Here is a 144,179-nt window from a genome sequence, read left to right on the forward strand (position 1 = left end):
CAGTCGCTACTATTTCAGTCATTCAAATGGCTATATGTCTGGCAGTTTTAGAGATATTTTGTTAATTTTTGGTAAGTGTAAGGCCTGTGTAAAGGCGTTCTCTGACATATAGGTATTCCGTTTTTTAACAATTCAAAATTTAGATTTCTTGGGATATTTTTGAAATTTGAATTTAGAAATCCCTAGATCTAGTGACTTTTTATTTCGGAAATTTTGAAATAGCCATTTTGTTTGCATGTTTTTTATACAAACGGACCAATTTTTGAGTCGCTTAGTTGAAACTCTGATTTTCTGCGATTTTTCTCCGTGAATAACTTTTCGACGAAAAATCGTCGAACATGACCTCAGTTTGACCTCTATAGCTCGTGAACCGAGATGACCTGGGACCTAATTTTTTAAGGAGTTGTGTAAAATTGATATCTGGAGAGGTACTGAAAAGTTTAAGTCGAAATTCGCAGCCGTTCCTGAGTTATCTACGAAAAACCACAGGGTGTGACCCTTTGCCCCCAGTCCCCCCCCCCCCCAACGGGTCACGGGTTAATGTGAAGACAAGTGAGACAACATATGAAAAAAAGAATGAAAGAAAACAAAATCACTGCAGGTTTGTGCGGAAAACCGACGGCAGCTCGACATTTGTGACTGCGCACATGGCCTGCAGTGCCGGGTGGCCGTCTGACCGGGCGGGCCGTCTGTTCCGCCGTCTGTTCCGCTGTCTGATCGGGCCGGGCCGTCTGTTCCGCCGTCTGTTCCGCCGTCTGACCGGGCGGCGGGCCGTCTGTTCCGCCGTCTGTTCCGCTGTCTGACCGGGCGGCGGGCCGTCTGTTCCGCCATCTGTTCCGCTGTCTGACCGGGCCGGGCCGTCTGTTCCGCCGTCTGTTCCGCTGTCTGACCGGGCCGGGCCGTCTGTTCCGCTGTCTGACCGGGGTGGGCCGTCTGTTCCGCCGTCTGTTCCGCTGTCTGACCGGGCGGCGGGCCGTCTGTTCCGCTGTCTGACCGGGCGGGGCCGTCTGTTCCGCCGTCTGACCGGGCCGGGCCGTCTGTTCCGCCGTCTGTTCCGCTGTCTGACCGGGCGGCGGGCCGTCTGTTCCGCTGTCTGACCGGGCGGCGGGCCGTCTGTTCCGCCATCTGTTCCGCTGTCTGACCGGGCGGCGGGCCGTCTGTTCCGCCGTCTGTTCCGCTGTCTGACCGGGCGGCGGGCCGTCTGTTCCGCCATCTGTTCCGCTGTCTGACCGGGCCGGGCCGTCTGTTCCGCCGTCTGCTCCGCTGTCTGACCGGGCCGGGCCGTCTGTTCCGCTGTCTGACCGGGCGGCGTGCCGTCTGTTCCGCTGTCTGACCGCGGCGGGCCGTCTGTTCCGCTGTCTGTTCCGCTGTCTGACCGGGCGGGGCCGTCTGTTCCGCCGTCTGACCGGGCGGCGGGCCGTCTGTTCCGCTGTCTGACCGGGCGGCGGGCCGTCTGTTCCGCAGCCCAACTCGTACGCGGCCACGCTGGCCATGCTGGGCCTGGTGGCGGCCGGCACCCTGGGCTACCTGCCCGTCAACCTGCGGGACGTGGCGCGCGCCATCGACAGCAGGCGCCGAAGGCGACGGGGCCGGGGCCGGGGCGGCCGCCAGCGCCGCAACGCCGCCGCCGGGACCGGCCCGCACACACTGGAACAGGTCAGTGTCAGACAGGAGTCAGTGTCAGTGTCACACAGGAGTCAGTGTCAGACAGGAATCAGTGTCAGTGTCACACAGGAGTTAGTGTCAGTGTCAGACAGGAGTCAGTGTCAGTGTCACACAGGAGTTAGTGTCAGTGTCAGACAGAAGTCAGTGTCAGTGTCACACAGGAGTTAGTGTCAGTGTCAGACAGGAGTCAGTGTCAGTGTCAGACAGGAGTCAGTGTCACACAGGAGTCAGTGTCAGTGTCACACAGGAGTCAGTGTCAGTGTCACACATGAATCAGTGTCAGTGTCACACAGGAATCAGTGCCACACAGGAGTCAGTATCAGACAGGAGTCAGTGTAACACAGGAGTCAGTTTCAGACAGGAGTTAGTGTCAGACAGGAGTCAGAGTCAGTGTCAGTGTCACACAGGAGTCAGTGTCAGTGTCACACAGGAGTCAGTGTCAGTGTCACACATGAATCAGTGTCAGTGTCACACAGGAATCAGTGCCACACAGGAGTCAGTATCAGACAGGAGTCAGTGTAACACAGGAGTCAGTTTCAGACAGGAGTTAGTGTCAGACAGGAGTCAGAGTCAGTGTCAGTGTCACACAGGGGTCAGTGTCAGTGTCAGACAGGAGTCAGTGTCAGACAGGAGTCAGTGTCAGTGTCAGACAGAGTCATTGTCAGACAGGAGTCATTGTCAGACAGGAGTCAGTGTCAGACAGGAGTCAGTGTCAGTGTCAGACAGGAGTTAGTGTCAGTGTCACACACAGCTGTTAGTGTCACACAGGAGTCAGTGTCAGACAGGAGTCAGTGTCAACTGTCACACAGGAGTCAGTGTCAGACAGGAGTCAGTGTCATAGGAGTCAGTGTCAGACAGGAGTCAGTGTCAGATAGAAGACAGTGTCAGACAGGAGTCACTTCAGTGTCTAACAGGAGTCAGAGTCAGTGTCAGGCAGTAGTCAGTGCCTGGTGTCTGCTGTTTCAGCTACTGGTGGCCGCTGACGGACCGGTGTTTGTCCGTTGTTTCAGCCGCTGACGGACCGGTGTCTGTCCGGTGGTTCAGCCGCTGACGGTCACTCTGTCTGGTGTGTCAGTGCTACCGCTGACCGCGGTGTCTGTCTTGTGTTTCAGTGCTGCCGCTGACCGCTCTGTGTGGTGTTTCGGCCGCTGACGGTCGCTCTGTGTGGTGTTTCAGCCGCTGACGGTCGCTCTGTGTGGTGTTTGGGCCGCTGACGGTCGCTCTGTGTGGTGTTTCAGTGGTGCTGCTGACCGCTCTGTGTGGTGTTTCGGCCGCTAACGGTCGCTCTGTGTGGTGTTTCAGTGCTGCCGCTGACGGTCGCTCTGTCCGGTGTTTCAGTGCTGCCGCTGACCGCGGTGTCTGTCCGGTGTTTCAGCCGCTGAACGCGGTGTCTGTCCAGTGTTTCAGTGCTGCCGCTGACCGCTCTGTGTGGTGTTTCGGCCGCTGACGGTCGCTCTGTGTGGTGTTTCAGCTGCTGCTGACTGCCGACCCGGACCGGTGTGTGCTCCGACTCATCTGTGAGGCAGAGTTCGTCGGCCCGCGCTGGGCCGCCTCAGCCGAAGAGCGGCTCGTTCACCATCTCTTCGGGTGAGCTGCAGGCGCGCCGGAGCACAGTGACTGGGCTCAACACATGGAAAATGCCACCAATTTCAGCGCTCCCGCCGCTGTGCGCTACTCTAACCGTCTCCGTGTATTGCCTGTCTGGCAGGGCCAGGCCGGGCCGGCGGCCGCCGCTGCCGGCGCCCATGGAGCGCGCGGCGCGCCGCGGCCGGCAGGCGCGGCTGCGGGCAGCACCCAGCGCGCGCTGCCACCTGCTCAGCCCGCGCTGCCGCGCCAGCCCGCTGGAGGCCGTGCGGCGCGGCACCGGCGTCAGGTCAGAGCGGTCCCCGACCCCGACTCCCCACACCAGTCCCGGGTCACCAGTGCGGGTCAGGGCGGCCACCAGTGCGGGTCACCAGTGTCAGGTCAGAGCGGCCACCAGTGCGGGTCAGAGCGGTCACCAGTGCCAGGGCACTATAAGTCCAAGAAGCATGTGGTTCAGCTCGATTCGGTCACCTCAATTACCATTATAGTGGTTTCCGAATTACAAGAATGCCTAACCCATATATGGCCTAATGGCTTATAATAATAGTACCTAAAATCAAGAGTAAAATGGCAAAAAATCGAAATCAACATCGTGCCACCGTCATGCTGAACTGCCGATTCCGTCGATTTTGATGCATAACACATGGGTCCCTAAAGCACAGTTTTTAGCTAGCACTTATCTCTTTGGTGAGCCGATTTCTATGGACATAATGGAAGCAAAACATTGGCGCATGACCTAAGCAAGCCTTAGTTTTCGTGACAATTTGTGACCTAGCCTGACCTAGCTTTGACCTGAAACATACCAAATATTGTCCCTCTTGAAAGTATCGCTACTTGAAAGCTGGTTAGGGAGCCCCAGGCTTTTCAGGGTTAGCCGCTTGGCCGGCCTATACCGTTTTCACGGTTTCGCGGGCCGGCCAGGCGGCTAAAACCCTCAAAAGCCTGTGGCTCTTAACCCGGCAGTTGCTGGGGTATTTCGCCACCCACCGTTTGCTGGGGGGGGGGGGGGCGTTAAACGCCCCCAGCCGATAACTCGAGAACCAATAGGCGCAGCGAAACGCACGAGGCGGCAAACGAAAGAGCGCGACGAGACGCTTCAGATGAGTACTTCAAAGTTGAATTTTGAGGTCACAGGTCGGGTCAAGGTCAGGTCAAACACCTGAAATCGGGCTTTCAGTAGCATGGACTTCAGGACTTCGCAATGGGCGCCTTTCGTCATAAACTCTGTCCAAACGGTGCACAATCCATCATATAAGGCCTACAAGAGTGTCAGCTCCATGTAGGGGTCAGTCAAGCATAGGTTAGGGTCAAGGTCAGGTCAACCGGGTAGGCACATATCCCCGAAAATCAAAACTGATATTCGCAGCCTGTGACACATGTTTTAGAGGTAATTTGGGGCGTAGAACACGATGGTGACATTCATTTTATCATATCTGTACGTGTTTGGCTCAAAAAGTTCAATTTAAGAAATGCATGTATCATGGTCGTGAAGAAGTCACGAAAAATTGCCAAGATTCAGTTCAAGATTATGGAAAATGCGGAACGATAATCAATAATCGAAGATAGCCATTTGATTGATCATGGTATTGGCAGTCTAATGGCGTTTACGGCATGTCTGTATGTCTATTCTGTGATTTTATATGATTTTTTGAACATATGCCGTTTTTGGTCGAAAACTAAGAAATCATGACGTCACTAAAACCTCGATATCTCAAAAATTTTCCGACCGATTTTTTTAAACTTTGTCACAATAAACTTCAATCAATTCCCTACAGGTACCCAAAATTTGGCGCGCCTGCGGCGCGCCGTTTTTATGCTATGGCCCGGCGAAAAAAGTGGGGGCGTTTAACGCCCCCCCCCCAGCAACTCGCGGGTTAAACCAGGGAGAGATAGCGATACTTTCGAGTAAAGATACTTTTAATAGATACATGCTCGATAGTCGATACCTAGGTACCCACAGGGTATCTTCATCATACATGTGAGTGTGTAAAATGTAGACCATATATGATTTTTATGCGACTTATTTAGCGGCTAGAGCCCGAACTACCTAAGAACAAGCCTACCTAAATGTTGACGTTGACCTGACCTATGACGTCACTGACTCACTAGTCACTGGTAACCTCGAGGTCAACAAAATAGTAACAATCCACCTCGTTGACAGATGTTCTGCACCTGCAGCTGCCCTTGACTCAGCAGCCCGCACGGTGCCCGGCAGGTCCTAGGGCCCTGTGAGGCGGCGCCCGGCGGCGCGGCGACTGACCGCCTCTGCTCTGCCGGTCTCTGAGCTGCGGCTGGCGGCCCCCCGGCCCAGCGGCACACCACAGCCGGACTCACTGCGAGCGACAAATGGAATCCGGCAGAGACCGACTGCTGAGTATCGAACGTACAGAGTGTCCATTCAATGTTGATCCAATAACTCAGGTGTGCGCGCCTCGCAGTCAGCGTTCGACTGTCAATACAAGAAACGGGCGCTGCGCGGCGTGCGACGAACCATAAACGGACCGACGGACGGGCGCTGAGGGACTGGACTGACGGGCCGCGGGACGGGCTCTGAGGGACTGACTGACGGACCGACAGACGGGCGCTGAGGGACTGACAGACGGACCGACGGACGGGCGCTGACGGACCGACAGACGGACGCTGAGGGACTGACTGACGGGCCGACGGACCGACGGACGAGGACTGACTTCTGAGCGGACAGGTCGGCCGTCCGCTCACACGGTCGGACTCAGCCAGCGGCCGGCTCTGCGACACGGCGTTGTTACCGTACGCCAATGTTATAGTAAGTTGTTATGCTCCTTAGGATATTAGGAGCGATTGTTATCGCTATGTATGGGTTGTGTGCATCTTTGGGCGCTAATATGTACTGTAGTGTTTGGTTTACACAACAGACGTAGGTGTAACTGAATTTCGTACTGGCTACGCGTACAATCACTAGCTATGTACTAGCTGTAATAGCAGGGATGTAGTATGAAGGCATTTGTTTTGTTGATAATAAATCAGTTGTTGGACGATGACCTCTCTAGCGACGCTGCGTGTTGGGCTACCACGGACGGTCCAGGAGCACCGCGTCATCATACCATCCCGATATACGGCTCCGTCACACTGCTCTGTCACACTGCTCCGATATACGGCTCCGGCACACTGCTCCGATATACGGCTCCGTCACACTGCTCCAATATACGGCTCCGTCATACTGCTCCGATATACGGCTCCGATATACTGCTCCGATATAGGGCTCCGTCACACTGCTCCGTCACACTGCTCCGATACACTGCTCCGATATACCTCCGTCACACTGCTCCGATATACGGCTCCGTCACACTGCTCCGATATACGGCTCCGTCACACTGCTCCGATACACTGCTCCGATATACGGCTCCGTCACACTGCTCCGATATACGCTCCGATATACTGCTCCGTCGCACTGCTCCGATATACTGCTCCGTCGCACTGCTCCGTCACACTGCTCCGATATACGGCTCCGTCACACTGCTCCGTCACACTGCTCCTATATTGCTCTGTCACACTGCTCCGATATAAGGTTCCGTCACACTGCTCCGATACACTGCTCCGATATAAGGCTCCGATATACGCTCCGTCACACTGCTCCGTCACGCTGCTCCGATATACTGCTCTGATATAAGGCTCCGTCACACTGCTCCGATATACGGCTCCGTCACCCTGCTCCGATATACGGCTCCGTCACACTGCTCCATTCGTTGTCAGGTATGTAATGAACCTATACCGTTCCGTCCTGCGGGCCCCAGTTGCTCTGGCAGACCCGCAAGGAGGATCTGCCATTGTGCATATTATAAAGTAATCTTGGTTGTACATACGGAACGGCAGACACGAGAGCTTAGGGGCACTAACTCACCGTCTGCGATACCCGTCAAACTCTCTCAGCACGAAACTACACCTTTTCACCCTCAAATTAAAATGACGGGATTTCAATTTGAAATATTGGACTTTCAAATAACAAAAGGATTTCAAATAAACGACAGGATTTCAAATCAAATCAAGGACTTCACTTTAAAACAAGGAGAATTCAATAAAAATCGAAGGAATTCAAATTAAATCTGATTTTGATGTAGTTAAATGTGGATATTTTGAATCGGTTTGTTTGCTAATTATCAAAGCAGAAGCATCTCCCACTCTGATGTCATTTTCCTCCAGATACACATTTTCAGCCTCCAAGCTGTAGGTATTGGGCAGAACCCTCTCACGAGCGTGACCATCGAGGCATCATGCTATCTGAATATCATGCCATTCTTAATATCATGCCTTTCCTTGCCCATTCTTTTATATTTTCCTCGCATGAAGCCTGGCTTTACACCACGTCGTCGCGGCTCACCATAGGTTTTCGTTCATGGTATCAAAATAGTCTACATTGGATTCATCTTCACTTACATCTAAGCTCATTTTGTACTCAAATAGCGAACAAAACTTGTAAACGAAGACAAGAACCTCTAGGTCAAGTTCTAGGTGAAAATGCGCATTTTATTGTACATGTTTTTTTGCATCTCGTATTGTACGCACGCGAATATTATCATGGCCACTGGCCAGCCTTTATGGGTATTCCGCTTTAGAAGAAAATGAATGGAGAATGAATTAAGATTCAGCGATAATTAAAATACCGAATGAGCATTCCCGCCAAAATATCAAGCATATACTTCTTATGACATTTTTGGGTTTAACTTGAATTCCTTGGTTTTAATTTGAATCCTAATATTTTTAAATGAAATTCCCTCGCTTTGATTTGTTGCCCTGGTGTTTTAATTTGAAGTCCTCTTGCTTTCATTTGAAGTCCTATTTATTTTATTTGAAGTCCTTTTATTTTAACTTGATGGTAAAAAGGTGTATACGCCTTCTGCTCCCTGAGTTATCCGAAGCCAGAGCATCTTTCTGTAATTTAGCTGAGGTATTTTTTCAGGCTGAGAAACAGGGAGGAAGGAGGAGGGATGGGACAGAGCGAGCGAGAGAGAGAGAGAGAGAGAGAGAGGATAGAGAGAGAGAAGAGAGAGAGAGAGAGAGAGAGAGAGAGAAGAGAGAGAGGAGAGAGAGAGAGAGAGAGAGAGAGAGAGAAGAGATAGAGAGAGAGATAGAGAGAGGAGAGAAGATAGAGAGAGAGAGAGAGAGAGAGAGAGAGAGAGAAGAGAGAGAGAAGGAGAAGAGAGAGAGAGAGAGAGAGAGAGAGAGAGAGAGAGAGAAGAGAAGAGAGAGAGAGAGAGAAGAGAGAGGAGAGAGGAGAGGAGAGAGAGAGAGAGAGAGAGAGAGAGAGAGAGAGAGAGAGAGAGAGAGAGAGAGAGAGAGAGAGAGAGAGAGAGAGAGAGAGAGAGAGAGAGAGAGAGAGAGAGAGAGAGAGAGAGAGAGAGAGAGAGAGAGAGAGAGAGAGAGAGAGAGAGAGAGAGAGAGAGAGAGAGAGAGAGAGAGAGGAGAGAGAGAGAGAGAGAGAGAGAGAGAGAGAGAGAGAGAGAGAGAGAGAGAGAGAGAGAGAGGAGAGAGAGAGAGAGAGAGAGAGAGAGAGAGAGAGAGAGAGAGAGAGAGAGAGAGAGACCAGCCCATTAGGTCAAGCAGCTGGAACAAATTTACTGTTACAAATCCATCACAAAGGGAGCTGAATTCCCTGTAAGCGATACAGCACCGTAGGCTGCTAACTGACGTCTATCCGATAGCTCGGTTGGTAGAGCGCTGGACTGCCGGTAGTGAAAGCCCGGGTTCGAGCCGCTCCGGCGCTCGATATTTGGGACTCCTGACGGGGATGGTCCGTGGTTGGTGGGAGCAGCCGCGGTCAGTTGAAGTCGTGAGTGGGGCGGACCGCGTCCAGCTTTGCTGAGCACGTTTAACCACGGCCTGTAATTTTCCCCATTACCCGGAATTGCCTAATCGGACGGGTAGGGGCTGGGGCCTGCGCGACCATCTGCTTAACGTGGGCTCCGGCTCTGTCAATCCGCCTATTCAAACATTCGAACAAAATTTTGACAACTACCGATAGCAAGCAACCGAAAGCTGAAAGAGCCCAAGGCGAGAAAATCAACAAACAGCAAAAGATTTAAATCATGTATACCATATACCGTAACAGCACAAAACACGCCACTTGCTCACCAACACTCACGAGCGATTCCAAACAACCTAGACCCCGACCGGTCCCTGGGCACAGGCAGTGGCGCAGGATAGCCCCGGCCGGCCCTAGGCGGGCCGCGCAGCCAACTCACCGCGTGCTGCAGTGCCGCCTCCGGGAGCGACTCTCACCGGCCTGGCGCGGCGCCAGCTCCGCCGCTCACCGGCGCAGCCCGGTGCCAGCTCACCGACTCAGCGCGGCGCCAGCTCACCATCCCGGCCCGGCGCCAGCACCGCCGCCCGCTCGCAGCCGGTCCCTGTTCCTTTTCCGCCGGGTCTTGGCGCCGGCGGCGGCGGCTCGGTCGCCCACAGCGGGCGCCTCTCCGGCCGTCCCCTTCCACTGGCTGGCGCGCTGCTTCTTGCGCTGCTTTCTGCTCAGTTTGGGTGTGCGCGCGGCGCTCTGCGCGTGTTCCCGATCCTCTCTGTCGAGCAGTGACAGGTCCCAGGAGCGTCCGGCCGCCGTCAGTGCGGAGAGCTCCGAGCCCGGCTCGTCGTCCGACTCCAACGTCACGGTGAGCGGTACCTCCGACACCTCGGCGGGCGAGCGGGCGTCCTCGGAGCCCGAGTGCAGCTCCACCTCCAGCACCTCAGCCGGCGCCGACCTGCGCGCGGCGGCGGCCCGCTGGCGGCGCCGCGGCCGCGGGCTGGCCGGAGCGCTGGCCGCGCCCGCCGGCGACTCGCCGCGGGCCGGCGAGGACGGCGCACTGCTGGGCCGCGGCCGGGGCAGCCGCTGACCCTGCAGCAGCGTCTGCACCAGCTGGTGGGCCGCCCGAGCCGCCGACACATCACCGGAGATGTTGATCAGCCACCTGGCGGCGGACGGGGGGGGGGGGGGCACTGATAGCGACAGGGGACGGGCGGATGGTGGGGGGCACTGATAGCGACAGGGGACACTTCTAGCGATAAGTTCGAGAAGCATGCATATTTCACAACGAAAACAAACGTGGATGTGTGCCAGCAACAAACATAAGTGCACTAGCAATTTTAACTTTTTTGCGACCGAACAATGAAAGGACATACCTAGTTACTAGCTTCAGCTTCCTGACAGCTTTCGTGCGTGAAGCATCCTAGCATGATACCTATGCAATAGCACGAGATAATATGACTGAGACCAGCGAGAGCTCAGTCGGCCGAATGAGACCGGCAGTGGTCCCCGCCCGCCACTCACCCTCGCCCCCCGCCACTCACGAGTCATGGTCCCCGCCCCCCCCCCCCGCCACTCACGAGTCATGGTCCCCCCGCCACTCACGAGTCATGGTCCCCGCCCCCGCCCCCCCCCCCCCTCCCCCGCCACTCACGAGTCATGGTCCCCCGCCCGCCACTCACGAGTCATGGTCCCCCGCCCCCGCCACTCACGAGTCATGGTCCCCCCCCGCCCGCCACTCACGAGTGGTCGCCCAGCTGCTCGTAGGTGAGTTCGGCGCCCGTTTCGCGCTCGATGCGCCGGCGCCGTTTTGGCGCGAACACGGCGTCCATTTGGGCGGGTGTGGCCACCAGGCCGGACACCTGGCGGCAGGCGCGCGCCGTCTCCGTGTACGAGACGACGCGCTGCGAGAGTGACGACCGGATGGTGTACCGCTGGAGACGGAGCAGGGCCGTCAGAGCACAGAGCAGACTGACGGAACAGAGGCCGTCAGAGCACGGAACAGACTGACGGAACAGACACCGTCAGAGCACAGAGCAGACTGACGGAACAGAGGCCGTCAGAGCACGGAACAGACACCGTCAGAACATAGAGCAGACCGTCAGAACAGACACCGTCAGAGCACAGAGCAGACACCGTCAGAGCAGACACCGTCAGAGCACAGAGCAGACACCGTCAGAGCACAGAGCAGACTGACGGAACACACACCGTCAGAGCACAGAGCAGACACCGTCAGAGCACAGAGCAGACACCGTCAGAGCAGACACCGTCAGAGCACAGAGCAGACCGACGGAGCAGGGACCGTCAGAGCACAGAACAGACTGACGGAACAGACACCGTCAGAGCACAGAGCAGACTATCAGAACACAGACACCGTCAGAGCACAGAGCAGACTGACGGAACAGACACCGTCAGAGCACAGAGCAGACTGACGGAACACAGACACCGTCAGAGCACAGAGCAGACTGACGGAAGAGACACCGTCAGAGCACAGAGCAGACTGTCAGAACAAAGACACCGTCAGAGCACAGAGCAGACTGACGGAAGAGACACCGTCAGAGCACAGAGCAGACCGTCAGAACAGACACCGTCAGAGCACAGAGCAGACTGACGGAACACACACCGTCAGAGCACAGAGCAGACTGTCAAAACAGACACCGTCAGAGCACAGAGCAGACTGACGGAACAGACACCGTCAGAGCACAGAGCAGACTGTCAGAACACAGAACAGACTGTCAGAACAGACACCGTCAGAACACAGAGCAGACTGTCAGAGCACAGAGCAGACTGACGGAACAGACACCGTCAGAGCACAGAGCAGACTGACGGAACAGACACCGTCAGAACACAGAGCAGACTGACGGAACAGACACCGTCAGAACACAGAACAGACACCGTCAGAACACAGAGCAGACTGTCAGAGCACAGAGCAGACTGACGGAACAGACACCGCCAGAGCACAGAGCAGACTGACGGAACAGACACCGTCAGAGCACAGAGCAGACTGACGGAACAGACACCGTCAGAGCACAGAGCAGACTGACGGAACAGACACCGTCAGAGCACAGAGCAGACTGACGGAACAGACACCGTCAGAGCACAGAGCAGGGCCGTCAGAGCACAGAGCAGACTGACGGAACAGACACCGTCAGAACACAGAACAGACTGACGGAACAGACACCGTCAGAGCACAGAGCAGACTGTCAGAACACAGACACCGTCAGAGCACAGAGCAGACCGACGGAACACACACCGTCAGAGCACAGAGCAGACTGACGGAACACACACCGTCAGAGCACAGAGCAGACTGACGGAACACACACCGTCAGAGCACAGAGCAGACTGACGGAACAGACACTGTCAGAGCACAGAGCAGACTGACGGAACACAGACACCGCCAGAGCACAGAGCAGACTGACGGAACAGACACCGTCAGAGCACAGAGCAGACTGACGGAACAGACACCGTCAGAGCACAGAGCAGACTGACGGAACAGACACCGTCAGAGCACAGAGCAGACTGACGGAACAGACACCGTCAGAGCACAGAGCAGGGCCGTCAGAGCACAGAGCAGACTGACGGAACAGACACCGTCAGAACACAGAACAGACTGACGGAACAGACACCGTCAGAGCACAGAGCAGACTGTCAGAACACAGACACCGTCAGAGCACAGAGCAGACCGACGGAACACACACCGTCAGAGCACAGAGCAGACTGACGGAACACACACCGTCAGAGCACAGAGCAGACTGACGGAACACACACCGTCAGAGCACAGAGCAGACTGACGGAACAGACACCGTCAGAGCACAGAGCAGACTGTCAGAACACAGAACAGACTGTCAGAACAGACACCGTCAGAGCACAGAGCAGACTGACGGAACAGACACCGTCAGAGCACAGAGCAGACTGTCAGAACACAGAGCAGATTGACGGAACAGACACCGTCAGAGCACAGAGCAGACTGACGGAACACACACCGTCAGAGCACAGAGCAGACTGTCAAAACAGACACCGTCAGAGCACAGAGCAGACTGTCAGAACACAGACACTGTCAGAGCACAGAGCAGACTGACGGAACAGACACCGTCAGAGCACAGAGCAGACTGACGGAAGACACACCGTCAGAGCACAGCGCAGACTGTCAGAGCAGACACCGTCAGAGCACAGAACAGACTGACGGAACAGACACCGTCAGAGCACAGAGCAGACTGTCAGAGCACAGAGCAGACTGACGGAACAGACACCATCAGAGCACAGAGCAGACTGACGGAACAGACACCGTCAGAGCACAGAGCAGACTGTCAGAACACAGACACTGTCAGAGCACAGAGCAGACTGACGGAACAGACACCGTCAGAGCACAGAGCAGACTGACGGAACAGACACCGTCAGAGCACAGAGCAGACTGACGGAAGACACACCGTCAGAGCACAGCGCAGACTGTCAGAGCAGACACCGTCAGAGCACAGAACAGACAGACGGAACAGACACCGTCAGAGCACAGAGCAGACTGACGGAACACACACCGTCAGAGCACAGAGCAGACTGACGGAACAGACACCGTCAGAGCACAGAGCAGACTGTCAGAACACAGACACTGTCAGAGCACAGAGCACACTGACGGAACAGACACAGTCAGAGCACAGAGCAGACTGATGGAACAGACACCGTCAGAGCACAGAGCAGACTGACGGAACAGACACCGTCAGAGCACAGAGCAGACTGACGGAACACACACCGTCAGAGCACAGAGCAGACTGTCAGAGCACAGAGCAGACTGACGGAACACAGACACCGTTAGAGCACAGAACAGACACCGTCAGAGCAGACACCGTCACAGCACAGAACAGACTGACGGAACAGACACCGTCAAAGCACAGAGCAGGGCCGTCAGAGCACAGAGCAGACTGACGGAACAGACACCGTCAGAGCACAGAGCAGACTGTCAGAACACAGACACCGTCAGAGCACAGAACAGACTGACGGAACAGACACCGTCAGAGCACAGAGCAGACTGACGGAACAGACACCGTCAGAGCACAGAACAGACTGACGGAACACACACCGTCAGAGCACAGAGTAGACTGACGGAACACACACCGTCAGAGCACAGAGCAGACTGACGGAAAACACACCGTCAGAGCACAGAGCAGACTGACGGAACACACACCGTCAGAGCACAGAGCACACTGACGGAACAGACACCGTCAGAGCACAGAGCAGACTGTCAGAACACAGAACAGACTGTCAGAACAGACACCGTCAGAGCACAGAGCAGACTGACGGAACAGACACCGTCAGAGCACAGAGCAGACTGACGGAACAGACACCGTCAGAGCACAGAGCAGACTGACGGAACAGACACCGTCAGAGCACAGAGCAGACTGACGGAAGACACACCGTCAGAGCACAGCGCAGACTGTCAGAGCAGACACCGTCAGAGCACAGAACAGACTGACGGAACAGACACCGTCAGAGCACAGAGCAGACTGTCAGAGCACAGAGCAGACTGACGGAACAGACACCATCAGAGCACAGAGCAGACTGACGGAACAGACACCGTCAGAGCACAGAGCAGACTGTCAGAACACAGACACTGTCAGAGCACAGAGCAGACTGTCAGAACAGACACCGTCAGAGCACAGAGCAGACTGACGGAACAGACACCGTCAGAGCACAGAGCAGACTGTCAGAACACAGACACTGTCAGAGCACAGAGCAGACTGACGGAACAGACACCGTCAGAGCACAGAGCAGACTGACGGAACAGACACCGTCAGAGCACAGAGCAGACTGACGGAACAGACACCGTCAGAGCACAGAGCAGACTGACGGAACACACACCGTCAGAGCACAGCGCAGACTGTCAGAGCACAGAACAGACTGACGGAACAGACACCGTCAGAGCACAGAGCAGACTGTCAGAGCACAGAGCAGACTGACGGAACAGACACCGTCAGAGCACAGAGCAGACTGACGGAACAGACACCGTCAGAGCACAGAGCAGACTGTCAGAACACAGACACTGTCAGAGCACAGAGCAGACTGACGGAACAGACACCGTCAGAGCACAGAGCAGACTGACGGAACAGACACCGTCAGAGCACAGAGCAGACTGACGGAACAGACACCGTCAGAGCACAGAACAGACACCGTCAGAACACAGAGCAGACTGTCAGAGCACAGAGCAGACTGACGGAACAGACACCGCCAGAGCACAGAGCAGACTGACGGAACAGACACCGTCAGAGCACAGAGCAGACTGACGGAACAGACACCGTCAGAGCACAGAGCAGACTGTCAGAACACAGACACTGTCAGAGCACAGAGCAGACTGTCAGAACACAGACACCGTCAGAGCACAGAGCAGACTGACGGAACAGACACCGTCAGAGCACAGAGCAGACTGTCAGAACACAGACACCGTCAGAGCACAGAGCAGACTGTCAGAGCACAGAGCAGACTGACGGAACAGACACCGTCAGCGCACAGAGCAGACTGTCAGAACACAGACACTGTCAGAGCACAGAGCAGACTGACGGAACAGACACCGTCAGAGCACAGAGCAGACTGACGGAACAGACACCATCAGAGCACAGAGCAGACTGACGGAACAGACACCGTCAGAGCACAGAGCAGACTGACGGAAGACACACCGTCAGAGCACAGAGCAGACTGACGGAACAGACACCGTCAGAGCACAGAGCAGACTGTCAGAATACAGAACAGACTGTCAGAACAGACACCGTCAGAACACAGAGCAGACTGTCAGAGCAAGAGCAGACTGACGGAACAGACACCGTCAGAGCACAGAGCAGACTGACGGAACAGACACCGTCAGAACACAGAGCAGACTGACGGAACAGACACCGTCAGAGCACAGAGCAGACTGACGGAACAGACACCGTCAGAGCACAGAGCAGACTGACGGAACAGACACCGCCAGAGCACAGAGCAGACTGACGGAACAGACACCGTCAGAGCACAGAGCAGACTGACGGAACAGACACCGTCAGAGCACAGAACAGACACCGTCAGAACACAGAGCAGACTGTCAGAGCACAGAGCAGACTGACGGAACAGACACCGCCAGAGCACAGAGCAGACTGACGGAACAGACACCGTCAGAGCACAGAGCAGACCGACGGAACAGACACCGTCAGAGCACAGAGCAGACTGACGGAACAGACACCGTCAGAGCACAGAGCAGACTGACGGAACACACACCGTCAGAGCACAGAGCAGACTGTCAGAGCACAGAGCAGACTGACGGAACACAGACACCGTTAGAGCACAGAACAGACACCGTCAGAGCAGACACCGTCACAGCACAGAACAGACTGACGGAACAGACACCGTCAGAGCACAGAGCAGGGCCGTCAGAGCACAGAGCAGACTGACGGAACAGACACCGTCAGAGCACAGAGCAGACTGACGGAACAGACACCGTCAGAGCACAGAACAGACTGACGGAACACACACCGTCAGAGCACAGAGCAGACTGACGGAACACACACCGTCAGAGCACAGAGCAGACTGACGGAACACACACCGTCAGAGCACAGAGCAGACTGACGGAACACACACCGTCAGAGCACAGAGCAGACTGACGGAACAGACACCGTCAGAGCACAGAGCAGACTGTCAGAACACAGAACAGACTGTCAGAACAGACACCGTCAGAGCACAGAGCAGACTGACGGAACAGACACCGTCAGAGCACAGAGCAGACTGTCAGAACACAGACACTGTCAGAGCACAGAGCAGACTGACGGAACAGACACCGTCAGAGCACAGAGCAGACTGACGGAACAGACACCGTCAGAGCACAGAGCAGACTGACGGAACACACACCGTCAGAGCACAGCGCAGACTGTCAGAGCAGACACCGTCAGAGCACAGAACAGACTGACGGAACAGACACCGTCAGAGCACAGAGCAGACTGTCAGAGCACAGAGCAGACTGACGGAACAGACACCGTCAGAGCACAGAGCAGACTGACGGAACAGACACCGTCAGAGCACAGAGCAGACTGTCAGAACACAGACACTGTCAGAGCACAGAGCAGACTGACGGAACAGACACCGTCAGAGCACAGAGCAGACTGACGGAACAGACACCGTCAGAGCACAGAGCAGACTGACGGAATAGACACCGTCAGAGCACAGAGCAGACTGACGGAAGACACACCGTCAGAGCACAGCGCAGACTGTCAGAGCAGACACCGTCAGAGCACAGAACAGACTGACGGAAGAGACACCGTCAGAGCACAGAGCAGACTGACGGAACACACACCGTCAGAGCACAGAGCAGACTGACGGAACAGACACCGTCAGAGCACAGAGCAGACTGTCAGAACACAGACACTGTCAGAGCACAGAGCAGACTGACGGAACAGACACCTCAGAGCACAGAGCAGACTGACGGAACAGACACCGTCAGAGCACAGAGCAGACTGACGGAACAGACACCGTCAGAGCACAGAGCAGACTGTCAGAACACAGACACTGTCAGAGCACAGAGCAGACTGTCAGAACACAGACACCGTCAGAGCACAGAGCAGACTGACGGAACAGACACCGTCAGAGCACAGAGCAGACTGTCAGAACACAGACACCGTCAGAGCACAGAGCAGACTGTCAGAACACAGACACTGTCAGAGCACAGAGCAGACTGACGGAACAGACACCGTCAGCGCACAGAGCAGACTGTCAGAACACAGACACTGTCAGAGCACAGAGCAGACTGACGGAACAGACACCGTCAGAGCACAGAGCAGACTGATGGAACAGACACCATCAGAGCACAGAGCAGACTGACGGAACAGACACCGTCAGAGCACAGAGCAGACTGACGGAAGACACACCGTCAGAGCACAGAGCAGACTGACGGAACAGACACCGTCAGAGCACAGAGCAGACTGTCAGATGTGACTGTCAGAACAGACACCGTCAGAACACAGAGCAGACTGTCAGAGCAAGAGCAGACTGACGGAACAGACACCGTCAGAGCACAGAGCAGACTGTCAGAACACAGACACTGTCAGAGCACAGAGCAGACTGTCAGAACACAGACACTGTCAGAGCACAGAGCAGACTGACGGAACAGACACCGTCAGCGCACAGAGCAGACTGTCAGAACACAGACACCGTCAGAGCACAGAGCAGACTGACGGAACAGACACCGTCAGAGCACAGAGCAGACTGTCAGAACACAGACACCGTCAGAGCACAGAGCAGACTGTCAGAGCACAGAGCAGACTGACGGAACAGACACCGTCAGCGCACAGAGCAGACTGTCAGAACACAGACACTGTCAGAGCACAGAGCAGACTGACGGAACAGACACCGTCAGAGCACAGAGCAGACTGACGGAACAGACACCATCAGAGCACAGAGCAGACTGACGGAACAGACACCGTCAGAGCACAGAGCAGACTGACGGAAGACACACCGTCAGAGCACAGAGCAGACTGACGGAACAGACACCGTCAGAGCACAGAGCAGACTGTCAGAACACAGACACTGTCAGAGCACAGAGCAGACTGTCAGAACACAGACACCGTCAGAGCACAGAGCAGACTGACGGAACAGACACCGTCAGAGCACAGAGCAGACTGTCAGAACACAGACACCGTCAGAGCACAGAGCAGACTGTCAGAGCACAGAGCAGACTGACGGAACAGACACCGTCAGCGCACAGAGCAGACTGTCAGAACACAGACACTGTCAGAGCACAGAGCAGACTGACGGAACAGACACCGTCAGAGCACAGAGCAGACTGACGGAACAGACACCATCAGAGCACAGAGCAGACTGACGGAACAGACACCGTCAGAGCACAGAGCAGACTGACGGAAGACACACCGTCAGAGCACAGAGCAGACTGACGGAACAGACACCGTCAGAGCACAGAGCAGACTGTCAGAATACAGAACAGACTGTCAGAACAGACACCGTCAGAACACAGAGCAGACTGTCAGAGCAAGAGCAGACTGACGGAACAGACACCGTCAGAGCACAGAGCAGACTGACGGAACAGACACCGTCAGAACACAGAGCAGACTGACGGAACAGACACCGTCAGAGCACAGAGCAGACTGACGGAACAGACACCGTCAGAGCACAGAGCAGACTGACGGAACAGACACCGCCAGAGCACAGAGCAGACTGACGGAACAGACACCGTCAGAGCACAGAGCAGACTGACGGAACAGACACCGTCAGAGCACAGAACAGACACCGTCAGAACACAGAGCAGACTGTCAGAGCACAGAGCAGACTGACGGAACAGACACCGCCAGAGCACAGAGCAGACTGACGGAACAGACACCGTCAGAGCACAGAGCAGACCGACGGAACAGACACCGTCAGAGCACAGAGCAGACTGACGGAACAGACACCGTCAGAGCACAGAGCAGACTGACGGAACACACACCGTCAGAGCACAGAGCAGACTGTCAGAGCACAGAGCAGACTGACGGAACACAGACACCGTTAGAGCACAGAACAGACACCGTCAGAGCAGACACCGTCACAGCACAGAACAGACTGACGGAACAGACACCGTCAGAGCACAGAGCAGGGCCGTCAGAGCACAGAGCAGACTGACGGAACAGACACCGTCAGAGCACAGAGCAGACTGACGGAACAGACACCGTCAGAGCACAGAACAGACTGACGGAACACACACCGTCAGAGCACAGAGCAGACTGACGGAACACACACCGTCAGAGCACAGAGCAGACTGACGGAACACACACCGTCAGAGCACAGAGCAGACTGACGGAACACACACCGTCAGAGCACAGAGCAGACTGACGGAACAGACACCGTCAGAGCACAGAGCAGACTGTCAGAACACAGAACAGACTGTCAGAACAGACACCGTCAGAGCACAGAGCAGACTGACGGAACAGACACCGTCAGAGCACAGAGCAGACTGTCAGAACACAGACACTGTCAGAGCACAGAGCAGACTGACGGAACAGACACCGTCAGAGCACAGAGCAGACTGACGGAACAGACACCGTCAGAGCACAGAGCAGACTGACGGAACACACACCGTCAGAGCACAGCGCAGACTGTCAGAGCAGACACCGTCAGAGCACAGAACAGACTGACGGAACAGACACCGTCAGAGCACAGAGCAGACTGTCAGAGCACAGAGCAGACTGACGGAACAGACACCGTCAGAGCACAGAGCAGACTGACGGAACAGACACCGTCAGAGCACAGAGCAGACTGTCAGAACACAGACACTGTCAGAGCACAGAGCAGACTGACGGAACAGACACCGTCAGAGCACAGAGCAGACTGACGGAACAGACACCGTCAGAGCACAGAGCAGACTGACGGAATAGACACCGTCAGAGCACAGAGCAGACTGACGGAAGACACACCGTCAGAGCACAGCGCAGACTGTCAGAGCAGACACCGTCAGAGCACAGAACAGACTGACGGAAGAGACACCGTCAGAGCACAGAGCAGACTGACGGAACACACACCGTCAGAGCACAGAGCAGACTGACGGAACAGACACCGTCAGAGCACAGAGCAGACTGTCAGAACACAGACACTGTCAGAGCACAGAGCAGACTGACGGAACAGACACCTCAGAGCACAGAGCAGACTGACGGAACAGACACCGTCAGAGCACAGAGCAGACTGACGGAACAGACACCGTCAGAGCACAGAGCAGACTGTCAGAACACAGACACTGTCAGAGCACAGAGCAGACTGTCAGAACACAGACACCGTCAGAGCACAGAGCAGACTGACGGAACAGACACCGTCAGAGCACAGAGCAGACTGTCAGAACACAGACACCGTCAGAGCACAGAGCAGACTGTCAGAACACAGACACTGTCAGAGCACAGAGCAGACTGACGGAACAGACACCGTCAGCGCACAGAGCAGACTGTCAGAACACAGACACTGTCAGAGCACAGAGCAGACTGACGGAACAGACACCGTCAGAGCACAGAGCAGACTGATGGAACAGACACCATCAGAGCACAGAGCAGACTGACGGAACAGACACCGTCAGAGCACAGAGCAGACTGACGGAAGACACACCGTCAGAGCACAGAGCAGACTGACGGAACAGACACCGTCAGAGCACAGAGCAGACTGTCAGATGTGACTGTCAGAACAGACACCGTCAGAACACAGAGCAGACTGTCAGAGCAAGAGCAGACTGACGGAACAGACACCGTCAGAGCACAGAGCAGACTGTCAGAACACAGACACTGTCAGAGCACAGAGCAGACTGTCAGAACACAGACACTGTCAGAGCACAGAGCAGACTGACGGAACAGACACCGTCAGCGCACAGAGCAGACTGTCAGAACACAGACACCGTCAGAGCACAGAGCAGACTGACGGAACAGACACCGTCAGAGCACAGAGCAGACTGTCAGAACACAGACACCGTCAGAGCACAGAGCAGACTGTCAGAGCACAGAGCAGACTGACGGAACAGACACCGTCAGCGCACAGAGCAGACTGTCAGAACACAGACACTGTCAGAGCACAGAGCAGACTGACGGAACAGACACCGTCAGAGCACAGAGCAGACTGACGGAACAGACACCATCAGAGCACAGAGCAGACTGACGGAACAGACACCGTCAGAGCACAGAGCAGACTGACGGAAGACACACCGTCAGAGCACAGAGCAGACTGACGGAACAGACACCGTCAGAGCACAGAGCAGACTGTCAGAACACAGAACAGACTGTCAGAACAGACACCGTCAGAACACAGAGCAGACTGTCAGAGCAAGAGCAGACTGACGGAACAGACACCGTCAGAGCACAGAGCAGACTGACGGAACAGACACCGTCAGAACACAGAGCAGACTGACGGAACAGACACCGTCAGAGCACAGAGCAGACTGACGGAACAGACACCGTCAGAGCACAGAACAGACACCGTCAGAACCATTAGCGTCGCCACGGGGGGGGCAAGCGGGGCAGCTTGCCCCCCCAACCTCGGACCGGGCACCCCCTGAGATCGATACAGATCCGATGAGATTTTGGAGTCGGGAAAAAATTGGGGGGGGGGGTACCTTTCTGAGAATGTGTGTAAGGTCAGACTCGGTTGGAGCGTGCAGTTCAAACCAGAGTCAGAGTCGCAGTCGCCAAAATCTTCAAGACTCCGACTCCAGACTCGGAAATGTCAATGCTGTGATTCATTCCATGTTCCTAGTTGGTTCTTTATTACATTTTATAGCTGATTTTCATAAGTTTTGGAGTGCTGACACATAATTTTCGTTCAAAGCGTGACACGAAATCTATGGGGCTTTTCTCGACTCGTCAAATGTCTGCGACAGGCGCAAGTACCGTTCAAGTGCCGCAGGGCTCATGAGCCTGCTTTTCACACAGGCTCCTAAGGAGCTCCACTGATGTCTAAGAAGCTTTCAGAGGGCCCAAACCGGCCTCTGAGAGTCCCACTGGTGTCCATGTTCTCTGAGGGCCCATACAGGGATCTTTTAGGACCTTATAAATACGTAGACCTCTGAAGGGCCACACGAATCTTTGAGGATGCCTTCGAAAATTTCTGAGAACCTTAACTGGCCTCTGATAGTTCAGCCGAACTTTTGAAGCGACAGACTTTGCTACCCCCCAGCCGGCATCTAAGGGGTCACAACTCACGTGTCCCTATGAGGGCCGCAACACATGTTTCTTATGTCCCTATACGTAGGGTCCTTAGGGATTCAACACAGACCCCAACGGTTCACACTTATCCGAGGGCTCTAGGCTCACCCTGGGCCTAGTCTCTTAGCGCCCGCCGCCTACACTGGCTTCTGAGGGCCCCACCTTGGGCTCGGAAAGCCGTAAAGCACCACATACACGTAAATATTTGGGGTGACCCACGCCGATCTCCGGGATCCTAAGCAGGCTTCTGAGAGTCCACACTGACCCTGAGTGGCCTGAGATGGCCTGGAAGTCCAAAGCCTATCTCTAAGGGATCCATTGCCGCTATGCCGTGCGTAACTTTTGGCTCCGTTTAACATTTTTGTTCACGTTTGCAGTGCTTCCCTTCACACGAAAAACAAGAAACTTTTTGTTCGCACTCGAGTGAACAAAACATTTCCTCCCACTGGAGCAAAGATAAATTACCAACTAATTTACTTCCGATTCACACTTCCGACATTCGCTCTCAGTCTCCGTCGAATGCCCAATTCTTAGCTACAATCGGCGGCTGGGATAAGTTCTATGCATTTCACGTAAAATCTCTGCATGCATGCGTGAATGGAGGTTTTAGCAGGGTGATCCGATTAAATGGAGCGTTTTTCACCTTTTTCTGGGTAATGATCATGAGTGACGAGAGTCTGCACAGGGACCCTCTGCAGTGCGTCGTCAATTGCAGCCACTGTAATTCTACCCAGGGGTGCGGAGCCGGAGCCGGAACTGGAGCCCGAGCCGCCGGAGCCGGCACATTTTGCCCGGAGCCGGAGCCGGAGCCGTGAAACAATATATGTAGCCCGGAGCCGGAGCTGGAGCCGGAGCCGTCAAAAAAGGGGGCGACTCCGGCTCCTTTTTTAAGAGGAAAAATTATTGACCTAGTTCGGTTTGACAGTTCATGGCAGTAAAACATGCGGTATTCAAAATATGAAAATAGCCTTGTTATGCAAATTCAGAAGCATCGTGCACCAATCCCATCGTCTTTTTTCTTCCACCCGTATTTAATTGTATAGGGGATGTACTGAGCATTTGGAGCCGGAGCCGGAGCCGGAGCCGCCGGAGCCGGACCATTTTACTCGGAGCCGGAGCCGGAGCCGGAGCCGCCATGGCATTTCACCCGGAGCCGGAGCCGGAGCCGATTTTTTTCTCCGGAGCCGGAGCCGGAGCCGTCTGAAATTCCAACGGCTCCGCATCCCCGAATTTCTACCGGTCGTTTTCAGGGGCCCGGGAACGATTTTCAAGTTGGGGGGGCGAGCCTAAAATGCCTGACATGATGCATAGGTATGAAACAGTGGCGTAGCTAGGGGTCTAAGGGGACACGTACCCCCCCCCCCCCCCCATCGGGATAAAAGGGACCCTCGGGTCCGAGGGGCCCTGCGGCGCCATTGGACCGCTGAGGGTTAACGATGGCCATATTTCTACTCAGAAGGGCGCCATGGGGCTCGTTAGAGCACCTCATGGGCCCTAAATAGCCACACTAAGATCTCCATAAGGGCCCCACGCCGGCTTCTGAGGGCCTCTTGCGGCTTTTTAAGGGCACCTCGGTGGTCTCCAAAGGCCCGTTACTGGCCTCTGAGAGGTCTTACCGGCCTATGAGGGGCCGGTTCTAGGGGCATTTCCCGCCTGTGATGGTCCCACACTTATTTTTCTGAGGGCCCATAACGGCAACTGTGAGGCCCTCGTCGGCGCCTATGAGGGCCCACACCGGTGTCTCTGAGGGTTTCACACCCCCCAACTCTGAGTGCCTACACCAGTGCCTATTAAAGCCCTATATCGGCGGCTCTGAGGACCCAACCAACACCTGCGCATCTAAAGGCCACCCACTGCAACTGGTGACTTTTGAGGGCCCCACACCGGTGACTTGAGGGCCCCACCGACGTCTGACAGTACCATGCCGGTCTCTAAGGACCCCACAGGACTTCTTCTGCCGGCCTAAGGACCCCTTGCCGGTCACTGAGACCCCCTGCCGGCTTGTAGAGATTTTGCGACAGCAGCTCTAAAGGCCCCACACCCGTCTGTAACGGCTCCACACCAGCGTCTATGAGGGCCCACAGCAACGCCTGTAAGGACCCTCATCGGCGCCTCTGAGAGAATCACACTAGCACCTCTGAGCGCCCACACCGGCACCTGCATGGCGGTCCCACACCGGTGCCTCATAAAGGCCCATTACCGGCGGCTCTGAGGGCCCTACGCCGGTGATTCTGAGGGTGCTACCGATAACCGAAGGCACCACACATGACACAAGCCCTTAGTGTCGCTGAGCTTTAATCCCATACCGGCCCTCCGAGGGCGCCACGTCAGTGCACTCATTGCCCCACACCCCTCCATCACACCCGGAGCGGGTAAACTGTGTTATACCTATAGCAACGATTTTACCACCGTTGTACGTTATGTATTTCTCAAAGTTGACTCAAGCTTGTGCAGTATAAAATCTGGCCTGCCAAACTTACGGCCAAGGTCAGGCCCAAATCAAAGCGGGATGACAATAGCAGATGTTGTCAAATCGATACTGTATCAGCAGAAACCATTCAGATGGCAAGGAAAATGCCGTGTGTTGATGAGTAGATGTATAAAGGAAACAAGATGGAAAGAAGTCCGGAAAAGGGAGGAAAGATCTTTTCTCGCTGACTCAATGTTGAGGGGGCGCCGCCCCCTCGGCTCCCAAGTTGGGGGGGGGGGGGCAAGCGCCCCTGCTGCCCCCCCCTGTTCCCGGGTCTATGGTCGTTTTTGTCCACAAATTTTAAAATTTCGATTTTTTTCTGTAAAAACATACATGTCATAGCTAGAAGGAAAACTTTTGTCACCATCAGATTCCTCGCACCATTGCGCGTCGAATGATATGCAAAACGAGTGAGTAACGACTGGGGAAAGGCAAGATTTCACACAAAAGTTGATTTTGCCCCCCCAACCGAAAATCTCTGGCGACGCCTATGGTCAGAACACAGAGCAGACTGTCAGAGCACAGAGCAGACTGACGGAACAGACACCGCCAGAGCACAGAGCAGACTGACGGAACAGACACCGTCAGAGCACAGAGCAGACTGTCAGAACACAGACACTGTCAGAGCACAGAGCAGACTGACGGAACACACACCGTCAGAGCACAGAGCAGACTGTCAGAGCACAGAGCAGACTGACGGAACACAGACACCGTTAGAGCACAGAACAGACACCGTCAGAGCAGACACCGTCACAGCACAGAACAGACTGACGGAACAGACACCGTCAGAGCACAGAGCAGGGCCGTCAGAGCACAGAGCAGACTGACGGAGCAGACACCGTCAGAGCACAGAGCAGACTGACGGAACAGACACCGTCAGAGCACAGAACAGACTGACGGAACACACACCGTCAGAGCACAGAGCAGACTGACGGAACACACACCGTCAGAGCACAGAACAGACTGACGGAACACACACCGTCAGAGCACAGAGCAGACTGACGGAACACACACCGTCAGAGCACAGAGCAGACTGACGGAACAGACACCGTCAGAGCACAGAGCAGACTGTCAGAACACAGAACAGACTGTCAGAACAGACACCGTCAGAGCACAGAGCAGACTGACGGAACAGACACCGTCAGAGCACAGAGCAGACTGTCAGAACACAGACACTGTCAGAGCACAGAGCAGACTGACGGAACAGACACCGTCAGAGCACAGAGCAGACTGATGGAACAGACACCATCAGAGCACAGAGCAGACTGACGGAACAGACACCGTCAGAGCACAGAGCAGACTGACGGAAGACACACCGTCAGAGCACAGAGCAGACTGACGGAACAGACACCGTCAGAGCACAGAGCAGACTGTCAGAACACAGAACAGACTGTCAGAACAGACACCGTCAGAACACAGAGCAGACTGTCAGAGCAAGAGCAGACTGACGGAACAGACACCGCCAGAGCACAGAGCAGACTGACGGAACAGACACCATCAGAGCACAGAGCAGACTGACGGAACAGACACCGTCAGAACACAGAGCAGACTGTCAGAGCAAGAGCAGACTGACGGAACAGACACCGCCAGAGCACAGAGCAGACTGACGGAACAGACACCATCAGAGCACAGAACAGACTGTCAGAACAGACACCGTCAGAACACAGAGCAGACTGTCAGAGCAAGAGCAGACTGACGGAACAGACACCGCCAGAGCACAGAGCAGACTGACGGAACAGACACCATCAGAGCACAGAGCAGACTGACGGAACAGACACCGCCAGAGCACAGAGCAGACCGACGGAAGACACACCGTCAGAGCACAGAGCAGACTGACGGAACAGACACCGTCAGAGCACAGAGCAGACTGTCAGAACACAGAACAGACTGTCAGAACAGACACCGTCAGAACACAGAGCAGACTGTCAGAGCAAGAGCAGACTGACGGAACAGACACCGTCAGAGCACAGAGCAGACTGTCAGAACACAGACACCGTCAGAGCACAGAGCAGACTGTCAGAACACAGACACTGTCAGAGCACAGAGCAGACTGACGGAACAGACACCGTCAGCGCACAGAGCAGACTGTCAGAACACAGACACTGTCAGAGCACAGAGCAGACTGACGGAACAGACACCGTCAGAGCACAGAGCAGACTGATGGAACAGACACCATCAGAGCACAGAGCAGACTGACGGAACAGACACCGTCAGAGCACAGAGCAGACTGACGGAAGACACACCGTCAGAGCACAGAGCAGACTGACGGAACAGACACCGTCAGAGCACAGAGCAGACTGTCAGAACACAGAACAGACTGTCAGAACAGACACCGTCAGAACACAGAGCAGACTGTCAGAGCAAGAGCAGACTGACGGAACAGACACCGCCAGAGCACAGAGCAGACTGACGGAACAGACACCGTCAGAGCACAGAGCAGACCGACGGAACAGACACCGTCAGAGCACAGAGCAGACTGACGGAACAGACACCGTCAGAGCACAGAGCAGACTGACGGAACACAGACACCGTCAGAGCACAGAGCAGACTGACGGAACACACACCGTCAGAGCACAGAGCAGACTGACGGAACACACACCGTCAGAGCACAGAACAGACTGACGGAACAGACACCGTCAGAGCACAGAGCAGGGCCGTCAGAGCACAGAGCAGTCTGACGGAACAGACACCGTCAGAGCACAGAGCAGACTGACGGAACAGACACCGTCAGAGCACAGAGCAGACTGACGGAACAGACACCGTCAGAGCACAGAACAGACACCGTCAGAACATAGAACAGACTGACAGAGCACAGAGCAGACCGACGGAACAGACACCGTCAGAACACAGAGCAGACTGACGGAACAGACACCGTCAGAGCACAGAACAGACTGACGGAACACACACCGTCAGAGCACAGAGCAGACTGACGGAACACACACCGTCAGAGCACAGAGCAGACTGACGGAACACACACCGTCAGAGCAAAGAGCAGACTGACGGAACAGACACCGTCAGAGCACAGAGCAGACTGTCAGAACACAGACACTGTCAGAGCACAGAGCAGACTGACGGAACAGACACCGTCAGAGCACAGAGCAGACTGACGGAACAGACACCGTCAGAGCACAGAGCAGACTGACGGAACAGACACCGTCAGAGCACAGAGCAGACTGACGGAAGACACACCGTCAGAGCACAGCGCAGACTGTCAGAGCAGACACCGTCAGAGCACAGAACAGACTGACGGAACAGACACCGTCAGAGCACAGAGCAGACTGTCAGAGCACAGAGCAGATTGACGGAACAGACACCGTCAGAGCACAGAGCAGACTGACGGAAGACACACCGTCAGAGCACAGAGCAGACTGACGGAACAGACACCGTCAGAGCACAGAACAGACACCGTCAGAACATAGAACAGACTGACAGAGCACAGAGCAGACCGACGGAACAGACACCGTCAGAACACAGAGCAGACTGACGGAACAGACACCGTCAGAGCACAGAACAGACTGACGGAACACACACCGTCAGAGCACAGAGCAGACTGACGGAACACACACCGCCAGAGCACAGAGCAGACTGACGGAACACACACCGTCAGAGCAAAGAGCAGACTGACGGAACAGACACCGTCAGAGCACAGAGCAGACTGTCAGAACACAGACACTGTCAGAGCACAGAGCAGACTGACGGAACAGACACCGTCAGAGCACAGAGCAGACTGACGGAACAGACACCGTCAGAGCACAGAGCAGACTGACGGAACAGACACCGTCAGAGCACAGAGCAGACTGACGGAAGACACACCGTCAGAGCACAGCGCAGACTGTCAGAGCAGACACCGTCAGAGCACAGAGCAGACTGTCAGAACACAGACACCGTCAGAGCACAGAGCAGACTGTCAGAGCACAGAGCAGACTGACGGAACAGACACCGTCAGAGCACAGAGCAGACTGTCAGAACACAGACACTGTCAGAGCACAGAGCAGACTGACGGAACAGACACCGTCAGAGCACAGAGCAGACTGACGGAACAGACACCGTCAGAGCACAGAGCAGACTGACGGAACAGACACCGTCAGAGCACAGAGCAGACTGACGGAACACACACCGTCAGAGCACAGAGCAGACTGACGGAACACACACCGTCAGAGCACAGAACAGACTGACGGAACAGACACCGTCAGAGCACAGAGCAGACTGACGGAACACACACCGTCAGAGCACAGAGCAGACTGACGGAACAGACACCGTCAGAGCACAGAGCAGACTGACGGAACAGACACCGTCAGAGCACAGAGCAGACTGACGGAACACACACCGTCAGAGCACAGAGCAGACTGACGGAACAGACACCGTCAGAGCACAGAGCAGACTGTCAGAACACAGAACAGACTGTCAGAACAGACACCGTCAGAACACAGAGCAGACTGACGGAACAGACACCGTCAGAGCACAGAGCAGACTGTCAGAACACAGACACTGTCAGAGCACAGAGCAGACTGACGGAACAGACACCGTCAGAGCACAGAGCAGACTGACGGAACAGACACCGTCAGAGCACAGAGCAGACTGACGGAACACACACCGTCAGAGCACAGAGCAGACTGACGGAACAGACACCGTCAGAGCACAGAGCAGACTGTCAGAACACAGAACAGACTGTCAGAACAGACACCGTCAGAACACAGAGCAGACTGTCAGAGCAAGAGCAGACTGACGGAACAGACACCGTCAGAGCACAGCGCAGACTGTCAGAGCAGACACCGTCAGAGCACAGAACAGACTGACGGAACAGACACCGTCAGAGCACAGAGCAGACTGTCAGAGCACAGAGCAGACTGACGGAACAGACACCGTCAGAGCACAGAGCAGACTGACGGAACAGACACCGTCAGAGCACAGAGCAGACTGTCAGAACACAGACACTGTCAGAGCACAGAGCAGACTGACGGAACAGACACCGTCAGAGCACAGAGCAGACTGACGGAACAGACACCGTCAGAGCACAGAGCAGACTGACGGAACAGACACCGTCAGAGCACAGAGCAGACTGTCAGAACACAGACACTGTCAGAGCACAGAGCAGACTGTCAGAACACAGACACCGTCAGAGCACAGAACAGACTGACGGAACTGACACTGTCAGAGCACAGAGCAGACTGTCAGAACACAGAACAGACTGTCAGAACACAGAACAGACTGTCAGAACACAGAACAGACTGACGGAACAGACACCGTCAGAGCACAGAGCAGACTGACGGAACAGACACCGTCAGAGCACAGAGCAGACTGCCAGAACACAGACACCGTCAGAGCACAGAGCAGAGACCGTCAGACCGTCAGAACACAGACACTGTCAGAATATAGAACAGACACTGTCAGAGCACAGAGCAGACTGTCAGAACACAGACACCGTCAGAGCACAGAACAGACTGACGGAACTGACACTGTCAGAGCACAGAGCAGACTGTCAGAACACAGAACAGACTGTCAGAACACAGAACAGACTGTCAGAACACAGAACAGACTGACGGAACAGACACCGTCAGAGCACAGAGCAGACTGACGGAACAGACACCGTCAGAACACAGAGCAGACTGCCAGAACACAGACACCGTCAGAGCACAGAGCAGAGACCGTCAGACCGTCAGAACACAGACACTGTCAGAATATAGAACAGACACCGTCAGAACACAGAGCAGAGACCGTCAGAGATCCCACGCCAGTGGGTATGCACTGTCCGGGTAACCGTCCCCACACTGGTGGCCGGGGTGGGGTAACTGTTACCCACACTGGACGTGTCTGGAGTGGGAGTAACTATTACCTACCTCGTCCCCACACTGGTGTCCAGACTCCAGGGTGGGGGTAATTAGTACCCACCTCGTCGCCACACGGTGGGCGAAATGGAGTAACTATTACCCACACTGGTGGCCGCGTGGGGGTAACATTACCCACCTCGTCGCGACACTGGTGTCCCGGGTGGGGGTAACATTACCCACACTGGTGTCCCGGGTGGGGGTAACTATTACCCACCTCGTCGCCACACTGGTGGCCGGGGTGGCCGCGCTGACCGCACTGCCAGCAGTAGAGGCGTCTCGCCGGCCTCTTCTCCAGGGCCGGCGGCGGCCGCAGCGCCGGGCCCGGCCTCGTCTGACGGGGGGGGGAGGGGGGGGGGGGCGGGTCACACACCGACACAGGGTCACAGACACTCAGACACCGGCAGACAGCCCTCCTCCGGAGCCCCCGCGACCGGCGGTAGATCGCAGTACTGACCCGTGACCTACAGCTGCCGGTACAGCACACTCGTCTCACTGCGCAGTAGCTGGCAGGCTTTTTTTCGGCAAAACCGATATTAACTCGAGGGCTATGGTATCATATCAGTCGATCGGAACTCATAAATTGCAGACGTGCGATGATCTACTCTTTCGATTGGGCCTATTGTATAACAAATCATGCGCCCAGTGTGGCAGCATAAAATCAAATGTTTTGGGGGCAAATATTAACTTTCGTGCATTGCCGTCACACTGGATGAAAATCGTAACGACGATGAGCCTAATATCTAAGGGGTGGAGCCTCTTGCGTATCAGTGTTGTGATCTCTGCGTGACCGATAGCATAGTCTTCGAGTTATTCTCGGTTTCATCGAAAAAAAAGAATACCCACTACGTCGTGAGACGAGAGCTGTACACCTATGTGTCCTCATAGGCGTGCCATTGTTTCTATAAGCCCCCCCCCCCCCCCTCCGAGTACAGACGCGTCCATCTGTCCCCGTGCAGTCACGCCTCTATCCCCTCCCCGCGCGCCCGTGGCGGGCCGTCGTCGCCCACTGACCGTGGCGTGGAGCCGCCGCCAGCGATCGGTGCACTCGTCTGAGGTGTGTCCGGACGCCTGGCAGAGGGCGCAGAACACTGGACGCACCCGGCGGGCGCAGCGGCTGGACGGGTGGTCCGGCCGGCCGCACTGCCCACAGACAGACACAGGGCGGTCACAGAGGGCGGTTACAGGGGTGGTCACAGGGCGGTTCAGAGGGCGGTCAGAGGGCAGTCACAGAGGGCGCAGAGCACGGGCCGCACAGAGCACTGTACGGACCATATATGGACCGCACCAAGCACCATACAGACCTTACGGGGACCATACAGGACCAAACAGCACCATACCGGGGACAATACCGAGGACCGCACAACCTATGTGTGATTGTGGACCCCACAAAGTATCAAAGAGGGCTACACCATGGATGGGAGAATAGTACCTGAATATCCTTGGAAGGAACACCTTTGGAGGCCATGGATTCTTTCATCGATGGCAACGTAGAGGGCAGTACCGACCAACCAAGATCGATTGAGGACCATAAAGGAAAATACAGGACCATACAGAGAACCACAAATGGCCATACAGAGGACCATTGGGGACCGTACTGGGACAGACAGCGGACCGTACTGGGACAGACAGCGGACCGTACTGGGACAGACAGCGGACCGTACTGGGACAGACTGGGACAGACAGCGGACCGTACTGGGACAGACAGCGGACCGTACTGGGACAGACAGCGGACCGTACTGGGACAGACAGCGGACCGTACTGGGACAGACAGCGGACCGTACTGGGACAGACTGGGACAGACAGCGGACCGTACTGGGACAGACAGCGGACCGTACTGGGACAGACAGCGGACCGTACTGGGACAGACAGGACCGTACTGGGGCAGACAGCGGACCGTACTGGGACAGACAGCGGACCGTACTGGGAGAGACAGCGGACCGTACTGGGACAGACAGCGGACCGTACTGGGACAGACAGCGGACCGTACTGGGACAGACAGCGGACCGTACTGGGACAGTCAGCGGACCGTACTGGGACAGACAGCGGACCGTACTGGGACAGACAGCGGACCGTACTGGGACAGACAGCGGACCGTACTGGGACAGACAGCGGACCGTACTGGGACAGTCAGCGGACCGTACTGGGACAGAAAGCGGACCGTACTGGGACAGACAGCGGACCGTACTGGGACAGTCAGCGGACCGTACTGGGACAGTCAGCGCACCGTACTGGGACAGACAGCGGACCGTACTGGGACAGACAGCGGACCGTACTGGGGACAGACAGCGGACCGTACTGGGACAGACAGCGGACCGTACTGGGACAGACAGCGGACCGTACTGGGGACAGACAGCGGACCGTACTGGGACAGAAAGACAGAGAGGTAACACCCGGCACGGCCCCGAGGATGTAACATACGCACCACCCGGCACAGCCAGGGGGCGTGGAGTGGAGACACTGGCGATGTGCACTGCGCAGCGGAGCTCAGAGGAGCACCGCGGCAGTACAAGTCCTCCACGGCGGTACAAGTCCACCACGGCACTACAAGTCCTCCACGGCGGTACAAGTTCTCCACGGCGGTACAAGTCCTCCACGGCGGTACAACTCCTCCACGGCGGCACCTCCCGCCTCCCCCAGAGCGGATCTGGGACGCACCGCCGCAATGTCCCAAAATATGCTGATTTGAGTGGGAAACGACACCCAATGACGAATAATTTTCCACTCTCATATATGAGTTTCGAAGTGATTTTCCCACTCTCAAAAGGTCCTTTCGCATAAATGAGTAAAATAACACCAAGACCAGTGCCGTAACACTGAAGCCACACTGAAATCGTCGAGTTTTTCCTCACCTTTCAAACTCATAATCCCACATTTTGATGCCCATTTTCCACTCTCATTGGCCTTTTCGGCCTCGAATTTTCCACTCCGACACCCAAGCCAAATTGTAATTTTGGGACACTGCACCGCCGACGTCACGCGCACACTGTGCCGCGGCCCGTCAGCCAGCGCTCACCATGTAGCAGAACAGGTTGGGGCAGCGACCCTCGGCCGAGTGACCGCTGCCGCCGCACAGGTAACACGTCGGCGGCCGCGGGCAGGCGGCCATCACGTGACCGACCTCGTCACAGCGGCGACACCTGTCGACAGAAACGGGAACCTCAGCTTCGGTTTGGCAGAGCCGCGTGGGAGGGAAAACGCTTCGGCAAAACTGCAAAGTGGAGAGTGACGTCATTAAAATTTACGAAGATTTATAAATATATGAAGATTTATTGTTAGATTGCATTTGTACTCAACATTCAAAATAATGATTGAGGTTAAGTAAGCGGAAAATCAAACTTTAACACTATTTTAGAATATCAATATGCCGGGCAGCTGAACAGTGAAATCATTGCAGCTTTGAAGCACCAGCGCTGGTTACCAGGCCTGCAGTCGGCAGGACATACCTGTTCTTGGCCAGATTACTGTAGTAGCGAGCGGCGGCCGGCCGGGCGGCCGCCGGCCTCTGGCGGTATTCAACAGGAACATCCCACCCGCGGTCTGAGGGAGAGAGACAGGGACCAGTGTACATAGCGTCCTACCCGCGTACCGGGGGAGAGACAGAGACACACACACACACACACACTGAACACAGCGTCCCACCCGCGGTCTGAGGGAGAGACAGGGACCAGTGAACAACACAGCGTCCCACCCGCGGTCTGGGAGAGAGACAGGGACCAGTGAACAACACAGCGTCCCACCCGCGGTCTGGGAGAGAGGAGGGAGACCACTTTACAGAGCGTCCCACCCGAGGACCGGGGAGACACGCACCACTTGATAGAACGCCGAGCAGAAAAGGAGTCAATCAGGGAACCAGACAGCGAGCCAGACAGCGAGCCAGTCAGCCGACCGGTCATGGAAAACGACAGCAGACCGGACAGGGAAAGATTGAACCAGGCGGACAACCAGACAGCTGACCCGACTCCGGACTGGGAACCAGATAGAAAATCAGACAGAGAACCAGACCGTCGACCATACAGGAAACCACACATAAAGAACCAGTCAGAGAGCCGGACAAGGGAAAATACAGAAAGTCAGAGAGGGAACCATGAGTCAATTGATCACACAGGACCCGGATAGCAGACCACTCAGCCCACCAGACAGGATCTGAATGTGGCTTGGGCTCTGAAGAACAGACAACAGTTCAGTTACGGGCGTTTCGTTTTATCGGACCTGCCACGGCCGCCCCAGGGCCCGTAGTGTCAGCTATAGTGTGTAGTGTGTAGTGACTCACCCGACATGGTCTCCTGCAGGCCGTGGACCTCCGACGGCCCGTAGTGCCGCGGGGTGGCGTAACCCTCCCTCTGGCGGGCGCTCCATTTGTGGCAGACCGGGGCGCGGCAGAGAGGCTCCAGCAGACGCCGCTCCGACTCGGCCAGCGACACACTGGACAGGGCGCGCCTGAGAAACACACCGCACAGTCAGCGACACACTGGACAGGGTGCGCCTGAGAAACACACCGCACAGTCAGCCACACACTGGACAGGGCCACACACCGCACAGTCAGCCACACACTGGACAGGGCCACACACCGCACAGTCAGCGACACACTGGACAGGGCGCGCCTGAAAAACACACCGCACAGTCAGCGAGACACTGGACAGGGCACGACTGAGAAACACACCGCACAGTCAGCGACACACTGAACAGGGCGCGCCTGAGAAACACACCGCACAGTCAGCCACACACTGGACAGGGCCACACACCGCACAGTCAGCGACACACTGGACAGGGCGCGCCTGAGAAACACACCGCACAGTCAACGAGACACTGGACAGGGCACGACTGAGAAACACACCGCACAGTCAGCGACACACTGGACACTGCATAGGGTGCGACTGAGAAACACACCGCACAGTCAACGAGACACTGGACAGGGCACGACTGAGAAACACACCGCACAGTCAGCGACACACTGGACAGGGCGCGCCTGAGAGACACATCGCACTGTCAGCGAGACACTGGACAGGGCACGACTGAGAAACACAACGCACAGTCAGCGACACACTGGACAGGGCGCGCCTGAGAAACACACCGCACAGTCAACGAGACACTGGACAGGGCACGACTGAGAAACACACCGCACAGTCAGCGACACACTGGACAGGGTGCGCCTGAGAAACACACAGCACAGTCAGCCACACACTGGACAGGGCCACACACCGCACAGTCAGCGACACACTGGACAGGGCACGACTGAGAAACACACCGCACAGTCAGCGACACACTGGACAGGGCGCGCCTGAGAAACACATCGCACAGTCAGCGAGACACTGGACAGGGCACGACTGAGAAACACACCGCACAGTCAGCGACACACTGGACACTGGATAGGGTGCGACTGAGAAACACACCGCACAGTCAACGAGACACTGGACAGGGCACGACTGAGAAACACACCGCACAGTCAGCGAGACACTGGACAGGGTGCGCCTGAGAAACACACAGCACAGTCAGCCACACACTGGACAGGGCCACACACCGCACAGTCAGCGACACACTGGACAGGGCGCGCCTGAGAAACACACCGCACAGTCAGCCACACACTGGACAGGGCCACACACCGCACAGTCAGCCACACACTGGACAGGGCCACACACCGCACAGTCAGCCACACACTGGACAGGGCCACACACCGCACAGTCAGCCACACACTGGACAGGGCCACACACCGCACAGTCAGCCACACACTGGACAGGGCCACACACCGCACAGTCAGCGACACACTGGACAGGGCGCGCCTGAGAAACACACCGCACAGTCAACGAGACACTGGAAAGGGCACGACTGAGAAACACACCGCACAGTCAGCCACACACTGGACAGGGTGCGCCTGAGAAACACACAGCACAGTCAGCCACACACTGGACAGGGCCACACACCGCACAGTCAGCGACACACTGGACAGGGCGCGCCTGAGAAACACACCGCACAGTTAGCCACACACTGGACAGGGCCACACACCGCACAGTCAGCGACACACTGGACAGGGCGCGCCTGAGAAACACACCGCACAGTCAGCGACACACTGGACAGGGCCACACACCGCACAGTCAGCGACACACTGGACAGGGCACGACTGAGAAACACACCGCACAGTCAGCGACACACTGGACAGGGCGCGCCTGAAAAACACACCGCACAGTCAGCGAGACACTGGACAGGGCACGACTGAGAAACACACCGCACAGTCAGCCACACACTGGACAGGGCCACACACCGCACAGTCAGCCACACACTGGACAGGGCCACACACCGCACAGTCAGCGACACACTGGACAGGGCGCACACACCGCACAGTCAGTGACACACTGGACAGGGCGCACACACCGCACAGTCAGCGACAAACTGGACAGGGCGCGCCTGAGAAACACACCGCACAGTCAGCCACACACTGGACAGGGCCACACACCGCACAGTCAGCGACACACTGGACAGGGCGCGCCTGAGAAACACACCGCACAGTCAGCCACACACTGGACAGGGCGCGCCTGAGAAACACACCGCACAGTCAGCGACACACTGGACAGGGCGCACCTGAGAAACACACCGCACAGTCAGCGACACACTGGACAGGGCCACACACCGCACAGTCAGCGACACACTGGACAGGGCGCGCCTGAGAAACACACCGCACAGTCAGCGACACAATGGACAGGGCCACACACCGCACAGTCAGCGACACACTGGACAGGGCGCGCCTGAGAAACACACCGCACAGTCAGCGACACACTGGACAGGGCGCGCCTGAGAAACACACCGCACAGTCAGCGACACACTGAACAGGGCCACACACCGCACAGTCAGCGACACACTGGACAGGGCGCGCCTGAGAAACACACCGCACAGTCAGCGACACACTGGACAGGGCGCGCCTGAGAAACACCGCACAGTCAGCGACACACTGGACAGGGCCACACACCGCACAGTCAGCGACACACTGGACAGGGCGCGCCTGAGAAACACACCGCACAGTCAGCGACACACTGGACAGGGCCACACACCGCACAGTCAGCGACACACTGGACAGGGCCACACATCGCACAGCCAGCGACACACTGGACAGGGCCACACACCGCACAGTCAGCGACACACTGGACAGGGCACGACTGAGAAACACACCGCACAGACAGCGACACACTGGACAGGGCGCGCCTGAGAAACACCGCACAGTCAGCGACACACTGAACAGGGCCACACACCGCACAGTCAGCGACACACTGGACAGGGCGCGCCTGAGAAACACACCGCACAGTCAGCGACACACTGGACAGGGCGCGCCTGAGAAACACACCGCAAAGTCAGCGACACACTGGACAGGGCGCACACACCGCACAGTCAGCGACAAACTGGACAGGGCGCGCCTGAGAAACACACCGCACAGTCAGCGATACACTGGACAGGGCGCGCCTGAGAAACACACCGCACAGTCAGCGACACACTGAACAGGGCCACACACCGCACAGTCAGCGACACACTGGACAGGGCGCGCCTGAGAAACACACCGCACAGTCAGCGACACACTGGACAGGGCGCGCCTGAGAAACACACCGCACAGTCAGCGAGACACTGGACAGGGCACGACTGAGAAACACACCGCACAGTCAGCGACACACTGAACAGGGCCACACACCGCACAGTCAGCGACACACTGGACAGGGCCACACACCGCACAGTCAGCCACACACTGGACAGGGCGCGCCTGAGTAACACACCGCACAGTCAGTGAGACACTGGACAGGGCCACACACCGCAAAGTCAGCGACACACTGGACAGGGTGCACACACCGCACAGTCAGCGACACACTGGACAGGGCGCGCCTGAGAAACACACCGCACAGTCAGCGACACACTGGACAGGGCGCGCCTGAGAAACACACCGCACAGTCAGTGACACACTGGACAGGGCCACACACCGCACAGTCAGCGACACACTGGACAGGGCGCGCCTGAGAAACACACCGCACAGTCAGCGACACACTGGACAGGGCGCACACACCGCACAGTCAGCGACACACTGGACAGGGCGCGCCTGAGAGACACACCGCACAGTCAACGAGACACTGGACAGGACGCACATGAGAAACACACCGCACAGTCAGCCACACACTGGACAGGGTGCGCCTGAGAAACACACCGCACAGTCAGCGAGACACTGGACAGGGCCACACACCGCACAGTCAGCGACACACTGGACAGGACGCGCCTGAGAAACACACCGCACAGTCAGCGACACACTGGACAGGGCGCGCCTGAGAAACACACCGCACAGTCAGCGACACACTGGACAGGGCACGACTGAGAAACACACCGCACAGTCAGTGACACACTGGACAGGGCGCACACCGCACAGTCAGCGACACACTGGACAGGGCGCGCCTGAGAAACACACAGCAAAGTCAGCGACACACTGGACAGGGCACGACTGAGAAACACACCGCACAGTCAGTGACACACTGGACAGGGCGCACACCGCACAGTCAGCGACACACTGGACAGGGCGCGCCTGAGAAACACACCGCACAGTCAGCGACACACTGGACAGGGCGCGCCTGAGAAACACACCGCACAGTCAGTGACACACTGGACAGGGCGCGCCTGAGAAACACACCGCACAGTCAGCGACACACTGGACAGGGTGCGCCTGAGAAACACACCGCACAGTCACCCACACACTGGACAGGGCCACACACCGCAAAGTCAGCGACACACTGGACAGGGTGCACACACCGCACAGTCAGCGACACACTGGACAGGGCGCGCCTGAGAAACACACCGCACAGTCAGCGACACAATGGACAGGGCCACACACCGCACAGTCAGCGACACACTGGACAGGGCCACACATCGCACAGCCAGCGACACACTGGACAGGACGCGCCTGAGGAACACCGCACAGTCAGCAACACACTGGACAGGGCCACACATCGCACTGTCAGCGACACACTGGACAGGGCCACACAACGCACAGTCAGCGATACACTGGACAGGGTGCACACACCGCACAGTCAGCGACACACTGGACAGGACGCGCCTGAGAAACACACAGCACAGTCAGCGACACACTGGACAGGGCACGACTGAGAAACACACCGCAGAGTCAGTGACACACTGGACAGGGCGCACACCGCACAGTCAGCGACACACTGGACAGGTCGCGCCTGAGAGACACACCGCACAGTCAGCGACACACTGGACAGGGTGCATACACCGCAGTCAGCGAGACACTGGACACATATTGTTCAGTGGCGCCCTGAAGGGCTGCAGGACGGTCGGTTTCCGTACACACAGAGCGGCCCGGTCACCCATAATCCCTCTCCCCCTCCCCCCCCACACACAGACACACAGAAACTGACCGGTAGGCAGGCTCGGGCAGAGCCGGTTCCTGAGCGGCCACCTGCTCCGGCCGCCGCCCCGGACGCTGCTCCACAGCGGCGCCCCGCACGTTCATCTGGATATTGCAGTCCAGCGGCAGGCCGGCGGCGCCGTCGCTGTCCTCTGCCGACGAGCTGAGGTCGGAGCTGGTGCGCGGTCTGGGCCGCGAGTCGCCGGCCGGCGGGACCACCTCCGGCTCCGAGGAGGACGTCGAGCCGTCCAGGGTGACCAGGGCGGGCGCCTGGGCGCGCCGACACCTCCCGCACGCCGTCGTCCGCGGACAACTCCGAGTCCGAGGAGGAGCCGTGCACGGTGACCAGCGGCCGGGCCGGGCCGGGCCGCGCCTGCCGCCGCCGCTCGCTGGCTGCCAGCGCCGCCGTCTTCGTCTCTGCGTCATCACTGGAGGAGGACGAGAGACGCGGCCGCTTGGCCGGCCGGCTGGCTGGCGGGTGGGCCAGCTGCACCGAGTCCCCGAGAGTGACGGAGGCCCGGCCCGGCGCCCCCGCGGCCGCGGCCGGGCGCGGGTCGGCGGTCTCAGACGCCCGGTCAGCGGCACCAGTCGGCTGCGCCGGGCCGTCCGCCGGGCGACTGGTGATGGCAGCACCAGCCGGACTGTGGCCCGCAGGGCGCCGCCCCACGCCGCCAGTCCCGGGTGTCTCGGCGGTCCCTGGCGATTGGCCCCTGACGACAGGCGCGGGAGTCCCTGCCGCCGGGGCGGCACCGGGTGCCGTCCCCTCTGCTCTCCCCTCCCCCGGCGGGTCGGCGTGACCCAGTCCATTGGCGAGGGCAGCCGGAGCCGCTGCGCCAGGGCCGGACGTTTTGGACGGCCCGGGCTCCTCAGGCACGCGCTGTGACGGGGCAGGCAGAGCCTCCACCGCCCCAGTGGCGGCGTCCGGCGCGGCGTAGTGGATCTGGGCGTAGAGCATGGCCTCGAGCTCCTCCCTGTCGGCCTGCTCCATCTCCTCCAGGTCAAACTCGGCGTCCGCGGCCATTCTGAAACAGCACAGCCGAGTCACACACTAGTCAAGGTCAATGTCAAAAACAATGTCAGGTCGCCAAAGGTCACTTTAAACAACAATCGATTGTTCTGATGGACCGCTTTTGAGGACCGCCGGGGCAGCTTGGGAGTCTGTACATATGATGGCGACATCTTCGTGAGCCGGGTGCTCCAGAAGGTGTCTCAGGGCCGTGCGGACTGCGGAGGGCTACCATCTCGGCCCGGTAGCTGCTACACAAACTGCCGGCCGGGGCACGGAGATCTCCCGATGTGTCATCCAGCCACACGATGAGTGCTCCGGCGCCGCCGTCCCTGAAGCCCTCCCTCCGCTGAACCATCCGTCCACACTCAGGTGGTGCACTGGGGAAGGGAGGCCAGATAGAGGGCAGCCTCTTGTCTCCGGCGTTCTGCGGGCGATCCAGGTGGAAGGCGCGTCCCGGCCTCCAGGTCAAAGGTGACCGGCGCGGGTCGCAGCCACGGTGGGGTACGGGGCTGAAGGATGGGCTCCATCCTCGCCTCCACTCCAGCCTCCGTCCACGCCACCTGTCCCACTTCTCTCCAGAATGTCACCGATGACCGATGCAGCCGCTTCACTGCCGTGCTGTCCGCAACTAGTCGGAGGGGGTCCTCTTCAGGGAGGGCTCGCGCCTTCGCCAGCAGTCGAGCAGCTAGCGTGGTCCTTCTTGAAGCCACCCGGGCGAGGCTCGCTTCCGCCATCAGCGCATGTGTCGCGTTCGACGCGACGCAGCCCGTGATAATCCGAGCCGCAACCCTCATCTCGCGTTCCAACACCTCGACGTGGGACGGTGGGGTTGAAGGGAGCCAAGCTTCCGCCGCGTGCTCTAACGCTCCTCGTACGTAGCCGTTGGCCACCGTGCGGAGCTGCTTCTCCTCCAGACCTCAGTCCCGTCCTGTCCGGCGCCGCAGGTGGGCGAGCCTCGGCCGGGTACGTTGTTTCAGTTTCTTGCAGTGGTGACCAAAGTATAGGAGGCGGTCTAGCGTCACACCGAGCAGGTTGAGGGTGTCTCGCGCCTTCACTGTCACTCCGGCCACCTGATGGAGAGGTCCACTGCGTCCCTGGCCCACTGCGAGAGGACCATCACCTGCGTCTTTTGGCCGGCGACCAACATCTTCGACGATCTTGCCCACTTGACGAGTGATTCGGCTGCCAGCTGGGCGCGCTGCCTGGCCGTCTGGATGTCAGCGCCTGAGCACAGTGCTGCCGTGCCGTCCGCGTACATAAATGGCGACCATTCTGGGATGTCCTTGAGGGAGCGTATGAGCGGTGCTGCCCATAACAAAACAAAGGGCGGGGCTAGGCCGCTACCTTGAGGCAATCCTGCCCGGAACACACGCTCTCTGCTGAGCTCTTCACTCCGTTTACCTCCACACGGACTCTTCTGTCTTGCAGCCACTGCCATAGCCATCGCACCATGCAGAGGGGAAGGCCCCAGTTCGAGAAACCGGACACGAAACAGGCGGTGGTCCACCACGTCGTAGGCCCTGGCGAAGTCAAAAGCCGTTAGCAAGAACTTCTGTGCCGTCGTGCCCTCGGGTGGGTCCTTCTTCCTCGCCTTGGGGAGATGCCAGCCATCGTGTACTTCTTGGATGAGTCTCCCGATGCTGTCTCCCACCGACCGGCCCCTTCTGAAGTCGACTTGCTCCGGGGGGATCAAGCCGCGGGACTCTGCCGGGAACACGAGGCGTGCCTTGATGAGGCGCACCACCAGTTTTCCTACGTGGGAAGTGAGGGCGATAGGTCTGAAGCTGGCGACGAGCCTTCTGTCTTTTCCGGACTTCGGGGTGGGCACAACGGTGGCGGCCCGCCACTGTCGTGGAACCTGACCGGTTGTCCAGGACTCGTTGGTGATTGTCAGCAGTTCACCGCGGGCGACCGGGCCGAGGTGACGAATCATCTCGCTGGACAGTTGGTCGGGGCCGGGCGACTCCTTCAGCTGTAGTCTGCTGATCTCACTCACCAGGTCTTCCATGTAGAAGAGGGAACAGGCTGTGTGAGCTGCGATGGCCCTCACACTCCTGACAAGAGCGCAACGTTTGTCGGGTCATCTTGTGGCGAGCGAATCCGGTCCAGCTGCGGGACGCGGACTTGGCGAAACACGCACGTACTCGCGAGCGAACGCCTCTGCTTTGTCCTTGTCCGTGCTGATGGTTCCGGTACCTGGTAACCTCGGGAGGGTTCACAAGACACTTGAGAAGTGGGAACGTGGCCTGGACGATGATCCCCGTAATGGACAGGCTATGGAAGATCGCGGCAAAACCATCAGCAAAGTATGGCTCGCAGCAGTCGCAGGTCGACGAAGCGCACCAGCCCACGTTCAAAGTCCGCACCAATCCTTCGAACAGAGCCGGAAGATCCGCACCGAAGCTGGCTGAGAGTACAAAAAAAAAAAAAAATCCGCACCAAGCCCGCACAAGTGACCAGTTGAAAGCCACACTGACCTCAATTATTGATGAGCCACAATCCTGCCGTCTCAGTAGTGTGGAAACGAAACGAGAAATACGCAATGCAGAACTACAATAAAAGGCATGTCACGCCAATACAAGAACCCTATGCGGTAGCTGCCGCTGGCGATTCATCCACGGTGATTATTGTGCAATGTACCATGGTTACCCTAATGGTGTTAACAGCCATTTGGCTCAACGGCTTGACACCTTGCCAAGGCCCCAGTTACAAAAAATGGAAATATGAACGGCAAAAAGTGGGCTCATGGCATGCATATGGCATGCATTTTCGGCATTTCTCGTTAGCTCATTAGCTGTATCGAACAACAAATATAATAGCCGGTCCCGTAGCTCAGTTGGTACTTGGTAGAGCGCTGGACTCCGCGTGGTGAGAGCACGCCTTCTCGGTTATAACAGTCCGGGTTCGAAGCGCGACGGGCGCTCGACATTTATAGGCCTCCTGACAGGTATGGTTGCGGTTGGTGGCAGGCCGTAGCCAGGCGAAGTCAGTGAGGGGACCGGCCGTGCGCGGCTATGTGCGCACGTTAAACTTTGGACTCTAAATTATGCCATAGAACTGGAATTGCGCGATCCGAGGGTAAAGGGCAGGGTCACCGCAACAAGCTCCGCTTAGCGGTGGCTCTGTCCTTGCGGATCCTTCCTATCAAAAGGTTCGGACTAAATTTATAAAAAAAAAACAAAACAGGCAAGCCATTCACAGCGGATTTGACTACTTAGCCGCGGCAAAGCGATGGTCCTGAAGGCCTGCCATCAACCATGCGCATCTCGCTCTACCTACCACCGAGCGACAACGCCAAGTTTTCACATGAGCCGAGCGCATCTAGTTGACGAACGCTGCAGAGTGCAGAATGCAACAAACTCAGCTTCTTTCAACACAGCCAGGCTGGTCGAAAGTACCCGATAACTTGTTCGCGTTTGACTGCTTGAAGCGGCGGAGCGGTGATTTTCTAGCCCCCGGCTCCCATTGGCCGTATGAATCTTAAGCTCGAGGAGATGAGATCTCATCGGCCGTGCCCATCCCTCTCACTCTACCGCCGCCGCCTCGCAAAACCGAGCGGTGAGTTTCGTGTTGTAGGTAACAGTGCAAAGAGTGCGAACTTGCGGGCGAGCCACGTCACACGTGATTGATGGGACCACCAGCACCGGCAGTCCGTTCCGACAACCTCACACTCATTTTGACCCGAGAGCACACTGAATTACCTACGTGATTTCATCAAGGCTCCAATAATGCTTTTTTCCTCATCTATCTCGTCGGGTCTGTCTGTCATGCCCGTCACTAAGCCAATTCCGCACCGCACTTCACCAGCCGACCTAGTCCACACCGACGAGATCACGTCGAAATTGCCATACTTTGCAGACTGGGTTGACCTGACCTGGAAGGTCAACCAATGACCTAGGACCTTTAATGGGGTATCATTGGCTTCCTCTCGTCGCGGGCATCACGCTCGTTTTTTTTCTGCAAAGCTCTAGCTCGATGAAGGGCCAAACAGCAAGGGAGGTCCAAAGCAACCCCCCTTCCTTATAGGCAGGGCTGCGGAGTCGGAGTCGGAGTCGGTCGGAGTCGACAGTTGTGACCGGAGTCGGAGTCGGAGTCGATTTTAGAAACCCGAGCCGGAGTCGGAGTCGGAGTCACCGAAAATCTGTCGACTCCGCAGTCCTGCTAGGACTGCGGAGTCGGAGTCGGGAGTTGGAGTCGGTCGAAGTCGACAATTCTGCCCGGAGTCGGAGTCGGAGTCGGAGCTGGTTTTTGAAAGCCGGAGTCGGAGTCGGAGTCGGAGTCCCCGAAAATCCATCGACTCCGCAGCCCTGCTTATAGGTATTTTCGCGGCTGGCAAAACACCAATACGGTATCAAAACACCAATACTGTCCGCATAACGGGCTGACTGTGCCAAAATTTTGATTTTTTATCAAAATTTTGGCAGAGTCCATCCATATTCCGTTATGCCAGACTTGTCCGCCGTCAGTAATACGGATTTCTCTTCCGGCTCCAGTGCTGGAAATGAGGCCGCTTTCTAGTTTCTGGTCCCGGCGTTTTATTCTCCGGGTGGGTTAGCCCCGTCTTAGCCTTTCAGGACCCCTCAGAGCCGTGGTTATTTTCGCCGCTCGGCCCATTCGAGATGCAAAGTTGATAGTCACACCAAGTTTATTTGGGGCCTCTGAATACACGACTTTGAAATCAATCGATTCTACGAAACATTTTTCTTCAATCTATATGCATACAGTAACTCCAGCCTAGGCTGGTTTGGCTGGTCCTAAATAAGCTTTGCCCAGCTGCAGCACCACGCTGGGCTTTTCAGCCATTGGCGCCCTGCTGGGGGGGGGGGAAGATTCTGACCCCCCCCCCGCCTAACTTCCGAACAGATGGTCGTATAAAGACGGGGAAAACGGCAATCGAAAGCTCTCAACAAGGCGGATCTTAAGTGCCCAATTTTTTCTTCGGGTGAGATCAAGTAAAGGTGTTAACCTCGGTCAAGGTCAGGTCACAGCCCGTCAGGTCACGAAGCTGGTCAAAGCATAGAGATCTTATATACAATTTAATTTGGGATAGTTTAATTCAAGTCGGTATGAATCCGACTTGACAATTTACTAGGAGGGTTTTGCAGCGCTATTAGTTCGGCATTTAATTATAAATCATTGCTAATTTCGATCCGGATATCGTTATTCAATGCTGGCCTTTGCGTCCTCAGAAAGTTGTTTATAGTCATGAAGGCTTGCATTGACCCATACTTTCCATTTTTCAGCACCATTATTCGCCGTAGTTGACCAGGTGTTTTTCTTCAGCTCTCCCCTGAATCCTTTGGCTTAGACCTGGCGTATCACCCGTGCATCGCAAGACGCACCTACCACACACAAGTTCATGATCCCCACGAACCCACATCAGCGTCCGTTCGCTTGGTGTGTGACCCCTTGACCTTTGGCCGCGACAACTGCCAGCTTGCTGGAGCACCCCTCCCTACACCCCTCCCTACGCCCGCTCCCCTCCCTCCCCCCCCCCCCCGGGTCGTGTCACAAAGGTTCGGGCTTACGCTACTACCGGCCGCTGCGCAGCTGTCACCTAGCGCTTGGGAATGTGTGGTCTGGTGCGGATTCAGCCAACTACCGGCTCGCGACACCAGCGCCACGTAGTGGCGACGGCACATTCTTTTTAGACACACTGTACAGGTCTCGCGGGTTTTAAGCGTAGGTTTCGCCTTTCCGGCCATATCTTTTTCGTCTTCAGCTTTGTAGGCTTGAAGATGTGGCCGATTTATTCGTATAACTCCCTTTCATGATCGTGGAAAAGGGTTTGATCGTATGCCGGCTAGTTTCGGAGAAATTAAAAGAAAACCTCAAAATTCGCCGTTTAGGGCATTCTGACCGCGGCTTCCCTGCAGTCGCCTATGACTACAGTGGCGCCACCCGACGAGTAGGACGCTGAAACACAGAGGCATGAATGAATCGAGCGCGTGGTGAACGGTGGATAGAGGCGGGACCCGGCAGGGGCTATCACTGCGGCCCGCCGCGCAGGGCGTCCTTGGACAGCGGGCGAGCCTTCGGGCGCTGAGGCCAGAGGTCACGATAGCCAGGCTCTGTTTGGCATGAAGGGAGGGGAGGCGCTCGCCTCAGCCAACTCAGCCGGTTTGGTGTAGTGGTGGTGGTGTGTGTGTGGGGGGGGGGGGCGGCAGGCGAGAGGGGCTAGAACGAACGGGATAAAATAGAATGGAAATGTCGTGCCATGGTCAACTTACAACATTGTTTACCTTATAAGCATTTATTAACAGTACGAAAGAACCCACCATATTACCCCCGCGCCCCGCTGGGGTCTACGGAGCAACGCGCCTTGCTGGGGGGGGGGGAATCCCCCCTAAGATCTCGAAAACCACGCAACATAGCGACAAGCGGCAAACGGTGTTGGATAGCCCCATCAGGGAACTACCTTGTGACCCGATTTCGTTGACCTAGGTCAAACCGATGACGTCACAGGTCACGTCAAATGTCGAATTTTCACCGTTTACCTACAGGCATTTCAAGAAATGCGTTGTAAAATCGAGGTAAAATGCATTTCATTGAAAATCATCGATGGGGAAATGTTCGTCAAACACATATTTTGCTACTTGAAGTCACTGATACCAGGTCAGGTCACAGAGGTCAGGTCAGTGAGGGTCACAATATGAAAATATCATGTGATGCATGTTTTATGGTCCATTTTATATGCCAAATACGATTATGTATGTCAGGCAGCCTTTGGGGTCAGTTAAGATTATGTTCCGGTGAAGGTCAGGTCAAGGTCAGGTCAAATTAGGTCAAATTTTAAAGTTGATATTTTTGCATTAAATGGGTATCGATTCGATGCAGCTCGTCACGAGGAGTTCAATGGTAATTTTTGTTTTGCGCTACGTGATCTAGAACTGCTAAAAATTGAGTTTAAAATATGACGTCATCAATTTTGAACAGTTTTTTCGCTATAACTTGGCCCAAAAAAAAGGAAGAATCAATCTAAAATTTGGTATGTATATAGAAAAGCGCAGGGACTATCACATATATTCCGTTTTTTGAAATTCGGAAAAAAGGATTTTTTTCTTTTAAAATCCCAGAATTTTGAAAATCTAAGATAGCAGTTTTGTAGCGCTATTTTTTGTCTACATGACCGTGTAAAGAACTTTGAAATTGCTTGGTAATTGTAGCTTTTGTGAGCGTTTAAAGATTTCATGTTTTTTGCTCATTTTTGCTGGAACATGACCTCAGTTTGACCTCAATAACTCCTGACCTAATGTGACCTAAGACTTGAAATTTGGTGTGAAGGTGTCAAATTGATGCCCCGAAAGGTAATTTGGCGGCGCCGCGCGCCTCCGTTTTCTTGCTATTCAGGAAAAACCAAAGGGGGGGGGGCAAATTGCCCCCCCCCCCCCAGCAGGGCAAAGGCTAAATTGAGAAACATACCTACAGGAAATGTTAATTTTCGATGTTTCCGCTTACTTTGGAAACCCTCTTATTAGGGGTGATAAAATGAGCCCCTTCCTCGTTTTTTCCTGAATAACTCGCGTAAATAGTGGCGGATAGCAGCGAAGCTTTCACGTTTTGGAAATGTAGTGCAGCAGAAAAGAAAACTTTGTTGTGAAACGACCTCCAACCTCAGCAGGTCACGGTAAACCCTCACCCCGTTCGGGGGTGGGCAATATAGCGCCCCTGTGTATTTTCCTGAATAGCAAGAAAACGGCGACGCGCAGCCCCGCCAAATTTTCAGTAGCTTGCTGGTAATCAATTTGACACCTTCACATAAAATCTCAAGTCTTAGGTTACCTTAGGTCAGGAGTTATTGAGGTCAAACTGAGGTCATGTTCGAGCAAAAATGAGCAAAAAAAAAACATGAAATCTTGAAACGCTCTCATAAAAGCTACAGTTAACAAGGAATTTCAAAAGCTCTCTACCTAGTCGTGTAAAGGAAAGACGGCGCTACAAAACTGCAATATGGAATTTTCAAACTTTTGAGATTTTGACCCCCAAATAAAAAATTGGTCTGGTATAAAATAGCAAAAACAAAAACAAAAGTTCTTCGAATTAAAAATGGAATATATATATATATATTAGTCCCTGCTTTCTTCGATCTACATAACAAATTGTAGATCAATATCTCCTTTATTGACCAAGTTTTAGCGAAAAAAACAGTTCAAAATTGATTACGTCAATTTTAACTCAATTTTTAGCAATTCTAGACCACGTAGCGCAAAACAAAGACCACTATTAGCCTTCCCGTGACGAGCTGCATCGAATCGATACCCATTTCAAGCCAAAAAGTATTTCCTCGTTGGGGCAATCCAACACCGCTTGCTGCTTGTCGCTATTTTTCGTGGTTCTCGAAATCTTGGGGGGGGGGGGCAAAATAATTCTCCCTCCCCCCCCCCCCAATGGGACCTATGCTTGGTAGACCCCGACGGGGCGCGGGTTAAATGACAGAACTGTTCCCAAGAAATAGCATTACAGTCGTCTCCCGGCCTCAATGGTAAGCAGCTAAAACTTTGAACGACTACCTATGGATCGGCACGCTGCCGGCTCACTCCGCCCGCTGGCTACGGGTGGCCTTGACCGTCCAATGCCGATTGGCCAACGGCCGAGGTCGTGGGCTGGTCAGCACGCAGAGAGGACGGAACGCGGTACTGCACATTGTGAGTGACCTCTGACCTTTCCCCGTCCCCTGACCGCATGCCGTGTCGCCGGCCCAGACGATAGAAACCGGTTCTAGCCTCTACGCAGGCTGCCACTCTGACCCTTCCCTCCCCACTTTACTATGTGTCGTAGTACGCACTCGCGAGTAACTGGGCGGAGCAAATGGTCACCGATACAGAGGCGGAACCGGTTGCCCTCCCGCTCGCCGAGCGACCTACCGCTAAAACCCGCGAGACCTGTACCATGCTATCAGTATCGACTGAGACTCAGATAGACTCAGAACGACTCAGGCAGACTCAAACTGACTCAGACCGACTCAACCGACTCAAATAGATTCCGATCGACTCAGACCGACCCAAACTGACTCAGACCGACTCAACCGACTCAAATAGATTCCGATCGACTCAGACCGACTCAGAACGACTCAAACAGACTCAGACCGACTCAATCGACTCAAATCGATTCCGATCGACTCCGACAGACTCAGAACGACTCAGGCAGACTCAAACTGACTCAGACCGACTCAACCGACTCAAATCGATTCCGATCGACTCAGACCGACTCAGAACGACTCAAACTGACTCAGACCGACTCAACCGTCTCAAATCGATTCCGATCGACGCAGACAGACTCAGAACGACTCCGGCAAACTCAAACCGACTCAGGCAGACTCAAACTGACTCGATTTGAGTCGGTTGAGTCGGTTTGAATCCGCCTGAGTCTGTCTGAGTCGTTCTGAGTCGTTCTGAGTCTTTCTGAGTCGCTCGGAATCGATCTGAGTCTGCCTGAGTCGGTTTGAGTCTGCCTGAGTCTATCTGAATCGGCCCGAGTCTGCCTGAGTCGTTCTGAGTCTGTCTGAGTCGCTCGGAATCGAGTTTTGTCGGTTGAGTCGGTCTGAGTCAGTTTGAGTCGTTCTGAGTCGGACGAGTCAGTTTGAGTCTGCTTGAGTCGGTTTGAGTCTGTCTGAGTCGTTCTGAGTCTGTCTGAGTCTGCCTGAGTCATTCGGAGTCTGCCTGAGTCGCTCGGAATCGATTTGATTCGGTTTGAGTCCACCTGAGTCGTTCTGAGTCGGTCTGAGTCGATCGGAATCAATTTGAGTCGGTTGAGTCAATCTGAGTCGGTTTGAGTCGGTCTGAGTCGGTTTGAGTCGGTCTGAGTAGTTTGAGTCGTTCTGAGTCGGTCGAGTCAGTTTGAGCCTGCCTGAGTCGGTTTGAGTCTGCCTAAGTCGTTCTGAGTCTGTCTGAGTCTGCCTGAGTCATTCTGAGTCTGCCTGAGTCGCTCGGAATCGTTTTGAGTCCGTTTGAGTCTGCCTGAGTCGTTCTGAATCGGTCTGAGTCGATCGGAATCGATTTGAGTCGGTTTAAGCGGTCTGAGTCAGTTTGAGTCGGTCTGAGTCAGTTTGAGTGGGTCTGAGTCAGTTTGAGTCGGTCGAGTCAGTTTGAGTCTGCCTGAGTCGGTTTGAGTCTGCCTGAGTTGTTCTGAGTCTGTCTGAGTCGATCGGAATCGATAGGAATCTATTATTAGAGTCGGTTGAGTCGTTCTGAGTCGATTGGAATCGATTTGAGTCGATTGAGTCGGTCTGAGTCAGTTTGGGTCGTTCTGAGTCGATCTGAGTCGATCAGAATCTATTTGAGTCGGTTGAGTCGGTCTAAGTCAGTTTGAGTCTGCCTGAGTCGTTCTGAGTCTATCTGAGTCTCAGTTGATACTGATAGCGTGGTACGTTCTCTTACCCAGTGACGTCACAGCATGCTACGGCTTGGCACGGTGGCCCAATACTGCCTAATGCAGGAAACCTTAAAGGAAATAGTTCACTTTTAACATGGGGTTTGGAACTGGAATAGCAGTTTTGTTGCTTGCGCTGAGACTAGCACAAATGAGAAGCTTTTACGGCCCAACGATCACCCTAGACGAAGATATTCCATTTTTCGTTCCGAAAAGAGTGCCTTGCAGAGGAATGCGTGCCTTGCTGAGGAATGCAGTCACGTCATCGTCAGCCAATCAGAATGCTGCTTACAGCCGATGGGTTTGTCCTACGCAATATGATTGGTCAACGCGTAATAAGCTTCCGCGTCAAACATTATTTTATATAGAATATAGTTCTTCTTATACTAAAATATAGAAAAGAATCCTTTTTACAAAAACGTTTTGTTTTAGTTTCTGATCATTTTGAGCATAAAAAAACATAAATCCATAGCAAAATACTAATTTCAGGAAAGTGAACTATTTCCTTTAACCTTGAACGAAAACGCTACCGGTGACGCCAGGGTTACCGATACCGTAGAATCACGTATAACCTTTTTTGTTGTCTTGATTCGTTTAAAAATGAAGATGTTAGAGACGTTTGAAATTTTGCCATTTTTTTAGGCGAAAATGGCAAAACCGCGACTCTGAGTGTGTTCTGAAAAGCTAAACGCTGGACGGGATTAACCCGCCCACTGCCCAGAGGTTTAGGTTTAGGTTTAGGTTTATGTAGTGGGTTAGGTTTAGACACAGTCTATTCAGTACCCACATCATACTGGTTTGGGACAAGATACCTTAAACACTGTGGGGATCAGAAAGCGGCCTCATTTCCAGCACGGTCTGATTCGCTGGCTCATGTCCTCTCGCCCCCAAATCCTGCAACCAAACCTTTATGTAAGCTTCTCTTACAATAACCTGAAGTTATTGCTTTAATATTCGCACTAACTTGCTAATTCTGGTAAATTTCGGACAGGGTTGTGAGCTTACCTGTATGTACCTAACTTGATTATCTTGTCACTACAACTAAGAAAGTTAACTAGCTTTATTTGTTGATAATAATGGCTTTGTCACTTCAAGCACAAGGTAAAAAATCTTCTCAAATACCGGGGTTACATGAGCGATCCGTTCCAAATACGCACTACGCTAATGCGCATCAGCTCCCCACAAACGGATCTACGGCACCGGTTACATGAGACTAATTCGTTTTATCTACGTCAAACGGATCTTGTTTGGCTCACCCGGGCTGACTCCTCGACGGCCGGTAATTCGCATCACAAACGGAATAGGATTAGCGTACAGTCATGGCGCAGTTGCGGCATTTACCGGGACGACTGAGCTAAATTTTAAATAATTATATCATTTGATAGGCTTAAAAACATTTAAAATTAACATGAAATCAAAAAATGAAAACAAAGTTTTCTTGTTTTAAGTCAGTGGGCACTGATTCGCCATGCAGCGACAGCAGGGTGGTAAGAAAAAATTATCTATCAAAATATTTCATTCATTTTATTTCACATGCAAAGACTAAACCAAAATACCAACATTTTTTTGTTATTTTCTACGAGGCAGCCAATAAAAAAAAATGCTTAGTATTTTGCATTTTGACGCTTCCAGTCAGCAAAGAATAGTTCTTGTGAAATACGGCCCGAATGGTGTGCCTCGGACGTTTCGGTTACATGAGCGATCCGTTCCAAATACGCACTATCGCTAATTCGCATCAGCTCCCCAAGAACGCATTCAGTGCACCGACTACATGAGCAAATTCGTATCAGTGACGTTAAACGGATCTAGTTTGGCTCTCGGCCCGATGCGCATTACAAACGGAATAGCATACAAATGTGGCGCACTTCCGTAGCAATAGAGGTGACTAAATTAAAAATTTATCATCTTATGTCTTTTTTGCATTTAATCTGCTCAAAACATTCTCAATTAACTTAACAAAAAAAGTTGAACATAAAGTTGTCTTGCTTTGACTCATTGGGCAATTGCCTCTCTTGATTCGTCTGTAGTGCTGTCAGAAAAATGTTTCAACTGAAAGTACTTTGATATTTTCTTTTTGGTTTTCACTATATTTATTGACAAAATACCGACATATTTTTTTAATTATTATTTCAAAAGAAGCAAATGAAAAAAATACCTATTATTTTGCATTTTAATGTTTCTTTTTGGAAAGAAATAGTTCCTGTAATACGTATCTTGGTCCTATTCGCTTCTAAGCCTCTTTCTCAGCGGATTTTGTTTGGACCGCCGATTCGTATTAGCAGGTGGATACATGAGTCGGTAGTACGCTCCTGATTCGCATTAGCGGTGAATCCGATCGTGATACGTATTTGCTTTGCTCATGTAACCGCGGATCGGATCGCCGATTCGTACTAGCAGGTGGCTACATGAGTCGGTAATGCGTTCCTAATTCGAATTAGCGGCTAAATACGTATTTACTGTGCTCATGTAACCCCGATAAAACTAAGGGTTGGATAATCGCATGGTTGTGCTCACAAATAGCTCAGCTGGCCCTCAACAGCAAAGCCTGACACTCGCGGCGCCCACATGTGACCAACAGTTTGCATGACTCTTTAGTGCCCTGGTTTGCATGTGGCATTCCAAGCTTATTGTAACAAGTGCGTCATCCATGTATTAAAAATAAATTATTTTCCGATCAGTTTGTTTTGGCCAAGTTTTGGCAATTTAAGGTAGAAAACGTTAAAAACGATGCCAATACAAACCTTATTTGTTTATCATGCAAAAATATGTATTCACAAACCTGAATATAATTCGAAATATTGAAATTACATTGTTGTTGTTCTCCTTTTCAATTATGTGACGTCACTAAAAAGGATGCTGATTCTGAAACTAAAAAGAGTAAAATCAGCAGCCTTGTCATACTTCATGTTCAATTGTACATGCCACTCTGCAAAGGTGCTGCACAAAATATGACGTATTTGTCAAATCTCCAAATCCATTTGCTTACGCCTGCTTTTTTGTTCCACCGTCAGCAGCGTTTTTGGCTGTTTGAACACAAATCACGAACAATTCCTTATGCCTCTTTTATATGAAGCAGCGATGCCATTCCTTGGGATTTGTCCCAAGATCTTGGGATTTGAACATTAACATTGGGATCTTGTGATTTGCACTGCATATCTTGGGATCTGGCAGAAGCTGATTTCACTTTGTCTTCTCATGCTGTCGAATGCTTTTCCTTGGTCGATAATAGATTTAGGATGGATTTGCCTCACGGACGGTTAATCAAACATTGAAGTAACGGACGAAGCTTGCGATGTTTCTAGCAGGCATTATCTTACCGAGATCGCAGGATTATTTTTGTACCATTACTGTTATAGGTATAGTAGCAGCTTTCAGTCGCTTTTCGCAACTGGCGCTCATTTGTTTAATTTCCAACTACCGATCAACGGGGATGGGTGGTTTAGCGGCATGATGTTGGGTGGCTATGAAAAGCTTTTACAAATATTATGCCTGAAAAATATTTCAGAAAGCGGCTCCCGCACAAAGCGTTTCATTTTACGGTTTTGCTCTATGGAGGCTTATCCGTTGACCGCGAACCAAAATAAGGGCAATTTGTCTTTGACCTCGGAAAAGTGTCTGGTCACCTGACCTCTGGGCTCTGCTGGACCAAAAATAATCAAACTAGCGTAACCTTGCGACCTTCACAACATTGCTGACGGCTTGTAACTATATAGTCCAGGGGACGAGTTAGGTCCTCGTTTAGACCCCCTCGCCATCGTCGGCTTGAAAATGCATGGGCCCCAGCGGGCACTGGCTTATGCGCAGATTCACAGCATAGGCTTTTCGATTTCGGGATTCACATAAGCTTTTAACCCTCGCCCGCACATGGGGGGGGGGGTGGTTGCCACCCCCCCCCAGGTAGTGTTTCTGCTCTGCACTCGACATTTTAGAGCTAGAAGGCTGATTTTTCGTATAGCTGCTCCTCTATCCTTTCTTGATGTCCACTGAAAATTTCAAGTTTCTGTGATTTTTGGTTTCGGAGATATGACCTTGTTTGTCAGGTCATGTCATGACCCAAATGGCCAATTCTCAACATCTTGCGTTTGCTATGGGCCTTGTGAGCTTTTGACACCTTGATTTTGGCCTTTTTTGCCAGTCTTACCTCCCACCTATCATGGAACATGTTGTTCGACGATGTACAGGTGTCAAGGTCAGGGTCAAGGTCAACCTAGGTCATCTAAGATAATTGCGTTTTAGGCAAGCTGAATTTACTTTTTGTGAATTTTTTTGACTGCATTTTTGGTAAAAGCTTCTCAGATCATGATTTCATGTAATATGGACCGTGGACACATAAACAATCGGTGCACACATCAGTATACACACAGACACACACAGACATACAAACACATATAATTGACCTTGACCTAGCTTGACCTGAAATGACCTCAGCAGCAAAAATCTGGTCGGGTAGTGTGACAAAGAGGTTCTAGCTGGCCTGGCACCAGAAAACGGCATCGTCATCGGTATATGATAAGCAGCGCACTTGATATCCAACGGTGACCCAAAACAGCAACATTTTTTAGTTTGACCTGACCTGGAAGGTCAATGACTGACCTGAGAAGGTAAAACTGGGTATCGTTGGATTCGTCTCTTAGCAAAGAATCTTTTTGGTCTTTACCGCTAAGCTCTAGGGGAAAGTGGGGTATGACGGGCATGTTAGTTTTGCGGGTCTGTACCTCTGAAGTCTTTTCTTCGATTGCTTCACCAATTTAGCACAACCATCTTCAGGCATTTTTCTTTCAGTGCCCCTTTGACACCTAAGGTCTAAATCCAATACTTTTCAATTGAGAGTGTTTTTAGCAAGACCCTGCAAAAACCCGTCTTACCCCACCGGGGAGGGTAAGACGGGCACTGATGTTGGGGCAAGACGGGCACAACGTTAGTTTGAACTTCTTTACATATTTACTGCCGAATAATTATGCTAATACATCTTACACATCTGGCTTTTGATCTTACAGTCAATATTGTAAGGTTCGTAGCATCGCACGGCTACTTATAGGCGTAATGGTATTGATCGATGTAATGAAAAAATTAAACAAATTCAAAGCTGTCTATTTAAATAATTTCGATGGAAATGCGTTGCAAATGATGTAGAACAGCGTAAGTTAGCTTAAAATAACAATATCAGATGGTTTGCATTCCTTTCATCATTGTTGCCCGTCTTACCCCATTCGGCTGCCAATAAGGATATCACACCGCCTCCGGGCACCAAATTAAAGGATTCATTCGCCAGCATACACATTTGGATGACACCCTAAGACGAAACTCTCATCAAATTTCCAAAACAAAATATGAAACAGCGAGGTCAGAAAACACTACGAAACACGATAGTTCTGCTTAGAGTGCAAGGCACGTTTTTAGCTTTTCCACAATTTTTCAAAAACTATTTAAGATGCGTACCTCTGCCTTCACCTCACAGCAAAGAACCACACGGCCGATTACCAACCACAACAAGAGGTTGCTAGCGCCAACGGTTTGGGCTAGAGGGCCGGTGCCCGTCTTTCCTACCCCGCCCGTCTTACCCCACTTTCCCCTATCTCCAACAGGAACGAAATGGCCCGGGGGGGCAACCCCCCCCCATGTGCGTTCTAGGATGGGAAAATGGCATGTGCGGGCGAGGGTTAAGAGCTTGTTTTGGAGCCCATATTTCAAAACTCAGTGGTGGAAAACACTTAAAATCAGCCTGACCTCACCTAACCCTAGCTTCTCCAAATGTGTCACGAGAAAAATTTCGAAATAAATCCAAAATGCCACAGACTTCGTTTCCAAGAAGTTCTAACAGATTCGGACTTTGTGTTTTGGGTCCTTGACCCACCATTGACGGTCGACGAATGACCTGACCATAATATCAGATACCACCGGCTTCATGTTGTCTAGGCCAGCATCTTCATTTTTCGTGAATCTCTTATACTCGGTCAGGAACCGATCAGCTGTAGGAGTCCGATCGCCCCCCTCCCCCTCCCCTCCCCCGGTCCCTCCCCGGTACAGGTCTCGCGGGTTTTAGCGGTAGGTTTTGCACCTAGAAAAATGAGTGTACTTCAGGCTATATCTTCGTTGTCTGAAGCTTTTAAGTGTTGAAGATGCTATCGATTTGTTGGGTAACAAACCGGCCATGATCGTGTAAAATGGCTTCATCGTAGATCGATTAGTTTCTGAGATATAACCGGAAATGTAAAAGTGCAAAACCTACCGCTTAATCTCGCTAGAGCCGTACATTAGCTGCTGTAAATACACCAATAAGGACAAGGGTGGACCCGAAGAAGAGAAAGTTGAATACTAAACACACTAATATGTCCAAAATAAGCTATGGATTTACTTGGGGTACTCCTAAGGATATGCGATGGATGAGTAGTCTTGTGATTCGAGACGAGAATCTTGGGAAATTCTGGTCGAGATCTTGGGATGGAGCAAAAATGTGGATGGCATCACTGATATGAAGCTCTTTTATATGGGCCCTGTTTCACCGGTGATAGCAGCACGTTACTATCAAATTGCGCGAGCTGACGTAATGTGATGACGTCATACTGCTGACGTAAGGGGCAATTCTGGCGCACGATTGCCGCAATATTGTTTTACGTCATCAGCTAAATGTTCGAAGTTAATGTCAAAATTTTTCCTAAACCCAACTTCTTTTAAATACATCATATTGAAAAAATATATATCAAAAATATATATACTATCATGACTGCGTAAACTCTTACTTTAAGGCTCATACGTCACTTAATGCCGCCGCCAAGGTCGCGGCAATCGTGCGCCGGAACTACCCATTACGACAACAGTATGGCGTCACGACATGACCAAGGCCCTATATACCAGGGCCCTGTTTCACCGGTGATAGCAGCAAGCTACTATCAAATTGCGCGAGCTGACGTAATGTGATGACGTCATACTGCTGACGTAAGGGGCAATTCTGGCGCACGATTGCCGCAATATTGTTTTACGTCATCAGCTAAATGTTCGAAGTTAATGTCAAAATTTTTCCTAAACCCAACTTCTTTTAAATACATCATATTGAAAAAATATATATCAAAAATATATTTACTATCATGACTGCGTAAACTCTTACTTTTAGGCTCATACGTCACTTAATGCCGCCGCCAAGGTCGCGGCAATCGTGCGCCGGAACTACCCATTACGACAACAGTATGGCGTCACGACATGACGTCAGCTCGCGAAACGTGATAGCAGCTTGCTGCTATCACCGGTGAAACAGGGCCCAGGTAGGGTCGTCCGGCGATTCTACCTTTTCGTGACGTCAGCTCGTGACGTCATTTGGAGTCAAGTCTCGAAGCCCCGTTCAATCCCCATGTAAATGAGCGATTTTTGAAGCACTGTAGAATGAAGTCTGCACAAGATATATCAAACCTAAGTATCTTATCTGAAAGAGCAGACAATTTTCTGCAAGTTATCTATTACGTGTTTTTCGCTAAATCTTTTGCTTTTTTCACAAAAGCGTAAAATGTCCCCCCATGTCTCCGCAGCCTCCCTGCCGCCGGCCGCCGCGCGGTCGCGGTAGTGTAGTGGTTAGCGTGCCCGCGCAGTATTCCAAAGGTCCCGAGTTCGAATCTACGCGGTGCGGAACTTTAATAGCAATTCCAAGCTGAATATGCGCACGTCCATATTATATTAATATTAGTATAGCTAAACTGTCACGAAGCTATCCATATAAATTGACTTCACCCAAAATATTGGCAAGATTCTATTAAAATATAAATTCAAATATGGCGGCTTGGACTGCCGCGTGCGTTAGGCTCCGCCCATAGCTCCGCCCACATGCGTGACGTCATTCGTGTTAGTGGACACACGCGGAGATAGGGGACGACATGGGCCTGGACATGACGTCAGCTCGCGAAACGTGATAGCAGCTTGCTGCTATCACCGGTGAAACAGGGCCATGAAGCCTAGCTGAACTAGGGCTTTAAGATTGGTAATTATTTTCCATCCCCGTATTTCAATTTCTCGAGAGACCTGCTGCAATTGGTAAGACTATCGCAATGGTAAATTTGGGGATTGGGGTGGATGTTTTTTTCCGGATGAGGGATGAGGAATATTTTTGTCAATTTATTGGCGAATTTGCCCTTTTTCACTCTAGACTCTAAATTGAATATAAACACTCCATATTGTCACAAATCCAGACTGGAAAAATCAATGTATCAGTCTTCATGTCAGGCATAGTGGTTGAATTCCATCAAAATTTATATGCAGCGTTCGGGTTATTTATGTAGGTACGACAGTATTTAAGTGCTCAGGTCAAGGTGGACAAAGAAATTTTGGCTCCATTGGACGGTTTACTTTGATTTAGTTTTAACTTTTTAACAATTTGATCTTTTAAGGTGGAAGGGTCCCACACCCTGCTTAGTGTGTACCTATGTGTGTGTGTGTGTGTGTGCATGTGTGTGGAGGGGGGCCGAGGGGGGTGCTTGGACACCCGGCCCTCCATTTTTTGTGAATGTCTAAAAAAAAAATGGTAGCTCTGAGCACCAACATTTTTTTGTTCACCTTGGGCCTGTTCCAGCGCCTCCAGAGACCAGAAACCTCCAGAAAGCCCTAGAATTATCCAGAGATTGTTCCAGCACCTCCAGAAAGCTCCAGAAAGCTCTCCCCAAAGCTCCAGAAACCTCCAGTAGCCTCCAGCAAAGGTATTCAGCTTGACGATAAGGGTAAAAAACAACGATATGGGTCAGCGTATGTGCAAGATGCCCTTCCCCGGTCAGTTCCTGACCTTGACCCTAGGTGAACTGTTCAAGTTGACCTTTCAAGAGCAAATGATCGTTGATTTGACACGTCTCGATGAGAGAGACACGATGCTGGTTAAAGTAAGCTTGTGCAAGTCTTGTGCCAAAAGTTATTGCAGAAAAAAAAACATTTTCGCAAAACGTGTACCTACCTACCTGTTTTGGCAGTTTGTGCAAAATGTATGCTAAACTGTTGACCTTAGCTCGAAATATGAGGATAGTTACAGAAAGATCATTAAAAGCTATCGAATGTACGTTCCGCGGTACTTTAGCTCTATCCGTTCCTGAGCTATGCACCGCTTTGTTGAAAGCTTCCGAAATAGACGAAATTTGAACTTTGATGGCCTCTGGTCACCTGACCTTTGACCTGACCAAAAAACATGACTGAAGTAATTTCGTTTTTTACGCTCTTTCGAACGTCGCTTACCCCACGTATCGCTACGTGGCCCAGGAGCCTGAGTTAGAGTTGGGTGTTCGACCCCTCAGCAGGATGTGGAAATCCAAGAACCCCAGCGGGGCGTGGGTTAATCTTATATACCATAGGTAGGTACATTCTCTATTGAAACTATCGCTACTCGAAGTATCGCTATCGCTCCCTGGTATGAGAGCCCCTGGCTTTTGAGGGTTAGCCGCCTGGCCGGGGTGCGTATTCGCCAATAGTATTACACGAATCGGCCCACCAACTAGCGACATCTCTAGTGCGACGTCATAGCCAGCCGACGTGACAATCATGCATTGAGGCCAGATTTGAGTTGAGACTTTTTTTAATTGTATATGGCAATTCAACTGACAGTATGTCGTCATAGCCAAGTGGTTAGAGTCTCGGTGTGATAGGCAAAAGGTCGATGGATCGATTCCTGCTTTAGCGGTTCTTTTCTAAGAAGTCGGTTTTAGACACGCATTTTTGGCCCCTAGGCCCTAAGTTCGCACGCCAATATCGTACGCCCAATAAATCTATGACAAGTATTCATCTGATTAAGGAATAAGTTGCAAAAGAACTGCAGTTGCAGTCTGTACCTGAAATACCAATTGTGTTACGGTACTGTCGATACTGTCGATCCCCTGGTGGCAGAAATGTTTAAGTTATAGTTAACCCGCGCGGGGCTGGGGTCTCCAGCCGAACGCGCGGGGCTGGGGGGGGGGTAAATTTTACCCCCCCCCCCCTGTTATCTCCCGAACTAATGGTCCGATTTGGAAAATTCAAACGCCAATCGAAAGCTCTCATCACGAATTACTAAAAACATGTACTTAATTTAAAGTTTGAGGTCAAGGTCAAGGTCAGGTCAAGGGTACAAATTGCAAGTTTCTACAGTAGGTATCGGCCTTGCACCGTAGTTGCCGAAGAATGGAGTCATGGACTGAGACTGATCGCCCAAAACGTGTTCTTAGGCTACCAAGACAATATTCGTTGCATACAATATCATTCAGAGGTCAAGGTCAAGGTCAGGTCAGGTCAGGTCAGGTCAGGTCACCAAAAAACAAAATATAGAAAAGGGCATGTGCGACACATGTTTTATGGGTCATTTTACTCATAGAATTCAATAGGCACACTCAATAAGTGATATGGACCACCTCTGGATGAATTTCAGGTCGAGGTCAGGTCAAGGTCAGGTCAAGTGAGGTCAAATTTTGAAGTTGGTTGTTAAGGCCTAAAAAGGTGTCTATCTGATGCAGTTTTTCACGGCGAATCGAATGGTGCTATTTTTGTTTCCGTACGAGGGCTAGAACTTCCAAAGAAGTCATTTTTTCAAAAAATTTGTGTGTCGTGACGTCATAAAATTTTGAATAACTCCCACATTTTTGAACCGATTCTTCTAAATTTTGGTATGTAGGTGCACATAGACCACTTCTCTGACATATATTCCGGTTTTTTTCGATAGACTCAAAATTTTGGATTTTATAATGATTTTCCCAAAAAAGTCAGTTTTTTGAAAAAATTTAGGACAAAATCCAAAATTTTCAAAAAACCGAGATAGCCATTTGATAGACAAAGTAAAATTACGTATAACCTTTTTTTTGTTACGTCTTGATTCCTTTAAAAATGAAGATGTTAGCGGCGTTTGAACTTTTGCCGTTTTTGAGGCGAAAATGGCGAACATGACGTCACTAAAACGTCAATTTCTCAAAAATTTTCCGACGGATTTCGCTCAAATTTTCAGGGAACGTGTCAAATTGATGTAAGAAAAGGTACTGAAAGTTTGGCGGCGCTGCGCGCCGCCGTTTTTGAGATATCGCAAAAATTCGCGAGGAGGGTAAAATTTACCCCCCCCCCCAGCCCCGCGCGGGTTAAGGCATAGCTCCTATAGATGACGCCTATGACGGCTGGAAACTGATAATCTCGTCCCCTGATTACGCTAACAGCTATGCCCAACTTTTTTGTGCATGGTGATTCTTACATGAAAATTATCTAATTGCATGCTAACCAGCGTGCGATTTTTAGCTTAGTTTTCGCTACTTTTAGGTACTTTACCTTGCCATGAGTGCCACCTACTTTCAAAAGGTCAGCGCCACTCCTGTCATATCCAGCAGGAGCTGCGTGCTCGGTGCTATCACCCATTGGCAGTGAGAAATATTGATCAATGGTCATCGCCCAGCAGCACCATTTGTCTTTCCATTGGCTACATTCGCATAGTATGCACTATGCATTAGTGATGTCAATTGTCAATCACAGAAAATCAGAACACCGATACCAAACCAAATTCAAACAAAAACCATTGGAAAATACCGAAACCGAACCAATCGGTTGGACTGCAAATATTTCTCTTAGCAGGGCATATTTTAAGGCACTTACTGCGTCCCATTTTGGGACGCAGCCCCCTCGCCATGGGATGTAGCCCCTGCTCATTTGACCCACTGTGTCCCTGCCCTGTCCGGTTCCCTGACCTGTGCCCTGCTGTCTGCCCTGACCGGTACCCGGCCTTCCCTCTAAAATGTCCTGTGCCATGCCCTGCATCCTGCCGTGCCCTACTTTCTGCCTTCCTCAGTGCCCTACTCTGTTCCTTGCCCTGTGCCCTTAGTCGTAGCACGTGCCCTCTGCTCAACTTTGGGACGCAGTAAAAATTTGTTAAAATATGCCCTGTCTCTTAGGTATGCAACATATTCATTTGAAGAATGCTTACCTCTGATTTCTTAGGTGCACGCCGTTGCAAATGTATCAAAAAAAACGCACAATGACAGATAACACGAAAATTGATGTCGCCGAGTGGATTCGAACCACCTGCATCCATATCACCATTCCGATACTCCAACCACTGCGCCACGGCGGCAACACGTACGACGGAGTTTAAATGTCGTTAAGTTAAAACTTAGCTTCAATAGACTCCACCAAGGGCGAGGACCGAACGTATGACGCCACGCTGACGTCACTCAAGAGGCACGCTATTGGTCGGGCCGATTCGTGTAATACTATTGGCGAATACGCGGCCGGGGTCGTGAAACCGTGACAACGGTAAGGGCCGGCCAGGCGGCCAACCCTCAAAAGCGAGGGGCCCTCAAACTAGGGAGTGATAGCCATGCTTTCGAGTACCTAGCAATGCTTTTAAGAAAGACTTTACAATTATATGCTGGAAAGATGCGTATAAACGGTTCCTTAGGCATTCCTTAGAAAGTCTGGAATGGATGATCAAGCACTCTACAGAATGCTCAGTCATTCTAAGAATACGCGATTCCACACATTGCCTGTAACATGTACAGTCCTCTGCACACTGCGCGGTAGGTATTCTTTTTTCGACAAAACCTATAATAGCTCAAAGACTATGTTATCAGTCGGTCGGAACTCATTGCACATAGATTCGCCATGCTCCACTCCTTCGATTGGGTGTATCACTGACAAAGTATACGCCTAGTGTTGCAGCAAAATGCAAAAGTTTGTTTTGGGGGCAAATATAAACTTTCGTGTTTCGTTGCCAAACTGGATGGAAAATGTATACCATGATAAGCCCAATCTAAGGTGCGGAGTCTCGCGCGTCTTGCTGTTACGATTTCTGAGTGACAGATAACATAGTATTCGAGTTATTCTCGGTTTTGTCGAAAAAAGAATACCTACCACGCAGTGTGCAGAGGGCTGTACCTATGACAACATGTAAACCTATGTTGAAATTGTTTGTCTTCCGCCTCACGAACACTATAAGACTGTCGAATATAGCAGCGGCGTTTTGCCGGGCATCTACATTGTACTCTGGTCATTGCAGGGGTCGGACGGTGGCGCCTGCATTAATGCTACACACATTTCAAGATGTGGAAGTGCAGAAGGTGCGAGAAACCGGTGTTCTTCGGTAAGTGACGCTTCGTACTGGAATTACGATTAAATTGAATGCGCTGTTCCTTCAGCTCGGCTGTTTTGAACTCTGTTGAAGGTGTTTCGCTCAGAGTGCCTCTGACGTTGCCGCTGTTTGTCTGTGGCACGCCGGCTGAAGGGTGACGCGGCTGGGGCTGATGTTCCGCCGGTACCTACCCACTGCCGCCGGTACCTACCCACTGCCACCGGTACCTACCCACTGCCACCGGTACACGCCGGCTGACCTGGTGTGTTGTGCGCTGCAGCCGAACGGAAGCAGAGCATGGGCTACGACTGGCACCCCGAGTGTCTGCGCTGCGACGAGTGCGGCAAGCGGCTCAACCCGGGCCAGCACGCCGAGGTACGACTGACGGCCGACTCGGTAACTGGGGGGGTGCCCGCCGGGCCAGCACGCAGAGGTACGACTGACGACTCGGTAACCGGGGGGTGGCCGCCGTCCCAGAGGTACGACTGACGACTCGGTAACCGGGGGGTGGCCGCCGTCCCAGAGGTACGACTGACGACTCGGTAACCGGGGGGGGGGGGGTGCCCGCCGTCCCAGAGGTACGACTGACGACTCGGTAACCGGGGGGGTGCCCGCCGTCCCAGAGGTACGACTGACGACTCGGTAACCGGGGGGGTGCCCGCCGTCCCACCCTGCTGGCCGTATCGGCTCCTCCCACCCGGGCTGGGGCGGCACCGTCTCACCAGCTGGTCCCAACACTGCCGAATCGGCTTCGACGCCAACATATTCAGACTCACAGCGGCTCATGTGGTGTACCCTTCTCTTTTCATTAGCTCCTATTAAAGCTTCATGCAAAGGAACATTGACTGTCTGAGCAGCGTTAGGTGTTGGGTGTTGTTTGTCCCGGCTGGGCTGTGGAGTGTGGCGTGCTGTCACGTGCGGCGCCGCCGCTGGGCGCTGACGGTGGCCGCGCCTCCGGCAGCACAAGGGCAGCCCGTACTGCCACGTGCCCTGTTACGGCGCGCTGTTCGGGCCGCACCTGTTCGGCCACGGCACGCACGTGGAGGCGCACGTCAGCTTCGGGCGGCGCGACTCTGCGCCGGAGAGTCCGCGGCAGCCGGACCAGGAGCTGCTGGCGCGCCAGCTGAGGGCCTACAACCAGTACCACGAGAGCAGCCGCACCCAGATACACAGCCGGGAGGTGAGACCGGACCCAGATCCACAGCCGGGAGGTGAGACCGCGGGCCAGATCCACAGCCGGACCCAGATCCACAGCCGGTAGGTGAGACCGGACCCAGATACACAGCCGGGAGGTGAGACCGCGGGCCAGATCCACAGCCGGACCCAGATCCACAGCCGGGAGGTGAGACCGCGGGCCAGATCCACAGCCGGACCCAGATCCACAGCCGGGAGGTGAGACCGGACCCAGATACACAACCGGCAGGTGAGACCGGACCCAGATCCACAGCCGGCAGGTGAGACCGGACCCAGATCCACAGCCGGGAGGTGAGACCCGGGACCCAGATCCACACAGTGTACAGCCGGCCGGCCGGTATACACTGTACAGCCGGCCGGCCGGTATACACTGTACAGCCGTCCGGCCGGTATACCCTGTACAGCCGGCCGGTATGCACTGTACAGCCGGCCGGCCGGTATACCCTGTACAGCCGGCCGGTATACACTGCACAGCCCGCCGGCCGGTATACACTGTACAGCCGGCCGGTATGCACTGTACAGCCGGCCGGTATACACTGTACAGCCGGCCGGCCGGTCCGGTATCATCCCTGCGGTGTCGTTGTCATTGACTCCCTCCCCCCCCCCCCGCCCCCTCTGCAGCGTAACGGGCGTCTCATACTGGACGGCGTGCTCAAACTGTACTGGGGGGTCAACAAACTACTCCAGTTCAAAGAGGACGACGACCAACGACCCATCGTCCGAAAACGCCATTCCCAGTGGATACAGGTGGGACTCGGTGATACTGCGGGACTCCGACACTGGATAATGTGGGATTCTAACACTGAATACCGGTGGGACTCTGTGATACTGTGGGACTCTAACACTGGATACTGTGGGACTCTGTGATACTGTGGGACTCCGACATTGGATAATGTGGGACTCTGTGAGTGGATACTGGTGGGCCAATGGCCCAATGCTCAGTGGGCGGGTGCTGGGTCGGGTGCGTATTATTTAGGCCAGGGTTCATAATGTCCAGGGCACGATGTGTCCAGTGCTCAAAATGGCCAGTGCCTTGAATTGGCCAGTGCTCATATTGTCCAGGATTACATAGTCCAAATATGGCCAACTGGCTGCAGATGGGGTAAATTCAAAGAGGCCAGGGTTCATAATGTCCAGGGCACGATGTGTCCAGTGTTCGAAATGGCCAGGGCTCATAATGTCCAGAGCACGATGTGTCCAGTGTTAGAAATGGCCAGGGTTCATAATGTCCAGGGCACGATGTGTCCAGTGCTCAAAATGGCCAGTGCGTTGAATGGGCCAGAGTTCATGGTGTCCAGGGATTACATAGTCAACCCAACCAAACCTAACCTAACCTAACCTAAGGTAATGCTGTTTGCCTACCGGGGATAAGGAAATAGTTTCTCGCATGAATAGATTGCAAGCAATAGTAAATCAAATATTTTTAGGTTAAGCGGTTATGTATCTGGCTTCAGGCCGAAGCCTGAAGCCAGATACATAACCACTTAACCTAAAAATATTTGATTTACTATTGCCTGTAATCTCTCCTAACTCCTAAGGCATTGCCTTTGGCACTGCACTGCTTCGCATTGAGCTGGTTCCGTGTTTTTTTTTTTACATAATGACGTCACTTTCAGTGGCTATGTAGGTAATCCCTGGACATTATGAACTCTGGCCCATTCAAGGCACTGGCCATTTTGAGCACTGGACACATCGTGCCCTGGACATTATGAACCCTGGCCATTTCTAACACTGGACACATCGTGCCCTGGACATTATGAACCCTGGCCATTTCCAACACTGGACACATCGTGCCCTTGACATTATGAACCCTGGCCTCTTTGAATATACCCTATTTGCAGCCAGTTGGCCGCATTTGGACCGTGCAATCCCTGGACATGATTAACTCTGGCCCATTCAAGGCACTGGCAATTTCGACACTGGGCATATCGTACCCTGGACATTATGAATCCTGGCCAGGATGAATGCTCCCCGCTGGGTCTGACCCGCCCCCCCCCCCCCCGTCACCCTGTCTCAGCCGACGCGCAGTGAGGCGGTGGACTCGGGCTCGGACTCGGAGTCGGGCTCCCGGCCGGCCACGCCAGCACCGTCGCCGGCGCGCGGCCCGCCGCGCAGCCAGAGCGTCACGCCGCACGCGCTCAGTCAGCTGACGTATCCGCCAGTGGACACCGACTCGGGACACGGCACGCAGACGCAGACGGAGACGGACGCCGAGACGGGCGCCGAGGTACGGGCCGACCGCGCGGCGGCACAGACCCGCACAGAGCCACACAGAGATCCACACAGACCCACACAGACCCAGACACAGAGTACAGACCCACATAGACCGGCACAGACCCTCACAGACCCACACAGACCCGCACAGAGCCACACACAGAGTACAGACCCACACAGACCCACACAGACCGGCACAGACCCGCACAGAGCCACACAGAGATCCACACAGACCCACACAGACCCAGACACAGAGTACAGACCCACATAGATCGGCACAGACCCTCACAGACCCACACAGACTGGCACAAACCCAGACACAGAGTACAGACCCACACAGACCCACACAAACCGGCACAGACCCTCACAGACCCACACAGACCCTCACAGACCCACACAGACCCTCACAGACCCACACAGACCCACACAGACCCTCACAGACCCACACAGACCCCGACATAGAGTACAGACCCACACCAAACCCCTACAGACCCTCGCATGACCTGTATGGACCCTGTGTGACCTCTGTGTGACCTCTCTCTGACCTCTGTGTGACCTCTCTCTGACCTCTGTGTGACCTCTCTCTGACCTCTGTGTGACCTCTATCTGACCTCTGTGTGACCTCCCTGTGACCTCTGTGTGAGCTCAATCTGACCGTGACCTCTGTGTGACCTCTGTATGACCCCCCTCTGACCTCTGTGTGACCTGTGACCCCCCTCTGACCGCTGTCAGGTGGAGGTGAACGGCCACCGCGCCGCCGAGGAGGGCGTCGAGAAGGGTCAGCTCGAGTCGGCAGAGGTGGAGAACTCGGACAAGGAGCCGCCGCCGCCGCCGCCCGGCCCGCCGCCGCGGGTCGACTCCTCGCCCACCGACGAGTCGACCACGGAGCCGCCGCTCCGCGCTCCGGCCAAATCGCGCGTCATCCGCCGCCGGCCCGGACGGCGCATGAACAAGGCCAAGGTCAAGGTGAGGTCGTGTCGGGGTCACTCTGGGAACCAGCCGGCCGGGGTGAAGGCGGCTGGTGGCCGGCGCTCGGGAGCTGTGAGCCGTCCCGCACTGTGCCAGGGTCGGTGGGTGGTGTATGGGTGTCAGATTAGTGCCCGGCTCGGCCGGTCTGTCGGCTGCCTGTTTGGGGCGGGAGGCGGCCGGAGCTCAGTGTGGGCGCCGCTCCAGTCGGGGCGGCGGGGACACGGGCAGAGTGGTGGGACACTGACTGCGACCGGACGGCGCCTCCCTACCCTACCCCCCGCGTGTGTCGCCCTGTGGTGGCCGCTGTCCGCCGTGTGCTGATCGCCGCCTGTGCCGCAGCGGCGCTGCTCCATCAACGGACACTACTACAACCGGGAGACGTCTGTGTTCACGCCGCCGCACGGCTCGGCCCTCTCGGTCTGGGTCACCTCGCTGGTCACCTGCCGGGAGATGATCGACATGGTGCTCGACAAGTACCGCGTCGAGGACCGCGCCGACAACTTCGCCCTCTACATCGTCTGGGACTCGGGAGGTGCGCCGCCAGGGCAGGGCACGGGCCGGGGGGAAGGGGGCCGGGTCGGGAGGCGGGGGATCGCCCTGATGTCGGCTGGTGTCGGCTGTCGGCGGCCGACATCCGCCGCCCGGGCTGCGGTCGTGGCTCGTGGGTGCGACCCAACTTATACAGGGTGTCCGGAAATTATTGGCCCCTCCATCAGTTCGCCGCCATAATAAATAAACAAAGAGCCCCCGGGTCATGGTTTATTTACCGATTTATCTCCTGCCCTGTCCTACCCATTCCCTCATCCGCTTTGGTATTCCATAGACCAAGATGTCCAGAGTATCCGCGCTGATGCTGAGCCACACCCTTCACAGGTTCCTCTAAAGTCCGTTTCCTCTGGGACTGCTGGTACAATCTTGCTGAGCTCCTCCTTCATGATTTCCCATTGGTTTTCGATCGGGATTAGGACAGAGGATTCGACTGAGGACAGAGGATTTTGACTTTCTACTTCATTTCAGTCTTTACCATAAGTTCAGCGCGATGATGCTTTGTCAAATAGTTTCTTTCGTCATAGTAGACACCACGTTCAGGTGCGAGTTACGTCTGAAACAGACTCTTTCCGCAGTCAGGAAATCGCATGCGAGATCCTTTTCAAATACATGGAAGCACGCTCGCATCAATCGCATGCACCTCCCGCAAGCGATTGATGCGAGAAGAATTATAATGTATTTGAATAGGCTCTCGCATGCGATTTCCTGAACGCGGAAAGAGTCTGTTTCAGCCTTTACTTCTGCCAAACACTGGCCCCTGGCGCCTCGCAAGTGTCAAGGTCAAGTGACCGGGTTAGGTGACCGGGTTAGGTCATGTGACTAACGGACAGCTGTGGATAGCCTGAGGCACGGTCTTAGCAAATTTCCAACAGTTATTACAGCGCACGGTGATATTATAGCTGGATGAACAAGGGACAAATAATTTCCGGACACCCTGTAGTGCTGTGACGTGCGCGCTGACCGGCGCGCTGACCTGCGCTGACCTGCGCGCTGACCTTGTGCGCCGTGTGCGGCCAGAGCGGCGCCGACTGCGCAGCGACGAGTACCCGCTGCTGACGCGGATAGCCAGCGGACCGTCCGAGGCGGCCGCCCGGCTCTTCGTCATGGACCGCGAGACCACGGCCGAAATCAGTGAGTGGACCCCGGGACCCCCCCCCCCCCCACCACCACCACCACCACAACCACAACCACCACCACCTGTAGAAAAAAAAAACTTTAACTGTACATCTGGCTGCCTAACTGTATATCTGTCTAAATGTGTATCTGTCTTACTGTATCTGTCTGACTGTATAGCTGACTGTGTATCTGCCTGTCTGACTGTATATCTGACTGTGTAATGTATATCTGACTGTGTATCTACCTGTCTGACTGTATATCTGACTGTGTATCTGCCTGTCTGACTGTATATCTGACTGTGTATCTACCTGTCTGACTGTATATCTGACTGTGTATCTACCTGTCTGACTGTATCTGACTGTGTATCTGGCCGTCTGACTGTATATCTCATATCTGACTGTGTATCTGACTGTGTATCTGACCGTCTGACTGTGTATCTGACTGTGTATCTGACCGCCAGGGAGCGACGTGGCCCAGTATATAAACCTGACGGACGTCGAGTGTACGGCCATTCTACAGAAGTACCGCGAGGAGGAGGAGCGGCACATCCAGCACATCAAGGACAAGTGAGTCACCGGGCGGGGAGGGAGCGGCACATCCAAAACCCTTACTTTAGAATCATTACACTTCATTTTCACACAGTATTATCCCAACACACTGATAAGTAAATAGCTGAATTTGGAGCGAAATTGGATCATTTTTTGTCGTTACACGTCACAGGTGCACGTCAAAGAAATGACCAAAAAGCTCTAAAACTTTGATTGTGCGCATGCAGCAAGAAATCAGCGAAGAATTCAGGAGAATTAAGCTTTGTAGCAGTGCGCCACTGTTCTTCAAGGCCTGAGGACGTGCTTGAAATGCTGTCCACATCTGTTCAGGCAGTAGTGAATGCATTATTGCTGCGTTTTGGCCATATGTTTCCATACAGATTTTCCATGATTCGTGCCCGGCCTTGCTATAGACAAGCTTGACTGAGAATTCGATCACCGTTGAGCATTACGGTATTTGTGGATACGTATTTTGCTTCCATATGCTTTTTATGCGTATCGCAATTTATCGTTCGGGTCAAATATAGGCGCTTACCCCCGTGGTGTGGAAAATGTCTTGATTCGGCGTTGAAATCGTACGCTCTTTTTGACGTGCCACCATTGCTGCTAACACAACGGATTCACCTGGAACGTTGTCCACTCACTTCTCATTGCATTGTGAAAGGAAATATCTCACTTACAACATGGAGTTTTGAACTGGAATGGCAGTTTTGTAGCTTGAGCTGAGACTAATTAGCACGAATCAGGAGCTTTTACGCCCCAACGATCACCTTAGGCAAAGATATTTCATTTCTCGTTCTGAAAAGAGTGCCTCGTAGAGGAATGTGGTGCCTTGTAGAAGAATACCAAGAACACAGCCACCTGTCGCAGAGGCTAAGCTCAGCCAATCAGCGTGCAGCTGCTTTTGAACGTCGCAATGTGATTGGTCAACGCGTAATAAGCTTCCGTGCCACCACTATTTAGCCTCTTCCATAATGGATGATCACTTCGAGACATCGTACAAAATTAAGACGAGTTGAATAAAAATTTTAAATTTCATTAATATTCTTTGGGTAAGCTTTACGGTACCTACATGCCTTATAACTTGGCAATTACTTGCCGATCGTGCTGAATCTTGGATTATATCGGTCGACAGGCAGTACATTCTCATGCGTATTGCATACTGGTTGAGGCGCTGCTTTCAATGGTTATGCATAATGGTTGGCGTGCGCACGTGCACCGGCCGCTTCCAGCTGTCGAGAACGGCTGGGCCGATCGTCCTGAATCTTGATACCCCGTTAGAGACCAGTTAGTAGGGTGTTCCACACAGTGTCCGTCCGACACTCTCGACTTGTGCACGTGCAGGGGCTCACTCCAGCGCTCGCTCGTTTTTCGCGCCCAGAGGCTGGTAATTGGTTGGTTTGTTGCCTTTCTGATATCACTGGACATGAACCATAACGGTAAATGAACTGAACAGCACCTGCCATCAGCTGTGATTGTCGTCACTGGCGTGGCGACAGGAGCCGTGTGATCACTGAGCGATATTGGTCGTGTGATCACTGAGCGATATTGACCGGGTGATCACTGAGCGATATTGACCGTGTGATCACTGAGCGATATTGGTCGTGTGATCACTGAGCGATATTGGTCGTGTGATCACTGAGCGATATTGGTCGTGTGATCACTGAGCGATATTGGCCGTGTGATCACTGAGCGATATTGACCGTGTGATCACTGAGCGATATTGACCGTGTGATCACTGAGCGATATTGGTCGTGTGATCACTGAGCGATATTGGCCGTGTGATCACTGAGCGATATTGACCGTGTGATCACTGAGCGACAGGAGCCGTGTGATTACTGAGCGATATTGACCGTGTGATCACTGAGCGATATTGGTCGTGTGATCACTGAGCGACTGGGCCGTGTGATCACTGAGCGATATTGACCGTGTGATCACTGAGCGATATTGGTCGTTTGATCACTGAGCGATATTGGTCGTGTGATCACTGAGCGATATTGGCCGTGTGATCACTGAGCGATATTGACCGTGTGATCACTGAGCGACAGGAGCCGTGTGATCACTGAGCGATATTGACCGTGTGATCACTGAGCGATATTGGTCGTGTGATCACTGAGCGACTGGGCCGTGTGATCACTGAGCGATATTGGTCGTGTGATCACTGAGCGATATTGGTCGTGTGATCACTGAGCGATATTGGTCGTGTGATCACTGAGCGACTGGGCCGTGTGATCACTGAGCGACTGGGCCGAGTGATCACTGAGCGATATTGGTCGTGTGGTCATTGAGCGTTATTGGCCGTGTGATCACCGAGCGACTGGGCCGTGTGATCGCTGAGCGATATTGACCGTGTCATCACTGAATGGTCCCGCGGTCGCGGCCTCCCTCATTGTTAGCCAGACGCGTTCTACTCAATGTCAGCGACCGTGTCTGCGCCCACAGGTTCGCCGAGATGAGAGAGCGCATCAAAGCCAGGATGCGCGATCTCAAGGTCCAGCTGTGAGCTGTCCGTCAGCAGCTTTGGCGGCGGCAGTGGCGGGGCTGCCGCCGGCGCGGCCTCTGCGCTCTCTGTAAGGATGGACCGCCGTGGCCGGGGCAGCGGCGGGCCGGCAGGACACGGCCCGCTGCGCCCTGCCAGAAGCCGCGGCCGCCGCCGCCGCCGCTCAGCCACATTGCACGTGCCATGTCCTTCTGAGCAGCGTCTCAGCCGACTGGGTGAGTATTTCCGCTATGCACACGTGGCTTCCTTTGTTGCGGGCTTCCGTTCAGCGGCAGCCGGCCGGCAGTCGGCGGCGGCTGGCGACTGGTGCGAGTCGACAGGTGCTGTGAGTCGGTGGGTTGAGGCGGCCGGCGGCGGCCCGTCTCAGCTGTATCTTGCCGGGTGCGCTGGGCTGGGCGGGGACGGGCGCGCCGTGGCGCCGGCAGGCTCGGAGGGGGTGCCGCCGCTGCTCCGTGAATGTCACACGGGTCTGCGCGGCCACAGACTGACTTATCCCCGTGGTGCTATGGAACAGACTGTTCTGAGGGCGAGTACGGCAATATCTGCCGCGCTTCAGACGCTGTTCTCCGAACTGTGGGATCTGAGTGGAGTGTCTGGACGCTGCTAGGCTAGCTAATACCGGCGGGCGGGGGGAGTCTCCGAACTGTGGGATCTGAGTGCAGTGTCTCACGCTGCTAGGCTAGCTGATACCGGCGGGGAGTCTGAGGGGTCTCCGAACTGTGGGATCTGAGTTCAGTGTCTCACGCTGCCACGGTGAGGTACCGGTACCGGCTGCAGTGGCTGATGCCGGCTGGTGGGGAGGCGGAGGCGGCCCGGCCGGCCGGCCGGGTCCGTGGTCTCGGTGTATGCTCTGGTCTCGGTGTCCGTTCTCGGTGTCAGCTCCACCAGGGGCCGCGCTGTGGGCAGCGCAGCGGGCCGGCCGTGCCCGATATAGGTGCGTTTACACTTTACCAGTGTGTTGTCGGGTGAGCTGCGCGGCGTCTATGTAATCTCCGCGGTTGGCTGGCGGGCGCCTGTTCCGCCCAGCGGCAACCGTGACTCTCCTACCCTGAATCTGCACAGTGTCTTACATTGTGACCGTGCCATGTGATTGCAGGTTTTTATTATCGTATCATGTCAACCGTGCCGGCTTTTTATAACTCTGTTGTGTGATATTGCCATTGTGGTCAGTTTTTCTGCTTGTATTGGCAGTCGCTGGATATATGGGCAGTCGCTGCACATTTGTCGGATTCTGCCGCCGTGACGCTGTCGCTGGGGACCGTGACTCTGGTCCGGGGACCGTGTCTCGGTGGTCCGGGGACCGTGTCTCGGTGGTCCGGTGACCGTGTCTCGGTGGTCCGGGGACCGTGTCTCGGTGGTCCGGTGACCGTGTCTCGGTGGTCCGGGGACCGTGTCTCGGTGGTCCGGGGACCGTGTCTCGGTGGTCCGGGGACTGTGTCTCGGTGGCCCGGGGACCGTGTCTCGGTGGTCCGGGGACCGTGTCTCGGTGGTCCGGGGACTGTGTCTCGGTGGCCCGGTGACTCGGTCTGTGTGCCGGTCCGGTCCGGACCGCTGTGATCCGGTGACTCGGTCCGCTGTGGCCCGGTGACTCGGTCTGTGTGCCGGTCCGGTCCGGACCGCTGTGGTCCGGTGACTCGGTCCGCTGTGGTCCGGTGACTCGGTCCGCTGTGGTCCGGTGACTCGGTCCGCTGTGGTCCGGTGACTCGGTCCGCTGTGGTCCGGTGACTCGGTCCGCTGTGGTCCGGTGACTCGGTCCGCTGTGGTCCGGTGACTCGGACCGCTGTGATCGGGTGACTCGGACCGCTGTGGTCCGGTGACTCGGTCCGCTGTGGTCCGGTGACTCGGTCCGCTGTGGTCCGGTGACTCGGTCCGCTGTGGTCCGGTGACGCGGTCCGCTGTGGTCCGGTGACTCGGACCGCTGTGGTCTGGTGACTCGGTCCGCCGTGGTCCGGTGACTCGGTCCGCAGTCGGGTCGGGTCGGGGCCGTATTGTGGCACAATGCCGTGATACACAGACGCGTCTGGCCCGCCGGGCCGCCGGGCCGCCGGGCTGGACGCGCCCGCTGCACAGTAGGCCGGCCGGCCGCCAGGAGCGCTAGAAATGCCGAAAAATGAAACGTGCTCAGGGTGCAAAAAATTAATACCCACAGACTCGAAATTGATCATAGGATACGATGCCGTGCCGTGAATAAGTATGAGACCGATGTCACGGCCAATATTCAGCTCCGAACACAGTCTAACTGACGGTTAGGGAATGAAGCGGCTATCTGAACGATTTCGACTAGATTTTGAATTGCTCTTTTCTCATGAATGAACATCTTATTGGTGAAAATAAACGACTGCACATGATGCACACGGTTATTGTGATCATGTTCATAACCAATTTCATTGGGCTCACTCATCTGATTGCACTCTAAATAGTGAGTTTGCAACATGTTGCAGACATCTACATAAGCTTATATTCAATTAGACTTATATAAAAACGTTATTTTTGGCACCTAATTCTGACGGCATAATAAGATTGGGCAAGTGTTGTACTTTCGAACCGTTGTCGATTTTTTTCTGCTTTTCGCTGCTAGTTTAGGAGCTATACTGGCATTTGCTGGGGTATTTTTATACCATCTGGTTGGGAGAGGGGTAGTGAACGTCCTTAGCCTATAACTTGCGAACAAATGGTCGCAGCGAGATGCGCATGGCAGCGATCGAAAGGTCTCAACAAGATGTGTTCGATTAGCATTTAAAACTTGTTTTAACCCGGCATTTGCTGGGGTATTTTCATAACACCACTTGCTGGGGGGGGGGGGGGCCGTCAGACGTCCCCAGCCCATAACTCGAGAACGGTTAGTCGCAGCGGGACAGGCGAGGCGGCAAACGAAAGCTCTAAACAAGACGCATCTGATGAATACTTAAATTTGGTTCTCAGGTCAAACTTGAGGTCAAGGTCAGGTCAAAGGTAAAAATAGGGGTTTTCATTTTGGGCCCCAGAGACCGAACTACCGACAGCAGCGAGCTCAAAATTTCTTGGCATGTGCCCAAAAGATGTAAGAAAAGTCTCATTGTGTCTAAAGCGAATTGGAGCACAGGTCAAGGTCAAGGTCAGGTCACCAAAGGTCACACAAAGTCGAATTTTCAAAATAACATTTAAATACCGTGTGACACATGTTTTTGGGGTAGTTTTGGACGTAGAACACGATGGTGGCAAGAATTTGGAGATTTGACCCCCGCAAAATGGTGAAAAAGTGAAAAAAGGGGTTAAAAATTCGAAATTTTCAAAATTCAAAATTTTGAATTCAAAACATGCTATCTGATGCAGTTTTATCTCAGGATTCCAAAAATGTCTTTTGTTTTGCTCTACGACCCCTATAAGTACCAAAAATTTGAGTTTGAAAAATGAAATTGGATATTTTGTTACTTTTTGCGCCCTCTATAGCAACCAAATATTGAGCTACGGACTTGAAATTTTGCATGCTGATTCTTCTTTTGATGCCCGAGGACAACTTGTCTCATTTTTTTGAAAAATTCAAATTTTTGAAAAAATCAAATTTTTCTCAAAATTTGGTTTGACATTTTGGACCCCTAAAACTCAATATTTTGAAAATCCGAGATAACCATCTTGTAGAAAATTCAATTTTCTATCGTTTGAGCCCTGAAAATTGCAAATTGCTTCATTTATATATCCTACAATAGGCAGGGGAGGGTCGATGCGAAGCCTTATATTCGCGATGGTGCAAAAACGGGGATGCGCATCGCGCTGAACTTTACAATAGCTTCTACAGGGGCATATTGTGATCGTATTCATAACCGAATTCATTGGGATCACTCACTTGATCCTATATATAGTAAGCTTGCAGCATGTTTCAAAAATATCAGAGGACATATTAAGGATACATTGAATTATATTTTTTTCAAACATGTGATTTCGTGCACCTAATTCTGACGGCATAATAAGATTGCGCTGGTGTTGTAGTTTCCAACCGTAGTCGATTTCTTCTGCTTTTCCCTGCTAGTTTAAGAAATATAGCCTTCAATATGAGGGGTTCTATATCCTACAACAGGCAGGGGAGGGTCGATGCGAAACATTATTTTCGCGACAGTGCAAAAACGGGGTTGCCCAGCGCGCTGAACTTTACAATAGCTTCTACAGGGGCATGTTGTGATCGTATTCATAAACGAATTCATTGGGATCACTCACTTGATCCTATAAAAGTGAGCTTGCAGCATTTTTCAAAAATATTAGAGAAAATACTAAGGATACATTGAGTTACATTTCTTTCAAACATGTGATTTCGGGCACCTAATTATGACGGCATAGTAAGATTGGGCTAGTGTTGTACTTTCCAACCGTAGTCGATTTTTTCTGCTTTTCCCTGCTAGTTTAAGAAATATAGCCTTCAATATGAGGGTTTCTATATCCTACAACAGGCAGGGGAGGGTCGATGCGAAACCTTATTTTCGCGACAGTGCAAAAACGGGGATGCCCAGCGCTCTGAACTTTACAATACCTTCTACAGGGGCATATTGTGATCGTATTCATAACCGAATTCATTGGGATCACTCACTTGATCCTATATAGTAAGCTTGCAGCAGGTTTCAAAAATATTAAGGAAATATTAAGATGTATTAAATTATACGTTTATAAAAATGTAACTTCGGGCACCTAATTTTGACGGTATAAAAAGATTGGGCTAGTGTTACACTTTCCAACCGTAGTCGATTTTGTATGCTTTTCCCTGCTAGTTTAAGAAATCTCCTTCAATATGAGGGTTCTATATCCTACAACAGGCAGGGGAGGGTCGATGCGAAGCCTCGACCCTCCGATGCGAAGCCTCGACCCTCAGATAGAGAGAGAGAGAGAGAGAGAGAGAGAGAGAGAGAGGAGAGAGAGAGAGAGAGAGAGAGAGAGAAGAGAGAGAGAGAGGAGAGAGAGAGAGAGATAGAGAGAGTATGAGAAAGAGAGAAGAAAGAGAGAGAGAGAGAGAGAGAGGAGAGAGAGAGAGAGAGCGAGAGAGAGAGAGAGAGAGAGAGAGAGAGAGAGAGAGAGACAGGGAGACAGGGAGACAGGGAGACAGGGAGACAGAGAGACAGAGAGACAGAGAGACAGAGAGACAGAGAGACAGAGAGACAGAGAGACAGAGAGACAGAGAGACAGAGAGACAGAGAGACAGAGAGACAGAGAGACAGAGAGACAGAGAGACAGAGAGACAGAGAGACAGAGAGACAGAGAGACAGAGAGACAGAGAGACAGAGAGGACAGAGAGACAGAGAGAGAGAGAGAGAGAGAGAGAGATGAGAGAGAGAGAGAGAGAGAGAGGAGAGAGAGAGAGAGGAGAGAGAGAGAGAGAGAGAGAGAGAGAGAGAAGATTGTATCCTTGACCAATTCATGTGTCGGTCATTAATGGAGAAACTGTGAGTGCCGGGAAGTGTGTTAAAATCTTACCAGGAATGACGCCTTTTGAACTCCTCAGTAAACTAAGTGCAGTGTATGCAAATTGCAACATGCATGCATGCATGGTATTAGAAGTCTTGAATTTACATCTTATTGGTGTGGTATCTCGCTAAACGTTGTAAATGAAATGTTTTCACAGTCAGTTGAACGATAACTCGAGCGCAAATAATTTCCAGCGCTCCTGGCGGCCGCCCGGCCCACTGTTCGCTGCCCGCCTGCACACCGCTCTGGCCATATCTGTGTATGCGTGAGTGACATGATGCCTTTTACGGTCGCGATACGCAATTATCATCTACTGACAATTCACCAAGGTCTGCCTGAATATATACTGCGCAAAGAACGTCTCCAGTGTTGGTTTTGCTCGCAGTGTGATGTGTGAGCTGGCTACGTCAATGACATATCATACGGCTGCGAGGGTAGTCCCGCTGCGTGCTGAACAAAGCCGCATCGCTCATAGCTACTTGAGCGCGAGTTTCCCCCGTAGCACTCGCTGGAAATAATTATTTGCTGCAGCGTGGCGCGTGCATAAAAGTGCAACTTCGCGTCATAGACTTTATATGTATAAATCGGCTTGCAAAATCGGGCGAAAATGGCTAAATTTGCCCGACAAGGATCCGGTCCCCGTGCAATATCTCGGTGACCGTGGGCCCGATCGGCACGGGGAAAACAGCATCGTATAGAAAATCAAACGGGCTATCGAAAGGTGTGCGGTGCAGGCAGGGGCGGCGCCACGGCTTTTTGATAGGACGGGAGGACGGATTGACTGACCGAAAACCCTAAAAGTAGATACTGATCGTGTATGGAAAAAAAGAGGCACGTAACGCCGCGAAACTAGGTAAATCCCAAAACGCATCAAATGGTGCATCTCGTTTCCAAACTTATCCTAGGGCACCTAAGATCACCTTAGGTTTCAAGCATCCTTGCCTCTAGATCAAAATTTGCAGTCTTGCAACCCTAAAGCTGGTTTCCTACAAGTAGCGTAGGTTGCTTAGGTATGAGTAGCAGTGCCAACTATTCTTATGTTTCGTACTTACTTTCAAATTTGCGATCATATCTCTGGTCAGCTTCATGGCCTCACCACCATGCCATGGAGGAAAAGTGGGAATGTCTTCTGCTCTGACAAGCGCGCCAAAACTGCACGATAATTCCAGAATCATGAAATCACCACCTGATCCATATGCAACGGGCAGGGTGCAGCTAATGGAATGGCTAGCCGTCAATGATCATGTCAGCAGTGGTCACTTGAAAGATCATGCTAGGTCATGGAAGGTCACCAGCCGTTATTTGATCACACTTTTTGATGGATACCTACACTAGACCGATGAAATTACACTAGGTTGGCTCAGCTCAACAATATGAATCAACTTATATCGACTATAATCGACTCCAAGTGATTATTTTCCACATTAACGGATCTAATTTTATTCGCGTGGGTGGTGAAAGTCTTGGGCGACTTTAGGCTACAAATAACCGCAGCTAGTGATCCTTCTCATAGAGAGTTTCTCATCTCTTTCCTCCCTAGACGGATCCAGAATGGCGGCCTTGGACGCTACGGGGAATGCAAAAGCTTCTATAAATTCTAAAAACTCCCTGGATCTTGATTCCTTATGTACTGCAATTTTTCCTGATGTCTCTAGTTTTCTTTTAACCCGCGTCCCGCTGGGCTATTCAGCCATACGCGCCCTGCTGGGGGGGGGGGAGGCAGATTCTGCCCCCACTGTCTAACTTCCGAACCGATGGTCGTAAAAGAAAGACGGGGAAAACGGCAATCTCAACAAGCAGCTCTCAACAAGGCGGATCTTAACCCGGCAGGCGGTGGGACTCCCGGCCACCCTACTGGACGGATCCGAAAAATTCAGACGGCTTCGATAGCCCTGTCAAATTTGTCGAAGGAAACCAAATTTCATTGACCTCGGGGTCACCGATGACGTCACAGGTCAGGTCAAAGATAAAATGTTTCACCGTTCACGGGTCTTCTAGGGAAAGCGCTATAACACCGAGGAAAACGCATTTTGTCGAAAATCAGCGATAGGGCCTCAGTTGTCTAGTACATATGTTGCTATTAGAGGTCACTGGTCATACCAGGTCAGGTCAAAGGTCAGGTCACCAAGGGTCACCACATGAACTCAACTTTACTAAGGTTGTGCGATGCATGTTTTATGGCCAATTTTTCATTTCCAACTCAATGGTGTTGGTTAAAAATGAAGTTGTTAGCGGCGTTTGAATTTTTGCCGTTTTTCAGGCGAAAATGGTGGACATGACGTCACTAAAACGTCATTTCCTCAAACATTTCCGACGGATTCCGCTCAAATTTTCAGGGAAAGTGTTACATTAATGTATGATAATGTACTGAAAGTTTGACGTCGTTGGCGTAACGCGTTTAGAAGTTATTGGCGAAAAACGGGAGGGGGGGGGGGCAGATTCGCCCCCCCTCAGCGGGGCGCGGGTTGATTCCACACAAAAACGGTAAACTTACGTACGTCCATTTCGGGCACTGCGGGGGGGAGTACAGTAGGTCTACTAAAAAAGTCCCCCGCTCCAGAGGCGGCCGGCCGGCCGAACCCCCGGATTCCAGCCCCGACTCTATTGCGCAGGCCGCGGCAGCGACACGGGTCAGGTCGCGGCGCCCGGCGAGTGGGTCAGTTGGCGGCGGCCGGCCGTAGAGTGAGGACGCCGTGTGTGGGGCGCGGAGATGCCGCAGTGCAGAGGAGGGGAAGATAATGACTCTGCACGATGCCGGAAATGATGCCTTTGTGATCTAAATTAAACACCTGCAGTGCATATCCTCCCTTGCCCCATTCCTATTTTATTATAATCCTTCAATAATCCGTAATGGCCATTCAACGCAAGCAAGCAAACAAAGCAACCCGTTTAGCGGCGACATCATCTCGGATAAAAAAGCGACAGTGATGATTAGAATAGACTTAGCGCGAGGGCAAATCGAGGGGTATAACTATATGTATCACATACCGAGTATTTTATTCCCATCTAGTGAATTAAGATTGGGGATCTTGTCCAACAAGTCAGTGGCCGTTCTAGACGCAGATAAATGCTTTGTTTTCGGTCGCATCATTATCTGCAATAATTCGAAGCGAGGTTAAACCCTCGCCGGCCGAGAAGAAGGGGTGGATGCAGCCAGATGCAGCCACTTTGTTTTTTTTATTGCGGTAGCTCAAAGCACACTGATAATAGAAGGCTGACATTTCACATGCCTTACATTTCATTCAAGCCGGATCACTTGACATCAACCACGTTTTCAGGTCAGGTCACTTAACTATGACGTCTTAAGTAAACCTCTGCACGGTTGTCGGTTATAAAATGATGCAATATCCGCAATGCACTTAGTGTCATATAAAGCATAATGGGGAATTATGGAAACTGTTAATTTGGCGTCGGAAATGATCTGAAACTATACCTCAAGCACATGAAATCATGACTTCATATATTCTTGGCAAGGTCTAATGCTTCACTTTTGCATTGTTCACCTTGCGTGACGTCATTTATGACGTCACTAGGGTCATACGAGTGCTTCGTCAATAACTCCCGATCAAAATGAGCTAGCCAGTCGGGACAGCCATCAATGGACTTTGCAAGACTTGCCGAATCAAACGTTATGCAACATGTCCTCCTTTCAACAGCTTCGTGACCTGCGTTGCTCTAACATGACATTGACCTGAGGTAAACATCCTAACTTGCTTCACCTAAACAAAAAAGCATATACATAAATCGACGCGTCTGAGAACAGAAAACACGATTGTATCGAAATGACGATAATGCGTTTAGTTTTTTACCAAAAACCGATCAAATGCCTTGGGGCCCTTGACCTGCCCTAAGAGGTCACTGATATTTTAAAATGGGTATACCAGTCGCTGCGTCACGTAACGACGCAAGCACTCGTTTTTTTTCCGCGAGGCTCTAGCAGCTAGCTCAATTATAGGAGCTAAACATGGGGTCGGGGAATCGCTCCCTTCTCACTCACTATTTGGTCGGGATAGTGTTTGCAATTATTGCTAAATCTAGCATTTTAATATTTCAAACGACCCATTTTTTTCCGCCCAAGTCTTTCAATTCAAGGTCATAACACCAGGTCACGTCAAGTGACCTTACCTTAAGGAAAGTTCCTGTGCTCATCATATCTAAATACACCGACTATCCGATCGCTTCAGATCTTTCAGCGATTTTCATGGGCAACAGCATATGTATTTGAAACGTTTACTTTGCAAGTTTGACATTGTTGACAGAAAGGCCGGGTCAATTTTGAGATCGCTCAAGTCAATGGGAGAAAATTGAACTGCGCTTTTTTGGGCGGAACGCATAATAAATACTCTGAAAACATGTGGTACTTGATGAGATACAATATTGAATGAGAAAATTGTTTGTTTTGTTGGGGGCCATCTTTTTCGGTCTGAAAGGCCCTTGCAGAGCTATGACATAACTATGCTCTGGTGTAGTAATTGGGTTGTGCGAGCCAGCGACAGTGATCTGCGGAAGCGAGACTGTTGCCGTGGGACGATTGCCCTGTCGGGACGGTCCAGCCGTCTCCCAAACGGTCACCCGAAGAGCATTATGTGTCCTGGAATGGATCCGACATCAACTACAGGTTGGCTGGTGGGGTGACCTCCAGTCCAAAGAGGGAAGCATGAAGACTAGGGGCGATGCGGATTGGTTTTTCCTGAGGATAGCGAGGACGGAAGGAATCTAGCACCCTTGAACCTTCCTTATACTGAATGTATCTCAGGCTGTTAAATCTCCTAAGCGTTTTTTCTCGACATCGTCAAGGTGTCATTAACAAAAATATGAAATCCGGGAGGATAAATATAGAAATATAGAAATTGTGAAATTTCTAAATATAGAAATTGTGGCCAACAGAACATTACCAGTTGCGTTCAACATACCTACTCGTAAGCGTGTTCACACACACCCAGCTTACATATGAGCCATGTAATGATTATTTTTGATTGACATGCTTAAGTTATGAAATCATCTGAAGTGTTTGTAAAGTTCCACGATACGGATCTAATATCCTGCTATGCATTATGACCATTTCTGGTCAGGTCATGTCCTTGAACATAGGCAAAATTTTTCAAATGACCTTTAAAGATCAACTTTTGATTCATTCGAAGCGTTTTGATAAGAGGGACACGAGGCTGGTAAAATTAATTTCATGCAAGTTTTAAGCTAAAAACTTTTAAGTGTTTGTTGAAAAGCAATTGGTTTTCTCATAATACCGATGGTGGCAGTTGTTGTTATTTACATGCTAAGCCGTTGACCTTAATTAAATCTGACAATATTATTCAGACATAGCGGTAAACGAGCTGATTGTTGTGTTAGGTTAGGCTCTTTCGGTCGATTTCAGAGTGAGAAGGATGATAGGAATTAGGGCGAGACAGGGGGCCTGGGCGGGAGTCCTGGACCTCATGCTCCGCTGGGGCCGAGCCCATCACGTGGGTTGGATTACTCTGACACATGGATAGCCCTGGGCGGTGTTTCACGGCACCGCGCTGCAGCACGCTGCGCTGTGCTGCTGCATTGTTGCGGCGGTTGATATGAATTCGGGTCCACGCTAGCGTTGCGAGCTTCCGAGTCTGTTGATGTTTCCATGGAAATTGGAAAACCAATGCACCGATGCGCGCAACGCACTCTGTCTAAGCAAACTTTTACCATCGATGACCTCTAGTGACATGACCTCTGGCTATGACCTGATCCAAAATTGGCTGAAGTATTTTTTCTTCTTTTTGCTACTTTTGACGCTACTTCGAATACCACTTAAATGCCCAAAGCGGTGTTATAAGAATGATGCTCAATCCCCATTTCCCCTCCAACAGGGCGTGAGAGTCTAGGCATTCCTGTGGGGCACGAGCCAACAATGACTATCTCATAATCATTGTGGCCATGAACATCTACTGCCATTCTTTAACACCGGCTTCGCTGCGCTGAGCGGTGGCCGTCCCGTTTGTTGGATTCTACAGCTGGCTGGCGGAAAGCGTTACCGGCCGCCCGTCCACCGCCCGCGGGCCGGACCGAGCGGTCCCGCTGACCCTACCTGCCTGAGCCCGGCGCGATATGGGACAGGCAGACGGGGGTTCGGCTCAGCGAAGGCAGCGCCCACTGGTGCTGGGGACTTTTTTAATAGACCTACTGTACGTACATTCACCCCAAATGCCCCTTCTTGGATCGGTCAGTGTTCAGGTCTGCAAGGAGAACCGGCCTCTGGGCGAAAGAAATCATCTCCCCATTGTCACAAGCATTGGTTGAGAGTTTTGTATCGTATTTTCACGTCTTTCTATGCCTTTTTGTCAATTCAGGATTGTCGGATATGTTCAGTTACGGCTCCAACGTGGCGAAAGTCCGCTCAACAGTGACTTAGACACTCACCTGTGACTTGTGAGTGACGCTGGGCGCGGATTTAATCACAACTCTACACCCAGCCCTACTGAAGCACGACCCCTAAGCCACAATGTTATTGTTCACTCCACTGACAGACGGGTATGGCGCCCATTATCCACTCGTCGGTTATATCCGCTAACGAGAGGGCTTCGGCCGTGCCATAGGCGTAGGAACGTTTTCGAAAGTGGGGGGGGGGGGCCAGGGTCCCAGAGGTCCAAAACCTAACCTACCCCCAAAATCCAATTTCTCCTCGGATTTCGGCCACTTTGTTTTCGCAAACATGTTCAGAGGTAAAAAAAAAAAATCGAGGCAAAAACAAAACCAAATATTTCAGGGAGACTCCCGTCCATAAACTCAAACTGATGGGCGCGTTCCCCTGTCCTCTGCAGCCGTTGGCACCCATGCAAATTCCAGAGGCATCCAGCAACTTTTTCATTACGAGCAAGCGTGAAACGTGCAAAGCGAGTCTTTTCAATATACCTATAAAATCAGCATGGACGGCCCAGCTAGGCTCAGCCAGGCCTATAACGTTTTTAAGAGGTTTTATCTCAGCGACCACTGCAACTGGGCAGATTGACTAAATCAGAGGCCAGTGTGGGACTTTTAGAGGCCGGTCTGGGCCCTCAGAGGCCAGTTTAACCCTCGACGGCTCGGACCTATAGGTTTTCTACATACGCGCCGGCCGAGGGGGCGGGAGGCGGGTACGCTCCAGGTGGAGCTAGCGCGTCGCGGAAAATAACGAGTGTGTGCGCTGTTACAAGACGCAGAGATCGATACCCGATTTTAAGTTCCTGGGTCAACCGGTGATCTCTGAGGTCAGGTCAAGTGCCTCAAGGCACGTTTCCGTTTTTTTTGGTGAATAACTTCGCAAAAAAACGGCCGCAGAGCCGCGATTTTGCCGGCATCGTGTTCACCTCTCTCAGGCGCGTCGAATGATATACTTTTCGTTTGTTTGGGTGAGGTTAACTTAGAGAGTTGACCTCCCTCAAGTTAACCTCACCGTTAGTCACGGTCAGGTCAGCGCCTCCAGGTCACGAAATTGGTCGAAGGAGGTCATGTCGCATATCATTCGATTCGGCTGTCTTCCTGAGTCCATTGGTGGCGTTCCCGACTCGCTAGCTCAATTTGATCGGTAGTTATTGACGAAAAACTAATATGGCCCTTATAACTTCATAAATGACGTCGCGCAAGGTCAACATTGCAAAAGTGACGCATCGAACATTGCAAGGAGTGCATGAAATCACGCTTCGGTGTGCTTGAGATCGTTGGAGATCGTTCCCGGCGCCAGAAAGTTTTCAGTTTATCCTCATTGACTTATACCTAATGGTGAGGTCACGAAAATGACCTGACCTCATATAACCTTTAGGAAAAATCCGAGACGTACAAGTTGTGAGACTCCTAATGTATACTAGGTCCTCCAAGGTTCATTTCCCTGTGAAATCTCCTCTGGCAGTGAGGGCGTTGTGAAGTTGCGACATCTGAAGACCGTGCAGAGGTTCACTTATGACCTCATGGGTAAGTGACCTGATCTGACCCGAAAATGCGGTTGGTGTCAAAAGATCCGGCTTGATTCAACGGTCAGGTATGCCAAGCTTCAGCTCTCTATCGCCGGCGTGTTCGGAGCTATCGCGAAAAAAAAAACCTATGGAGGGGCGGCACCCCTCCCCCCTCGGCCGGCGAGGTTTAAGGCCCTCAGAGACCAGTACAGGGCCTGCAAAGGGCAGGATGAGACTTTTAGATGCCGACTTGGACCATCAGAGGCTAACGTGGGTCCTTACAGGCCAGCATGTGCCCTCAGAGGTCAGTGTGGGACCCTAAAATGCCGGCATAGGCCGGTGTTGGACTTCAGGGGCCAGCAGAAGGCCCTCAAAAACCAAAATGGGCCTCAGAGGCCAGCATCGGGTCTTCAGAATCCAGTGTAAGGCCCTCAGAGGCTAATGTGGGTCCTTACAGGCCAGCATGGGCCGTTAGAGGTCAGTGTGGGGCCCTAAAAGACCGGCATGGGCCGGCGTTGGACCCCTAAGGCCAAGATGGACCCTCAGAGGCCGATGCGGACCCTTAGAGGCCGGCATCGGGTCTTCATAATTCAGTGCAGGGCCCTCAGAGGCACCTAAAGGTTAGTCTTGGGACCCCAGAGACAGAAATGAGGCGACCAGAGGCCGGTGTGAGGCCCTCAGACGCCGGCTGGGCCCTTGAGGCCGGTTTAGGGGCCCTCAAAATGTGGTCAAAGAGGTCAATGTGGGTTCTCATCCCTCAATGTGGGCGCTTGACCGCCACTGAAGGGCCCTCCGAGATCAGTGTAGGACCCTCAAAGACATGGATTGGGAATTGGGAGCTGTTAATAGCTAGCGTGGGATTCTTGAGCCTCGTGACAATCGAATAAGGGCCAGAGCCCCATACGCCCATGGGGGCCCATTGGTTGTTTGGGAGGGCCAAATGATATGATGACCCCCTGATTAGCCTTTGGAGGGGGAAGGACATGGCCCTGATGCCCCCTCTGCGACCGCCACTGCACTGAAAGTGGAAGGGGGAGGGGCAGATTGCTGGCCCCCAGCCTGTTTAAACCGAGCCGGGGGCACGGTCACCCTGGCCCCCAGCTAGTACGCCTTTGACGAACTATGCCGACCCCAAGCAGATCCGGTCAAGCGTTGGTCGTTTGTATACGCATTCTCCTGCACCGTGCTTGTCTTATAGGTACCTTTTCAGTGCTCGCTGTCCCGCGCCTCGTATTCAACCTATATACCAGTTGAATACCAAGGCCTATATACGGCCTTGGTATTCAACAAAATGCTGTCACCAGGACTCACAGTCTTGTCTCTGATATGGTTTCCTTCATTGAGTGAGGGAAATTGCGGTCAATAACGCTGTAGAAACACAAGGGAATCTTCAAAGGGCAAGCTGAATAGTTGTCAAGTTACCGGGTGGTAGGTACAGACACTTAAAGGAAAAGGGCCACCTTTAACATGGGGATTGAAACTGAGATAGCCATCTTGTAGCCCGTGTCCGAAAACCAGGCTGTCTACCTCCTTACGGCCGATTTCGGCCTCCATTCGTAGTTATCGGCAATTTTAAAAGAAAATACGCCAGGAATGCGTTCTTATCCCAGGAATGCGTTCTTATCCGACAATACAGCCACCCGCGGCGAGGCTTTGGTTTTTTACCAATCAGCTCCAACCAGCTCAGCTTTAACCAATCAGCTTATCTGACACAATCCGACGAGTCTGTCTTCTGAACGCTGATTGGCTTGAGTGTGACGTCATCGCTATGCCATCATACAGTAGGTGCCGTAGAGAGTATCAACATAGTACCAATATGTTAAATAGTTTTAAATACTTTTTCGCGAATTGTGCACTTCTGGCACCAGTTTTAAAAAGAAAATGAAAAATAATAATGTCAAAATGAAAAACAACGATATCTTCATATTTCACGAAGGTGGCCCTTTTCCTTTAAGTCAGCAAAAAGTGGGGGGCCAGTTAACATTGCTGCCCCCCCCCCCCCCCCCACCTCCGAAAGTGGGGGGGCCATGGCCCCCCGCCCCCCCCCCCCCTGTTCCTACGCCTATGGGCCGTGCTGCGCGAAAATACCATTGGTTACGCAGTGCAGGAGCCCAAATAAACATGCCATTACCGATAACAAGATATGCCACAGATGTTTTGATGGGCCAGTGCTGGATATCATTGCTGTTACACTCAGGTGAAGTTGCTCCTCAGTGCAAGAGTTTTCAGCCTCACGTTTTTTATCCTTATGCAGTTGAACTAAATTTGAATTTTGTTTGACTCGAGAACCAAATCTTATCGGTCAGTATTTGCGAGGATGTTACATGAAGGATTTTGTTTATGTCTGCCCATGCATTCATTACCTACGTCCTTCCAAAATGTAGGCCACCTCGCACATTGCTGGTCTGGTTAGTGTTCTGGGGTCAGTGACCGGCGCCGCGCGGTCGGGTCGAACGATGCTATCGTGCGCGCAGACGCAGCTCACTCAAAGGGTCACTGTCCCGTCCTGAGGCCCACAGCTGTGGCTGTCCTGACGGGAGGCCCACAGCTGTGGCTATCCTGACGGGACGCGCAAGTGTGGCTGTCCTGACGGGACGCCCACAGATGTGGCTGTCCTGACTGGAGGCGCGCAGCTGTGGCTGTCCTGACTGGAGGCGCGCAGCTGTGGCTGTCCTGACGGGACGCCCACAGCTGTGGCTGTCCTGACGGGACGCCCACAGCTGTGACTGTCCTGACGGGAGGCGCGCAGCTGTGGCTGTCCTGACGGGAGGCCCACAGCTGTGACTGTCCTGACGGGACGCCCACAGCTGTGGCTGTCCTGACGGGACGCCCACAGATGTGGCTGTCCTGACGGGAGGCCCACAGCTGTGGCTATCCTGACGGGACGCGCAAGTGTGGCTGTCCTGACGGGAGGCCCACAGCTGTGGCTGTCCTGACGGGAGGCGCGCAGCTGTGACTGTCCTGACGGGACGCCCACAGCTGTGGCTGTCCTGACGGGACGCCCACAGATGTGGCTGTCCTGACGGGAGGCCCACAGCTGTGGCTATCCTGACGGGACGCGCAAGTGTGGCTGTCCTGACGGGAGGCCCACAGCTGTGGCTGTCCTGACGGGAGGCGCGCAGCTGTGGCTGTCCTGACGGGAGGCCCACAGCTGTGACTGTCCTGACGGGACGCCCACAGCTGTGGCTGTCCTGACGGGACGCCCACAGATGTGGCTGTCCTGACGGGAGGCCCACAGCTGTGGCTATCCTGACGGGACGCGCAAGTGTGGCTGTCCTGACGGGAGGCCCACAGCTGTGGCTGTCCTGACGGGAGGCGCGCAGCTGTGGCTGTCCTGACGGGAGGCCCACAGCTGTGACTGTCCTGACGGGACGCCCACAGCTGTGGCTGTCCTGACGGGACGCCCACAGATGTGGCTGTCCTGACGGGAGGCCCACAGCTGTGGCTATCCTGACGGGACGCGCAAGTGTGGCTGTCCTGACGGGAGGCCCACAGCTGTGGCTGTCCTGACGGGAGGCGCGCAGCTGTGGCTGTCCTGACGGGAGGCCCACAGCTGTGACTGTCCTGACGGGACGCCCACAGCTGTGGCTGTCCTGACGGGACGCCCACAGATGTGGCTGTCCTGACGGGAGGCCCACAGATGTGGCTATCCTGACGGGACGCGCAAGTGTGGCTGTCCTGACGGGACGCCCACAGATGTGGCTGTCCTGACGGGAGGCGCGCAGCTGTGACTGTCCTGACGGGAGGCGCGCAGCTGTGGCTGTCCTGACTGGAGGCGCGCAGCTGTGGCTGTCCTGACTGGAGGCGCGCAGCTGTGACCTGTCGATACCTTTGACACCAGCAGACAGCAGGCGCCTCACAGAACCGTCAGCTCTGCCCGGACCGTCACCTCCCGGACCATCACCTCTCGGACTGTCAGCTCTGCCCGGACTGACACCTCCCGGACTGACACCTCCCGGACTGACAACTCCCGGACTGACAACTCCCGGACTGACAACTCCCGGACTGACAACTCCCGGACTGTCACCTCCCGGACTGATAACTCCAGGACTGTCAGTTCCCGGACTGTCACCTCCCGGACTGTCAGCTCTGCCCGGACCGTCACCTCCCGGACCGTCACCTCCCGGACTGTCACATCCCGGACTGTCACCTCCCGGACCATCACCTCTCGGACTGACAGTTCCCCGGACTGACACCTCCCGGACTGACACCTCCCGGACTGACAACTCCCGGACTGACAACTCCCGGACTGACAACTCCCGGACTGACAACTCCCGGACTGTCACCTCCCGGACTGTCAGCTCTGCCCGGACCGTCACCTCCCGGACTGTCACCTCCCGGACTGTCACATCCCGGACTGTCACATCCCGGACTGTCACCTCCCGGACTGACAACTCCCGGACTGTCACCTCCCGGACTGATAACTCCAGGACTGTCAGTTCCCGGACTGTCACCTCCCGGACTGTCAGCTCTGCCCGGACTGTCACATCCCGGATTGTCAGCCCTGCTCTGTGCGGGCCGTGGCACACACCTCTGTGCGGTCCGTGGCACACACCTCTGTGCGGGCCGTGGCACACCGATTGCCAGCAGTGTTGACTTTTTGCTGCGTTTATTTAATGTCAGATCGTTTCAAATACCAGGGGCGGCCACGGCTGACACAAGCTGAATTCACTCATTGCCATGGTCCGGTTTAACCCGGCACCGCCTGGGCTATTTCCGTACCTACGACAGCCTGGGGGGGGGGGTCGGATCCGACCCCCCCCCCCCCCTGTTATCTCGAGAACCAATGGTCGTATCGAGCCCCGCGAGGAGGCGTTCGAAAGGTCTCTACGAGACCTTCCCAAAGCACTCTTAAGATTTTAAGATTGAGGTCAACTTTCGGGTCAAGGTTAGGTCAAAGGTCAAATTCAGGGGTTTTGCCCTAGGCTTACGGACAGCGGAATCGATAGCTGCTGTTCGAAACTCACCAAAAATGACCTCAAAGGCCTAGTGAAGGTACCATGTGCGTATAGTGGTCATAATAAGTACGGTTCAAGGTCAGGTCAGGTCACGAAAGGTCACGGTTTTCACTTTCTGCTACATAGGCGTGCGACACATGTTTTATGGCTTATTTTTCACGCCGAATACGATGGTAATGGTTATATGTGACCCCAAGTCACTGTGCTGGTGATAAGCGTGCATTGAAAGTGTTAGCGAGCAAATAGGCATTTTGGATATCTTCGCAAAGACGGCCGGCGCTCGGAGCGCGGCGGTCGGTCCGCCGCGCCACGCCGCTCACATATGTGTCATCTGGCCCCTGTCCTGGTTCTCATGCCCACGTGTTGTGCGTACCACGAGGGCTGAGACGGGACGGGGGCCCGACAGTCTTCAACGGGACTCCGCCGGTGCGACACGGCCCGGTGTCATACGACGTGGCCGACGCGGCCTGAGTACGAGCAGTCTCGAACGCGACTCCACCGGCGCGACACGGCCCGGTGTTACGACGTGGCCGACGCGGCCTTACGTGAACGACGTGCCGAGAACGACAAATTGCGCTGCACCTGTGACCGCCGTATTTCACCCTTTTTTAACCGCTTGCTAAGTAATCGAGAATAGACTTTTTCATATATGAACAATAACTTTATGGTCCTCCGGGTGACGAAAGAGAACGAGTACGAGAACGAGTGAACGATCACGAGCACGCACAAACCTTTCCGCATCGAACGGGCGAACTGAACGATTCTCACGAACAGAAAGTATAAAAAATCGTTTATACCATAGGGTAGGGTGGGGTAATTTGAACATGTGGGGCAATTTGAACATAGTGTGAAAAACACAAAATTACGGAAAATCCATAGGTGGCATGGCAATAAGACATTGCAACTATAATAAGTCAATTGTCATTGCAACAATAAGTCATTGCAACTTCATTGCAGCGCAAAATCTTGCATTGCTAGCGCCTAATACGCAACGGCTTTTGTTGTACAATGACCTTATCAGTGCCTTCAATCCAAGAAACTTGCTTTTGAAACCTGTTTTTAGATATGGCAAAATAACCCGCGCCCTGGTGGGGTCTGTTTATAACGCGACCTGGTGGGGGGGGGGCTATTTTTTGCCCTCCCCCCCTCGTATCTCCGAAACTACTGGACGGATCCGCAAAATTCAAACGGCGTTCGAAAGGCCTGTCAAATTTGTCGAAGGAAACCAAATTTCATTGACCTCGGGGTCACCGATGACGTCACAGGTCAGGTCAAAGATAAAATGTTTTACCGTTCACGGGTCTTCTAGGGAATGCGCTATAACACCGAGGAAAACGCATTTTGTCGGGAATCAGCGATAGGGCGTCAGTTGCCTAGTAGATATGTTGCTGTTAGAGGTCACTGGTCATACCAGGTCAGGTCACAGGTCAGGTCACCAAAGGTCACCAAGGGTCACCACATGAACCCAACTTTACTAAGGTTATGCGATGCATGTTTTATGGCCAGTTTTTCATTTCCAACTCAATGGTGTTGGTTATAAGACCATCAGGTACGGTTTAGGTCACTTTCTGGTGGAGGTCAGGTCAAGGTCAGGTCAAAAAAGGTCAAATTTAAAAGTTGATATTTTTGCATAAAATGGGTATTGATTCGATGCAGCTCGTCACGGGGAGTCTAATGGTGGTCTTTGTTTTGCGCTACGAGGTCTAGAATTGCTGAAAATTGAGTTTGAAAATTTGACGTCATCAATTTTGAACAGTTTTTTCGCTATAACTTGGCCAAAAACAGAGTTATCGATCTCAAATTTGGTATGTAGATGGAAGGCGGTAGGGACTATCACATTTATTCCGGTTTTTTTTTCGAAATTCAAAAAACTTTTTGGATTTTTTGGCTATTATATTAAAAAAATATATTTTTTATTTTTGGGGGTCAAAATCCAACAATTTCAAAAATCTGAGATAGCAGTTTTGTAGCCCTGTTCATTCTACAGCTTTTATGTCTGTATCATTTTTCTGTATTTGCAAAGATATAGGCCTGACAGCTCTTCCCGCGAAACCCTTTTTTAGGTCGAAAACGGCAGAACATGACGTCACTGTGACGTCATTTCCGGCCAACCTATCATAGCCTTTGGAAAAAATTTTTGGTCACAATGTGTAAAATTGATGTCCGGGAGGGTACTGAAAGTTTGGTGACGATCGGCGCAGTGGTTCTGGAGATATATCGAAAAGTCTGGAGGGGGGGCAAAAAATAGCCCCCCCCCCCCACCAGGTCGCGGGATAACTTTTAGCGTGGGGTAATTTGAACATAGTGTGCGAATTTCAGTGAAGGCAGGGATAGCTCCGAAAAAAACAACGCTACCAGTTTTTTTCCCAATATTTTCGACCCAAAGCAGTAGCAGATTAGTGATGCCAGTTTTATAACATTTACGCCTAATATCCGTCTAATGTCCGGCATTTTAGTCGATTTCCGTTCAAAAATGTTAAAGTCAGCCATTTGTCCATATATGTCCAAAAATTACGCAATAATCAACACTCAAAACTGTCATTTAAATTGCTTATAATGTAATTTTACCAGCCGAAAAGTGTTCATTATATTGAGAGCTTAACAAGCTTTCCATTCGCCAATCAATGCTATGCACGATTACTTTATAAAAAGCGCTGCAGTGTAGCAAGCCATCGTCCAATGCTGTCCAGTCTGCTACCTTTGTCCAACCAATTCCGAATTGGACATTGGACAAAATCAGAACTCCAAGTGTCCAGGTTTCGATTGGCACCACTATAACAGATGCAGTAAGGTTGGGAGAGTTTTTATCGAACAAAAATGATAGACGTTCTGTTAATTGAAGAGAGGCGAATTCTGTCAACTGACCGGTGTGCAGCGTGCAGATATTGATACTCTGCAACTGTTATTTTTGTTGTTGTGTTGATTTTTCAAATGAAGGTATGTTTAGAATTGTTCTGCCAATTTGTTTATGCATCAAACAACATCGGTGCTGGCGAGATTATCGTTTTTATGGCACGTAAAGTCAGTATGTTCAAATTACCCCACGGTGGGGCGATTCGAACACACCGTGACTTGGTGGAGAAGTGAGGCTATGCTATTCAAGGTATGCTCGGCTCGTCCAAAAATGAGGCTTGCATGGTGAAAGCAAGTGACACTTGCGCTACTGAAGCAGTTTTTCTTCATCCAGGGTTGAGCTGGAATTTGGTACAAAGGAGAAGACGTAAAAATATGTTCAAATTACCCCACACTACCCTACATAACTAAACAAGGGCTAAGAAAAATAAGTCAATTTTTCAACTTTTATTTTTGACATAAAAATGCAATTTTCTAGACGAGCTTTGTCCCAGGAATCTAGTAAGTAGTAGTGCCATTTGTTTTCACATGCGATGTTCAGAAGTGCCTCTAATTCACGAAAATGCTTATGACGTCACCATACCCTATGCATGTTGGAGCTATTTTTTTACAATTTGGGGGTCAAAAATCAAGATAGAAAGTTGAAATTTGGGACATCAAATGTTCTAATAGAGCTCTATAACATATATTCCGGTTTTTTGGAAATTCCCAAAATTTTGGATTTTATTAGCTGTTTTCCAAAAAAAAAATGTTTTTTGAATTTTTAGGGGTAAAAAACGCATTTTATGGAAAATCCGAGATAGCCATCTTAACGAACTTATTGAGCTGCGTCTATTCATCGCCTTAATTTGCAATTTGCTTTAAACCTCGATTCTTGGCGATTTTTTAAAAAAAACATTTATCACTTTTTGACTGAAAACGCCATGTAGTTACAACACTAAAATCGATATATCTCAAACAATTTTGGAAATTTTTTCTTAAAAATTGCACAGGAGACGTCAACTTGATGGGGGAGAAGGTATGCCAAGTTTCAAGTAGGTAGCTTAAGCGGTTCATGAGTTATTCAAGAAAAACGGAGGGAGGGGGTCGGATCCGACCCCCCCCCCCAGGCAGTCGCGGGTTAATTAAGGGCCGTCGCCTTACGTCCTTGGCCTGTAGTTACGTTGGTTCGGCGTCCTAAATAAGTGCAGCCGGGCCATGCGTGCAGAACCCCCCTCCGGCCCAGTGGCTCTGGACTCGGACATATGAAGCTGTACTGAGTCGCGCTCTCTGGGCAGCTTCTGGGACTATCATATGCTTGGACATACGTTGCACACAGCAATACTCGAATATCCACCCTGATAACGGTCTGACCAAGCCGTGCGGCCCGATTTCACTCAGCCTTTAAGCAGGACGGAGTGGACGTCTGATGGATTGCAAACGCATTTCGGATTCAGGCATGGCCCATAGTGTATGCAACGAGCACAAATTGTTTTCTTTTTCTGCTGTGGAAGGCTCTCGATCGGATATGATTGTTCAGCTGAGCGTTGTTGATGATGATCGCTCAGCATGAACTCGCCATTATGTCTCCGTCCTGAATGGTTTGGGTGCGGTGGGTCTGTCTGTCGGCCGCCGGCCGAGCGCGTCCCGAGCTGTGGCAGGACACTGAACCGGCCGCCGGCCCCGCGGCAGCACTGCAAGTGGGCCGAGCTTTTTTCAGTTTCGGTTTGTATATATGCGGATGTAGGTTTTCTGTAGAACACTGTGCGTCTGTGGCGCTGCCGAGCTCAGACCGAGCGGTAGGGCCGGAGCTGCGCCAGCTCAGCTCAGACGCTGTCGGGGAGCGGCGCCAGCTCAGCTCAGCCGCTGTCGGGGAGCTGCGCCAGCTCAGCTCAGCCGCTGTCGGGGAGCGGCGTCAGCTCAGCTCAGCCGCTGTCGGGGAGCTGCGCCAGCTCAGCTCAGCCGCTGTCGGGGAGCTGCGCCAGCTCATCAGCGCTGCTGGAGCCGTCATGCTGCGGTCCCTGGTACTGGCGCTGGCTGTCGCCGCATGCGGCCGCTCCGCGCCGGGCGCGTCCCCTCTGCTGGGGCGCGCCGGGCCGGTGTACTCCGGGTACCGCCTGGCGGACGGCGGGTACCTGTACCCGGGGTACCGGAACGGCCACGAGCCCGGTACCCAGCAGAGTCCCGGTACCGGGCAGTACCTCGGGACGGAGCAGTACCCCGGTACCGACCACACCGAGTACCGGAGCGCCGGGTACCGTCGGGGGCTCGCACCAGACCAGCACACGCCAGACATGTACGGCCACTCGGATGGATACGGACCGGAGGACGGGTACGGCGCCGAGCCGTACGGCACGGAGGAGGGGTACGACGCCGAGCCGTACGGCACGGAGGACGGGTACGACGCCGAGCCGTACGGCACGGAGGACGGGTACGGCACGGAGGAGGGGCACGGCCACTCGGAGCAGTACGCCGCGGCCGCCCCGGGGGCGGCGCTGGGAGGTGAGTCGGCCTGCAGCGGCCCCCCGTTATATCAGCTGCAGCGGCCCCCCGTTATATCAGCTGCAGCGGCCCCCGCTATATCAGCTGCAGCGGCCTCCCGTTATATCAGCAGCGGCCCCCCGTTATATCAGCTGCAGCGGCCCCCCGTTATATCAGCTGCAGCGGCCCCCCGTTATATCAGCTGCAACGGCCCCCGTTATATCAGCTGCAGCGGACCCCCGCTATATCAGCTGCAGCGGACCCCCGTTATATCAGCTGCAGCGGACCCCCGTTATATCAGCTGCAGCGGCCCCCCGTTATACCAGCTGCAGCGGCCCCCCGTTATATCAGCTGCAGCGGACCCCCGTTATATCAGCTGCAGCGGCCCCACGTTATATCAGCTGCAGCGGCCCCCCGTTATATCAGCTGCAACGGCCCCCGTTATATCAGCTGCAGCGGCCCCCCGTTATATCAGCTGCAGCGGGCCCCCGTTATATCAGCTGCAGCGCCCCCCGATATATCAGCTGCAGCGGCCCCCCGCTATATCAGCTGCAGCGGGCCCCCGTTATATCAGCTGCAGCGGCCCCCCGTTATATCAGCTGCAACGGCCCCCGTTATATCAGCTGCAACGGCCCCCGTTATATCAGCTGCAGCGGCCCCCCGTTATATCAGCTGCAGCGGACCCCCGCTATATCAGCTGCAGCGGACCCCCGTTATATCAGCTGCAGTCCCTCGTTATATCAGCTGCAGCGGCCCCCCGTTATATCAGCTGCAGCGCCCCCCGATATATCAGCTGCAGCGGCCCCCCGCTATATCAGCTGCAGCGGTCCCCTGTTTATATCAGCTGCAGCGGCCCGCCGTTATATCAGCTGCAGCTGCCCCCGTTATATCAGCTGCAGCGGCCCCCCATTACATCAGCTGCAGCGGCCCCCCGTTATATCAGCTGCAGCGGTCCCCTGTTTATGTCAGCTGCAGCGGCCCGCCGTTATATCAGCTGCGGCTGCCCCCGTTATATCAGCTGCAGCGGCCCCCCATTACATCAGCTGCAACGGCCCCCGTTATATCAGCTGCAACGGCCCCCGTTATATCAGCTGCAGCGGCCCCCCGTTATATCAGCTGCAGCGGCCCCCCGTTATATCAGCTGCAGCGGACCCCGCTATATCAGCTGCAGCGGACCCCCGTTATATCAGCTGCAGTCCCTCGTTATATCAGCTGCAGCGGCCCCCCGTTATATCAGCTGCAGCGCCCCCCGATATATCAGCTGCAGCGGCCCCCCGCTATATCAGCTGCAGCGGCCCCTGTTTATATCAGCTGCAGCGGCCCCTGTTTATATCAGCTGCAGCGGCCCGCCGTTATATCAGCTGCAGCTGCCCCCGTTGTATCAGCTGCAGTCCCCCGTTATATCAGCTGCAGCGGCCCCCGTTACCTATATCAGCTGCAGTCCCCCGTTATATCAGCTGCAACGGCCCCCGTTATATCAGCTGCAGCGGCCCCCGTTATATCAGCTGCAGACCCCCGTTATATCAGCTGCAGGAGCCCCCGTTCCTCTCGTCACGGGCAACACGCTCGTTTTTTTTCCGCGAAGCTCTAGCTCGATCAGGGGCGAAACCGCAAGGGGGTCCAAAGGACTTCCCCCCTTATACGTTTGCGGCTGGAAAAACACAAATGCGGGCGAGGGTTAACCCGCGCCCCGCTGGGGGGGGGGCAGAATCTGCCCCCCTCCCGTTTTTCGCCAATAACTTCTAAACGCGTCACGCCAGCGACGTCAAATTTTCAGTACCTTATCATACATCAATTTGACACGTTCCCTGAAAATTTGAGGAAATCCGTCGGAAATTTTTTGGGAAATTGACGTTTTTGTGACGCCATGTTCGCCATTTTCGCCTCAAAAACGGCAAAATTTCAAACGCCGCTAACATCTTCATTGTTAAAGGAATCAAGACGTAACAAAAAAATGTTACACGTGATTCTACTTTGTCTATCAAATGGCTATCTCGGTTTTTTGAAAATTTTGGATTTTGACCCAATTTTTTTTCTAAAAAAACTGACTTTTTGGGGGAAATTATTATAAAATTCAAAATTTTGAGTGTATCGAAAAAACCGGAATATATGTCAGAGAAGTAGTCTATGTGCACCTATATACCAATTTTTAGAAGAATCGGTTCGAAAATGTGGGAGTTATGCAAAATTTTATGACGTCACGACACACAAAAATTTTGAAAAATAATTTTTTGGAAGTTCTAGACCTCGTACGGAAACAAAAATAGCACCATTCGATTCGCCGTGAAAAACTGCATCAGATAGACACCTTTTTAGGCCTTAACAACCAACTTCAAAATTTGACCTCACTTGACCTGACCTTGACCTGACCTCGACCTGAAATTCATCCAGAGGTGGTCCATATCACTTATTGAGTGTGCCTATTGAATTATATGTGTAAAATGACCCATAAAACATGTGTCGCACATGCCCTTTTCTATATTTTGTTTTTGGTGACCTGACCTGACCTGACCTGACCTTGACCTTTGAATGACATTGTATGCAACGAATATTGTCTTGGTAGTATAAGAACACGTTTTGGGCAATCAGTCTCAGTCCATTCTCCGGCAACTACGGTGCAAGGCCGATACTGTAGAAACTTAGGGGAGAGTGGGGTAAGATGCCCAGGGTGGGAAAGACGCCCCACCCCCTCTAGCGGGGAAACAAAGAATCGAACCTGGAAATTAATGTTCTTAGCGTAAAGCGGAAGCCTGCCTTGTTAACTGCACAAAAATTTGCGAAACTCAGTTGGGCAACGGCTGGCTGGTGATTGCATGTTTTTTATTTGCTGCTTTCAAAAAATATTTTGACGTCAAAACATTGTAAATATCAAAGAAGGTAGATAATTTTTGCGTCCCTTGCTATAGTCGTGATACATTAACATGCGTGTGCTGCGTCCCAAACAGTTTGTTTCAGGGTGTAGTTTTATGGCTAACAAATTGTGCTGATTTAATGTTACTTCGGTACCTTGGGGTAAGATGCCCCCTGTCCTGATGGGGAAAGACGCCCCCCTAAATCCGCAGGCTGTCCTTCAGGCAGCCCGTCAAATCATTTATTACACACTTGTGATGAGAGACAAAAGCCGATCTGGGACTATTGAGAATCCGGTACGGTCGGGTGCTCCCCATGCCGGTCTCTCGGCCCACACAACGACTTTTTGGGCGGCATCTGACTCTGAGAGCCCTCACGACGGCCTCTGTGGGCCCCATTATTGGTTCCAGGGCCCCTCACGACATCCTTTGAGGGTTCCCACGTTGGCTCCACGGGCCGCGCTGGCATCTGAGGTCCCCACGATGGGCTCGAGGGCCCTCAAGCATCATGAAGACCTATAAGGGCCCCACAGTGGTCTCCGAACGCCACCACGGAGGCTTGTTTGGCCACGCTGGACTATGATGGCCCTAACGATGACTTCTGAAGCCCCTTACGACTACTTTTGAGGGCCCTTACGATGACGTTTGGTGTCTACTGCAGGCACGAAGGGACGTCTGATTCGTTCAGGCGATTCACCTGCCTATTTATGTCACTTATAGTGCAGGGGGCATCTTACCCAACGCCAGGGGGCGTCTTTCCCACCCTGTAGGGTAAGATGCCCCCTTTCACTTCTTCAGGAAAATGCTTAATAGCAAAAAAAGTTATCATATTTCAGGCACGAAAGTGTGATATTTTTGGAGAAAAATGATGTTGGCTTCCGTTGAAACTCCAAGTTTTGGCTTTCCGATCGTCATTTTCGAATAATATATGACATAGTCAAACCCTGGGCATCTTTCCCCACTCTCCCCTACATTTTGTACCCTTGACCTGACCTTGACCTGACCTCTGACCTACTTAAGCAAAAAAGTCGGCTCTTTAGATCCGCCTTGTTGAGAGCTTTCGATTGCCGTTTTCCCCGTCTTTCTACGACCATCGGTTCGGAAGTTAGACAGGGGGGGGGGCATAATCTGCCCTCCCCCCCCCCCCAGCAGGGCGCGTATGGCTGAATAGCCCAGCGGGGCGCGGGTTAAGTCACCAGTCACCACCAAGTCAACGGGGGAAAATGAAAACTGCTATTTTGGCGCCGGAAACGATCTCAAACTATCTCAAGCACACGGAATCGTGTCAAAGAATGACCCGAAATGACGGTGGGTCCTCTAAATTGTGCTATGTTAACCCGGCACCTGCCTGGGCTATTTCCGTACCCACGACAGCCTGGGGGGGGGGGGGTCGGATCCGCCCCCCCCCTGTTATCTCGAGAACCAATGGTCGTATCGATCCCCGCGAGGCGGCGTTCGAAAGGTCTCTACGAGACCTTCCCAAAGCACCCTTAAGATTTTAAGATTGAGGTCAACTTTCGGGTCAAGGTCAGGTCAAAGGTCAAATTCTGGGGTTTTGCATGATTAGGCTTACGGACAGCGGAATCGACAGCTGCTGCTCAAAACTCACCAAAAATGACCTCAAAGACCTAGTGAAGGTACCATGTGCATATAGGGGTCATACTAAGTACGGGTCAAGGTCAGGTCAGGTCACGAAAGGTTACGGTTTTCACTTTCTGCTACATGGCCGTGCGACACATGTTTTATGGCTTATTTTTCACGCCGAATCCGATGGTAATGGTTATATGTGACCCCAAGTCACTGTGCTTGGTGACAAGTGTGCATTGAAAGCATAAAAAATCGTTCATACCATACATAACTAAGCGATGGCTAAGAAAAGAGGTCAATTTTTCAACTTTTTATTTTTGACATAAAAATGCAGTTTTCTAGACGAGCTTTGTCCCAGGAATCTAGTGGTGCTATTTGTTTTCACATGCGATGTTCAGAAGTGCCTCTAATTCACGAAAATGCTTATGACGTCACCATGCCCTATGCATGTTGGAGCTATTTTTTACAATTTGGGGGTCAAAAATCAAGATAGAAAGTTGAAATTTGGGACATCTAATGTTCTAATAGAGCTCTATAACATATATTCCGGTTTTTGGAAATTCTCAAAATTTTGGATTTCATCAGCTGTTTTCCAAAAATATAGTTTTTTGAATTTTAAGGGGTGAAAAACGCATTTTATGGAAAATAGGGGAGAGTGGGGTGGGTTGTATCAGTTTTTACTCCGAGACCCATAGGGTAGCCTGGGGCAAGACGCCCCAGATAATTTACTTTGCTACATAACTTTTATTCCACATAACCTGGAAGGCCAAATTTGTGCTCAATGCGTTCTTTGGACATTTTACTTTAAATTCCACCCCTCAAATTCATTCACTTATGATCGGACTCCCAGCTAGGAGGTGGTTTGTGAAGCAACTGCAAATAGGGCGTTTTGCCCCAACCCCAGGGCAAAACGCCCCACGGCCTGGGGCAAGAAGCCCCATACTCTAGATTAAAGATTAAACATGCTAGTTGACTAAATCTTATATGAAAGGTCCGTTGGACCTTGGGAGGCATGGCACTGAAGTTAGCACCTTCCATCCTATCAGGTGTTCAGCTACGACACTATTGTATGAGCAGGTTTTTCACCTGCCTCATAAGGCCAAATAATAAATTATTGCAATGGAAATGTTAACAAAATACTTCCTTTGCCATCCAGTTGCTGAGAAAAGTACATATAAATGCATAGAAACATACCGTTCGCCAGCTACCGAACGTTAGGAAGTGGGTAGTCCGAACAACACATGAGGTAAAACGCCCCATGGGGCTTTTTGCCCCGCGACCTACTGGGGCGTTTTACCCCATCACGTAGTTCGGTCAGAGAACAACGCCTTGCACTCCAGGAAGACATAATTTAACACGAACCAACCCGGCATTGTAAGCGTTAGACAATAGTTGTTCAAAATACATAAAAGTCGCTAACCTGATGTGGATGATAAAAGAACGCCATGATGCATAATCTGACAACAAAACATAAAAATCACTCTAAAAACACATTTTTGGCTATATCTCCCTAAAGAGTCATCACAATTTATTTCCAGTCTGCTCATATAATGATCGTATAGTGCACGTTTTATAGAAGAGAGGATGTTTCCCCAGAACCTTGCCAGTTCCGAGAAACATCGGTGAGGCGTTTTACCTCGGCGGGGCGACTTGCCCCGGTCTACCCTAACCTCGTAACTATCCGTGATAAACTCATTATTTCCATACTATCTCCTTCCTGGATTCTTCTGCTTTTTTGTGCAAAGTAACTTTTCCGCTACCTCTACCAGTTTTTCTTCTACGGTCTGCCGAATAGAACAATGTTTTTGATACAACTTGCCCCATGGCTTGGGTGAGTTGTATCACATGGTGGGGTAATTTGTATCACTATTTCACGTTTCAGGGAGTGTGCTTGCTTCTGGTTTTGAACATAACAACAACATTAAATGAGGTTAATACAATGTATAGGTATGCTCAAAGGCTTCACTTTATTAGACCAAACTTAGGTCAATGCAATCCGAACGAAACATCAACAGACTAGACGCAAAAGTGGCCCGTTAAGAGCAAAGAAGCCAACACATTGTGCCGAAATGGAACGAGCATTGACTAGCTACCTACAAACGCGAGCCAGGGCTTAGCTTTCGCGATCAAAAGCAACATACCCATACATACATACACACATACATGTTACAACATACCCCACCCGGCTCTGATACAACATGTACCTAGCCGCCATCTTGGAATAAACATCCTCGTGCTAAAAAAACAGCGGACAGCTGGAGAAATCCGTTTTCACTCGCGCAGCCTTAGAACCTACCCTCACCACCGCTACGGAGATCTGTCAAATTCGTGCACATCTAAATGCCCAAAACACACATTTTCTTGCAACTTATTTTTTTAGAATGACATTAAAAAAACATGAAATCGGCTCTCACCTCGAGACGCTTCCACTCAGCCACAAGACAGAACAGGGAAAGATGGCGTCCGGAAAACCTCGTCGGCTGGTCGTGTCGCGAGCGCTATCCATTGGATAAGTTTGGCACAATTCGCCCTGATACAACTTGGACATGATACAACTCTCCCCGCTCTCCCCTTCGAGATAGCCATTTTAAAGAACTCGTTGAGCTGCGTCTATTCATGTCCTTAATTTGCAATTTTCTTCAAACCCTGATTTTTGGCGATTTTTTAAATATTTACCACTTTTTGACTGAAAACGCCATGTAGTTACATCACTAAAATCGATATACCTATCTAAAAAAAATGGGAATTTTAACTTAAAAATTGCACAGGAGACGTCAAATTGATGGGGGAGAAGGTATGCCAAGTTTCAAGTCGATAGCGTAAGCGGTTCATAAGTTATTCAAGAAAAACGGAGGGGGGGTCGGATACGACCCCCCCCCCCAGGCGGTCGCGGGTTATGGCTGAAACAGACTGTTTCTGCGTTCAGAAAATTGCATGCGAAAGCCTATTCAAATGCGTTATAATTCTTCCTGCACCAATCGCATCCGGGAGGTGCGTGCGGTTGATGCGAGTGTGCTTCCGCATGTATTTGATATAGGCTCTCGCATGCGATTTCCTGACTGCGGGAAGAGTCTGTTTCAGGCTTTAGTGACCCGATACATGCACAATAAGTGGCTGTGTGCAGTTGTGCAGTGAGCCGTTAGTGAGTGGGCCGCCGTCGCCGCCAGGCCTGGGCCCGTGCTCCTGCGCCCAGTTCGACGCGCTGGGTCTGGCCGCCGTGCTGACCTCTCTGGCGGCGCTGGCCGCCTTCCTGCTGGTGCAGCCGGCAGTGGCGGCCGGCCTGAGCGACTCGAGCACCGCCCGCCAGTTCAAAGGTCAGTTCATACCGTCCCCAGACCAGAGGTCAGTTCACACCGTCCCCAGACAGAGGTCAGTTCACACCGTCCCCAGACAGAGGTCAGTTCACACCGTCCCCAGACAGACGTCAGTTCACACCGTCCCCAGACAGAGGTCAGTTCACATCATCCCCAGACAGAGGTCAGTTCACACCGTCCCCACCCGTCCGCTGCCTCTCTGACTGACCAGGCCTCTGCGGCGGCAGGCGGCTCGCCGCTGGACCGGTGGCTGGTGGACGGCGCCAGCTCGGCGGCGTGTGGCGCTCTGGAGGCGCTGCCGGGCGCCGCGGCCGGACGGGGGCGCAGTCTGGTGTCCCCGGCCGGTGTACCGGGGGCAGCCGGCCTGAGCGGCGCCACCTGCCCCGCCGCCACCTGCTTCACCGGTGAGCGCACCAGAGGCACATTGTGTCCACACAGGAGACACCCAAAACTAAGGAGTAACAAAGGGATAACACTGCAGTAACACTGGAGAAACACATGTGTAACACAGGAGACATGCAGGACACACAAGAGACACAAAAACACACACGGATAACACAGAAGTGACACAGTAAACACATAGGATACACATATAAGTAACACACGAGACCTGAAGGAGACACCCAGGGTAACATCGCAGGCACACAGGAGACATACCTACCTACTTGAGTGAGGAGATACACAAAAGACACAAAGAAGCGACACAGGAGACCAGGGCCTCCTCTAACATGTTAACTGGGGGACCGCGGCCCCCCAGTGATTCCGCTGCCCTCCCCCCCCCCCAGTGGAGCTGATATCGCGTCATGGGGGGGAGGGCACGCAGTTAAGCAAATCACGTGGAAAAATGAGGAAATTTCACTGTAAGCTTACCAAACAAACAATCCAGACTATCTCCACGATCACCACGCAATCACCACGTTACTAATATTAGTTTTCTTATATCGCTAGTTTCTTTTCTACAGTTTTTTTTTTACAGATCCGCCTAGGATTAGCCGCGGAATGAGGTCAGACATTGCAGATTTTATAATCGAACGCCGACTGAAGCCCGAACGGGGCATCACTTTGAGAGGGAAACAGCCCGAACGGTCGCCCTCTATAGGCTCAAGTCAATCAGTCAAGCGCTTACGGTTCACCACGGAGAAGTATTGTGTTTTTTTTTTCAGGAGACGGGTTTATTCTTGATTTTACATTTTTGAGGAAAAGGTCAATGATTCTTCACGTATTTGTTCTCGTGATTAGGTACTTCAATGCTACACATTTCCTGAAAATGTTATCACCCTTTTCCCTGGCCCAGGCAAGTAGCTTTTTAGGATGGTGAGCTGCTTTCAGGCAGGTAGCTGTTGGTTTCTAGCGTTTGGGAAATCGATACCTAAGCCCTCACACTTTCTGCGGTCGGTTAGATTCCTTACGCACTGCTGTGCCGCTTAATATATATATATATATATATATATATATATATATATATATATATATATATATATATATATATATATATATATATATATATATATATATATATATATATATATATATATATATATATATATATATATATATATATATATATATATATATATATATATATATATATATATTTTAATAAAGGCATTTTGTTTCATTTTCGGAAAGCCGGAAATTTTCGTCGATTTCGGACGCTGCCTAAACAACCAACTTCAAAATTTGCCCTCACTTGACCTGACCTTGACCTGACCTCTGGCCTACTTAAGCAAAACAATATTTGGGCTCTTAAGATCTGCCTTGTTGAGTGCTTTCGATTGCCGTTTTCCCCGTCTTTCTACGACCATCGGTTCGGAAGTTAGACGGGGGGGGGGCAGAATCTGCTCCCCCCCCCCCAGCAGGGCGCGTATGGCTGAACAGCCCAGCGGGGCGCGGTTTAATATAGGAACGCGGGTCAAACGAGGTGGAGCTTCCCGGCTGCGAACTTGCTGCCACAGAGTTGGGAGACGGACGCCTTATCCACTAGGCCACGGGGAGGACCTTGACTTGACCTTCACCGGAACATAGCCTTAACTGGCTCTAAAGGCTGCCTGACCCACATAATCGCATTTGTCATGTAAAAGGGACCATAAAACATGCATTTTTGTATAAATTTAGTCCGAACCTTTTGAATGGAAGGATTCACAAAGACAGAGCCCCGCTAAACGAGGCTTGTTGCGTTGACCCTGACCTCTACCTCCGATAGCGCAAGTCTGGTTCTATGGCATAATTTGGAGTCCAAAGTTTAAGGTGCGCACATATCACACGACACTTTCGTATTGTGACTCTCAGTGACCTGACCTCTGTGACCTGCCCTGGTAATAGTGACCTCAAATAGCAAAATATGTGTTTGACGGAAAATTTAACCCGCGCCCCAGTGGCGGTCTCAGCCAACTTCGCCCTAGTGGGGGGGGGGCATATGTTACCACCCCCCTCTAACTAAAAAACTAAGAGGGCTAGAAAGACGCGGTAAAAAGCAGTCGATAGCTCTCAATGCGTACGTTTGAAAGTATTTCAATCATTTTTCATCTTAGAGCAATATTGGGGTCACCAGAGGTAATCAAAGGTCAAAATTTGCAAATGGTCATTATATTTTTCAGAAAACATGCCGTTATCTCAGGAACTATGGTAGCTAGAAAAACGCATGGGAAAGCAATCGACAGCTTTTGAACTCTTCTTTTGATAAGGTCATTATCAAAATTGAACTCAGGTTAACGGTTTAGCCTCCAGAGGGCAAAAACTCCAAAAATAGCTGTTTTTACGAAAAGTGTTTTTCGAGAATAACTTTCGACTACAAAAAGCCACGTCATTTCTATTGCCAGAATCGTGTTCCTGTCGCCGAGACGCGTCGAATGAACTATAATTTGACCTTGAAAGAACAATTTGAAAATTTGACCTCAGGTCAAGGTCATGACCTGACCGGAAAGGGTCATATTGCATATCAGTCGATGCGTCTCAACAAGACAAACACAATAAGACCATCCCCAGCGTTCTATCTCTTTCCAATCGCGAGTTATTGGCAAAAATCTGTTTGTAGCCTCAAATGACTTCGGATGACCTTTCTAGAGGCTATCAGCAAAAATGACACCTTGGTCATCACGAGTGGTCCAAATCGTTGTGATTCTGAAATATTTGGACTGTTCCTATGCGTACACACGGATCTAGAGGCATTTTCATTTTTCTCCGTTGACTTGCAATGGAAAGGTCACGCCACTGACCTGACCTTAGGTCACGGATATAAAAAATCCGAGATATACAAATTGTAGAAGCCCATAACATCGCGTAATCCACCAAGTTTAAAACCTTTCTGACAAACACTGCAGGCTGGACATGATTGCAAACTTGTTTAGGCTTGGTCAGTTAACTGGACCTGGTGACCTGACCTGACATGACGTGGGTTCAAAAATTTCACACATTGTCCAAAATTGGTGTACCAAAAGCTACCCCAAGCGTAGCGCCGCGGTTTTTTATTCACACATAAAAAAGCGACAGGGTGGTAACATATGCCTCCCCCCCCCACTGGGGCGAAGGTTAATATCGATGGTTTTCAGTAATATGCCTTTTTACTCGATTTTACAACACAATTCCGGAAATGCCTCTAAACGGTGAAAATTGGACATTTTTCCTGACCTGTGACGTCAAAAAATGGCCCGAAATGGTCCCCCAAAAAGGGAGGGGGCAAAATAGCCCCCTCTCATCAGGGCGCATTGCTCGGCAGACCACATCAGGGCGCGGATTATGTCACGACCTCACTAGTTATAAAAGTCGTGAACATTGCATGAAAATTGCATAAAACAAAACTTACCTCAGATGAGCCCCATCCCACGATCAATCCCGCCGGAAAAATATCGACACAGAAGATATAGCAGGCGAGCTTTCTGGAGAGCCTGTTCATTGGTCGGCAGGGACTTAAAAAATATGAGATATTGACGTGGGGCGCATTACCTCGGGGGTGCGCGTTACCCCAGTCTACCCTATCTTCCTACGAGACTCGTGAGACTCCTCTGAGACTCCTGCTGACCGACTCCCGCTGCTGACCGACTCCCGCTGACCGACTCCCGCTGACCGCTGACCGACTCCCGCTGACCGCTGACCGACTCCCGCTGACCGACTCCCGCTGACCGACTCCCGCTGACCGACTCCCGCTGACCAACTCCTGCTGACCGACTCCCGCTGACCGCTGACCGCTGACCGACTCCCTCTGACCGCTGACCGACTCCCGCTGACCGCTGACCGACTTTCGCTGACCGCTGACCGACTCCCGCTGACCGACTCCTGCTGACCGACTCCCGCTGAACGACTCCTACTGCTGACCGCTGACCGGCTTGTGCTGACCGCTGACCGACTTTCGCTGACCGCTGACCGACTCCTGCTGACCGACTCCTGCTGACCGACTCCCGCTGAACGACTCCTACTGCTGACCGCTGACCGGCTTGTGCTGACCGCTGACCGACTCCCGCTGACCGCTGAACGACTCCCGCTGACCGCTGACCGACTCCCGCTGACCGACTCCTGCTGAACGCTGACCGGCTTGTGCTGACCGCTGACCGACTCCCGCTGACCGACTCCTGCTGACAGACCCCGCTGACCGCTGACCGGCTCGTCTGCCATAGGCACCGCCGGCATCCTGACCGGTCTGGCGACGCTGGCTGGCCTGGGCGTGACGTCACTGACCCAGACAGCTGTGTTAGTGGCTGCCGCTGCCAGCAGCAGCAGCAGCAGCAGCAGCAGCAGTGGCAGCGGCAGCGGCAGCAGCGGCAGCAGCAGCAGCAGCAGCAGCAGCAGCAGCAGCGGCAGCAGCAGCAGCAGCAGCAGCAGCAGCAGCAGTAGCAGCAGCAGCAGCGGCGGGAGCAGCTCCTCCACAACCACTAGCACCACGAGTGGAACGAGCGGCAGCGGCAGCAGCAATACAACGACGGGAGGAGGGTCCACTGGCGGAGGTTCAACCACAACAACGACCACGACCACCACGGGAGGAACGACCACGGGAGGAACGACCACGGGAGGAACGACCACGGGAGGAACGACCACGGGAGGAACAACGACGGGAGGAACGACCACGGGAGGAACAACCACGGGAGGAACGACCACGGGAGGAACGACCACGGGAGGAACGACCACGGGAGAAACGACCACGGGAGAAACGACCACGGGAGGAACAACCACGGGAGGAACGACCACGGGAGGAACAACGACGGGAGGAACGACTACGGGAGGAACGACCACGGGAGGAACGACCACTGCAGAAGGGACGACCACGGGAGGGACCACGACAGACACTATAAGAGCCAGCAGTCGCGCGGCGGGCGCGGGCGGCTGGAGGCCGGCGCCGCAGCTGACCGCCTCCGGCAGGCCGTGCGTCGCGCGGCGTCTCTGCGAGCTGGCGGCAGCCGCGCACTCGGCGAGCCCGCAGTACGGCGCACTGGTCTCTCTGGCCAGGTAAGGGCAGCCGCCCGCTCTCCAGGGCAGGGACAGCAGCCGTCCCGCGGCGGGGGCGCTCCCCTCAGCTCCCCTCCCATCCCCTCCCCGGCCTCACACTGCACAGCGCCGGACGGAGCTACTAGAACTGGCCGGCCTTCCAGTGACCTAACTAGACAAAGACCGGCAGTGTTTTCGCCTGGCTGCTCATTCACCTAGCTGGTTGTCTTTAACGTATTTACGTTGCTGGCTCTTTTTCAATTGAATCACAGACAATGACAACACAAACACGGCAAAATTGAAACCAGGCGTCTCAGACAACAAAGTGCCTTGGTTAGTGGAAAATTATCAACGTATTTTTCAAACTGTTCGTCTCATAAAACGATGCTGAAATATTTTAAATCCGTTTGACCCGCATTAAGATTTGGCGGAGCGATGATGGCAGCCTCTATGCGGCCGGTCTCGTCCCGTCCAGCCGGACGCCCAGTGCAGGTGTGCTGCCTGTTTGCGTCGTGTGACGTGTCTTTATGGTTTGTTTTCATTTCGGGGGCGTTACATATCCAGCGGACTACAACTTGGCGGTTTTTAACCTCACGTCCTCCCATTGTCACGAAACTCTTTGAGACTAGTATCCTCCGGTTTTGCTTAAGTCTGGATATTTTATCACTCTCACTTGAAGGTAGAATTTGACATTGTACACAACATCGAAGTTCAAGTCATCCTACCATAGAATTCCACCGAACGTCTATGTATGTCTGCGTGCCCCTGTCTGGGTGCGCGTGCGTCTGTGACGGCCCGTGTCGCCCGTTGCAGCGGACCTGTCTCGTGGCTGCTGTTGCGGGACGACGTTGGCCGGGCGGCGGCTGACCTCTGCCGGGCCACGGCGGCGGCGGCCCGCGGCGGCCACTGCCGGCGGCTACAACCCGACTGCGGCCACTAGGGGCGGGCCGACACCGACTGCGGCGGACTGGACCCCGACTGCGGCGACTGGACCCCGACTGCGGCGACTGGACCCCGACTGCGGCGGACTGGACCCCGACTGCGGCGGACTGGACCCCGACTGCGGCGGACTGGACCCCGACTGCGGCGGACTGGACCCCGACTGCGGCGGACTGGACCCCGACTGCGGCGGCTGGACCCCGACTGCGGCGGCTGGACCCCGACTGCGGCCGCTAGGGGCGCGCCGACACCGACTGCGGCGGCTGCGGGCGGCTTGTAAGCCGACTGCGGGCGGCTCTACTAACAGCCAAACAAGGCTATGGACCTTGTGTCACTGCATATGCAGCAATTAGTCACCCATTGGAGACCTCGTGCATTGTGCAGCGTCACATTTGGTGTCATCACCGTTCATGTGTTACTTTAATTCTTAATTATTATTATTTCTTGTTTTGTACAGTTATTAGCCGTTTTCACGACGGGCTATCCGGCGAATGCACCTAATTTGACCAAATCTGCACCTAATCTCTTTTACAGCAAATATCTTCATTTTATTAATTTATTTCAGTGTTTTAAGTGAAAACGGCTAGTGTTCACGTTAGGGTTTCTGAAGATCGTTATGTTATAACTTATGTGCATTTATTGCTATTGCATGTTGCAGCTTGATTTGTTCCCTTGTTATTGCGACATCAAAATGTTTCAATACAGTCATCAGATATTAATGGGCACCTATTTATGAGTAGTAAAAGGGTATGTACAGTCCACAGCAGAAGTAATGTGGGGTTTCAGTCATGCACTGAAAACAAATTGGCACAGTGAGGGCATGTTCTGTACTGGTAACACATCAGTCATGAGTTAATCGCACCCAAAACACAATAAGGCTGAGTATTTTCACGCTTGGCGGGACCTTCGATACGTTTGATAACACATAGAACAGAATAATGACACAATTTTCTCGTGCCAAGCACGCTGGACGAATGTAATGCATCAGTGTATCGAAATCACGTGTTGTCGGATATGGTAGACGTGTACCCTTACACAAATACACCGTGCCATCCACCAGTGAGCGACCTCTGAACCTTAACTTCAGATGGGGATAATAGAGGGCGTTTTTCGAGCACCGGCTTTTATGCTGGGTTTTTATAAAATTTATTAAAGTGTTTTGAGAAAGGTCAAAATGCACAATACAGCCGAGGGAGTCGATACATGATAAATTGTCTAGAGCAATATGCCCTGATTACATCAAATGCAAGCTGAAGCATAGCTAATTAACGTCTGTTTGGAGGAAGAAACTCCTCGGTCTATATAGGATATATTTGAAAATTCGGTGGCCATAAATTTATCCCGGCTGTCTGAACAACTGTATTATACAGTAGTCCTCCAATTTGGGGCATATTCACTTGGTGCTCTGATTGAGCCGTCCACGTGACGCGTTCACCCTTCGGCTCTGAGGTGCCCGACCGGGTGCAACTCCATCTCGTGTATGGGTCGGCGGCCTCGTATGGGTCGGCCGGCCGGGTGCTCAGCCCTGACCGCACCCGAGCGCCCGTTTCCACTCGGGGCCCGGCTTTGGCAGTCAGCCTGTCCAGCCAAAGCCAAAGTCCCTTCAACTGCGCCCCGGCAACAAACTACACAATCACCACGTGTTTCCTTCTTTCACTTGCGATTTGTGTTAACCCTCGCATGTGTAGGGGGGGGGTCGGATGGACCCCCCCCCATGGTTTTTCGCGAATAACTCGCGTAAAAAGCGGCCGATCGCGACGAAACTTTCAGTACCCTCGCATTGATCAATTTTACACCTACCCTGAAAATTTCATGACCCTGACCCAAATGACCTTTGACCTGTGACCTCTTTTCCGAGACCATGTTTGGCCGGAATCGCGATTTCGCGTATGTCGGCTCGCACTAGCCGCGTGTTTGCAAGCTTTTCGTGGTTTCAAACGTTCAAACATGTGATTTGATGTTACTCCCGTGTGTGTCAAGGTCACCTGAAGGTCAGGTCAGGTCATTGACCTTTGGTGACCTCGGGTGACCTCGGGTCACTTTTTCGAGTTTTACATGTAGGCTAGTTTTTTTAGCTGAATTCGAATTTAGCAACCATTTGAATATTTACGAAGTAGTTTTGGTGACTTCGTAACATGTTACGAAGCTGTCAGAGGCGGTTGACACGTACTACGAATACCCGTCACGACGCCTACTGGTTGACCTGACCTGACCTGACCCGACCTGGTCTAAATGCGTCAAGACATCATCTGTGATCAAAACTAACACGATATTCGTGATCAGCACCCCGAAAAACCCCTTAGCAGCCACACTTTACGACTTTCTAACAGGTCCCGATTTTCCCGACTTTGGGTCATTGACCTGACCTGGAAGGTCAACCAATGACCTAGGACCTTAAAATTGGGTATCATCGGCTTCCTCTCGTCACGGGCAACACGCTCGTTTTTTCCGCGAAGCTCTAGCTCGATCAGGGGCCAAACGGCAAGGGGGGGGGGTCCAACCGACCCCCCCCCCCTACACATTAGAAGCTGGCAAACGCCGCACACATGCGAGGGTTAAATTTAGTAACACATTTACCTTTTATTCTGCAAATGTATTCACACAAGCCTTATGTGTTGAAGACACAATGATATTGTGTTTTAGGACACAACACGACTGGGTTAACACATTTGTAAATTGACACGTCTGCGACGGGTCAAAAAATGCATGATGCAGGGTACACAAGAAAGCCTAGTTAACACGCTCTGCCTGTGCGTTTTTAGTCGTTTTTTTGTGTCATTTTGTTTTCAGTGTGGGTATATTCTGCTTCTGAACTAATCTGAAGCTTAGGAACGATTAGCCAGACTACAATGAAACTTTGAATGCAGATTATATGTATCGTCACCCTTGCAGCTGCAACTTTAGCTATTGACATCTTCTTTTCGATCACTCCACATTAACCCTATTCCTGGCGGGGGGGCCTCAGGAGCCCCCCCCCCCCTGAGGTTTTTTGGTTATTTCTCCCAAACGCGTTGAGCTAGGAAGCTCAAATTTTCTGACTTTTCCTATAAGGCTTCTACGCAACATGTCTGAAAATTTTGAGTTGATTTGACCTCAGGTCAGGTCACCAGAGGCGGTTTGGTGACCCTACCTCAGAAAAGTTTGCAATCACGCCAGAGCTAGAGTTTTTGACCGATCAATTTCTTCTCTTCAGGCTTTAGTTAGGGTACCAGTATGTGCAATTTGTATATCTCGGAATTTTGATATCGGTGACCTAAGGTCAGGTCAGTTTCGCGACCTCCCCATTATAAGTCAATGGGGGAAAAATCAACTCCCTGTTTTTACCACTAAAACGGGTCGGAATGGCCCCATATACCATACATGACTTCATTTACGATCAACCTTCACTACCTTGAGGTCTGTTTTGCTGTTGGGCAGCTGTGAGGTCATGTGACGTCATCAAAGGTCACCAAAGGGTTTTGGCCAATAACTCCGTACAGTAACAAGATACAGACGCGTGGATGGTCTCATTGTGTTCAGCTCGTCAAGACGCATCGAATGATATACATGATGACCTCGAGGTCACGTGATCTGAGGTCAACCTTTGACCTTGACCTTTCAAGGTCAACATATATATCATTCGATGCGGATTGACGAGAGGATCACGATGATGCCCTTAGTTTGTTCCTATCTTGACTAATTCGAAAGTTATTCGAGAAAAAACTCTCCATATCTAGCGCCGCCATTTTGACTTTTTCGACCCCTGTGACGTCATCTTTGACCTGACCTGAAAATGACCTTTGTAAAAATTGTAGATCTTGGCCGTGCGTATCCGATGCCGTTTACCGCTTGTCGCTATCTTGCTTCGTTCTCGAGATCTCAGGGGGGGGGGCCGAATCGGCCCCCCCGCCAGTTTCTTGTCCCGGCGGAGCCCGCCAGGAATAGGGTTAAATAATCGCCAGTCAAAGCCAACCGTTGAGATTGGTAAAACCCTACATTACTTTAGCGGTGGGTTGTACTATGCTTACATATGTGTATGTCGTTGGCATCGGCTGAAATCCGGCATTTCATGAGATGTCTACATATTCACATGGAATGCCGCCAAAGACTGAAATATTCGTAGAGATACGCGCGTTACGGGGAATGCCTGAAACTATTAGGCATTTCATGAAATGCGAGACGGACACCAAGCAGTCCTTGAAATGTGGTCAAAATGAACTGAGCGCACTCATTGCCTAGCCTCTTGAGTCCCACACATGGCCACCCATGAACGGAGAGCAATGAAACTTTTTTTTTTGGCTGAGAGCTTTGATGCCAATAATCATTAGATTGGTGACATTTCAGCCCGAAGATCATCGCGCATGCGCAGTAACATGTATTCTGTGATATTCAAAAATGCTAAAAGCCTATAAAATATGAGAAAAAAAACGCAATCCATTAAAACTCATACAGTCACTCAAGTCTATTTTTGGTTTGTTTAGGACGTAAAGTGGTATATATGTTACAGACCGTATGAAAACCCAGTCCGTTTGCAAACGGCCTGGCCCAGTCAGGCCGTTTGAAAACGGCCTGAAAAAGCCGGCCGTTTGCAAACCGCCTGAAATATCAGGCCGTATGAAAACGGCCTAGGCAGTTTGAAACGGCCTAGACAGTTTACTTAATATTGACACGCTTAAAGGGACCCTCCCACCTTCAAAAAAGTTTATGAATTGGCATGAAAGTGATGTCGCTCGGTTCAGAAAGAGCGAAAACGAATATCTACCAAATTTCACCGAAAAATATTCACCGGTATTCAAGATATTAGACTTTTACTTTTGTTTACTTTTTTGGGATCTCCGCTGTTTCTAGCGACTTTATTTTAGAAGTGCGGCGTTTGCGGCAGATGTTGCGCGCAAATAGCATATGCCACCGCGTGCTACAAAACGTTTTAGTCAAACATTTAAAAATCGTTAGATATCTGTGCTGACGTCACACATTCAGAGGGGTATTCCTAAGCATTAGCCCCTCTGAATCAAAATGCTGCAATTTTGAAATTCAATATTTCCGATTTAAGGCATTTCTCGATGTTGTGAGTGCCGAAACCGGTAATTGTGAGCCAGGGACCCCATTTTGGCTATCTCAACTCAAATCTAATGTTAAGGTGGGAGGGTCCCTTTAACCCGCGCCCTATGTTGTTTATATTATGTTGGCTAGTTTGGTGCGGAGTGAGCGGAAGACAGGGGCCAGGGGCTTTTTGAGGGCGCTGGAACGTCGTGCGTTTGTGACATGAGATCATGTAAAATGTGGTTTGTCGTAATAAATGATGATGTATGAAAAAAACCGCGCCCATTAGGGCTATCGGCGGACCCTACCATTATGAGAGGGGGGGGGGGCGAAACGCCCCCGCTTAGATCTCGGAAAACTACCGGCCGATTTTCAAAATTCAAACGGCGTTCGATAGCCCCACTGGGGAACTACCTCCTGACCCGATTTCATTGACCTGGGTGCAATCGATGACGTCACGTCGCACGTCAGGTCAAAGGTCGCATTTTCACAGTTTACAGGCATTTCAAGAAATGCATACAAGAAATACAAGAAACACATATTTTGCTATTTGAAGTCACTAATGCCAGGTCAGGTCACTGGGGGTCACAATATGACAGTGTCGTGTGATGCATATTTTATGGTCGATTTTACATGACAAATGCAAATACATGGTGTGTCAAAAGTGGAAATAGCCGGTGCGCCGTCTGGCAACCCGGCAGCCCGCCGCCATAGGAAAATTCATGCTTTTTGTCGCTTTTTCGCTCTTTATGAGTCACTTGATCTAATTAGAGCTTAACTAGGAACGAGGCGGGTCACTTGGACGTATTCGGGAGCCGAATACGGTGTTTTGGAGCCAATACCTGGGAAACCCTACCCGCCCAATGCGAGTATTTAAAGTCTGCATGCCCAAATTAACGCTGAGCGCGGCCGTTTTCGGTCGGTTTTCCGCGACCTTGTGGCGAAATCGCCTTATTTATTCAACCAGGGTGGGCTAATTCGCTTAACTAGGAATGAGGCGTTGAAGAGAATTATTCAAGGAATAGAGTTGTGCAAAAATATTTTTTGTATTGTAAAAACTGTATCCGCCCTCGAACGATAAATATTGTTGACCCATCAGGAGCACATCACCTGGGAATGCGTTTGGACTTGGCTGGATCTAATATTAGCGAGTATCTGCTAATGCAGTTTCGTGGCTTACACAGTACGCACACAAGCATACATACTTCCTGCCCTTGGTTATCCCTCACTTGAGTGAAAATTTTGCCATAATAACCATTCCAAGCAGTTAACCCGCGCCCTGCTGGGGGGGGGGTGTTTGAACACCCCCCCTGTGGTTTTTCGCGAATATCTCAAAAACGGCGGCGCGGAGCGCCGCCGTTTTTGGTACACCTTATCATACATCAATTCTACACATGTTGTGAAAATTTCAGACCAAGGTCATTCAAGGTCAGGCCACCAGGTCACTTGAAGTGACCTCACCTCATAAAAACTTTCAATGTCTGTCATAGCTACACCGAGTGACCGATCGCTTTGAAACTTTCAGCGATTGCTAAGAGCAATAGCATGTACAAAATGTTTATCTCAGAATTTTGATATCGATGACCTAAGGTCAGGTCAATTTTGCGACCTCCCCATTATAAGTCAATGGGAGAAAATTGAAATGCGCCTCTTTTGGATGAAAGACGTTATAAACACTCCCAAACACCGAATTACAAGTGGTTTAGACACACTGAACTTGAAAATGGTGTCCGTGACCCTTGTTTATGCCCTGAGGTCATCTTAGGTCACGAATGGTATCTAACAGTTTTTCGCAAATAACTTTTGATAGAGGCATGCTAGAGCGATGAAAACGCCTTAGATGTGTTCAGCTCGACGATACGGATCGACTGATATGCAACATGACCCTTTCCGGTCAGGTCATGACCTTGACCTGAGGTCAAATTTTCAAGTTGACCTTTCAAGGTCAAGTTATAGTTCATTCGATGCGTCTTGACGAGAGGAACACGATGCCGGTAAAAGTAAGCTCGTACAATGCTTGGGTCAAAAGTTATTGCAGAAAAACTGTTTTCGAAAAAATCGGCTATTTTTGCAGTTTTTGCCCCCTGCAGGCAAAACCGTTGACGTTAGGTCAAATCTGAGAGAATTACTCAGAAAGGGCGTTAATAGGGCTATCGAATGCGCTTTTCCGCGGCGCTGTAGCTCTATTGGTTCCCGAGTTATGCGTTGGCTTCTTGGAAATTTTCGACATTTGACCTGGAAATCGGCGAAATTTTGCCTTCAATGACCTCTGGTGACCTGACCTTTGACCTGACCAAAAAATTGACCGAAGTGATTTCGTCATTATTTTTTACGCTCTTTCGAACGCCGCCTTCCGCGTATCGCTACGTGGCCCAGGAGCCGAGTTACAAGGGGGGGTGTTCAAACACCCCCCCCCCCCCAGCAGGGCGTGGAAATCCAGGACCCCCAGCAGGGCGCGGGTTAACAGGTTTTAGTGCAGTGCCAAGTCGGAACCGCTCAGCGCCGCCAGTCTCCCAGACGGCGCGTAACGGCCGCCGCCGGCCGCCGCGCCGCCGCTCTGGCAGGGTGTTTGACTTCATATCTCTGTTGCTAGAAAAGTTGTGGACCGATTTACATGATTCTTGCATGAAAAGATCCGCCATTCAATTCTTAGCAGATAACGAAAATTTGACGTCAATTGCACGATCCGCTGCCCATATTGTGGTACTGCCATCTATTGACAAGACTGGCGAACTAAAGCCGGGCGGCTATTTCCACTTTTGACACACCATGATGTGGGTCAGGCAGCCTTTGGGGTCAGCTTAAGCTATGTTCTGGTGAAGGTCAGGTTAAGGTCAGGTAAAATTAGGTCAAATTTTAAAATAGATATTTTTGCACAACATACATAGGTATTTGATGCAGCTCGTCACAGCGAGTCTATAGCGGTCTTTGTTTTGCGCTACGTGGTCTAGAACTGCTCAAAATTAAGGTTGAAAAAGATCACCTCATCAATTTTGAACAGTTTTTTTTTCGCTATAACTTGGCCTCAAAAAGAGGCATCAATCTTAACCCTATTACTGGCGGGCTCCGCCGGGACAAGAAACTGGCGGGGGGGGGGGGCGATTCGGCCCCCCCTTCAGACTCAAAAACTACACATCGCAGCGACAAACGGTAAACGGCATCGAATACGCACGGTCAAGATCTACAATTTTTACTAAGGTCATTTTCAGGTCAGGTCAAAGATGACGTCACAGGGGTCGAAAAAGTCAAAATGGCGGCGCTAGATATGGAGAGAGTTTTTCTCGAATAACTTTCGAATTAGTCAAGATAGGAACAAACTAAGGGCATCATCGTGATCTTCTCGTCAATCCGCATCGAATGATATATATGTTGACCTTGAAAGGTCAAGGTCAAAGGTTGACCTCAGGTCACGTGACCTCGAGGTCATCATGTATATCATTCGATGCGTCTTGACGAGCTGAACACAATGAGACCATCCACGCGTCTGTATCTTGTTACTGTACGGAGTTATTGGTCAAAACCCTTTGGTGACCTTTGATGACGTCACATGACCTCACAGCTGCCCAACAGCAAAACAGACCTCAAGGTAGTGAAGGTTGATCGTAAATGAAGTCATGTATGGTATATGGGGCCATTCCGACCCGTTTTAGTGGTAAAAACAGGGAGTTGATTTTTCCCCCATTGACTTATAATGGGGAGGTCGCGAAACTGACCTGACCTTAGGTCACCGATATCAAAATTCCGAGATATACAAATTGCACATACTGGTACCCTAACTAAAGCCTGAAGAGAAGAAATTGATCGGTCAAAAACTCTAGCTCTGGCGTGATTGCAAACTTTTCTGAGGTAGGGTCACCAAACCGCCTCTGGTGACCTGACCTGAGGTCAAATCAACTCAAAATTTTCAGACATGTTGCGTAGAAGCCTTTTAGGAAAAGTCAGAAAATTTGAGCTTCCTAGCTCAACGCGTTTGGGAGAAATAACCAAAAAACCTCAGGGGGGGGGGGCTCCTGAGGCCCCCCGCCAGGAATAGGGTTAACTCTCGCATGTGTGCGGCGTTTGCCAGCTTCTAATGTGTAGGGGGGTCGGTAGAACCCCCCTTCCCGTTCGCCCCCTGATCGAGCTAGAGCTTCGCAGAAAAAAAAACGAGCGTGTTGCCCGTGACGAGAGGAAGCCGATGATACCCAATTTTAAGGTCCTAGCTCATTGGTTGACCTTCCAGGTCAGGTCAATGACCCAAAAGTCGGGAAAATCGGGACCTGTTAGAAAGTCGTTAAGTGTGGCCGTTGTGAGATTCTTCGGGGTGCTGATCACGAATATCGTGTTAGTTTTGATCACAGATGATGTCTGCATTTAGACCAGGTCAAGTCAGGTCAGGTCAACCAGTAGGGGTCGTGACGGGTATTCGTCGTACGTGTCAACCGCTTCTGCTCTGACAGCTTCGTAACATGTTACCAGGGGCGTCGCCGACGGGGGGGTCGGGGGGGTCGCGACCCCCCCACTCGTCAGAACCGGGGGGGTCGAACCCCCCACTTTTGGCGATGCCGAGTATGCTTTTTTTTTAGCTATCATGTCAGGGAAGTTGGCGTCAGCAACATCAACAAATACAACGTCAGATTCAGAATCGCTTCAAGAGCTCCCTAGTCCCTATTGCTTATAGGTCAATAAGCTGTGGGCTAGAACATCAGCATGCCAATATGATTTTAGTCCCTTTTTATCCCTCAAATGAGCGAGCGCGTCAAAACTGACCCAAGCGTTCGTCTGATTGTCAAAATAATGGTTGCAGTCGATTCGTCGGATGACGTATCAGTAACTACGAGGTACCTACCTGGCTAGCCTCAGCCCTGCTACCCTCGGACCTGCCTGCATAGGGGAAATGGGGTCAGATGGTGGATCCCTCTGGGGCTTTCCTTATAAGACGCGCAAAAAGGAGTATATTGCAACGAAATTGCCTTCCTCTGCCTCCGTTTTCTCATCCGAGGTCGTTGCAATCGAGAAGGCGTTGTGTTTTATCGAGGTGTCTGACAACTTGTCTTACCTCATTTTATCGGATTCTCTCAGCAGCCTGCTGGCTATACGGAGGTTTAACCCAGACAATCCGATAGTCCAAGACATTTTATCTCGGCTCACGTCGGTGGAGCAGTCAGGCAAAACTATTAAGTTTTGCTGGATTCCAAGCCATGTGGGTATAACTGGCAATGAGCTCGCCGACGCGGCCGCGAGACGCGCGGCCGCGGCTCCATGCCTTCGGCGTTTGCCCCTGCCGGCTCGTGATTTTTACCCAGCCATCCAAACCTTCACGATGTCAAGCTGGCAGGCAGAGTGGCATCTCCAAGGATCTGGGAAGCTGCGGAGCGTAAAGCCTACCTTGGAGCCCTGGCAGTCTTGCTTCCAAAGCAACAGGCACCAGGAAGTGGCCCTCTGCAGATTGCGTATTGGTCATACGTACGCGACTCATGGCTCGATAGGCGTTATCACAAGTGTATTCGCGGCCATTGGGGCGACGTAAGAAAAGAAGAAATCAACTGGCCCCGAGAATTTTAAATTGTCAGCCAGCATGCACCTTCTCTTTGATATGTAGAGAATTTACCATTAATTGTTAGAGAAAATTGCATTTAAAATCTTCCATTTATGCTTTTTTTCATCGTTTGCACAGTATGTGCTTTTACTAAGCTAGAAACACTAATTACAAATAGTTCCCGCATCATCAAGAACAATAGGAAAGGCTTGAAGTGAATACAATAATCTAAACGGTTTTGTAATCCATGTGAAGACACTTCTAAAATTGCCTGTAGAAATATTAAAGGCAAAAGTTCAACTTTTTCACAAGACGGATGGCTATAAACCTATTCAACGTGTGACAACTCAGCCGGTATTTCGTCGCCTACAGTCCAGCTTTTCCGAGTGACCGATAGAGGCGCTGATATCGATGTCCGCCCGTGCCGCCTAACGTATCTCCTCCGTGGAGAGGAACAACCCACATGCAGTCGGTGTGCCGTGCCTCTCACTGTCTCTCACGTGCTTTTATCTTGTCCTCTCGCTGAACCGAACCGGACACGCTATCTCGGGCGCATTGCTCCTGTAACCACTATCCGCCACCTTCTGGGTGATGACTCACCCTGGGTTTTATCCGGCAACATTTTATCCTTTATCCGTTCGATCAACTTCCAAGTGATCTACTCGACCTGACATGAAATCCAACTAGTCCTCTCTAGTCCTTACATCTAGTCAGTTGTCTAGGACGACACTCTTGCGCTGCTTTATCTTACCTTGCTCTTTTATATCGAGTCTTCTACTTTTTAGTCTTCGTATCTAGAAGGTTCTCTCTTTTGACACACTTGTTTTATTAAAACCACGTTATGGGCGCAAAATGACCTAAGTAGTCGGTGCGCCCTAAAGCCCCAATTAACAAACAAACAAAACTTCCAGTGACCTCGAGTTAATGAATTTTACACCTATTCTAAAAAAATTGGCCCTGATTCGAATATGGATGACCTTGGTAAACTTTTTTGAGTTTTATTTGCTTCCACTTACAAGTGTGGTTTTTGGGCTGATTTCGAGTTTAGCGCCCGTTTGAACCGTTTCAAGTAGTTTTGATAAATGATGGTTATGTAACATGTTACGAAGCTATCGTTGGTGGTTGTCAGTCACCCACTCTAGAGTCTAGATGGCCGGCAGGAAGCCTGCTGGTCGACCTGACCTGACCCGACCCGATCTACCCAAAATGCATGGAGTCATCATCTTTGTTCAAGACTAACATCGAACTCGTACTCGGGACCCCAATAACAGCTACGGCTCACTAAGTTCTAGCAGGCGGCCAGATTTTTCCTACTTTTGGGCGTTGACCTAAGATGACCCGGCCAAGACCTTGAAATTGGGCATCATCGGCTTTCTCTCATCACGGGCAGCATTTTCGCTCTTCCGCGAAACTCTACCTCGATCAGGGGCCGAAAGCATGCCTTATGCGTTACGTTGGTAAACGTTTTACCTTAGCGACCCGCAAAATACGAATAAGAGCTACAGCAACACAGAAAGCGTATTCGATAGCTTTTTAAAGCTCTTTCGCCAACTTCGCCTCAGATATGACTTCGGGTCTATGGCTTCAGGCTTGTGTACCATAGAGTCCAAACAGCTAAACGGACGGATTTTGCCGACACATTTGTTCTGTAACAACCTATGATTCAGTGAATGTGTAATGTGTATGATATTCATGGTATCACCATCGTTTTTGTTTCGTCGAAACACGTCGCATGGCTTACAACTTGAACTTAAAAACTTGAATAGAAAACTTGACATCAGGTAAAGGTCATGACCTGACCGGAAAAGAACCTGCTGCATATGGATCGATCTGTGTTACTGAGCTGAACACACTCCAGGTGCTGTCATCGCTCTACAACGTCTCCATCAAAAGTTGTTGTCGAAAATGTGTTAGAGACCTTTGATGACCTAATGACTGACCATTTCAGTCACCACTGGTCATTAGCTGCACCTTATCTCTAAAATGAACAAGGTGTCATGGCTACAAAAGTAGGTATCTAGCGTTTTTAGCATATTCTTTCAAAGCAGAAGGCATCGTGCTTTTTCCCATATCTTATCATGATTGGTGAGGTAAACAAGAGGTCACACACCTATTTGACCTGACTTCGCTTCTCAGATGTAAAATCCCAGATTCATGAACTGTTGGCACTTATAATCCCATTCATTACACCAAATTTCAGACTTATAGGAGTCAGGAGATAATCTATAGGAATGACAAGATTGCAGTTTTAAGAGGCATTAAAACTGAACTTGACATGACATTGTTACCTGACCTCGGGTGACCTCTGCTTGATTTTTATGCACGATGCAAAATTGATGTACAATACGATATACCGCTGCTTTCGCGACGCTGCGCGCCGAGGTTTTTCTCCGGGCACACGAAAAAACCGGGAGTGTGGCTAAAAACACCCCTACCCATCAAGACGAAGACCGGAAACCCGACCCCCCCACTCAAAAATCCGTGGCGACGCCCCTGCATGTTACAAAGGCATCAAAACTACTTCGTAAATGTTGAAATGGTTGCTAAATTCGAAATCAGCTCCAAGAACTAGCCTAGAAACATATAAAGCTCGAAAAGTGGACCGAAGTCACCAAAAGTCAATGACCTGACCTGACCTTCAGGTGACCATCCATCCAAATGCATGGGAGCAACATCATATCATATGTGTGAACGTTTGAAACCACGAGAAGCTTGCAGACGCGTGACTAATGCGAGCCGACATACGCCGAATCGCGATTCCGGCCAAACATGGCCTCGAGCAATAGGTGACAGGTCAAAGGTCACTTGGGTCAAGGTCATTAAATTTTTAGAGTAGATGTAAAATTGATTAACTCGAGGGTACTGAAAGTTTCGTCGCGATCGGCCGCTTTTTCGCGAGTTATTCGCGAAAAACCATGGGGGTCTATCCGACCCCCTTTCACATGCGAGGGTTAAAGGGACCCTCCCACCTTCAAAAAAGTTAATGAATTGGCATGAAAGTGATGTCGCTCGGTTCAGAAAGAGCAAAAACGAATATTTACCAAATTTCATCGAAAAATATTCACCGGTTTTCAAGATATTAGACTTTTACTTTTGTTTACTTTTTGGGATCTCCGCTGTTCCTAGCGACTTTATTTGAAAGTGCGGCATTTGTTGCGCGCAAAGCAGCATATACCACCGCGTGCTACAAAACGTTTTAGTCAAATATTTAACGGACGTTCGAAAGCCTGATGACGTCATCAGATTCCCGTAATGGTTAAGAGATAGGGACCAAGCTGGTCCCACCCTGCAAGTAAAGGGAAGAAATTTCTTGAACATCATAAAGCTGCGGGGGTTGCGACCAGGATAAATGGTGGTTTCTGAGCCTGGCCGCAAACTTGGCTATCTCAACTCAAAACTAATGTTAAGGTGGGAGGGTCCCTTTAAGTTGAGTAGGTATATGGATAGAAGACGGTGGGGCCTATCATAGATATTCCGTTTTTCTTTTGAAAGTTGAAAAACGTTTGGGGTTTTTGCTAATATATCCCGTTTATTATTCTTTTTTTGGTCAAAATAAAAAAATCAAAATCCGAGAATGCAGTTTCAAACATCTGCTAGTTCTACATCTTTTGTGTAAAGAACATTTTTCTGTATCTTCAAAGCTGTAGGTCTGACAGCTCTTCCCGCCAAACCTTGTTTTTGGTCGAAAATGGCAGAAAATGACGTCATTCTGACGTCATTTGTGGTAAACCTAACATAACCTCTGAAAAAATTTTTAGTCAATGTGTTAATCGATGCCCAGAGGGGTCGCTCGTAAAAGTTAACCCTCGCCGGACCTATTGGTTTTCTACATACGCGCCGGCCGAGGGGGGGGGGCGGGTACGACCCCCCTCGCCGTTTCGCCCCTGGTGGAGCTAGCGCGTCGCGGAAAAAACGAGCGTATGCGCCGTTACGAGACGCAGAGATTGGTACCCGATTTTAAGGTCCTAGGTCAACCGGTGACCTCTGAGATCAGGTCAAGTGCCCCAAGGTCCGGTTCAGTTTTTGGTGAATAACTTCGCAAAAATGGCCGCAGAGCCGCGATTTTGGCAGCATAGTGTTCGCCTCGCTCAGGCACGTCGAATGATATACTTTTTGTTCGGGTCAGGTCCTGACCTGACCTCAGGTCAAGGTCAGGTCAGCACCCCCAGGTCACGAAGCTGGTCGAAAGAGGTCATGTCGCATATCATTCGAATCGGCAGGTCTTCCTGAGTCCATTGGTGGCTTTCCCGGCTCGCTAGCTCAATTTGATCAAGAGTTATTGACGAAAAACGAATATGACCTTGATGACGTCATAAATGACGTCACGCAAGGTCAACATTGCAAAAGTGACGCATCTAACTTTACAAGGAAAGCATCAAATCACGATTCTGTGTGCTTGAGATAGTTGGAGATCGTTCCCGGCGCCAGAATAGCAGTTTTCATTTTTCCCCATTGACTTATAATGGTGAGTCACGAAAATGACCTGACCTCATATGACATTTAGTGCATCAAATCACGATTCTGTGTGCTTGAGCTAGTTGGAGATCGTTCCCGGCGCCAGAATAGCAGTTTACATTTTTCCCCATTGACTTATAATGGTGAGGTCACGAAAATGACCTGGCCTCATATGACCTTAACCCGCGCCCTGGTGGGGGGGGGCTATTTTTTGCCCCCCCTCCAGACTTTTTGATATATCTCCAGAACCGCTGCGCCGATCGTCACCAAACTTTCAGTACCCTCCCGGACATCAATTTTACACATTGTGACCAAAAATTTTTCCAAAGGCTATGATAGGTTGGCCGGAAATGACGTCAGAATGACGTCATGTTCTGCTGTTTTCGACCTAAAAAAGGGTTTCGCGGGAAAAGCTGTCAGGCCTATAGCTTTGCAAATACAGAAAAATGATAAAGACATAAAAGCTGTAGAATTAACAGGGCTACAAAACTGCTATCTCGGATTTTTGAAAATTTTGGATTTTGACCCCCAAAAATCAAAAAATATTTTTTTTTTGCATATAATAATCGAAAAATCCAAAAAGTGTTTTGAATTTCGCAAAAACCGGAATATATGTGATAGTCCTTACCGCCTTCCATCCACATACCAAATTTGAGATCGATACCTCTTTTTTTGGCGAAGTTATAGCGAAAAAACTGTTCAAATTTGATGACGTCAAATTTTCAAACTCAATTTTTAGCAATTCTAGACCCCGTAGCGCAAAACAAAGACCACCATTAGACTCCCCGTGACGAGCTGCATCGAATCAATACCCATTTTATGCAAAACTAGCAACTTTAAAATTTGACCTTTTTTGGCCTGACCTTGACCTGACCTTGACCTGAACTTCACCAGAAAGTGACCTAAGCCGTACCTGATAGTCTTATAACCAATACCATTGAGTTGGAAATGAAAAATTGGCCATAAAACATGCATCACACAACCTTAGTAAAGTTGGGCTCATGTGACCTGACCTGTGACCCTTGGTGACCTGACCTGTGACCTGACCTGGTATTGTCAGTGACCTCTAATAGTAATATATCTACTAGGCAACTGACGCCCTATCGCTGATTCTCGACAAAATGCGTTTTCCTCGGTGTTATAGCGCATTCCCTAGAAGACCCGTGAACGGTGAAACATTTCATCTTTGACCTGACCTGTGACGTCATCGGTGACCCCGAGGTCAATGAAATTTGGTTTTCCTCGACAAATTTGACAGGCCTTTCGAACGCCGTTTGAATTTTGCGGATCCGTCCAGTAGTTTCGGAGATACGAGGGGGGGGGGGCAAAAAATAGCCCCCCCCCACCAGGTCGCGTTATAAACAGACCCCACCAGGGCGCGGGTTAAGGAAACATCCGAGATATACAAGTTGTGAGACTCATAATGGATACTAGATCCTGCAAGTTTCATTTCCCTGTGACATCTACTCTGGCAGTGAGGGCGTTTCGAAGTTGCGACATCTGAAGACCGTGCAGAGGCTCACTTATGACGTCATAGGTCAGTGATCTGACCTGACCCAAAAATGAGGTTGGTGGCAAAAGATCCGGCTTGAATCAAATGTCAGGTATGCTAAGTGTCAGCTCTCTATCGCCAGCGTGTTCGGAGCTATCGCGAAAAAACCTATGGGGGGGACACATATGATAAAATGAATGTCACCATCGTGTTCTACGCCCCAAATTACCTATGAAACATGTGTCACCGGCTGCGAATATCAGTTTTGATTTTCGGGGATATGTGCCTACCCGGTTTACCTGACCTTGACCCTGACCTATGCTTGACTGACCCCTACATGGAGCTGACACTCTTGTAGGCCTTATATGATGGATTGTGCACGGTTTTGACAGAGTTTATGACGAGAGGCGCCCATTGCGAAGTCCTGAAGTCCATGCTACTGAAAGCCCGATTTCAGGTGTTTGACCTGACCTTGACCCGACCTGTGACCTCAAAATTCAACTTTAAAGTACTCATCTGAAGCGACTCGTCGCGTTCTTTCGTTCGCCGCCTCGTGCGTTTCGCTGCGCCTATTGGTTCTCGAGTTATCGGCTGGGGGCGTTTAACCCCCCCCCCCCAGCAAACGGTGGGTGGCGAAATACCCCAGCAACTGCCGGGTTAAGGTCATGATTGGGCTGATTTGTGTCTATTGTTTCGCACAGCAATCGTCCAGACTTGGGAGGTCACCGTATTCGAAACGGCTGATGAAATCGCATACGCTGATTCGACTGGTGGTGTTTTCGTCGCGATCGGCCCAGTAGTTCCTGCCCAGTAGTTCCTGAGTTATAGAATGGCTGCCATAGGCCACAACGGTCATGTGACCTCCCAAGGTCACCGAGGTCACCTGAGGTCACCATATTCGAAACGGCTGATGAAATCGCATACGTTGAATCGACTGATGGTGTTTTCGTCGCGATCGGCCCAGTAGTTCCTAAGTTGGGTATAGAATGCATTAGGCAAAAACGTCAAATTGACCTTTTGAGGTCACCGAGGTCACCTGAGGTCAAAAAGCTACTAAAAAAAACTACTCCAAAAAGCTACTCCAAAACAAAAAGCTAGTCCAAGCGGCGAGGCGCGTGGCGCCTCGCCGCTTGGGGTAGCTTTTGGTAGGTACATCAATTTTGGACAATGTGTGAAATTTTGACCCCAGGTCATGTCAGCTCAGGTCAACAGGTCAAGTGAACTGACCAAGCCTAAAAAAGTTTGCAATCATGTCCAGCCTGCAGTGTTTTCAGAGAGGTTTTAAACTTGGTGGATTTCATGATGTTATGGGCGCCTATAATTTGTATCTCTCGGATTTTTTATATCCGTGACCTAAGGTCAGGCCAGTGGCGTGACCTTTCCATTACAAGTCAAGGGAGAAAAATGAAAATGCCTCTAGATCCGTGTGTACGCATAGAAACAGTCCAAATATTTCAGAATCACAATGATTTGGACCACCCGTGATGACCAAGGTGTCGTTTTTGCTGATAGCCTCTAGAAAGGTCTTCCGAGGTCATTTGAGGCTACAAACATATTTTCGCTAATAACTCGCGATTGGAAAGAGATAGAACGCTGGGGATGGTATCATTGTGTTTGTCTTGTTGAGACGCATCGACTGATATGCAACATGACCTTTTCCGGTCAGGTCATGACCTTGACCTGAGGCCACATTTTCAAGTTGAATTCTCAAGGTCAAATTATAGTTCATTCGACGCGTCTCGGCGAGAGGAACACGATTCTGGCAATAGAAATGTCGTGGTTTGTTTTAGTCGAAAGTTATTGTCGAAAAACACTTTTCTTAAAAACAGTTTTTTTTTGGAGTGTTTGCCCTCTGGAGGCTAAACCGTTGAGCTGAGGTCAATTTTGATAATAACCTTATCAAAAGAAGAGTTTAAAAGCTATCGATTGCTTTCCCTTGTGTTTTTTTTTTTTAGCTACCATAGTTCCTGAGATAGCGGCATGTTTTCTGAAAAATATGATGACAATTGGCAAATTTTGACCTTTGATGACCTCTGGTGACCCCAATGTTGCTCTAAGATGAAAAATGACTGACATACTTTCAAACGTACGCATTGAGATCTATCGACTGCTTTTTACCGCGTCTTTCTAGCCCTCTTGGTTTTTGAGTTAGAGGTGGGCGGTAACATATGCCCCCCCCCCCCCCATAAGGGCGAAGTTGGCAGAGACCGCCACTGGGGCGCGGGTTAAGATGTGCCAGTGCCTGGCAGCGTTTATATGTAGAAGGACGCCAAGTCTGGGATCAAGAATTATAGCCACTTCAGATCACATCGAAGCCAATCCCTATCGCTCGTGTCTACACCGGTTCTGAATGCAGAATGAAGTCGTCCGAACAGGCAGTTTGAATATTAACCCTCGCCCTGGCAGGGCATTTTTCATAACACGGCCGGGCAGGGGGGTCGATGCGACCCAAGATTACTTTACTTAGATGCGACCCCCCCTCGCGATTAGCTCCTATGGCACCTAGAAACATCAAATTTGGTAGGTAAGGGGCTCCCTGGAGTTCTCGCCCCTGTGCAAATTTGGTTGCTCTAGGTCAATATTTAGGGGGGTTTGGGGGTATAAATGTAAAATGTTCGCTAAAAACAGGTCAAAAGTTTTTCGCTTATAGCTTTTGATCTAATTAAGATAGAGCAAAAAAAAGCATCAGTGAACTCAGCACGTCAAAGCGCGTCGAATGATATACTTTTTAGGTTGCTTAAGTGTACTTAACCCTCGCATGTGTAGGGGGGGTCGGATGGCCCCCACCCATGGTTTTTCGCGAATAACTAACGTAAAAAGCGGCCGATCGCGACGAAACTTTCAGTACCCTCACATTGATCAATTTTACACCTACCCTGAAAATTTCATGACCCTGACCCAAATGACCTTTGACCTGTGACCTCTTTTCCGAGACCATGTTTGGCCGGAATCGCGATTCTGCGTATGTCGGCTCGCATTAGCCGCGCGTTTGCAAGCTTTTCGTGGTTTCAAACGTTCAAACATGTGATTTGATGTTGCTTCCATGCATTAGGGTGGGTGTCAAGGTCTCCTTAAGGGCAGGTCAGGTCGTTGACCTTTGGTGACCTCGGGTGACCTCGGCTCACTTTTTCGAGCTGTACATGTTTCTAGGCTAGTTTTTGGAGCTGAATTCGAATTTAGCAACCATTTTAGCATTTACGAAGTAGTTTTGGTGCCTTCGTAACATGTTACGAAGCTGTCAGAGGCGGTTGACACGTACTACGAATACCCGTCACGATGCCTACTGGTTGACCTGACCTGACCTGACCCGACCTGGTCTAAATGCTTAAAGACATAATCTGTGATCAAAACTAACACGATATTCGTGATCAGCACCCCGAAAAACCCCTTAGAAGCCACACTTTACGACTTTCTAACAGGTCCCGATTTTCCCGACTTTGGGTCATTGACCTGACCTGGAAGGTCACCCAATGACCATTGACCTAGGACCTTAAAATTGGGTATCATCAGCTTCCTCTCGTCACGCGGGCAACACGCTCGTTTTTTCCGCGAAGCTCTAGCTCGATCAGGGGCCAAACGGCAAGGGGGGGGGGTCCAACCGACCCCCCCCCCCTACACATTAGAAGCTGGCAAACTCCGCACACATGCGAGGGCTAAAGTTTTTCTTAATTATTAAGTAAACTTTAATAAATTTATTAAGTTTAAGTTCACCAAATTGCATGATATCGCATATCATTCGATTTAGCTGATCACCAGGAACACAATGACACCATTTGTTAAAGGGACTATCGCACCTTCTAAAATGTTGTTAAAACCAGTTAAATTGTGCCCGACTTTATAGATTGGATGACCAGGAACACGGTTCTGGCATTTATTTTTCATTAAACATCTTAGGCTTCCCATACCTATTCCAAACACAAACTTTCAAATATGTGACGTCACAGCTCAAAATTACCTCCTTCCCCAGGCCACATTACTGTCATAAAGCTGATTCTTTTTACTCTGTAGGCACCACAACAAAGTTCAGACCAAGTTTTAAGCGATTTTTCAACGAACAAACCCATTTAAATCAGAATGACTAAACGAGGTGACGTCACACTAACGGTCGCTCCATGTTGAAGATAGGGCCTTGTACAAGGCCCATTTTCAAATGAAGGGAACGAATTTCTTCAACACCAAGAGGCCGCGGGGGTTGCAACCTAGATAGATAACCTCGCCGCAAACTTGGCTATCTCAACTCAAACCCCGTGTTAAAGGTGGGATAGTCCCTTTAAGCTCTAGCGTCATTATGTGCCAAGTTATTGGCAAAAACGTCATTTGACCTCAGTTGACCTCATTTGACCTGGTTCATGGATAAGTACACCAAACAAAAGAGCACTAAGTGACCTGCTGTTAAGTACTGTGGTTTCAAAGCACGAAAGTAATGGAACGAAGCGGATATCTCCAGTATTTTCCGAATTTAGTATTTTCCCATAGGCTTAGCATTACGACGTAATGACCTCAAAATGACCTCAGGTCAGTGACCTTGAAAAACCCGCACTATACGGTATACAACTCGGTAAACTTAGCACATCCTGAAAGTTTGAAGGAAATCAGTCCAAAACTGTGAGTTGGACAGGTGTAAAAAGAAAATTGAGATTTGACCATGACCTTGTACCGTTTTTCTGACCTGGTGACCTGACCCAAGGTCACCCGGACCTGACAGTTTTAGGTCATGTGTAAAAAGGTTTGCCCATAGGCTATGCTAAATTTGGCGGCGCTGCGCGCCGCAATTTTTACGCTATCTTCGAAAAACCTTAGGGGGGTGTCGCATCGACCCCCCTGCCAGGGCGAGGGTTAAAGCTCAGGGAGTTCGTTGATGAAAGCTAAAAACGGGCCCCCAAATCGCCCCTCCGGGCACGCCGCTGGCCACCGCACACCACGCTGGCTGAGGGTTGTCTGTCGACTACAACACCCTGCCGTCTGGTCTGCATGCAAAAGCTAAAAACAGCGAGCATCGGACGGGATGTAGCAATCGAGTTTTGAAGTTTGTGAATCAAAAACCTGTGGTCAACATTCTGAAAGACACCAAAAATCACTGTATGAATTACACTAATTACAGAGTGTCCCAAATTTAATGTCACAACCACCCACAACCTTGATTTTGCCTGCTACGGCGCAATTTCAGCGGCCTGATACGGCGTGGGCCGTGTTGGACAGCGAGTGCTGGACAGTGACTGCTTGACAGTGAGTGCTGGACAGTGACTGCTTGACAGTGAGTGCTGGACAGTGCTGGACAGTGAGTGTTGGACAGTGCTGGACAGTGCTGGACAGTGACTGCTGGACAGTGACTGGACAGTGAGTGCTGGACAGTGACTGGACAGTGAGTGCTGGACAGTGACTGGACAGTGAGTGCTGGACAGTGACTGCTGGACAGTGAGTGCTGGACAGTGACTGCTGGACAGTGAGTGTCCGATGGGCCTCCAGCGCGCTGGAGAGTGACTGCTGCAGCGGCGCGGCGGCTGGCTCTGCCGTCGGCCCCCGCGGCGCCGACGCTATCTGGCCGGGCCCGTTGCTTCGACTGCTGCTAACGACGCTCGGCGCCGATGGGCCGCGCCCTGGTCACCGTTACGGGCCTGCACCGTTGGCCGATAAGGAGCCGCTGGCGCTCCCTGCAGCGGGGCGCCGTCACGGCCGGCCGGGCGGCGCCCCAGTGCAGTGTGAGGAGCCGGTGATGCGTGGCCGGAGGGGCGCGGCCGGCCGGCCGGCGCCGCCGCCCCGGCACACCTGCCAACGACTCCGCCATGCGCGCCTCTCGTCTGCTCGGTGCCGGCGTGGCCGCGCTGGCCGCCGGAGCCCGCGCCGATACCGGATACGGCGACACCGGCTACAGTGGCGGCTACCTGGGCTACACCGACTATCGGCCGTCGCCGCCGCGGCTGCACGCGCCGCTCAAGGAGACGCACGCGCCGCCGTACGGGCCGTACTGCGACTGCTCCAAGTACGAGCTGCTGGGCCTGGGCTCGGGCGTGGCGTCGCTGGCGACGTTTGGCGCGCTGCTGCTGCTGGCCAGTGTGAACGGAACGGGCAGTAGCCTGCTGACGGGCCGGCGGCGGGCCGACGGTGGCCCGGCGCGCGCCGCAGCCGCGGCCGCCTGCGCCGGCGTGCAGCTGGTGGTCGGCGCCGACTGGCGGCCGCCGCGGGCCGCCGTCCCAGCGGCGGCGGGCCGCGCGGCGGCCGGCGCCGGCTGCGACTGTTTCCCGGGCCTGGCCGGCGCGGTGACCGGGTTCGCAGCGCTGGGCGGCCTCGCCGGCTACTCGCTGTACCAGGCCAACCGGGCGCTGCGCGCCGCCCTCACACTGGCCGCCATGACCGGCACCACCACCACGACGACGGGCACGGCGCGCCGGCTGCGCCCGCCGGCGCCCGGAGAGCTGCTCGACGACGGTAAGGCGCCGCCGGTCCCGCCCGGAGAGCTGCTCGACGACGGTAAGGCGCCGCCGGTCCCGCCCAGCCGCCGTGTGTATGTGCATTGTGCCGCGAGCGGAGCACCTCTAGGTCCGGTGCCGCCACACTGCTGTTTGTCCCGCGGGTGTAGGCATCCCTCTGCCCCCGGTGTAGGCACCTCTCTGTGCCGAGGTGTAAGCAGCTCTCTGCCCCTGGTGTAAGCAGGTCTCTGCCCCCGATGTAGGCAGCTCCCTGTGCCGCGGTGCAGGCAGCTTCTCCGTCCCGCGGTGTAAGCAGCCGGTGTAAGCAGCCGGTGTAAGCACTAAGCAGCCGGTGTAAGCAGCCGGTGTAAGCAGCCGGTGTAAGCAGCCGGTGTAAGCAGCCGGTGCGTCTGTCCGTCCCCCGGTGTACGCAGCCGGTGCCTCTGTCCGTCCCGCGGTGTACGCAGCCGGTGCCTCTGTCCGTCCCCCGGTGTAAGCAGCCGGTGCCTCTGTCCGGCAGCGCTGGGCAGGTCTCTGCACCAGGTGTAGGCAGCTCTCTGTGCCGCGGTGTAAGCAGCCGGTGCCTCTGTCCGGCAGCGCTGGGCTCGGCGGAGCTGCTGGAGAAGCTGGACGTGCTGGCCCACATGGCGTCCGTGCTGCTGGGCTCCACGGAGCCGACCTGTCAGCGGGCGGCGCTGTGCCACCTGGGCGGCCGGGCGGCCGGCGCCGGGCCGCCCTACTCGCAGCTGGTGCCGCTGGCCAGGTGAGCCCGAGCGGCGCGCACACACACAGACACACACACAGAGCCACAGCCGCACAGCACGAGCCCGGCACCTGTGTAATGCATCCATCGTCAAATCAAATACCACAATACAATTCCTGCCATTGTCGTTGCTACTCCCACCACTGTCGTTACTCCCACCACTGTCGTTACTCCCACCACTGTCGTTGTTACTCCCGCCACTGTCGTTACTCGTTACAGTCTGCCACTGTCGTTGTTCCCCGCCGCTGTCGTTACTCCCCCACCACTGTCGTTACTCCCACCACTGTCGTTGCTACTCCCACCACTGTCGTTACTCCCGCCACTGTCGTTGTTCCCCACCGTTGTCGTTGTTCCCCTGCCACTATCGTTGCAGCCTACCGCTGTCTAATAGGGGAGACCCGGGAGGTATGGGCCGGTTTAAAGGTAAGTTTCTTCCAGTGGGCAGTGGCTAGACCCGGTTTTTCACTCTGTCTACGTGAAATTGCTTTTCGCCTACAAACTGTGCCTGATATTAGGCATCTGGGACCAACTATTTTGTCTCGAGATAACTTTCAATCAATCATGCGCTTTTTCGATCCATCAAAATACACCGGGAGGTATGGGCCGGTGCTATGTTTCACATTCTTTTCTCGACAATGAGAACAATACTCGTAGCTGGTATCTACCTGGATCTCTCTTAGAGCCCAGCCACCGCATAAGCGGCCAACTGCAGCTTACTTCATGGAGGTCACTTGGGCACATAAGTATTTTGGTAAACTCAATCATGCTCCACGAAATTTCATTTATTTCATTTATTCAGCAAAATCATCTACGGGGAGTCCCCCAATTAGCGACGAAGTCAAACATTAAAAACACAAATATAGCATGTAAATGAACACTAACAGCATACAGTTTAAAATACATACAGTGGTGATAAAATAGCAAAACAGCTCGTGCCTACAGTTACACGAAGAAGCTTCTCATCACGCAGCACACACATATGCGATAACACTGGAACGGAACGTGACATATGAGTCGTGAAAGATGTCAGCTTGCGATCGCTGTCTCAGAAAGCTGTTCACGACCTTCGGCAAACGCACAAATAATCCACCCTTCACAGTGCTGACTCTAGCATAGGGCACATACAACAGCACTTGTTGCCGCGTCGAACGGATGGGTGTGCTCAGGGAAAAGGCGCTCAGCAAGAATGATGAGCGTATCTTCCCGGATATAAAAAAAATAAGATAAATAATATTTTTTTTTTGCTGTTCGAATGAAATTTGTAGTTAAATGTTCGACCATGCGCGGCAAAAATAAAACTTATTGAAGAGGACATTCAATGAAAGCATCATTTTATTGATTTAGGATCAACGGTGGTGGGTGGCCCGAACCTCCCGGTTAGGACGCCAGAATGTGCGTAGTATCTCAGCTCATAATCTTGCAACAAAGCTTCAAATTGTCTATCCAGTCCTAATTTGCATGCTTTACACTTTATGTTAGAGCTGGTCTGACATCATAAAACGAGCCTGGTTCAAATTCACCACGATTTTTTTGTAGGTATGTACCGTATTTTACTCGAAGAGGGCAAAAACATCACCGCTCATTGCCAAAGAAGATTGAGGAAGATTTCGGAAATCACGTGGGTTGTATAACGGAATGGCTGCTACCAGTTTACGCGGTCAAATGTGTAAAAATACGTAACACTTCTTCAAAACTGCGATGACCCATACCTCCGAGGGGCCCATACCTCCCGGGTCTCCCCTACTCCCGTCACTGTCGATGTTACTCCCGCCACTGTCGTTACTCGTTACAGTCTGCCACTGTCGCTGTTCCCCTGCCACTGTCGTTGTTCCCCCGCCACTGTCGTTACTCCCGCTGCGGTCGTTGTGACTGGCGCCGCTGTGGTTGTGACTAGCGCCGCTGTGGTTGCAGCCTGCCGCTGTCGGCGCTGCTGGCAGCTCGGTCGGGAGGCTCCCCGGCCGCCCTGTGCCACGCCGGGACGGCCGGCGGACGGCGCAGCTGCGCGCGCCTCCAGCGCCGCTGTCGAGCCGCCCGGCGGCGGCCGTGAGCCGACAGTGGCCACAGCGGACAGCGGACGGTGGACAGCGGACAGCGAGTGGTGGATGTGGACGGTGAACAGCGGACAGGGGACAGCGGACAGCGGACAGCGGGCAGCGAGTAGTGGATGTGGACGGTGAACAGCGGACAGAGGACAGCGGACAGCGGACGGTGGACAGCGAGCAGCGGACGGTGGACAGCGAGCAGCGAGCAGTGTACATATGTGGACGGTGGACAGCGAGTAGCGGCCCAGCGGGCGGCCTGAGTCACCGCTCGGCGAGCCGCGGACGGTGGACGGTGGACGGCGGGCAGAGGGCGGCCTGAGTCACCGCTCGACGAGCCGCGGACGGTGGACGGTGGACAGCGAGTAGCGGCCCAGCGGCCGGCCTGAGTCACCGCTCGGCGAGCCGCGGACAGCAGTCGGTCGGCTGACCTCAGATACCGCGTCACGGCCACTGAACACCACGCACCACATCCATAGGGCCCAGGCTGCTGCTGAAGGGACCACATTCAGAAATGATGGGATCATGGGAGCGAATAAGTAGCTAGCCAGTAGCCACTGCCCACAAAGAACGTTGCGCATTTCGTATCTGAGAGCATTTTCACATCTATAAGTGGCTTATGCCGTCACTGCTAGGAGTCCCAACCCGTGTGCGATTTCCGGGCTGACAGGCAGCCAGGCATTTGAATTTTGAACATGGAATCCGATCACTATTCTATGGGCAGTTTGAGGGCAGGCTGGTAGGCGCTACTGCATGCGTGCACTCACTGTTCACCCGCGCCGCTTTTTGGAATGGGGCGGAAGGGTCACTGATCTGCCGCCCCACCCCGTGTTTCTGCAATATATTAACACGCGCACCGAAGGGGGTCTGCGCCAACTTAGTACCGACGGGGGGATGACCGCCCCTCCCCCCTGAGATCTCGAGAACGAAGCAAGATAGTGACAAGCGGTAAACGGCATCAGATACGCACGGACAAGGTCTACAATTTTTACGAAGGTCATTTTCAGGTCAGGTCAAAGATGACGTCACAGGGGTAAAAAAAGTCAAAATGGCGGCGCTAGATATGGAGAGTTTTTCTCGAATAACTTTCGGATTAGTCAAGATGGGAACAAACTAAGGGCAATATCGTGATCCTCTCGTCAATCCGCATCGAATGATATATATATATTGACCTCGAAAAGTCAAGGTCAAGAGTTGACCTCAGGTCACGTGACCTCGAGGTTATCATGTATATCATTCGATGCGTCTTGACGAGCTGAACACAATGAGACTAACCGCGCGGCTGCATCTTGTTTCTGTATGGAGTTATTGGCAAAAAAAAACCTTTGGTGACCTTTGATGACGTCACATGACCTTACAGCTGCCCAACAGCAAAACAGACCTCAAGGTAGTGTGACCTCTGACGTCATCGGTTTGACCTAGGTCAATAAAATTGGGTTTCAAGGTAGTTCCCTGATACTTGATAGGGCTATCCAACACCGTTTGCCGCTTGTCGCTAGGTTGAGTGGTTCTCGAGATCCTAGGGGGAGCAAATTGCCCCCCCCCCAACAGGGCGCGTTGCTCAGCAGAGCCCAACGGCCGCGCGGGTTAACCCGCGCCCCGTAGGGCTACCGGCGGACCCTACCACACGTAGGGGGGCGGGGCGTTTCGGCCCCCCCCTAAGATCTCGGAAATTTACCGGCCGATTTTCAAAATTCAAACGGCGTTCCATAGCCCCACCAGGTAACTGCCTTGTGACCAAACTTCATTGACCTAGGTCAAACCGATGACGTCACAGGTCAGGTCAAAAGTCAGATTTTCACCGTTCACAGGCATTTCAAGAAAAGCGTTGTGAAATCAAGCAAATTGGTAAGTTATTGAAAACCATCGATGGTACAATGCTTGTCAAACACATGCTTCGCTATCTGAGGTCACTGATACCAGGTCAGGTCACAGAGGTCAGGTCACTGGGGGTCACAATATGAAAGTGTCGTGTGATAAATGTTTTATGGTCCATTTTACATGACAAATGCGATTATGTGGGTCAGGCAGCCTTTGGGGTCAGCTAAGATTATGCTCTGGTAAAGGTCAGGTCAAGGTCAGGTCAAGGTCAGGTAAAATTAGGTAAAATTTCAAAGTTGATATTTTTGCATGAAATGGGTATCCATTCGATGCAGCTCGTCACGGGGAAGCCAATGGTGGTCTTTGTTTTGCCATACGTGGTCTAGAATTGCCAAAAATTGAGTTTGAAAATTTTATGTCATCATTTTTGAACAGTTTTTACGCTATAACTTGGCCAAAAAGCGAGATACCGATCTGACATCTGGTATGTATATAGAAGACTGTAGGTACTATTACATATATTCCGTTTTTTTTTTCGAAACTCAAAAAAGTTTTTGGATTTTTTTGCTAATATATCTAAAAAAATTGCATTTTTGATTTTTGGGCGTCAAAACTCAAAAATTTCAAAAATCCGAGATAATAATTTTGTAGCCCTGTCAATTTTACACCTTTTCTGTCTTTATCATTTTTCTGTATCTTCAAAGCTGTAGGCCTGAGACTTGAGAGCTCTTCTCGCGAAGGTCTTTTTTCGGTCGAAAATGGCAGAACATGACGTCATTCTGACGTCATTTGTGGCCAACCTATCATAGCCTCTGGAAATATTTTTGGTCATAATGTGTAAAATTGATGCCCGGAGGGGTCCTTAAAGTTTGGTGGCGATATCTCCAGCCGTTTAGGAGATATCGACGGAAAAGGACAGGGGGGCGTTTCGCCCCCCCCCCTACGGGGCGCAGGTTAAATGTCTTATGCGATCGAGAGGCGACGGAAGGTCAGGAATGATGACATAAGACAGCCAGAATGTCCTGAATGCGATAAAAGGCGATGGGCGGGAAAAAAGCGCCGGGAGATTTACTCACAGCCCTAGGCGGTGAAGAGGTTGCGCTGTGACCAAATAAGACGGGCGGTTAACTATATGGACAATAAAGCTAAGATGTTTATCAAGTGTTTCAAGCTAGAGTGTCCTTCTATGAAGTGCTTGCTAACCCGCGCCCCAGTGGCGGTCTCAGCCAACTTCGCCCTAGTGGGGGGGGGGGGCATATGTTACCACCCACCTCTAACTCAAAAACTAACAGGACTAGGAAGCCGCGATAAAAAGCAGTCGATAGCTCTCAATGCGTAGGTTTGAAAGTATTCCGGCCAATTTGCATCTTAGAGCAATATTGGGGTCACCAGAGGTCATCAAAGGTCAAAATTTGCCAATTCTCATTATATTTTTCAGAAAACATGCCTTTATCTTAGGAACTATGGTAGCTAGAAAAACCCATGAAACAGCAATCGATAGCTTTGAACTCTTCTTATGATAAGGTAATTATCGCATTTGACGTCAGGTCAACGGTTTAGCCTCCAGAGGGCATAAACTCCAAAAACAGCTGTTTTTGCGAAAAGTGTTTTTCTACAATAACTTTCGACTAAAAAGCCACTACATTTCTATTGCCAGAATCGTGTTCCTCTCGCCAAGACGCGTCGAATGAACTATAATGTGACCTTGAAAGGTCAACTTGAAAATTTGACCTCAGGTCAAGGTCATGACCTGACCGAAAAAAGGTCATGTTGCTTATCAGTCGATGCGTCTCAACAAGACAAACACAATGAGACCATTCCCAGCGTTCTATCTCTTTCCAATCGCCAGGTATTGGCAAAAATATGTTTGTAGCCTCAAATGACCTCGGATGACCTTTCTAGAGGCTATCAGCAAAAAATGACACCTTGGTCATCACAATGTGAGCTATACTTATAGGGTTATTGTAGTTGTCCAGTGACCAAGGCCAAACAATATTGGCCGAAATATTTGGACTTGCATACGCAATACAATCCCAGTGAATTCCGATAAAGTTTTATATCTACGACACCTTGGTCACACTGGCGGATCCAGACTTGCGTTTTGGGGGGGGGGCCAACTCGTGCAAGGAGCCAAACCTAGGGTACCCCCAAATCCTGTTTTCTCATCGGATTTAGGCCACTTATTTTTCGTTACAGCCCTGAAACGATAATTTTTTTTTTAAACTAAAAAAAAAATAGAGAGAGAAATGGTAGCCCACTCAACCCGTGCCTTAATATTACTTTGAAAACACTTCAAATTGCTTTTGTCGACCACCGCTCCGGGTCGGTGCTTGGCGCAGCCTTCGCGGGCTGGGAGGTGTCGGTTGAACCTCTCTGCCGTTCGGCCCCTGATCAAGCTAGAGCTCGCGGAAAAAAACGAGTGTGTTGCCTGTGAGTGACGAGAGGAAGCCGATGATACCCGATTTTAAGGTCCTTGGTCATTGGTTGACCTTCCAGGGCGGTGTTTCACGGTCGCGCTGCCAGCCGCTGCCAGCGCATTCCGCGAGCTAAGGTCAACCTTCGGTAGTGTTGTAGGTATAGGCTAGTTGATGTCTCCATGGAAACCAAAAGTGCCAACAGCGCTGGCAGCGTGCCGTGAAACACCGCCCAGGTCAGGTCACAGACCCAAAAGACGGGAAAATCAGGGCCTGTCAGAACCTCCTAAAGTAAGGCTGTAATATATTTTTTTGTGCTGATCACGAATTTCTTGTTAGTTTGGATCATAGATGATGTCTTCATGCCTTTAGGCCATGTCGGAGCAGGCCAGGTCAGGTCAACCAGGTCAACCAGTACTTATGGGCGTCCGTGTAGCAGATGTCCGACTACCACTGGCAGCTACGTAACATGATACGAAGGCATCAAAACTACTTCGTAAATGTTCAAATGGTTGCTAAATGCTAAATTCAAAATCAGCTAAACGAAACTATCCTAGAAACATGTTAAACTCGGAAAAGTGCACCGAGGTCATCAAAGGTCAATGACCTGACTTGACCCTAAGGTGACATTGACACCTACCACAATGGTTGGGACCAACATCATTTCACATGTTTGAGCGTTTTAAACCATGAAAAGACTGTAAACGAGCGGATAATGTGAGCCGACATACGCGGAATCGCGATTCCGGCCAAACATGGCCTCAAACATGGCCAAACATAGTCTCGAGAAATAGGCCACAGGTCAAAGGTCACTTGGGTCAGGGTCATGAAATTTTCAGACTTTGTCAACATGAGGGTGCTAAAGTTTCGTCGCGATCGGATTCATGATAACTTACACGATAACTTCACGCGTCGATCGAGAGGTAAAGTATGCAATAGCCGTTTTCACGACGGAACTTTCGCAGAGGAACTTATTTGATACCTAAAGGCCGTTTTCACGACGGAATAGCAGGCATCTATTTAATCCCCATTTAATCCTTTAGTTCCTCAGGAATTTTAGTAGTTCTTTTTAGTAGGTTCCCCAGCTTTCGAATGAATGGTGCGTTAGTTTGCTATTTTTCTATTAAATATCACATCGATTTACTTTATCTAAGGATTATCACTAATATCAACATAAAGCGTAAGCACAATTATAAAATTATGAAATTATTAAATACTAGTACAATAGTTAAAAAAAAGATACTGAGTTGCCAGGCTACAAAGAATATATTCATTTATGGCGCACGACAGACATTTAGAAAGCAGCGCCCTGTTTTATTGCACGCTGCTAGCCGCTTCCATTGGGTTTTGCAGGCCGACGTCATTGGTCGTTACACGTATGATGTCACGCGACTTGTGGCCTGTCACGGCTCTTTAATGATCTCCACTAAATGAATGCAACAATGGCCTTTTAAGTTGATCTCTGTGGCCATCTGTCTATGGAGCGACCAATATGAAAGTTGGGTGAATTTACCGGGGTTACATGACTATGAGCAAACAAATGTGTATCAGGAATGGATTTAGGTGGAGAATTGCGCTGGACCATGAGTGCTCGAACGCTCCCAATTCCACGCCGGTTTGGCTTTGGAGCCGAGACAGACGATGCGGGTCAAGGTCACCGCTGGGGTAACGGTGGATTGGCTGCGCCCGAGCACCCGTAACGCGGCACAATTCTCCATCTATGGATTTTCCTATTCGCTCAGCATTGTGATAGGCGTTCGTAATAGCATTTACTCTGCTCATGTACCTATCCCCGGTTATTTAAAAGAAGTTTTTGTGGGGGAATATCACGGCTTTAGGTACTCGGTGGCCCTATTCACGACTTTCAAAGAATGCTCCGATAACTAAACACCGCACAGACCTACTGCATTAGTGAATCTGACAGAAGGTCTGTGGAATTACATCCCCCCTCACCACACCCCTAGAAACTCATCCAGTGTCCAAAACCACTTTTATCGACTCGCCAAAAAAAACACACACACACACACACACATACACACACAAAGCATGGGGCATGTCAGCTCTCAGTTCATTTATCATTGTCTTTACCATGGTTCAATTGCATTGCGCGATTTAAAGCACGTGAGTGCCTATATAGTATATATGTAGAAAATAATATCTACAGCAAAACATCCAAAATTACAAAGGCTACAATGCTTAAAAAGTAGGTTCATCAAGGAAGCCCATTTTTACTTGCGTTGTGTTCCCAACCATGCGATTCCAACGCGGGCTATTCGCAACGTCTGTTAAGGCACGTTAACAACTGACAAGCCGCCACCGCTGCCACTTATTCATAGATGGTTGATATCGCAGCTTGGGCGTCAGCAGCGCGGCCCACAACGCGTCGGCGCCAGCGCACGCAGCTGTTGGCACTCGGCAGCCGGTGTTGCGACTTAACGGCCGGCCGGCCCCATGAAGGAGAAGCTCTTGGTGAAGCTTTGTGATCGCCTCATAGCCGCCTTGGATGTCATCTTTCTTGGCAGATCCATCCGTTCAGATGGTGCGGTGCAGTCTGGATAAAGGACGAAGTCCAACGCCGCTAACCCCGCGACCGCCACCCCACAACGTGGTCGCAGACCGGACGGGCGTGAGGGCCGTAAGGGCCACCCCGCCATCCGGTAGGTGGCTGAGCAGCCGGGCGCA

At 51.8% G+C, this 144,179-nt stretch overlaps 3 protein-coding genes and 1 long non-coding RNA gene across 5 annotated transcripts; 3 read left to right on the forward strand and 1 right to left on the reverse strand.

Annotated features, from left to right (window-relative positions):
* The first annotated feature begins 3,426 nt into the window (after positions 1-3,426).
* Positions 3,427-6,261, forward strand: LOC122392647. The gene is made up of 2 exons (XR_006258564.1): positions 3,427-3,538; positions 5,465-6,261. It is a non-coding gene; the product is annotated as an uncharacterized LOC122392647 (long non-coding RNA).
* Positions 6,262-9,295: 3,034 nt separating this feature from the next.
* On the reverse strand, positions 9,296-52,856 carry LOC122392651. The gene is made up of 9 exons (XM_043387743.1): positions 52,743-52,856; positions 40,371-41,382; positions 35,249-35,415; positions 34,422-34,515; positions 33,992-34,115; positions 31,990-32,118; positions 31,193-31,309; positions 10,757-10,947; positions 9,296-10,178 (listed from the first exon to the last, which is right to left on the reverse strand). The coding sequence occupies exons 2-9, from the start codon at positions 41,165-41,167 to the stop codon at positions 9,578-9,580; spliced, it is 2,220 nt and encodes a 739-aa protein (XP_043243678.1). The 5' UTR covers positions 41,168-41,382; positions 52,743-52,856; the 3' UTR covers positions 9,296-9,577.
* Positions 52,857-59,571: 6,715 nt separating this feature from the next.
* On the forward strand, positions 59,572-77,664 carry LOC122392648 (ras association domain-containing protein 4-like). 2 transcript variants are annotated; one of them, XM_043387738.1, is made up of 11 exons: positions 59,572-59,703; positions 64,702-64,785; positions 65,054-65,148; positions 65,735-65,953; positions 66,589-66,714; positions 67,985-68,194; positions 68,914-69,147; positions 69,490-69,682; positions 70,717-70,830; positions 71,276-71,381; positions 73,806-77,664. In XM_043387738.1, exons 2-11 carry the CDS (start codon positions 64,746-64,748, stop codon positions 73,864-73,866), a joined length of 1,398 nt encoding a protein of 465 aa, XP_043243673.1. In that variant the 5' UTR covers positions 59,572-59,703; positions 64,702-64,745; the 3' UTR covers positions 73,867-77,664. The 2 variants fall into 2 exon arrangements, with proteins under 2 accessions (XP_043243673.1, XP_043243672.1); XM_043387737.1 differs by having other exon boundaries at positions 59,642-59,756.
* A 19,326-nt stretch (positions 77,665-96,990) lies between these two features.
* On the forward strand, positions 96,991-112,285 carry LOC122392645 (uncharacterized protein DDB_G0271670-like). The gene is made up of 5 exons (XM_043387734.1): positions 96,991-97,483; positions 105,066-105,212; positions 105,440-105,616; positions 109,823-110,648; positions 111,441-112,285. Exons 1-5 carry the CDS (start codon positions 96,991-96,993, stop codon positions 111,565-111,567), a joined length of 1,770 nt encoding a protein of 589 aa, XP_043243669.1. The 3' UTR covers positions 111,568-112,285.
* The last annotated feature ends 31,894 nt before the right edge of the window (positions 112,286-144,179 follow it).

Source organism: Amphibalanus amphitrite, unplaced genomic scaffold (assembly GCF_019059575.1).
Source record: "Amphibalanus amphitrite isolate SeventyFive unplaced genomic scaffold, NRLGWU_Aamphi_draft 000495F_arrow, whole genome shotgun sequence".
NCBI classification, from domain to species: Eukaryota; Metazoa; Arthropoda; class Thecostraca; order Balanomorpha; family Balanidae; genus Amphibalanus; species Amphibalanus amphitrite.

Excerpts from the sequence above, each read along its gene's own strand:
- LOC122392651 (XM_043387743.1), bottom strand. The coding sequence starts at position 41,167 with ATGGACTGGGTCACGCCGACCCGCCGGGGGAGGGGAGAGCAGAGGGGA. Across the intron at positions 34,116-34,421 it reads AGTAATCTGGCCAAGAACAG|GTGTCGCCGCTGTGACGAGG; the intron begins GTATGTCCTGCC and ends TTCTGTCGACAG. Across the intron at positions 32,119-33,991 it reads CCAACCTGTTCTGCTACATG|TGCGGCCGGCCGGACCACCC; the intron begins GTGAGCGCTGGC and ends GTCTGTGGGCAG.
- LOC122392648 (XM_043387738.1), top strand. The coding sequence starts at position 64,746 with ATGTGGAAGTGCAGAAGGTGCGAGAAACCGGTGTTCTTCG. Across the intron at positions 65,149-65,734 it reads ACCCGGGCCAGCACGCCGAG|CACAAGGGCAGCCCGTACTG; the intron begins GTACGACTGACG and ends CGCCTCCGGCAG. Across the intron at positions 71,382-73,805 it reads ATCCAGCACATCAAGGACAA|GTTCGCCGAGATGAGAGAGC; the intron begins GTGAGTCACCGG and ends CTGCGCCCACAG.
- LOC122392645 (XM_043387734.1), top strand. The coding sequence starts at position 96,991 with ATGCTGCGGTCCCTGGTACTGGCGCTGGCTGTCGCCGCATGCGGCCGC. Across the intron at positions 105,213-105,439 it reads CACCGCCCGCCAGTTCAAAG|GCGGCTCGCCGCTGGACCGG; the intron begins GTCAGTTCATAC and ends CTGCGGCGGCAG. Across the intron at positions 105,617-109,822 it reads CGCCGCCACCTGCTTCACCG|GCACCGCCGGCATCCTGACC; the intron begins GTGAGCGCACCA and ends CGTCTGCCATAG.